General features: G+C 40.9%; 1 protein-coding gene across 1 annotated transcript; it reads left to right on the top strand.

The window, feature by feature from the left end:
- Window positions 1-22779: 22779 nt before the first annotated feature.
- On the top strand, window positions 22780-135183 carry LOC136867065 (uncharacterized). Its single transcript, XM_067144169.2, has 3 exons — window positions 22780-23270; window positions 128734-129096; window positions 133818-135183. Exons 1-3 carry the CDS (start codon window positions 22782-22784, stop codon window positions 134622-134624), a joined length of 1659 nt encoding a protein of 552 aa, XP_067000270.2. The 5' UTR covers window positions 22780-22781; the 3' UTR covers window positions 134625-135183.
- The last annotated feature ends 8996 nt before the right edge of the window (window positions 135184-144179 follow it).

The following is a 144179-nucleotide window of genomic DNA, read 5'->3' as shown; positions in this document are numbered from 1 at the left end:
TTACTTGCAGACAATAGGCAATCGTTTTCATTTGAGAACCTACGCAAAGTTTTTATTGTGCATTTCAATTCGAATTTATTGTAAACAGCCACTGAAGTTTGTTTTCTTAAATATTCTTTGTTAATTAAATGACACCTATTTGCTAGGAGAGTATTTGAAGAATATGCCAGTTCTAAAATATTTAATTTTTTTTCACCAGGGGTGCAAAGTGATATTTACTTTGTTAGTAACAAAAATAATTTAAACTTTATGCATTGTCATCCATTAAAATTCTCTCTTAAATCAGCTAATTGTTTCTTAAAGGATTAATAAATAAGTGACTTACGATTAATTTATTGGTAATTTTTTTCAAATTTTGTGTCAATTTTTAACTATTTTTAGGTCATAAATGCATTCTTATTTTGCATTTTCTTGCTATTTTTTGGTCATTAAATGCCTTGCCCTACACATTATACACTCTCAGAAGAGGAATGAGTAACACTTCAGAACATGCTTTTAGGATGTAGGGAGGTATCCCATCAGGGCCACATGATTTTTTGGACTTTAATTTCATAATAGCTGCTTTATATTCACTTGTGGTTATAAATTCTACTCCTAGGGAATCGTTTACCAGTAATCGCGGTGTATCCGTAATAGCGTAAGAAGGTGGGGAAGAAGAGTATACAGATTTAAAGAACGTTGCAAAACCATTGGAAATATGATTAAGTTTCATACTCTGTAAAGAGGCCTTTGCTGGCAAGATGTGGTGTTTACAGTGCACTATGTCTTCTGGTATGGGCTAGAATAAAATTGTTACTTTCATTGACCTGTCTCGGTCTTATACTTGGCTTTGACAATATGAAAGTGGCTGAGGTATGAGTGACGCTAGTAATGCCATTCTTTATGCAGCCAATCCCTGCAATGAATGGTGTGAAAATGTCTCTCATAGGGTCGGTTGGTGCACGCATTTCAGTGGGCTTGGCAGACTGATGTGCAATAGCAACTTCTGACTCAATGAGGAAAGCAACGGGAAACTACCTCACTCCTCATTTCCCTAGCACGCCTCTTCAGTGACACCTAGGCCATCTATGACAGCTAATGGTGAACCTGTTGAGGATCCAACCAGCCTTTGGGCTGAATACCCAACATACACTCTGTAAGGGTGGGTCTTTTTGAGTTCGCTTATTTTTAATAAAATTCCTGAATGATTTAGTATCTTTCGTGATGCTATTTTGAATCTCATTGATATAACAATTGTACGCTTTGTTGATTAAGGTTTTGACATATTTCCTGAGTTGTTAACATACATGTTTACTGTGATCAGAAAATTGTTGACGTCTTCTATGCAATTCTTTCAACTTAATATTATGGATTATTTCTAAAGTAAACCAAACCGAGTATTTAGTTCTCGAAATAAATGCTCTTTTGGGAACCGTGGCTTCAAATACAGAATTTACTTTCACGTAAAAATGTTCTACTGCTTCATCTACATCTTCAATTTTTCCCAACTCAGACCAGTCCTTTTCTCGAAACATGTTATTTATTCCAAGAAATTTGCTGTTTGAAAATCATACGCTATAGTACGAATTTGCTTTATTCGATCAAGTTCACCTCTTGGTTCTATAAGAATTGTTAGTGCAAGGTGGTGTGCATCTTCTGGGACTAACGGATATTGCTCTCTGCTCACAGTTACACCACTTACATTAGTTAAAACGAGATCAAGAGTTCTATCATTAACGTTCAAAACATTATTGAGAGATTCCAATTGATACAGAGACATAAAATTAGCTAGGGACTTGTATGCGATTCCACCATTTAACATATCATAATCTGAACTAAGTATTAATGGAAGGTTGAAAACGCCTACAAGTATGATATCCAGGCTTTCTCATTAGTTTCAAATAAATTATAAAATGTTAAGTATGTTTCTAGATCACTGGCAGGTGGAAAGTATACAGATACAAGGTAGTATGTATGATAGTGTAACACTATTTTAACACATTCTGCCTCAATATCCTTAAATTTTAAATCTAGTAGCTGTGACATAATCTCCTAATTGACAGCAATAAGTACCCCTCATCCCCTCTCGGTACCCATTCTATCTCTACGATATACATTACACCTATTATCTAAGAGTTCACTATTGCTGACGTCACTACTTAACCATGTCTCAGAAATTAACAATACATCATGTTCCGAATCGGTGCTATTTACGCAAAATTCATTTAGTGTGGTATTGAGTCCTCTCACATTATGATAATAAATAGAAATTATATTAGAATCCATTATGAGTTTGAAAGATAAGTCATTTTATTTTAACTTAATGACGTCTTCAATTGATTTTAGGTTATACACGTACTGGTCCTCTTCCCGCTTGCGAAGCTTTATGTTGCCTGAAGGATCAACCCCAAATACGCGTAGTTCTTCTCATTCCTCAGTCTGCGCGCATGCCCAAGAATCTTCTTACGATAAGGAATTAAATTCTGGTTTATGTAGATTATTCCAGTACTTGGAAAGCCAAGCTGGGATGCGTTCAGATTCCTCTTCACTTTACGTCTCCGAATAAAGTTTTCTTTATCTGTTCTTCGCACAAACTTCAGAATGATTCCCGCTGAAGACTGATGGGGTTGTTTCTTTAATCTGTGGCAGGTGTCGATCATTGCTAACATCCTGGGAGAATACATATCCTAAACACTTGAAACGATCTACGTGTTCCAGTTTTGTATTCCCAACCTGACATTCAATTCTCTTAGCTTTCTTACCTACTGACTGCATTTTAGACTTGGAAAAGCTAATTTTCATATCACCTAGTTTCAAGATCCAAGATATTAGACTGCATGTTTTCAGCACAATCAGCCATTAAGACCAAGTTGTCAGCATAGCCCAAACTGCTTACTACCTTTTCACCTAACTGAATCTATTCTCCCACTTTATACCTTTCAGTAAATGATCAGTGTAAACTATGAGCAACAAAGGTGAAGAATTACAGCCTTGCCTAACTCCTGTAAGTACCTAGAACCAACAACTCAGTCTACCGCCAATTTCCACTACTGCACAATTTGTCAACAAATTCTTTGATTGATTTTTATAATCTATCCTTAATTCCATAGTCCCCCAGTACGGCGAACATATTTTACCACGGTACTCTGCCGTATGATTTCTCTAGATCTATGAAACATAAACATGACTGTCTATTCTTCTCGTAGTATTTTTCTATTATGTGGCGCATACTGGAAATCTGATCCTGACAGCCCCTGTGTAGTCTAAAACTACACAGGTTTTCATCCAACTAACTCCCCACTACTAATCGCATCCTGCCTTCCAAAATCCCAGTGAACACCTTCCCTAGTATACAGACCAATGAAATACTTCGGTAGTTGTTGCAATAATTTCTGTTTCCTTGCTTATATAAAGGCGCAGTTACTGCTTTCGTCTAATCATAATGTACCTTACTAGCATTCCATGCTAATATTATTCTTTGAAGCCATTTCATCCATTCCTTCTCATTATATTTCACCAATTCAAGTCTAATTTAACCTATTCCTGCTGCATTATGACAATGGAGTTTATTTATCATCCTTTCTACTTTCTCAAACGTAATTTCACAAACACCATTGTCCTCCTCCCCATGAGCTCTGTTATTCGCGAAATATTTCCTTTTTACGTTGAGGAGACTTTCAAATTATTATTTCCACCTGTCCAGTGATTCCCTGAGATCTATTATCTGTGTACCTGATTTACCCAAAACACTATTCATTTCCTTTTTGCCTACCTTTCTAAGTTCATTTATTACTTTCCAGAAAGATCTCCCTGCCGTTTGACCTAGCCTTACCAGGTTATTACCGAAATCTTCCCTCGACTTCTTTTTGGGTTCAACAACTGTTTGTTTTCGCTCTGTTTATTTCATATATATACCATTCCCTATCTGCATCAGTCTTTGTTTGCAGCCATTTCTGATACGCCTTCTTGTTACGTTTACAGGCTTCTCTCACATCATTCCACCAAGATGTTGGCTCTTCCCATCTTTACACACAGTTCCCCTGTTGTTTCTACTACAGTATCCTTGTATGCCACCTGCTATCTTTCTATATCCTGAAACTGCTCACTGTCTATTGTTTGGAACTTTCCTCATCCTGAATGATTTCTACCTCTTATTCGTCTGCAGACAAATTTCACTTTCTCTATCTTAAAGGACCAAGGAATAGTAAGTTCACTACAGATCAGATACTTGTCCGTATCATCAAAAAATCCTCGGAAACTCCGCTCATTCATAGCAGATTTCCTGAATTGAAAGTCTGTTACAATATTATGTATCTGGTGCCCTTACCTTCCCATGTGTAGCAGTGAATAGCCGAATGCTTGAAGAATATGTTTATAAATGCTAATCCCATCTTCTCGTTCCTGTTACTTTCCGTATCTTCCCAATATTTACCATCACCTCATATCCTTCAGTTCTGTTTCCAACTCTCGCATTGAAATCACCCAGTAGCACTATCCTATACTTGCTGTTGATCCTGACTACGACGTCACTCAATGCTTCATAAACCTTGTCAATTTCCTCCTCGTCTACACCCTTACATGGTGAATACACTGAGACTATTCTCGTCCTAATTCTTCCAACTGCCAAATTTACCAACATCATTCGTTTATTTACATGCCTAACAGAAACTGTGTTGCGTGCAATAGTATTCCTGATGAACAGACCTACCCGACACCCTGCCCTTTCCTTTCTATCAACTGTTCAGAATATAACCTCTTCCTCATTATCTCCCCTTACCCGAATATCGTCCACCTCCGTAACGTAACTGTTAGTGTTATTATTACCTGCCGTCCTCGGGGACTCGGGTTCGATTCCCGGTATTGCCAAAAATTTAAGAATGGCAGGAGGGCTAGTATGTGATTGAAATGGTACGCGCAGCCATTGGGGTGTGCCTAAAAAAGACCATCACCACCTCGGGAGAGGACACAAGGTTACTTTTATTCGAATATCATTAACTACTAATACATCCAGATGCATCCTGTTTGCTGACTGAGCTAGTTCTACTATATTTCTTCGATAAGTCCCACTAATACTGATAGCTCCCAATCGAATTCCATTTCGTTCGCAAAGTTGTTTCCAAGGAGTCCCTTACCTGTCAAATGGAAATGGGACTCCGTTACTCCCATAGGTCCTAGACTTGCTTAAAATGTTCAGAGCTCGGTAGATTCTGTGAAGCAGGTTGTTACCCAATGTACATATACAGTAGTCCCAGTGAGGATCTCTCCTCTAACGGGTTAGAGACAATCGATGGATTGTCTAATCCTGGCCGCCTGGGCACACGGAGGGTCGAACTCAGAATATGCCCGATGGTGGTGGTGATTATTGTTTTAAGAGAAAGTACAACTAGGCAACCATCCACTATAAAACACTAATCAGAGAAAAAACTGGAATGGATTCGACACTTCGAAATATGAAGGCATCGGCCAAAGAAAGACCACGAAGGGCCACGAAGAGCATGAAAATGAAAGACTCCCGAGGCCTCGGGAACCTAATACCGTCGGGGTGAGAAAAGAACAAGAGTTGACCAAGGGAGATCGGATAGCATAGATGAAAATGGGGAGCCGGGTATAAGTGGAAGCAGTGCCAGGGCTCAGCTAAGGGCCCCGTGGTCGCCAAACCACTCTCTAAAGTTCAGAGCTCGTGGGGCCCTTCTAGTCACCTCTTACGACAGACAGGGGATACCGTGTGTTATTCTACCGCCTCCACCCACAGAGGGTGAATATATTTCGAGATGCCCGCTCTTATTCCATAGTATCTGGTATCCCGACTCTCAGGACCATTTACTAGGCCACTCAGCCGTTAGCCATGGTTCACGAACTAGGACGTGAATGCAGTAACCTGTAACCTGACAAACCCCGGTCAGATATTATTATTATTATTATTATTATTATTATTATTATTATTATTATTATTATTATTATTATTATTATTATTATTATTATTATTATTTATTCAAGTGTATATTTCATTTATGTGTGTATTTAGCCGTCGCGGCTTAGTAACTCTTTTTGGAACTCTCGTTATTATGGATACTCTCTATATTTTATTTGGGACTAGTGTGTTTCGATCACTCAGTTTATCTCCCGGTTGTGTACGTGACGAGTCTCCGAGCGGGGGTTTACGTGTTGACGGAGCTGAGGTGGAAAATTCCAGGAACTGGGCTATTTGAAGATGCTGTTGTGTTGGCTTGGGCTAGTGTGGTGCAAGCACGCGTCGAGAGTTGGAAGTTGCAGCTTGCAGTGTAGAGATGTGATACTGGTGGTAATCGGAGAGGTGTTTTGTACGAGTTGTGAGGAAGATGTCCCATGCCATGTTGGGAGTTCGAGATCTGCTGTTGAAGGAACCAGGGAGAAAGATGCTGGAGTGTAACAACATTCTATGGTTATGAATGTTAGCCATATATAATTCTACGGAGAGTCTACGTAAGGTAACGTGTTGGGCCTTTTCAAACTATACCAACGCCATCAGCAAAGTGGAGTCCATTCTTGAAAAATGAGTCATGACTGCGTGTGAATATTTTGCGTTGCGGAATAAACTGAGTACCAGTTATTGAGAGAGAGTTATTTCATAAATTAAGACACTTATTATTTATATCAATATTCTCTTTATTTTGTTATATATGTTCAAGGGTGTATCACGACGAGCTCTGCTCGGATTTCTAGGTAAATACAGGTTTAATTGACTAAGTATATTGTATGAGATTAATATATATTCTGTTTAATTTCTATGGGTGGGGGAAATTACCAGATGGACTCCTTTTCCAATATTAATTTTTTAGGTATCAAGTGATTCAGATCTCCTTGTCACAAGGCAACGACCCTGAAGATGAGTTTCAACAGCCGGCAAAGTTTAAGAATTATTTATTTGTATATTTATGGCTCCCAAATTCCATTAGTCATTATTATTTATATTTATATTTAATAGAGAGATTTCAATGTCGCTAGCAACGTGGGGCAAGACTGATCTGAGTCACGATAGGGTATGCACACAGAAATGGTATAGTTGCTCTCAAATTTCATGATATGTACAGTTGTTGTGGAGATTTCTTGTTCGCTGTGGAGTGTATAATATGTCTTGTGGAAATTTTGCGTATGTGGGAAACGCAAGGTGATGAGTTGGACGAGAGAAAATATTAATCTGTTAAAATTAAGAAATAGGAGTGTGGAAAGGAAAGTGCATATTAATTGTAGTACAGGGGGAGCAAACTATACCGTTGACATGATTAATTCAGAGAGTGAAGCCACAATGGGCGATAATAATTTAAATGTTGTGTTAGATTCGATGGTAACCGGGGACAATGCTTCATCATCTCTATCAGAGCAGAGTAGCGATAATAGTGACCAGCAGCTAGACCAATTAGTTCATATTTTGAGTGAATTTACTAATAAACTTGAAAGTAAACTTAGAGAGCAGAATGATGAGTTAACACAGAAACTTGAAAGTAAACTTGAGGATAATAATCAGAAAATGGAAATTAATGTTGCTAAAATTGAAAAACAAGTTCAGGAAATTAGTGATAGGATGGATAATCAAGTAAAGAGGTTAAGTGAGAAAGTCGATTCAGGTATTATGGAGATGAGGAAGGAATTAAACTATCAATGTGTAGAAATTAATGGTAAATTGTCTGAGCATGATAGGCAAATTGAAGAAATTAGGGGTATATCTGAATCAAATAAAAGTGAATTTAACCGAGTAATTTGTAACGTTGCTAATAATCTTGAAGCTAAACTTGTTGAAAATAATTCTAAATGTCAGGATAAAATTTTAGATAACTTTAACAGTATTCACAATGTGATAAGTAAACAAGGTGTAATTGAACATCAGGTCAGAGAGAACGCTAGTCATATTGATGTATGGAAGGCAGATGTATTACAGAGGGTTGACGAAAAGATTCAATCAGTCAGGTCCTCAGGTGATGTTCAGAGTTCTAGCATACAAAGGCATATTATTAAGGAAATTGAGCTGCCTAAGTTTAATGGTAAGCAGTTTAACCCTCTGGAATTTCTCAAGGTAGTGGAGAAACGTTTTACTAGGAGCTTGGAAGAAGGTGTGTTAGAGTGGGACTTGGTAGATGATATGTTAGCAAGTGCGTTTACGGGTGAAGCTAGGAGTTGGTATGATGTTTATAGAGGTCATATTAAGGGTTTAAGGGGATTCAGGGAGTTGTTTATGGATAAGTTTTGGGATGAGGAGATTCAGGGTAGGGAAAGAGATAGGATTATGGCTGGGAAGTATAAGGGTAATGAGGGTATTTCTCGTACGGAGTATTTTCTTGTGCACGTGGCTATTGGTCAGAACTTAGAAGAGAGTTTGCCAGAGCAGGATATTGTTAGGAGGATGGCTAGACATTTTAATGAAGATATTCAGTTGGCCATGTGCATCCAGCAGGTTAAGACCATTAAGGGAATGGAAGGGCTGTTGCAACGTTTCGATTCTTTGGGTAGGCAGGTAGGACATAGGAGTGTGGGGGAAAATAATCACAGGAGAGGAGTAGCATTTGAAAGTAATCGTAGGAATGGGAATGACTATAGCAGAAGGGATCAGGGTAATGGGAATAGGCAGGAAGAAACCAGGATTAATTTCAGGAATCAAGATAGTAGGAATTTTAATTCTAGTAATCAGTCTAGGGATTTGAATGATAGGGGGAGAAGGGGTGAGAGAGGTAATAATAGTGGTAATCAGCAGAATCAGAATTTAAACTCCAACGGGATGTCCTAAATAGGTCCGTTAGGAGATCCCCACTTGATGTGCAAATCCATGTTATCAGGGAGGCTTTTGAGATTGATGTTGGTAAGGATTTGTTGTGTGACCAGGATAGTGCTAAGGAAGGTGGTTCGTCTGAATTATTGATCAACCCAGCTATGGAGGCTACCATATGGGGTGTGAAGGAGAAATTGCTTGTAGACTCGGGGAGTCATAAGTCTTGTGTAAATTTTAAATTTTGTGAGGAAGCTCGTCGCAGAGGTGAGATTATTGAGGAGATTCCTGTGAGGAACACATTTATTATCACAGCAGCTGGTGCTAAGAGTAATCGTATTCGTAGTCAGGTTATTGTTCCTATTGAGGTTGGTGGTCAGACCATGTTGCAATGTTGTCTTGTTGTGCCTAATCTGGTATATTCCGTTATACTGGGGAATGACTGGCTATCTGCAACCAAGTGTGTGATTGACTATGATACTGCTGTTTTGAAATTTCTTGTTGGTGAAGAACGTAAACCGATTAAGCTTAATTATCAGGTGGATAGGAGTAGTTTTGTGCTTCATTGTAGTCATATTCAGGTTATTGAGGAAATTGTTGAGGATGAAGTCGATGTTAAAGTTAATAATGCAAGTATCAGAATTAATGACAGTATGGTATCGGAAAGTCAGGATTTGATCAGTGAGGTAGGAGATGAAGTATTGTTGCGAGTGCCTCACCCATCTAACGCTGAGGATAAGACCATATCTAAGTTTTTTCAATTGTTTAAGGGTCCTTTTATTGTTGCGAGAAGGATAGGGAGGTGTGCATATTCCTTAATTGATGCTAATAGGAAGTGTATTGGAACTTATAATGTGTTCAATTTGAGGAGATACCATCGGGATCCCTAATGTTGTATATTGTATATTTGATGGGTAGTTTGAGGAGCTGTCCTTGGGCCATCAGCCACCTGATTTGTGTTGTTTTGCCAACATTTGCATCTGTTGGAAAACAAAGGGGGAGTATTGTAACCTGACAAACCCCGGTCAGATATTATTATTATTATTATTATTATTATTATTATTATTATTATTATTATTATTATTATTATTTATTCAAGTGTATATTTCATTTATGTGTGTATTTAGCCGTCGCGGCTTAGTAACTCTTTTTGGAACTCTCGTTATTATGGATACTCTCTATATTTTATTTGGGACTAGTGTGTTTCGATCACTCAGTTTATCTCCCGGTTGTGTACGTGACGAGTCTCCGAGCGGGGGTTTACGTGTTGACGGAGCTGAGGTGGAAAATTCCAGGAACTGGGCTATTTGAAGATGCTGTTGTGTTGGCTTGGGCTAGTGTGGTGCAAGCACGCGTCGAGAGTTGGAAGTTGCAGCTTGCAGTGTAGAGATGTGATACTGGTGGTAATCGGAGAGATGTTTTGTACGAGTTGTGAGGAAGATGTCCCATGCCATGTTGGGAGTTCGAGATCTGCTGTTGAAGGAACCAGGGAGAAAGATGCTGGAGTGTAACAACATTCTATGGTTATGAATGTTAGCCATATATAATTCTACGGAGAGTCTACGTAAGGTAACGTGTTGGGCCTTTTCAAACTATACCAACGCCATCAGCAAAGTGGAGTCCATTCTTGAAAAATGAGTCATGACTGCGTGTAAATATTTTGCGTTGCGGAATAAACTGAGTACCAGTTATTGAGAGAGAGTTATTTCATAAATTAAGACATTTATTATTTATATCAATATTCTCTTTATTTTGTTATATATGTTCAAGGGTGTATCACGACGAGCTCTGCTCGGATTTCTAGGTAAATACAGGTTTAATTGACTAAGTATATTGTATGAGATTAATATATATTCTGTTTAATTTCTATGGGTGGGGGAAATTACCAGATGGACTCCTTTTCCAATATTAATTTTTTAGGTATCAAGTGATTCAGATCTCCTTGTCACAAGGCAACGACCCTGAAGATGAGTTTCAACAGCCGGCAAAGTTTAAGAATTATTTATTTGTATATTTATGGCTCCCAAATTCCATTAGTCATTATTATTTATATTTATATTTAATAGAGAGATTTCAACCCACACTATGAACCACTGTAGATATTTATGTATTTTATTTATTAGTGCATTTTACAATAGCGAAGTTAGGGCTCGAGGTCCTCTCTTACACTTAACCACATACTAATTAAATAAAATGCTAAGTTAATTAAAATAGTTAAAACTACATGAGTTAATAACATTAAAATAAATTTAAATAAATTGCTAATTAATATTTAAACAAATTAATACTAAAATCTCTTAAAACTAACTAATCCTCAAGTACACACACACATTCATACTTAAACCATTCAATCAGATGTCCTCAGCGGTAGTTTCGGCAGGCGAACATATATCTTGATTAAAGAGCTAGTTTCTCTGACCTGAGCTGGCAGGGAATTCCATAATCTGGCGCCGGTCACCACAAATGATCTATTAATTTTATTCGTGCGGTGCACTGAAATAAAAGAAAGGATCTCGAACGTGTACTTAAGTCGTGAAATGATGATTAAAAAGGTGAAATTGGAACGAACAGGAAAAATAATTTACAGTCGATGCTTATGAAATGGGAGACGTTATATTGACATCAGATTTTGACAGAGCACTGAGACATCGTCGTCGGCTGTAACTCGATCCGAGTATATATCACTTCTTCCTGCACACATTGGCCATTTCAACTCAGTTTATGGATGTGTTTACGATGACTAAACAGACCAATCCTCGATGAAACATACGCCCACACAAATCACACTGAATGGATGGAGGAGGGCGGGGTTGTAATTGACGGAGTTATAGGAAGAGTTGACAAATGTGGAAACTGTCATTAGGTTAGTGTTTGACGTTTACGAAATGTTAACACTACTTATTATTTACAGATGGATGGAGGTACAAGTTGAAGCCATGTTAAAAGATCAGTTTGGCTTCCTAAGAAATGTAGGAATACGCAAAGCAATACTGACTCCACATCTGATGTTTGAGGATCGAATTAATAAGGGCAAGCTCACGTTATATGGCATTTGTAGATCTGGAACATGCCTTAGATAACATTGATTGGACCAAACTTAATTGAGATTCTGAAGATGATCGAGATCAAATATTGAAAAAGATGGGTTATCTAAAAAATTAACTGCAGTCGTAAGAACAGAGCTGTATGAAAATGCATACATTCATAAATGAGTGAGGCAGCGTTGCAGTTTGTCCCCTTCTTTTCAGTGTTCATATAGAGCAGGAGGAAAAGGAAAACAAAGATAAATTTGGAAAAGGAATCACAGTCCAAGGAGACGAGATCAAAACTGAAATTTTCCGATGATATCGTTTTTACCAGTCTGCAGAAGATCTAGAAAAACTTCTAAATGGTATGTTTTATTTTGCTCTTTTTTGTTTTCTGTGTTTTTTTCTAGTGGTTTAACGTCGCACTAACACACTGAAGGTTTTTGGCAATGTAAGGATGGGAAAGACTAGGATTTTCATGGAAGTGACCGTGGCCTTAATTAACGTGCAGTCCCAGTGTTTGCCTGTTGTGAAAATAGAAAACCACTGAACACCATATTGAGGGCTGCCGATGGCGGGATTCGAACCCACCATTTCCCAATGCAAGCTCACAGTTACATGACCCTAACCTCACAACCAAATCGTTTGGTCTATCTAAATAATAATTTTTGTAGATACCGGTAATCCATCTTTTTCAATATTTGATCTCGATCACCTTCAGAATCTCTAGTAGTTTGGTCCAATCACTGTTATCTATCTTGGAGTACAAGATGAAAATAAATAAGTTCAAAACAAAGGTAACTGAATGTAGTCGAATAAAGTCAGGTGATGCAGATAATATTAGATAAGGAAAGGCTTAAAAGAAGTAGATACATGGGGTTACTTAGTTAATAGAATAACGAACAATAGCAGAAGTAAGGAGGACAAGGAAGAAGTATTTCTTCAGAAAAGAAATTCCCTTGCTGCAAATATAGATATGCATATTAGATATTAGATATACATCGTGAGACCCACAGGACTTGTTCGGTTAATTTTCCAGGAATGTGTAAAAGGTAAGAACAGTATTGTAGACCAAAGCACAAATAAGACAAACAAGTAAGATTAGATGAAGAATGACCGAGCTCGATAGCTGCAGTCGCTTAAGTGCGGCCAGTATCCAGTATTCGGGAGATAATAGGTTCGAACCCCACTGCCGGCAGCCCTGAAAATGGTTTTCCGTGGTTTCCCAGGCAAATGCAGGGGCTGTACCTTAATTAAGGCCACGGCCGCTTCCTTCCCATTCTTAGCCCTTTCCTGTCTTATCGTCGCCATAAGACCTACCTGTGCCGGTGCGACTTAAAGCAACTAGGAAAAAATGAAGAATGCAGTAGTTACGGTACGTAGAAATTGAAAGGTTAGCACAGGACAGGGTGGCATAAAGTGCTTCGTCAAACCAGTCTATGTATGAATATTGATAACCTAAACAACAACTTAATGAGAGTTTAAATCTGGTAGAAATCTAAACACATGCGGTTACACTACCTATTCTCCTCACTGCACGTCTTCTGATGTTCAGGGTACTTGATTGTTTTGTTTTATTGGTGTGTACTGATGCATATATGCAGATCTTACTAGACATGTATAACACGCATTTGGGTAAAGGAAGTTAAAACCAAGTTATCTTGTGTAGAATACTGACATCAACGTAATTATTCAGTGTTATTATTATTATTATTATTATTATTATTATTAAAGCGTCTTTATTGTGGCGAAGTTAGGGCTCCCGGCCCTTTCTTACACTTAACCACTTCATGTATATACAATGTATATTTTACATAAAATTTAAACATATGAAATCTTTACAACCTAAAGTATAACTAAAGCAACTTAAGTATCACTAACTAAACTAAGGTGAGTAAAGTATAACTAAATTATATACAGGAACACATTGCAATAAACAACCATATTCACTCTCATTCATGCATCCCATTCACACTCAAGAAAGACTGGAAGTGCTTAAAAGATGACGCTGGCAAAGGATTTTAAATTTTGTCTTAGATTTAGCTTCCCTGATGTCATTGGGGAGTTCATTCCACCAGCTCGTGGCGGTGATAGTGAACGATCTATTGTAGGTTGCGGTTCGATGCACAGGAATTTCTAGCGTACAGCCTGACCGGGTATTGAACAGGTGCAGGGAACTAAGGTAGCGAAATCTGGTGGATAGGTAAGGAGGAGTGTTTTCAGAAAGCACTTGATACACCAAAGTAGTTGCGTGGAGTCTACGTCTGTCATTCAGTCGTAACCAAGATAATTGTGTATAGAATGGGGATACATGGGCATATGGTTGTATGTCGAATGCATACCTGATGCATGCATTTTGGGCACGTTGCAGTCTCATGCTTTGCTTGTTATTGATATCAATAAAAACTGTATCACAGTATTCGAGAATTGGAAACAAGAGTGATTGAATGAGCTTTATTTTCAAGGACCGAGGAAATATATTTTTAAACCGCTTCAGAGGATGCAGGCTTTGATATACCTTTTGGCACACTTTCATCACATGTTGCGACCAGTTCAATGTTTCGCTTATAGCCACACCAAGATTCATAACTGTTTCACAAAATGGAATAATGGTATTGTTTAGTGCTACAGGAGGAATTTCGTATTGTTTTAAGACGTGTAAGTTTTTTGAAGTACCAATGATTATTGCTTGCGTTTTAAGAGGATTAATTTTGAGATTGTTACTCAATGCAAAATTACTTATGAGACTTAAATCAGCATTAACTTTTTCTACAGCACTCTGAATTTTATCAGTTCTTGAGTGGTAGTAGATCTGCAGATCATCAGCATAAAGATGATACTTGCAATGTGTAATCGATTTGGCAACATCGTGTAAGTAAATTGCAAACAGCAATGGTCCAAGTACAGACCCTTGGGGGACACCGAGGGGTTTGTTAAGCCACTCAGACCTGCTATTATTTACTTTGACACACTGACGGCGATTTTTGAGGTACGAACTGAAAAAGTTTATTGCCGTCTTGCTGAAATTTAATGAATCCAATTTTGAAAGTAGGAGTTGAGGAACAACAGTATCAAAAGCACTAGAAAAATCAAGTAGAACCAGTACAGTCACTTGTCGAGTGTCCATTGCCTGTCGGATATCATCAGTTACTTTCAGTAGGGCAGTCGTTGTGCTGTGTCCTTTCTTGAAACCAGATTGGTAAGGGTCAAGCAGTGAGAAGTTAGTCAAGTAAGTGAGGACTTGTTCGTGTACCAAGCGTTCTAGTACTTTGGAAAGGGGTGGGAGAATGGATATAGGGCGATAATCTGATGGTAAACTAGGAGAATTCTTCTTAGGAATAGGAATGACGATACCGTGCTTCCACACAGTTGGGAATACTCCCTGTACAAGGCAATGATTAAATATATGCGTCAGAATAGGTAATATGGCACCAATAATATTTTTTATGAAAGATAATGGTATGTCGTCATTACCGGGAGCATCAGACTTGAGGGAGTAAATTACACGCTTCACATCGTTCGCCCCAACTTTTTTGAAAGTGAATTTTACTTGATTTACTCGGGAATGAGCATTTATGGCGTTAATATCATCATTAGTTAGGTCATCAACTGGTTGATTATTATTATTATTATTATCATTATTAGGATAGTTAGCATCATAGTCATTATTGTCAGTAATATCATTATTAGTGTATGCTGCTTTCGTAAAATGAGAATTTAGATCATCAAGTGGTATACTGGGTGTCTGCATGGTCAGGCTGCGACCTATACCCATCTGATGCAAATGTTTCCATATTAGTGCTGAATTTCGTCTGTTTGTTATCTCTTGAATATATTTATACTTGCTGTTACGAATTAATTTCTTAACTTGATTTCGGAGAATACGGTAATTTTCGAAATCACTAGTGCTTTCAGTTCGCCTAAATCGCCTATACCAAGCATCACGATTTGCCATGACCGACTTAATTTCATTTGTTAGCCAAGGAGACGAAGGGTGAGAAACTCGAATTTGCTTCTTCGGAGCGTGTTTGTCATACAGTCCTAATATTAAAGAGTTCAGTCTGTCAACCTTATCATCAATGTCATTAGTCAGTAGAATGTCATTCCACGGCAATTGATATGCTTCATTTCGTATTATCTCAGTATTAAAATGCTTGAAGTCTCTTCGCATTATGTACCTGGTTTTGTACTTTGGTGCCTTGAGAGAGTAACATAAGTATATGAGATCGTGGGTCGAAATACCTGGTACAGCAAGCTGTCCATGTTTTATCACTTTCTGCGGATTGTTTGTTATAATAAGGTCAATCAGTGTGTGAGACGTGTGGTTTATTCTGTGAACATGGTTAGTCGCGTCTAGTGTCAGTATATTGTAATCCATGCCATGGAATAAGTTTTGTAAGTATGTTGATTCGTTACTTGTAACTAGGAGATTAGTGTTGAAGTCACCAAGAATGATTATGTTTTCGTACAGCGGAGTTAACTTCGATAATGCCACTTCTAGGTCAGATATATGTTGTATGTCCGGCGCCTTGTATACCACTCCGATCAGTAGTTTTTGATTATTAACCAAGAGTTCAACAAACATGAATTCAGGTCGAAATGGAGTCTTAGGATCTGAGGTCATAATTATTTTACTTTTTAAGTCGCTACGGCAATATATAGCGCAACCGCCCCCTACACGATTTAAACGATCTAGGCGATGTAACGTCATGTTATTCAGCTTTACGAGATCAGATTTGAGTGACTGCTGTAACCATGTCTCTGTTACACAAATACAATGCAAGTTACTGTTACTAAATAGAGCCTGTATTTCGTCAAAGTGACAAAGAAGCGATTGTGCATTGATATGACAACACTGAAAATATTGTTGGTGGGGAGCTAACATTTCCTTAAGAATGTGCGAAGTCGAAGTCGCAGTGTTCTGTGTTGAAATACAAAATAATCCAGTAAAATTATACATTTTGGTATGCAAAAGGTTGGGTAGTTTTGATTTTTTGATATATTGTTAGTGTTGGGCCTGTAATGTAAAATCCAAGTTTTCAACCTTGGCGCGCCACCGCGCCCCACTTGGCATTGGAAGAACATTAAAAAATTGACCTCTTCTTTGTTTTTCAAAATATCTTCTAAACGACTGATCTAACAAACCAATGCATGCATTGCAAATTTAAAATAGAGTAAATTTGCTACAGTTTGAGCCCAAATTGAGCTCTGTACCTTACATAGTGACTGAGGTACGGGCTTTCAAACAATCATGTTTTTTTATCAAAAAGTTGCAAAAGTTATTAAATATCTCCAAAGCTAAGGTCTTTAGGGCAAACATTATATGCATCAGTTTTAAAGGTGAATAAACCTGCTGTACATAGAGCATTAAAGGACGTTTCCACGATCAATATTTTAGGATATGCAGTTGTTTGATTAAAGGCTATAAAACAAAATTCAACACAAACACAATTTTCGTATTTGTAATTCGTTTTTCAATGAACTTTCTCTGTCATTAACTTTAAGTTTGGACATCCTGAAGCAATAAGAATACATAAAAATAGTTTTAAGTATGTGCATTAAATGTGTATACTACAAGTTAAAACTAGGGCATTAGTAGTGAGACATAAATCAGAACATGTTGTTGACAGTTTTTTACGATGTGAGAGGCTGGGTTGGATCTCTCCAAGCTCTGTCTGCTGCTCTTCGTCTAGTTAAGTATCAATATCTTCCATATCTTCTTCTTGTATCCGAATTTGGCCGCCTATGGACCGCATTGAACTTAAGGCTTTCCCTTCTTCTTCTTCTTCTTCTTCTTCTTCTCCTGCCAGAACCTCTTCATCCTTTCACTTCTGATCTTCCTTTCTTTCTCAGATATGACCAGTTTGAGTCTACATTTTGGTGGTTTCTCCTGGAATGTTTTGATGCTGTCCACTCGGCTTCTAAATTCTTTTCTGTTGTGAACCATATCCATTGTAAGTCCACTTTCTATTGCATCTCTTTTTACCTCTTCCACCCACTTCGTCGAAGCTTTCAGTCAAGTGATGTACTTGAATATTTTCTTAGTTAGCCGTTTGTCATCCATTCTTTCTAGATGCCCATAGAATTTTAGCCTTCGCTTTCGCATGGTGACAGTGATTTTTTCGGTGTATTTGTAGAGGTCATCATTTTTTCTATTCCTCCACTCCCCATCAGCATTTTTCTGTGGTCCTAAAATTTTCCTTAAAATTCTCCTCTCCTTTTTTTTTTTTCGACATCTTGAAACTCACCCTTTTTATTCATCGTCAGGCTCTCTGAAGCGTAGAGACCCTCTGGTTTTACCACTTTGCTGTAGTGTCTTAAGTTTCGCCTTGTAAGATATTGCTCTTTTGTTGTATCTGTTCTGGGTTAACCTGTAAGCCAATTCTAGTTTTCTAATTCTTGCCCTATTCGCCTCTTTATCCAATCCGTTAGGTTCTATCCATTCCCCTAGATATTTAAATTTATCAGTTCTTTTTACAGTCCCATGCTTCACTTCTAAGTGTCTCTCTCCTTGATGTCCATATTCCATGTATTCCGTCTTCTCATATGATACTTTGAGACCCGTTTTCTCAGCGATCTCATGTAGAGTATTCAGCATAATTTGGGCATTTTCTCGGTTATCAGCCAAGAGCGCAAGATCATCCGCGAAAGTCAAACACTTAATTTCTCAGTTCTGTCCTTTCCTCCCTAAATGTATTCCCTTTATTCCTTTCACTTCCAAGGCTTTTTCTCAGGTTCTAATGATTTCTTCTAGAACAATGTTAAAGAGAATTGGTGATAGGCAGTCCTCTTGTCTGACTCCCGTTTTTATTTCGAATGGTTCAGAAATTTCACCGAAGAATTTGACTTTTGAGAAAGTTCATACATTCATTTATGGACGTTGGAGGGTCGTCTTCATATTCATTGCCGTCTTCAAATAGAGAGATGTCAGGCACATTTTCGCAAGCTTCTCCCAGAGAGCAGGAACACAAGGAAGGACATATTATAAGACCTCTTTCCGGCAACCACAAGCGTTCTCGCACCATTTCTTGAAGTTACAAGTTAAGGAGGGATTCAAGAGCCACAATTCTTTCCATCTTTCGGTAGTAAAAGCCAAATCGTATAGGTACCCAGCCCCACTGAAGAGTATTTTTCTCATGTCCTAACCTCTTCTGTAACTGACGGTAACATCTCAAGGCGTGAAATCGTGCTGCATCCACAGTTGGGGGTAACCGTACTAGATAGGATGGTGCTCTTGTTGCTGACTGGGTAAACCCAATTCATTGAGATCGGATAAGGAGGTTCTGAAGTTACCCCCCATATAAATGAATCATAAAAGCTTCACCTGCTTTAGTCACTTGATCAATGGTTGCTCCAGGGTTGAAGAATATGTGGACTATTTGTTTCAGGTGTCAGTTTTTCCTATAAGAGTGCAAAATTTAGTCTTTCCCTGACCGACGAGTGCACTTGTCATGTCATGGTTAGTCCACACCAAAGTTAATAAACAATGTTTACGAAACAAAGTTAATAAACAATGTTAAGGAAAACATTTCTCAAGATGTTAATAAACTTTTGTTAACAAACCTCTTTAACATTGTGTCCACTCCAAATAAACTTTTGTTAACAAACTTCTTTAACATTGTGTCCACACCAAAATATCTGTTTGTGAGGTTACAATGGATAGGGTCAGGAAGAAGAAAATACAGCTGCAGCTTTCATTATTTTAATGAGTGCAATTAGATAAAAATGCAGCCGCAAAGTGTGGCAGAGAAAAATATTGAAAAAGCGTTTAGAATTAAGTTTGGAGAGGACACTTAGGCCTATGTCAGAACTTTCAATTCATGATGCAGCAGGCTTTCAAAACTTTCTGAGAATGTCCCCACAAGACTTTCAGTTCTTGTTGACAGTAATTGAGTCTGAAATTGCAAGACATGATACAAATTTATCGGAATGTCATCTGCATTAATGTTAGACTAAGTATAACTTGAAGATTCCTAGCGACTCGTGACTCCTACCAAGGATCATGTAAGAGTGTAAGAGAAATACTCCTACACTTCACTTATGTATTTGTATTGTGTATATAAGTTGCTTGCGATTCGACGGTCGATTTCGAAAAATAAATAAAAGTATTGTATTCCGCGCCACGAATTTGTGTGTTCTAATTGCGCATGTGCGAACCGAAATGTTAACGAAAACACGAAATGTTAATGAAAAGTTTCATTCACAAAAGTTAAAGAAATTTTATCAATATGCTCGAAAAGTTAATGAACACGCTGTTTTGTTTATTAACAGACAGAAATGTTCATGAACATTATTCATTAACAATGTTTATTAACAAAGTTAACGAAAACATCTTGGTGTGGACGCACCTTCACACTCACTAAAAGCGTGGATGAACAAATTAATTCCGCTACACCTGTATTGACTTTCTGTAGTACAACAGAAGTATAACTTACCCTTCGTCGTAGTTATTGCTGTTAGAAAAAACAAACGGTCAAGTTTTCACCAGTGACACAAAAGTTGTCAAACTAAGATCCGGAAGAAACAGCAGTTTTAACCATTAGCACGTCTGCATCTTCAACCGTATGTTTTACTGTTACATTTCCCTCTTGCACTACCTTTTCAGGAGGCCAATGAAACGTACTTAATTGCATTCGTTTGAAAATATTTCTTGAGAAATTTCTGGACAGGTGGCTTTAACGAATAGGATATCATGTGATAAATAAACGTCTTTCCGTCGAATTCGTTCTGCACTTTTCGTGTCCCTCTCCGTCACATCAGAAGGATATCCATCAAACACTACAGCAATGTTAGAACCATAGTGTACCTGTAAATATGTAAGATAACTCTTAGCAGTGCTCCCCGGAATTAAAATTCCGCTGCCAAACAACTTTAAGAAGATGACTTCCACCCAACACTACAGAATTATTTTTCATTCGACAGCGTCTGTGGCTGGTGTGAATGCTGGAAATAAAGACGTTTTAGTCCCCTTTCGAATGTCTTCTTCCCTAAACAGTGACAAAGGAAAAGGTGACAGTTCAAATATGAAAATCCTTTCAGGTCTTCATCTGACTGTTGATGCAAGCGTAATGGACTAGAATAACTTGGAAACAAATCTCTAACCCATGGGTAAATAATGGAAATATCGAGCTCGGTTATTATTATTATTATTATTATTATTATTATTATTATTATTATTATTATTATTATTATTATTATTAGCCTACTTGTGAGGTGTGGCTATGAAGTTGGTTACATCTATTAGTATTATTATGTACGGACTTTATTTGGTATAAATCGTGATCGTATTATTTGTGAGGTTATGTCATGAAACATCTGCTGTATGCATATTAATATGAGTTTATTTAATCTAAGAACACGTAATTAACAGTATATAATTTATTATTACCTGTAAATACGATGTATAAATCCAGCGTAATGTTAATGTTATTGGCCTAACGTCCCACTAAGTCAAGTATGTGAACTTTTCGGAGACGAAGCCCAGCGTAATGTTGTCCAACACACTGTAATAGTCCAGAACAACGCATATCGCCACTGAAATTGTGTATAAAACTCCTTTCCTTGCAAATAGGCTATGTGAGACCCTCGAAATTATGAGAAAACATGTTTTGTCATATTCTTTTAGAAGCCTGGCCAGGTAATGTATATAAAGAGGCAGTCTTGGGAGTTGAGTTGAGCTGTTTAACGAGACTTGTAGTGGAAGTCGTTGCCGAGTGTTTGAAGTCAAGTATGTGAACTTTGTTGGGTTGGTAGTTAGTTGACATGCAAGTGTTGTCTTCTTATTCTCCTTCGTAGCAGTGTTTTGTTCAAGACGGCAGTTTATTAGTGTGCAGGTGTGGGATGTGTATATAATTTGTAAATAAAAAATCTGTTCACAATTGACAGCATTTTCGTCTTTGTAATTACAATACTGTTAGGTTACACAAATTCTGTGCAAGAGTGTTAGTGGGTCCACCGTATTTTGTTATTCCCAGCATTAGCACTCCTGGTAACTGAAGCAAGTGTGTTCACTTCATCTTTACGTTAGAATTGAACATCTTTGAAGTTACCACCTACAATGTGGTTCTTCCAAACCAAGTTCGTAAGACTAGTGTCAATTAACATCCGCTGTTCTTACCATGCTACTACATATTAATATCAGCATATTATTTCCGGGAATGGTATATATTGAGAAAATCGCTGCATAAAATTTTCAACATCTTCATTGTCCGAGCAAGGAGAGAAGGGTGCGTGTCCACATGTTGCTCACTACTCATTGATTTTGTATTACAAAATAAATATAATTGTAAATGTAATGCAAATAATATATATATATATATGTTACTCCTGCTGTACCTACAAACTGTCGCGACTTCTCGTCAGACGCAGTTAGTACCTTCTGTGTGTCTATGTCTGAGTGTTCTCCCCCATCATTACTGTCCTGAGCGGAACACACCACCTGCTTGTTTGGCGTTTGTTTCCCGAGTCATAAAATACCTATTACACAACATCTACTTTGAACAACTACCGGTCTTCAAATATTAGTCGTAGAAACACCCTATTGTGCTCTGTGTACAGAAAACTTACCCACCTTTAAAACGGATCCATATGACGTTTGCTCTAAACACCTTAGTTTAGGAGACATTTAACAAAATTCGACGAAAAATAACAACTTTTGCAAATCTTTAATAAAAACACAACACAGTAGCTTGAAAGCCTGTATCTCAATCACTACGTGAGATACAAAGCTGAATTTGGGCTCAAACTGTAGCAAATTTACTCTACTTTAAATTTTTACTGATTTTTTTTTTCGTTAGACCAACCTTTAGGAGATATTTCGAAATACAGAGAAGAGGTTAAAAAATGTTTATGTTTTACATTACAGGCTCAACACCAATAACATACCAAAAAATAACTACCCAACCTTTTGCACAGCAAAACCCTATATTCAGGACGATTTTACTGCACTAAAAGAATGTTTTCTATATAAATCCCGACTATATTATTATTATTATTATTATTATTATTATTATTATTATTATTACAGGTGACCTGACGTCATGGGAACGCTGTTCAACCAGACGTCTGTCTCCCCGACGCCGGAGTTGGTTCTCTCCGGCAGCACTCCGGCGTCGGATGTGGTGGGGGGCGTCGGGTTGCTGCCAACTCCAACTCCGACGATCGACGAACAAGAGCAAATTCGCATCGATTTCTACCGCACGTACGACGTGATGACGGGGGTGCGGATTGCGGCCACTCTGGGAGGCTTCTTCAGTTTGATGGTGCTCCTCGTAGTGTACAAAAGCAAGTGCAAGAGCAAGTCGCTGAGTGACGAGCAGCTGAATGCCGCGGCTGCAGAGGCGGTTGCTCAGGAGGATAGCCAGATCGCAGCCGCTACCGCCGCTTTCTATTCAACCAACGTGCGAAGCACCCCACGTCGCTCCGTGGGTAACATGAGTGCACCTGCGATGGTATTGACCCGCGGAATGAGACAATCATCTCTCGGAGGCTACAGCAGCCTCGAACCTCCCACATGTTTCTACTATCAGGTGAGATTATCTTAACATTTTCTTCAAAAATTTCCGTTCAAATATAATAGCTAACATTCATCTAATAGTAGTCATCAAAGAGAAAATTTCATGAGGATTAACACTTTACTATGTTGTGAAGGTGAGTTAACTGTAAGAGATGTTCACCGCCAAGAAAATAACTTAGAACAGTACGCGCTAAAATATACAGTACTGGAAATTATGTTAGTCTTATTGTCATTACCTTACTTATCGAGAAGATAGTGTAAATGTTCAAATTGTGCTCCACTGCGCTGTATGCAGTGTTCATAACGATCACGCAGATTTTCCAACATATTCTGGAACATAGGTTGCTGCAGAGTCGCGAAGAACGAGACGATCTTCTGACGTAATTCAGGCACAATTTTGGGTGGATGTGGACAATTGAAAATTTGCTCCTTTAACATTCCCCACACGTAAGCATCAGGTGGTGTGAGATCGGGGGAATGTGGTGGGTAGGGGAACTCAGCCCCGCGGGAAATTACTCGTCATGGAAAGGTTTCTTTCAGCATAGCCATAGTCTGTCGAGCGGCGTGGCAGGTCGCCCCGTCTTGTTGGAACCACTGTCTATTCGTCTACATGTTCCTGGCACGACAAAACCTTCTTAGATCCTGAATAAATGGCCTGATCACCATGTTCCTATAGCATTCTTGGTTAACAGTAAGAGGTGCACCATCATAATTTTCTATGAAATACGGACCTAGCACACCGTTTCCCGACACTGCACACCAAATCGTCACACGCGCACTATGTAGCGGTTTCTAGACTATAGTGTCTGGCCTCTCGAAACCAAGAAAGCGAGTTGTTTAGCGATTGATGAAACCGTCCAAGTGAATGTGACTTTCGTCGGAGAACCACACGCTGAACAAGAAATCTGGATCCTCGTACACCATGGCCATGACCATGCCTATCGTGCTCCGTCAATCGTTGCCCAACCTGTATTCGGTACGGAAATCCACCTATGTCTGTAAACAGTCGTCGAAGTTACGTAGGGCTGATGTTTAATTTCAGGGCTGTTCGCCGAAGACTTCACTTTGGAGACTGCAACACCTGATTGAGGACATGTCCATGATTTTCATTTGTGGACACAGTTACTGGCCTACCAGACCTTCCCTTGCGTTGACACAATACACTACCCATACGACGAAATTTTTTAACAATAGATAGCATAACTGTGTTGCTAGGTGCTGGCTTATTGAAGTGTTCACGATATTGTTTCGCCATTAACTTTAAACTCGGCCCACCTTGATAACCGTTTCCGTACGAGCGAAAATAATACTCCACTATAAACACTTTTTCCTGCGTCGCGAGACCCACTGCCACTTCCAATCACAGAGCACAACGTTCTTTACACAACTAACAATTTATCATGGCGATGTAACAACACGCAGACGCTCAGGAGTGCGCATGCGCACTGCGCGAAAATGAGTACTGTATATTTTGACGCATACCGTACTATTGCTATCATTATTGATAACGTATCACAGATGGCAAATAGCGAATGGAAATGACGTAAATATTAAACTAATATCGGTAGCTCAAGGATGACTACTTAGATAATCATTATACAGTGCTTTTTCACATCTATTTCAGATGTTTTTTTAATAACAATCAATACTATCTTTATCTGAAATAGGTTTTGACTCATTCATCAACATTTTTGACTGACTTGCCTATGTCGATGGGTAAGTAGCGCATGATTTTTGACGGTCGCTTACACTCTTAAGCGCAAAGAGCAGCTAGGCTAACATAGTAAAGGTGGCCTGCAGCAACCAAGAGTAAGTTCTACTTCCGTAGTGAAGTACTCTTGAAGTCAGCATTCGGCGACTTCTATACGAAAGTAAATCACTTCCGAAGTACTTTAGTCCTTTCAGATACTCCTGGACTAAATTACTACAAGAGTAAAATGTTGAAGAGCACCATCTCGTAGTACCATATATTACTAAAGAAGTAAATAAAGCACAAATATAGGTTAGAGTTTCCTCTCAGGTCGTGCATGGAGTAAGCTAGGATTACACTTGTTGACGAATTAGAATACCGTGTCGTATACGAGAGGAGGACGTTTCAAACGTGTTTATGGATTACTTAGATTATATTGAGGATTTGACGATCTCGACGAAGAAATCGATGGGAATGTAATAGTGCGTACAGTGCGTGAAAGGCGAGATCCGTATGATACGTACAAGGAGAGAGAAAGAATCTTTTACTTTCCTTCTAAATCTATTGGAGATCACTTACAACAAAATTCAGACAGGAATTCAGCTGTATCTCCCAAATTACAGTTGTTGTGTGCCCTGCGAGTGTTTCGTGCTGGAACATTGCAGTTAGTTGCCGATGATCTTATTAACGTTCGCCACACGACTGCATCTTTCATCGCGAGGTTAGGGCACTAGTGAGGTTAAGAGGAAGGTCTATAAATATGCCTGCAAAATACGATGAATGTTCGGAAAATAAAATAAAATAATTCACATTGCCAGGTTTCCTCACACATCGTAGGTGCAAATGACTGCATGCATATTCCTATGTTGTGCCCTCCTTGACAACGGCCGACTTTACAGAAATCGGAAGGGGTATTTTTCTATTAACACACAAGTTATTTGCGATGCATGTATAAAGATCATGAATATTGTTTGCCGATGGACTGGTTCTACGCACGGTGCACGAATTTGGGACAATAGTGCTGTTGCAGAGAACTCTGAGCATGGTTTATATAATGGAATGTTAGTGGGAGGGAGGTAAGAGCTATACCTGTACAAAATTACTCATGACACCACTCCTAGAACCAGACACAACTGCTGAACACCGGTAAAACACACGCAATCTTGTGGGACGTACTTTAAGAGTGTGGAAAAAGGATTCCAAATCCTTGAAAAGGAAATGCGCTTCACGCCTACAGCATACGGCAACGCAATATAGCTAAATCTGGAACCGACACTCTCGACTCCAGTGTTGACTCCAGTGATGCACTAACGCCATCTAACAAGTATTGTCGGAACTGCTTTGAATTATAGTTCCACGTTCGTCTCTTGGTAACTTGTGATACGATGAATACAAGATGATTATTAGCCAGGAAACATTAAATATTGTTTCGGGATTTTATCATCGTTGGTGTTAATGTTGTAGGTCTATTTTGGTGACGATGATGATAAAAATGACGATAATAGTAGTGGTAATAATAATCTGACAGTATACGTTTACATAATCGCCAATATTATCTTCATTCAGTTCAGCTTCGCAGTGTAGGGAGCAAAGCGTCCGCCCGTCGCCCGGCAGCCTCGGGTTCGATTCTCGGCCGGGTTAGATTTTTAATTGTAAATGATCAATATCCCTAGCCTGGGGCATAAAACAGAAAAAAAAGAAGCGAGTGCTTAGAGTATGATTTTACAACAAATATTTTACTAAACACTGTGCGTCATACCAGCCACCTCCGCAGTCTAGGGAGGCCCCGGGATCGATTCCGGCCAGGTCAGGGATTTTTACCTGTATCTCAGGTTTTGAGTTGACGGTGAGGTAGAGACCGAGTCTAGAAAGCCAAGAATAACGGTCGAGAGGATTCGTCTTGCTGAACACGCGCCACCTCGTAATCTACTTGCCTTCGAGCTGGGCAGGGGTCACTTGGTAGGCCAAGGCCTACCAGGGCTGTCGCGAAAAAGGGCTTTTGTGTATAGTAATAATAATAATAATAATAATAATAATAATAATAATAATAATAATAATGCAACAAGACTTCACGTGGTCCTTGAATTATAACGAAAACCTACAACCCGTTTTCCAGTCACTGACCGGGTCAGGAATGGAATGAATGAAGCCCCATCCTGTGGCGAGGATAGGGATTGTACCGGCTGCCGAGGCCTGCTGCACTCCTCTGGGGCAATGATGAATGACTGACGGATGAAATGAAATATTGGAGAGTATTGCTAGAATGAAAGATGACAGGGAAAACCGGAGTACCCGGAGAAAAACGAATTTCACGTGGAGTGACCGGGATTTGAACCACGGAATCCAGCGCTGAGAGGCCAACGCGCTGCCACCTGAGCCACGGAGGCTTTAGATAGCTTAATCTATGTTCGAATTATGTTAGTGGATTTACCCATGTTAGATTTGTTTTAATCGTTCATGTGGAATTCATAATGATTTACCATGGATATCTGTTTATCAGTTTCCTGATCACGACAAATAAAGACGTAAAATTAAATGTCCGTAGTCTGCTATGACGGTACTTTCTGACTTGACACGTTTAGTTTTATTTCAACTACACCATTACGCTCGTCGTCTTCGTGAACGATACGCTACTTCACTCTACAATACTCTTAAAAAAACCCAATGGGCAAATGAGCAGCAACATGTATGATACTTTCCGCGCCTCGACACGCAAGCGGCCCCGAAATGAGAGTCAAGTTCGCTTGGAGTCGTGAGGCTTCATGCGAAGCGACCGTGCGGCCCCGCAATGCGCATCAGGGGTAACTTGGAGTCGAGAGGCTTCATGGGAACCGAGACCGGTGTTCGGAGTCGATGGAGTCGACGCTCTCGATTCCAGGCTTCAGTCGCGCCCATCCTTAGCTACGGCAGTCCTTCACAATTTCGCTGTGGATGTAGGCGATCAGTATGAAGAAACCACCTTGTTTTATTTTTTTTCCCGCGTGTCCATGGCTTTCTGCTTTTAGCGTACGCTTTTAAGTTCTTCCAGATAATTTTAAGTTGCTCTTCACTGCATTTTCCATTATACGAAACATTGAATTCTTCTGACACGGCTTTCCATGCAATTTTTTTTTTCTTATCCAGCATATCTATGTCGTGTTTCGTACACTCTATATCCTTCGCATAAATCTTCATTATCCCTACTAACAAGCATTTATATTTTCCGCTTACGTCTTTCCCCCGTTTCCTATCACACATAGCATTATCAATTTAGATTTCTTTAAAGAAAACACGCAAACACAACAACACTCCGCACGTAACGAACGCTACTTCTATAGTAGTAACTAAAAGAGTAAATTGTACTTCAGCTCTCCGAAGTTACTTCCAGAGTAAATGACTTCCATAGTAATTTACTTCTGTAGTAAGGACTTCTTTAGTAGAGTAATTTACTCCAAAATGATGCACGCCACCCTAACAGTATAAGGAATATCATTATGAGATTGAAAGCACTGATGTTTTAAATCTCGGTTTTACTGGCAAGTTAAATTGTGATAAACAAACATAGTGCCTACGGCTGAAACCACCAACAATAGTAGATCATCCACACACCCCCACCTAAATTGAAAGATAATTTCAGGCGTTAGCAGCCAGAAGACATTATTTTAGGCTTTATCACTAGAGGAGCTATATTAAGCCTTGAAAAGCCTTATACCAAATGATTTAAGTCATCAACAAAACTGTGATAATATATAACATTTATAAGTTAGAAATCAATTGCGAAACATGTGATTTGTTTCAAGCATTCAGTAGTGTTTCTTGTTAGACATGTATGATTGATAGCTCTCCGGCATTTTAAAATTCCTCTAATAGATCGATTACTCAGTTGTTTTGAAACGTGTGTGTTATCTCCGACGTTCAGCAATATTGCTTTCAGAATTGGTAGTCCGGTAGTTAACGGATGGCACGATGTTGACTGAAAAAGTACAATGTAGGCGGGGGGAAAAGGAAGCAATGAATGTTATTGGTTTTACATTCCACTAACTACTTTTATGGTTGTCGAAGGCGCTGAAGTGCCGGAATTTTCTCCCGCCAAAGTTATTTTACGTAAATATACCGATACGAGGATGGCGTATTTGGGTACCTTCAAAAACCATCGGACTGAGTCGGGATGAATTATTTTAATTTCACATGGCTATTGCTAGCCCTTGTAAAGCAGACTCTCAGACATGGGTGGGCGGCATCTGCCGTGTGTGGAAAACTGCGGGTTATTGTGGTGGAGGATAGTGTAATTTATGAGTTGCAAGATGTTGGAGACAGCAAAAATTCCAGTCCCCGAGTCAAGGGAATTAACCATTTAAGTTTAAAATCCCCGAACCCGGGGCCCTCTGAACCGAAGGCTACTACACTAACCATTCAGCCAAGGAGCTGGACAGCCGAGATCAAACCCGCCAACTAGAGCGCAGAAAGCCAGTCCTCTATCGTTTGAGGCAAGCCATTCCATGAGGGCAGCCACCGTTGGTACCCCGCGGTAGTCCCGGTTTCTCAGGGCTGAGATGAGCCGTGCCGAAGCCAGCGAGCCTCGAAGGACAGAGACAGCGAGTGAGTGGTAAAGAGACGGAATAGCGATCGTTGAATGGGATTCACGGGTGGTAGAGATGACAGTGAGGTGAATGGACAGCACATTTTACGAGACATAGAAAGAATTCAAGAATAACAAAACACAGCATTTAAAAATAATACAAGATAAAATATTCCTTATTTTTCTGCATTTAAGACGACACCTAACATTTCATTGATGTCACCAACTTAGTTACGTCAGGGAAAACTGTTTGAGCAGAATGAATGCGTAACACTGGTTTCAACGCAACTTCGGAGGAGCATGACCTAATTTTACTCTTATTCAGGTTCATCAGGTGAGGAAAGCAACGGGAAACTACCTCACTCCTCATATCCCTAGTACGCCTTTTCAGTGAAGCCTAGGCTATTTATGACAGCTGTTGGCGGAGCTGCAGAGGATCAAACCAGCCTTCGGGCAGAATACCCAACATACACAGGTTCATGACTTATAATATGAATTCGCAAAGGAATGTAGAGCCAAACATAGCAACTAATTAGCATGCCAATGCGTGGAAACGTAGCTGTTTTGAGTTCCAAGTTCTTACAAAACGAAAGGAGGCCGCCTAGAATATTGTAATACCAATCTTTCGAAACTGTGTACATTGGAGCCTTACTAATTCTCTTTAAAACTTGAATGGATCCTGGTCAAAATTTACTCTGGACACATCACTCTGACTCACTCTAATACGAGCGGCACTTGCCTTTGCTAGTCCTAATAGCGCTAACACCACCACTGGCCTGGATATATGTGGCGATTCGACCATTACGATTTCACACGGTGTATAGTATGTCACGGTACTTCAAATATGTTTACACATTATAGTCTACTGTAGGTCAATGTCTGAGACAGTGACGCTAAACCCAGATCAGGTTTGATATTTGTCTGATAGGAGGTATTTGGCTTGCCGGTCAGTTTAGCACCACCACTTCTAAAGTCGTTGAAATATAGACACCACGTGTAGGATTGAAGTAAACATAGCAATGCTTCTGCCTGCATTCGAATTGTGACGTTGCTGCAAAAAGGATGGCGGCAAGTGGATGTCGCCGCAGGAGAACTCAGTGTTACTTGCAATCATTGTTCTCAAGAATATGTGACTAAGCGAGGTCCTCATGGTTGCTATGTTTCTGATCTTTCTTTTGAAGATATGGATGAATTTAGAAAACTTCTTTACTTCAATAAAGCAAAATGTGAGCGAGACGCCTTTTTACTTAAGTATATGGAGGTTTGACAGCCAAGAAGACAAACTGTAGACCCTGCTGCCGCTATAAATCCCAAAGGAGTGTCGGTGAGGTATTATATAAGGAAAGGCAACGAAACGATTCGTGTGTGTGCGAAGGCTTTTCAAGAAATAACGGGTGTATCTCGCAGTAGACTTCGTCTTATTACAGGACATTTTCTAACTACCACCGGGCGAGTTGGCCGTGCGCGTAGAGGCGCGCGGCTGTGAGCTTGCATCCGGGAGATCGTGGGTTCGAGCCCCACTGTCGGCAGCCCTGAAGATGGTTTTCCGTGGTTTCCCATTTTCACACCAGGCAAATGCTGGGGCTGTACCTTAATTAAGGCCACGGCCGCTTCCTTCCCACTCCTAGCCCTTCCCTGTCCCATCGTCGCCATAAGACCTATCTGTGTCGGTGCGACGTAAAGCAGCTAGGAAAAAAAAAAATGTTCTAACTACCGGTGCTCCCCTAAAAGAAAATCGTGGGGGATCTCGCCTAACGAAGGAACAGGAGCAACTCACGGAAGATATAATAACACAATACAAGTGCAGGGAAGTCCACTACAGCCGAAATAAATGTAAGACATCTTATTTACCACCTGAACTGAACATCAACACCATCCACAGTAATTTCATCAGACAGCAAGAAAAAGAGGGAAGAAAGAAATGCTCATTATCAAAATTCAAAATTGTATTTTATAAATACTTCAGCCTAGGCTTTAGCAATCCCCATTCCGATACTTGTTCGACCTGTAAATCGTTATTACTAAAATAAAAATCATGCAGCGACTTAGAAAGCAAGAAAAAGGCTCAAATTGAGTATCGTTTACATAAATTAAGAGCAAATAGATTTTTCCAGATTATGAAGCAAACCAATGACCCTCATGCAGACGTGGTATTTGACATGCTACAGAACCAACCCCTCCCCAAGCTAACTGTTGGAGAAGTTTTCTACTCTAGACAGGCTTGCCTGTACAACCTTTGCATTATAAGAAATAAAACACTCACAGATAAGTTAGTATGAAGTGAATTTCTACACTTGGTTAGAAACACAGTCTGGTCGGGGTGCTAATGAGGTGGCTTCAGCTCTACTAGATTACCTTGAAGAACTTGAGAGAAAATTATTAAAGGAAGGTGAGAAAAATTTGGTTCTTAGATTATCTTCGGATTCCTGTATGGCAAAAGCAAAGCAAAGTCACCTCCGTACAGGTCATGAAGGCCCTTGGAGGAGTAGAAGGTAAAGGCTTCCACCATTGTTAACCTCGGCACGTGATGGGGTAGAGTGGTTATCTCCACGCCCGGCCGCCTTTGCCCCCAGGAATTAACCTGGTACCCATTTTTGGTGTAGGCTGAGTGAACCTCAGGGCCATATGCACCTCCGGAAGCGGAAATCTCGATTCTTAAATTTAACGACTTCCTGACGGGGATTCGAACCCACGTCCATTCGGGCGAACCGAGTACGCCTTTACCGCCTCGGCCAGGCAGTCCCTTTCCTGTATAGCACAGAACAAAAATAGTAAGTTATACTTCTGGTAACTGTATCAAGATATTTGGAGAAATCCAAGGTATTCCTCGAGATTCAGCACTACTTTCCTATTCGAGGACACAGTTTTATGCCTTCGGATAGGATATTTGGTAACTCAGAAAAGAAATAAAGAATTAAAGAAGAAATCTTATCTCCATATCAGTACTATGAGATAATGAGAAACTACGGTGTTGTGAAACTATTGGGAGATAACTGGAAAGTCTATGATCTGAAAGAAAAATCAGGCAAGCTTTTGAAAATTGTTACCATTCTAAATTTCAATGGTTCGAGCCCTAAAATATAACAAAATGTATGGAAGAGGACCAGTGTCAGTTTCGGTGAAAAATACATTCTCAGGACTAGAAACGGAGGTAGATATAAAGAAGACAGGAAAGAAAAACTTTCCTGGACGGTACCACTACTCAGAAGAAACCAAATAAAGTGAGTAAAAAGAAGAAGGAATATTTTGTAAAACTGGTGCGATTTTTTGAGGTACCGGGCGATGCCAAATCCTTCTGTGAGGATGTGATGAAGAGCACTGAAGTAAGTGACAAAAACAATGTTTACGTTATTTTGAAGACTCTGATGTAGAAGAATTTTGAGTTAAGGGTGAATAGAGTGTTCGTGTAAATAAACTTCACAGAACAAGTGTAACTCTTTTCATTTTCTGTATTATTTCATATTTATAAAGAGTGTAGATGCCAGAATTCGCAGGAATGGTGTACTATAATATTACATTGTAAATAAATGTGTTTAATTGATGGAAAAACCAAGAGGACTCCTGTTTTTTCTTCGCTAGTGGCTTTACGTAGCACCAACACAAATAGGTCTTATGGCGACGATGGGATAGGAAAGGCCTAGGAGTTGGAAGGAAGCGGCCGTGGCCTTAATTAAGGTACAGCCCCAGTATTTGCCTGGTGTGAAAATGGGAAACCACGGAAAACCGTCTTCAGGGCTGCCAACAGTGGGATTCGAACCCACTATCTCCCGAATGCAAGCTCACAGCCGTGCGCCCCTAACCACACAGCCAACTCGCCCAGTGAACTCCTGTTTTACAAACAATTTGTTCACTAATATTTTTATGAAGAAAGCAAGTTTTGATAAAGCTATTGAATTGTGGACCCTCATGGAGTGTACAATTCTCAAATTGGACCAATTTGATGATCATCTTTTAGTAAGCCCTAACCGTAAAATTAATCATATAAAAATAAGTCTGTAATTTTAAACGTCTTCTTGGAAAATAGTTTTTTGTCCCTCCTGAAAAATTTCATTTTTCCACACAGCAAGTTTTGCAAAAACGGTCCTCGGTTGATCAATTTATCCTATATTTCTAAGATGAAAACAACTCCTCGCAGGATCGTCTCCACTAGCGTCAATGGGACAGGCTTAGTTGGAGCAGCGAACAAAGTGAAGGATCTTCATCGTCCGTGCAGTCTTAGTAACGCAAGGCTGCAATTCAACACTCCGTGTCGTAGTAGGACAACATACATACTCCCAAATGGAGGTCAACATGGATCATAGCGGTGGTGCATCCTGGGCCCGAGAGTCGCGTACGTTTGGTGTCCGTACGCTCATCCACTGGAACATAATGTATGAAGAATGTTGCAGTACTGAATAAACGTCCATTGCTTTCGAACGGTGGTTGCTGTTACGAATTAAGTGCTACAAATTATCTTGTGAGCAATTTGCCGTACTGCTATACTGCTTGCTATAAAATATTCTCTTGAAAGGGTAATCTTAAAACACATATGTGATTTCAATCTAGAGAGAGGAAAACCCATTGTAATGAGTGCAATAAGACGTTAAATTATAAGTCAAGACTCGAGGGCTACCTGTTAACTCACTCGGGTGAAGGGCCTTACTTATGCAATCAATGCATTAGAACTTTGAACGAACACGCCGAAAGATGCATCGCTGCTCGCGGTCGAGGTTTACATCTCGGCAGCTTCCGCGGTGTTGCCTCCTTATAACAAAAACATACAGGTTTAAATGGAACCGTGCATGTCGAAGATGCCCGCTACCATTCACCCTCGCGGTTCACATGGAGGTCTAGCGCGATGACAAGGAAGTTCGTGATTCCATCTTTGTAGAAAGGAAGGCATCGATGTATCCTGTTCCTGGTTGCCTCGTCTAAGCTGAGGTCACGTGGCATATCCCGTCGTATAACCAAGATTCTGCGTGTGGTTTTGGAGCTGTTATAATATCGTGTTGCTACTAATAACAGTTGTCACAGCTTAATTTTGGTTCAGACAAGTAATAGACGCGGTATTTAATTCTCTAACTATATGACATGTAGGTTTTTTCAACTCTTCTTCATCACATGAAGAACTTGTCACCCAGAGACAAATTTTTATTACGAAAGAAATTGCAACAGGCTCTATTTGAATTTGCTTTCCCTCAGCAACAGTCAAGTCAACATGGAACAGCATTCACTACATCAACCTGAACCATCTCACTCATCATTACGAACCTCCGTATAAATTGGAGCTCCTACACCGGTTCTGAAGAGACTTGATTTTAAAAAGCATGAGTTGTACATAGTGTGATTTACAATTAACATTTCCTAAAACTCTTTTTCCTACAATTACTGTTTAAAATATTAATGTATTTCTTCAAAAATTAACAACACATTGTTGCCGTATTAATTCAATATATTGCTGAGACCAAACTACAGAGATTTCATTCCGAAGATCATATTGAAGTGTAAGTTGAAAACATAAAAAAGAAAAATGAGTTCACTAACCTTACACAATTATTTGTTGTTAACATTACATTTAAATATAAATACTGTATTTATATTATATATTTTGCACACTTCTTTCCTAATCGTGACGACCAATCTTTCCTCCGCTAGAATTGGATTTGTGGGGTAGTTGTATTTGAAAGTCTCAATTTTCGATTCGACATTGATGTATATATACCGGAACGTCTCAAGGGACATTCTCATGTATGATTGGAATCTGTCCGGGTGGTGTTAAAGTTCTTGAAATAAGTCGTGGTATTCTCCCAACTCCTGCCTTCTTTGATTTAGAGGATGAACACTTCACTGACGACTTGAATGGTTTGAAAGTAGCCACTATCTTGTGCTTAAACATAATGAATCACTGTCTCCACTATCACTTGAATACATGATTCAACAACTGTGATAGCACAACGCTAGAGAAGTAAAATACACTGACTTAGCAAATGTCATGGGATAGTCACCTAATAGCGTGTGTGGCCTCCTCTGGCCCTGCGAACTGCAGTGAGACGCCGTGGAAGTGAGTCGACAAGTCCCTGGTAGTCCTCTGGACGCAGCTGACACCAAATCGTTTGCAGAACGGCCGCCAATGCTGGTCTGTTCGTGGGTGCAGGATCCATGGCACGGAGCCTGCGTTCCAGGACATCCCAGATATGCTCGATAGGGTTCATATCGTGGCTCCTGCGTGGCCATGGCAGTCGTTGACCCCAGCTGCGTGTTCCTGGAACCATTCCCGGGTGACGTGGGAGCGATGTGGTGGCGTGTTATCATCTTGAAACACCGCAGAACCATCAGGGCGCTGTGCGCTGGAAGGCCAAAAATGGGTGGAGATGGTCTCCGAGCAGCTCAACATACCACGTACCATTCAAAGTCTCTTCCAGAACAACTAGGAGGCCCATTCCATACCAGGAAAATGCACCCCAGACCATAACAGAGACACCAGCGCCATGGACCACCCTTTTTAGGCAGGCGGGATCCATCGCTTCATGTGGTCTGCGCCATACACGGTGCCTCCCATCGGCATGGTGCAGTTGAAATCGCGATTTGTCCGACCATATCACGTTACGCCATTGTTCCAGTGTCCATCCCTGGTGACTGGCGACAAATGCGCGTCGTTGTGCCCGATGACGTTGGGTTAACAGTGGCACCCGTGTGCGGCGCCGGCTCCCATACCCCACAGAACCCATGTTCCTACGAATTGTCCACTGGGAGACGTGTCTAGCACGGCCTGTATTGAATTGAGCCGTGATTTGTTGCACGGTTGCCCGGCTGTCACTATTGACAATCCGTCTCAGATGTCGCCAGTCAGGGTCATCGAGGGTGGCTGGACGGCCGGTCGTTCGTCTGTTGTGGGCGGTGACACCCGCATTCAACCATTCACGATTCACCCTGGACACGGTTGATCGTGTGAAGCCGAATTCCCGCACCACTTCCTAAATCGCACTTCCCATCCGGCGGGCACCGACCACCATATCCCGTTCGAACCGTGTCAGCTCACGACGACGTTCTATGTTACACCTGTCACATGCACAGCCACTGCTCACAAGGTCTCCTATACAACTGCCGCTGGCGTGTGGTGCGCAGACAACACACCTGCGCATCAGTGCTCCGCTATCCCATGACATTTGCTCAGTCAGTGTACATTTCCTTAAATGTGAAGACCTAAAACATACGTCAGTTCACAGACAGACATCTCAGAACACTGAAAGGATAAACCTCTCTGGAATGTTCATCCGTCATCGACCTCGACCGCTGCGTAAACCTCGACCGAGATGTAAACCTCTACCGCAAGCAGCGATGCGTCTTCGGCATGTTTGTACCCTTTTTAGTCCGCAAGGATTGCTACCATTGTGTTTAACTTTATGATGACCAAAATCTTGATATCCAGGTTAGGTTATGATTCGGTTTATGTAATATAACTTACGGTGCAGGTACGTAAATAATTACGAAGCCAGGTGATAAAACTTATGTAACAACCTCAGACACCAGCAAAATTCCTATAGTTTATCCTGCAAATCGTGATCCAAAATACACCAGAATAAAACCGAAAGAGAGGAAGTGTATACCTAGTGACAATGAAGACGAAGGTGAACATTGGAAAGAGTCCTTAGCACTTACTGATATCACGTTAGGATATAAAGATATCTCCAACAACCACTGTATGGGTATCAGTGTTGGTGTGTCTCATTTTCGATAATTCTTTTGTAGTGTATATTAACTTATGGTGATCGTATAAACTCAAGTCGTATACATTTAATATAATCATATTACGCGATTGTTGTTCAGACATAACCTATCCTTAGCAGGCTAGACCGTATAAACATACATATATATTTACTTATGAACATACTTGGACTCCGTTTCATTGTGACTCGTAATTATATAAATTGAAACCAATTACAACATTCAGAGTGTTTTCATCAAATTATAAATATTGCCGCATTGCTACTGATAGAGAAGCCTACATTTTAACGAACAAAGCAGAAGTTATGACCAGTTGTAACTAAACATTATTATCAGGTTAGTGAAGATATATAATTTCATCTTCTGCTATATATGCGTAGACTATATATCAATTTATAATGTTTATGTTGTACCAAGCCTAGTAGGAGCATTGACATTATACTAATGCATATCTAAATATTTGGGCGAAAACAACTAAGTTTCTCCTGAGTATACATGATTATTAAGAAGGAACAATGTACTGAATTAATGTGTTACCGGGTCGTTACATGAAACTCGATTAGAAAATGCAATCAACTAGCCTACCTGATAACTTGATAGGATACCCGGGGACAGTTACCAACTCTGAAACATCCATGAACAAAGAACCTACAAAAATTAAATGTCAATTCTGTGAACAGTTCTTTCGCGGGAAAAGGGGGTATTGCTGTTCATGCAAGGCGAGTACATCCGGATAAAAAATTATTCCAGATTCAAATTCACAGAATATCCCTGACACAGTTACTTCCAATTCAATATCAAGAATAGACAAAAAACGATCAGCAGACATTTCGTAGGGTTGCTTCACCCGAGCATCAAACCACCTTAACCAACTCCGTACAAGCGAAATGCCAGTTTTGTAGCCTGTTTATCCGCAGTGAGAGGGGCGTTAGCATCCACACTAGTCACTCTCATCCCGAAAAGCATCGCGAGATTACTTCACACTCACATAACAAATGTCACTGAGACAAGTACGAGTACTTCCGATAAGGTTGACAGTGATGGGCCTGCTACTAACGAATACATAAACAAATCTAACAGACCATCATCAGAATATAAACCAGAAGTACATGGTTGGAAACTCAAGTTCGAAGAAATCGATGACAACCAAGACTATAATAGGCTGGTCGAAGACTTTGCTAAATTCTTGTCCACATCTATTAACCTTCTACCGAGCCTTAAACATCCAGCTACAAAATATTATGAAGCTCGAAAAAACATCGTTTAGCTCCTAACGTCAAACAGGCTGCACGTCAAATCCATAATGAGCAAACGGGCCCGTGAAAATAGGAAAAATAAATACAACTATGAACTAACACAGTATCAGTTTTATTTAATGACGTAAGGTCGCAAGGCGTGTATTGAAAGCCAAGTCCGAGACGTGTAGAATCGAATTCGCATATTTGCACAGCTTCTTTCCAACTGCAATTTCAATTGATAACGAATATGAAAGGGAATTTTATCCACCAAAAATCGCTGATACAGATCGTGTACAAATCGACAATACTTTCGTCACCACAATATCAAAAGATGAAACAGCCATAACCGCCAAACATATCGCAGTAGATACCCCACCGAGCCCAAATCGTGTCCTGATGAGAGCTCTGAGGTGCATGCAATTATTGCAACAATCACCACTAGGATTCTAGAAACTAGTGATGTTCCGAAGTACCTTCAGAACGCTCGAAGGGCACTGCTTTACAAGACCGGTGAGCCCAACCTCATATAGAATTGGCGACCAATAACAATTTGCTCAGTCATAAGAAGAGTTATCGAGAAAGGAATCGACAACCGCCTCCGCTATTACGCAAACTTCAATGAACACCAACGGGGCTTCTGTTCAACACCAAGGCCCATCATAAATATCTCACTCCTCGGTGGATTATTACCATCGGTAAAACAGAAGAAAGAAGATGCCACAGTAATATTCTTGGATATATGCAAAGCTTTTATCAATATTGGTCATAGTCATCTTTTTAAAACCCTTCAATCTGAAGGAATACCTAAAAACTGACACACATAATTTTCAAACCGAAAAGAGGTCACCCTTCTCAGATCGAAACACAGAATGGTAAAACAAAACCCATACCCATAAAAGAAGGTGTGATGCAAGGCTCTCCTTTATCACTAACCCTCTATAATTAAGCAGTCGACCATATCTTTGACGAATTAAATGAAGAAAGTCTCTGACGTCAATATGAGAAATCTCTAACTCCAGAACTACCACAATTAACCGCGAAAGGCTTCGCAGATGATATGAAATCATCAGGCGTAACAGTGAAGCAGCAATCTAACTCACGAGGCAAGCCTGCAGAAGGTTTACAGAAATCGGTCTTAATATTAATCCTCAAAAATGCACGGGGATCTGTGTGGTTAGAGGTGTGCTAACACGGACGTCTCTTGATACAGTAGAAGACTGTAAAATAGACACTCTTGGGAATGGCGATCAGAATCGATACCTCGGTACTATCTTCCGAGGCACTCTAGTCTTTACAAAAGTGAAGTGATGAAGAAAACTCCACAATAAATTACAGCTTCTAGTTTCATCGCCAGTACTGAAGGAAGACAGGAAGTTCATAGTCTTGAATTATTCCATCTGCCCAAGGCTTATATCTCATTTTTAACATGTGATTCCGCGAAAATTCCAAAGAGTTTTCTCTGATGCCGACAAAATGATCAACAGCGCAACAAAGGAAATCTTGCAACTTCCTACTAACACGCCAGACAACATGATATTTTCAGAAAAGAAGTGTAAAGGTCTTGGTCTTTTCAAAACATCATGGGAGGCTTACCTTCAGTGCATTAGCGAGTGTAACGACAATCCATTGGCTCACGCCTCGAGAGATTCCCTAACTGAAAATGTGGAATATGTTAAACTTCTCAGAATTTCGTAAATCGATGCCCAAAAAGTCGTAAATGCCTGGAAAGGCCTGCACGATACTAAAAAATCCTGCAAAAATTAAGAGATCGTGAATTCTCCTCTTGGTATTCACTCAAAGAGTGCTTGTAGTAGAACTATACAAAGAGTATAGACCAACAAATTCTTGAGTCAGAAATCACATCGGCCTGACCTATAACGAGTGGCGAGAGGCGATAAAAATGACGACAAACGTTTCTGCAGTGCGCTCTGTGCGCGGCAGATCCCTGGACAACAACCTCGGTCGGCGCTACTGCGGAGAAAAAGAAACTCTTGCCCATGACCTAGGATCCTGCAAACACGAAGAGCTTCTGCGAAAACACTCGACACCATCAAATTAGATCGTTCATAGCCAAAGAACTGTGAAAGAAGGCCTTTAATGTCTACGAAGAAGTTAACGGATCGGCCATGAACGGCAGTTCTCGACGTATCGACATGATAGCCTTCAGAGAACACAATCCAAAAGTCTTCATCATAGACCCAACTGTACGGTTCGAACACCACAAAGGTCAACCAGAAGTGGTAAATCTAGAGATACAAGAGATCTACGAACCCACAATCCCCTATTAAAAGTCAAAATACAATATTCAAGAGACGCAGCGCGAAGCACCGTACCTCGACACTTCGCTAACACATGGAAGTGTTTCCAGCTACCCATTCACGAAATAGTTACGATAGCCCTCCGAGGTTCCATTATGCTCCTGAGGCACCACATATTCAGCGCAAAATGCCGTTACTGATAAAAACTTTGAAAATTACGTAATGTCTATGTTTATTCCTTTGTAAAGTCTCCATCACATGTGATCCGTATTACCTTGTCATTCATGGCAGCCTGTTAATACAGGAAGTTGGTTTTTGTTTTTAAAATAATAAACCTGTGTATATAAATGCTAGGTCCGAATGTGGTATCATCCATTGACTAGCTTTAAAAGCACCTCCAGGTTCAATGCTGGCGTTTCTTAATTGAATAACTGATTTTGTGAATTAGGTTCAAGGAGAAACTATGAACCTATGACCCAAGGATTATGATTGTCATGGATATAGATATTTCCCACACAAATATTCGATGATGAACCCAAGGACATGTGAAATTCTTTGTTTAATTAGACGATGAGGAATGAATCTAGTCGGTCGACATTTCTGATTGACATAAACTGAATCTTCTGGCGTGAGGAAGGAAAACATTGATGACGCTCATGAGCAGTCTAGAAAATTATAAAATAGATAATGTTGCAATGCTTGAGGAACGCGTTCTAATTGCTACTCGAAAAGGACGAATACTTCTGTAATATACTAAAACTAAAACACTGTCTATTTAACAGCACTGAAAAATGGATTTAGAATTTGCTGATAGAAATAATAGAGTGGACATTATTATTTCATAATAGCTGTTGAGAAATTACTTTACGACAGGAAATTTAATTTCTGAAAATAGAGGCAGATTCGGGAGCAAGAGATAAAAAGATCAGTCACAGAATGTATGGCTTTTTTTTTTTGAACGATTCATAGCAGTAAAAGACGGAAAGGGTTATTCGACCTCTGGTACCATTTGTGTCAAATACCTTTGTGAAGTTTCCGAATTTTGTTTCATATTAAGATGAAGCAGAGAAGTACACTGGATATTGAAAATGTTCTGAGTTGTGCTCTATCAATCACTCTTCTGCATACCCAAGAATTAGAGAAAAAAATCAACTATAAGTTCCTGATAAACTGATATTCGTCAAACTGTGTTCCTTTATTTCTTAATATATATGCCAATCGTATTAACTTGCTTGCATCATCTTCGGATTCTAGCGAGTTCGTTTCGTTCATTTTTTATCTTGGATTGCTTTATTTGAGAGGAATATTCTTATTAACACAACAATGAACTTACTTCAGTTCAAAATATTTTTTTTACAAGTTGCTTTACGTCACACTATCACAGATAGGTCTTATGGCGACGATGTGACAGGAAAAGGCATTATCATAAGCTCACCGGACTAAAGATTAGTCACCCTAGTGCACACGCACAGATGGATCGTTAAGCCTGTACAGATGGTGCAGCGAACGAGTCCCGTGCTCAACCGTACGCGCACTGTCTCTACGTGAGCATAAGAAAGTAGCGATTAGTGAGACATTAATGTTTCAAGCGAACAGTGTACGTCATCATGGGCAGATGTAAGGATGTGACAGAGTGGCAAAAATGAGCAATCGTGTTTGGCCGTGCCCTTGGCCATACGGTGCGTGGAGTTGCTGGATTTGTTGGCATTTCGCAGCGGACTGTTCAGCGGGTCTACAATCAGTGATGTACTACACGTAGCTACGACACACGACGTCAGAATTGTGGTCGGAAGAAGATCCTGACTAAGAGGGATTGGAGACGCGCTTTACGGCTTATGAATCAAAATTGCTTCAAAACCCTACAGGAATTGCTGCAGTCAGTGAATGAAGGTCCATGCCAATCTGTTAGCGAGAGAACATTGCGACGGGAGCTGCATGCATGAACATATAGAGTCGGTCACCTCCAGGGGCATATCCAAAGAGGTGCTACTGGGGGTTACAACACCGCACCCCCCACCCCCCAAATGGAATTTTTACAAAAGAAAATAAACAGTAATTGACAATAAACAAGTGAAAGTCGACTCAATCGGTTGGCTTTTTTGACCATTCACAGAGACATAATTGCAAAAACAACTACAGATCTCTTGAATCCAAATTCTAAGAAGCCTCGAATGTTGGATTTTAGATTGTAATCGGAACATGCTATTCGCTGTAAAACTGTTGACCTTGTTTCATATGGTTCATGTTCTGTATTTAAGATATTGTAGGGTATCGGTACTGCAGTCTGAATATCAATATAATTCACTTGTATCAGCGTCCTTATAATGGAACCCACGCTGCCGGGCTGATTGGATCAGACAGTTTAAGCGCTGGCCTTCTGACTTCAACTTGGCAGGTTCGATCTTGGCTCAGTCCGGTGGTATTTGAAGGTGCTCGAATACGTCGGCCTCGTGTCGGTAGATTTACTGGCACATAAAAGAACTCCTGCTGGGCGAAATTCCGGCAACCCATGCTGCGCGCACCACATACGCACAAACACCAACATTATGTTCTATCGTCATTTTGTAACTATAACCCTTCCCCATCGATCGCTCCTGACTGTGCTACTGGTCACCTCGCAAGAGGCTATTGCTCATAGAGGCACATAAAGCTTCGAATCTTCAATGGGCTAGAAATCATCGAACGTGGACAGTAGCTGACTGGCGGAACGTAATGTGCACTGGCGTAGCCAAGGGGGGGGGGGCCAGTGGGGCCGGGCCCCCCCAAAAAATATTTCCTGAAACTAGAGCGAGGATCAGCTGTTGTTTTACGTACGGTACGAACAACTTAAATCGTACGCCGAAATGTTAAGTTAACGGAGCGACAAGAATCTACTAGCAGGCCTCAATAGGGCCATACATAAATCTCCATATTTGTACTGCTTGAATGAAAGGAAGACACTTAGGATTGTGATGCGCGGGGATATTTCCCTGTAGAGGCCTCAGTATTGAGAATGTAACCGTGTGTTGACAAATGTCAAGACATGAAGAAAGAGGCAATTAGCAAGGGATTACTCAGTAGGGGGCAGAAACGTGACCACCGAGATAACGGGGGGGGGGGGGGGGGGGGGCACGTCCAGAAACAATTGCAAGCTTACAACATCGTGTCAGCTTTTGCATATCGGTTCCAGGAAACAACAGCGTCCTAGGGATCCTCGGGTTGTACCGTGGTTGAGAGATGTGCTGTGTTGCAGCGTTGGGCAGTCTGTGACAGGATTGTGAGCTGCACGTTAGTTCCTCATTTTGTGCCATATAAGTAACTTTTTTTTTTAAGAGGGACCGTTTTGTCACTGAGAAGCCAACACTATGTGCATCCTCGGTAAGTTATGAAAAAATTTTTATTTATTTTTACAGTAGCAAGACAATCGCGGAGTCGAGCCTAAGTTCGATAGGTAGGCCTATATATTTTGTCAAGTGCTCGGGGGCTGATTGGAACCTCAAATGGCACCATCAAAAGTGCGGGTAACTATTTTGTAATTGGCGGACGTGATAACTCAGTTCTAATGGTTCTATCTTCTCATCAGGACGGCCCAGGCTTGAATCGCAGTCGCTGCATGAAACATTTTTAAAATGGGAAGTCACGTTCTATTGATACGGATTCTACTTAAAACACTAGATCCCTTTCATTACGTTTCCTTACACTTTTGAGCCAGAACAGCATCATTTATGGTGGCGTATTTTGAGTATCCAACCATTCTTCGGACTTACCTTGTACCTTAAATGGTGACTGGATGCAGTGGCATACCCACGAAATAATTTCAGGCCAGTAGTGTGGATACAACTTTTCCTTGGAAGGGGTTGTGAAAAGATTTTTTATTTTTTATTTAGAATTTGCTTTACGTCGCACCGTAGGCCTTATGGCGACGATGGGAAAGGAAAGGGCTGAGAGTGGGAAGAAGCGGCCGTGGCCTTAATTAAGGTACAGCCCCCAGCATTTTCCTGTGTGAAAATGGGAAACCACAGAAAACCATCTTTAGGGCTGCCGATAGTGGTGTTTGAACCCACTATCTCCCGGATGCAAGCACACAGCTGTGCGCCCCTAACCGTACGGCCAACTCGCCCGGTGGATATAAAAAGAAAGCCGGTCCTACCGAGTGCGGTGACGGATCTTCAGTAGATATTGTTGGTTTTGATTGTTAACATGTACAATTATAGCTTCTGTACTCTTAACATACACCGGCTGCATTATTGAAACTGTTCGTAAAATTGATAATATCGTTCTTCGTTTGTGAGGAAGTGGAATCTTTATCTTTGTCTTCTTAAAAAAGGAACCACTTTGGTACTTTGGTACTACACTCCGTGAAGGTGACTACCTTCCATGCCGTAGATATTTCGATTACGGGAGACTCAAGGAAAACTCTACTGCGCCCAAAAACAAGGTTGTATCCTCCTCATCCCATGCCTTTCTTAACTCTGTCAGTGTCAGGAATTGAATGCAGGATGCCGTAAGTCAAATTCGAATATAAGGAGACCTAAAAATAACCATCCGGCCCTACAGTGTAGGGGTAGCGTGCCTGCCTCTTACCGGAGGCCCCAGGTTCGATTCCCGGCCAGGTCAAGGACTTTTACCTGGATCTGAGGGCTGGTACGAGGTACACTCAGCTCACGCGTTTATAATTGAGGAGCTATCTGACGGTGAGATAGTGGCCCCGGTCTAGAAAGCCAAGAATAACGGTGGAGAGGATTCGTCGAGCTGACCACAAGACACCTCGTAATCTGCAGGCCTCGGGGCTAAACAGCCGTCGCTTGGTAGGCGATGGCGCTTCGAGGCTGTTACGTCATGGAGTTTGGTTTAGAAAAGTGAACAGAGAAGGAAGCGACACCCCTGCATGGCTTCTTAGCTTCCAGCTAGTTCTTCTGTCCGGCCTCGTGCATTTAGGACAGTAAGGAAACGTACGCCTTAATAAATGCTCCTCAGAAAAACCTTTGTAAAAATACTAACTGCATCTATTCATAACAATAATCACAAACGCCTTCTTTTCATGTGGCTCAGTAGGTTGTGTCTCTGTCCTTCTGAGTCCGAGTTCGCAGGTTCAAATCCCGGCTTGGATTGGTAACCCTTAAAACGGTGTTGAAATGGCAACAGCTCAGTGTCGTTGGTTTCTGACACGTTAATAAAAACTATACATACGAATATTAGCGTCACAAAACTCTAACTTTATACTACTATATTCTGTATCCCAGGCTTGTGAGGAAAGTAATTAACAATTTACTTTACGTCGCACCGACACAGATAGGTCTTATGGCGACGGTGGGATAGGAAAGGCTTAGAAATGGGAAGGAAGCGGCCGTGGCCTTAATTAAGGTACAGCTCCAGCATTTGCTTGGTGTGAAAATTGGAAACCACGGGAAAACATTTTCAGGTCTGCCGACAGTGGGGTTCGAATCCACCTCCCGGATACAAGCTCACAGCTGCGTGGCCCTAACCGCGTTGGAAACTAATAGGACAAGGTAAACCCTACATAGCATGTGTTGTAACGCGTATTTTTCTTTACCAACTAACAAAAGAACTATACCCATACGCTTTACATTATATATTTATTTATTTGTTTATTTATTTATTAGTGCCTTCAGTACAGTGGCGAAATTAGGGCTCCAGGCCCTCTCGTACACTTAACCACATACTAATCAGAATCTTAAATAAAATACTGAGATACTTAAAATAGTTAAAACTGCATAAATTAATAGAATTGAAAATAAATTTTAAATAAATTACTTACTAAATTAATATTAAAAACTCTTAAAAATGACTAATCCTCAGGAACGCACACATTCATACTTCAACCATTCAGTCAGCTGTCCTCAGCAGGTAGTCTCGGCAGGTGACCTTAAATCGTGGTTTAAAAAAGCTAGTTTCTCTGACCTGAACTGGCAGGGAATTACATAATCTGGTGACAGTCACCACAAATTATGTATTAATTTTATTTGTGCGGTGCAGTGAAATAGAAAGAATGAATCTAGAACGTGTATTTAAGTTGTGAAATGATGATAAAAAGATGAATTTAGAAGAAATATACATTGGCTGACTTTCAGCTACCACTCTGATCACCATCGTTAAAGTGTGTAGCTGCCGACGTTTATCAGACATCAGCCATGAGACAGCCTGTTAGTATGGGGTGATATGAACATCGTACCCGATATTGTAAATAAATCGCAGGCAGGAATTCAGCGCTCGTTGAAGTTTAAGTGTTTCTTCCCTCGTCATGTAAACTAAAACAACGTCACATTAATCAAGAATAGGGAGAATGAGTGTCTGTATTCGTTTGGCCTGTAGCTCAAATGGAAATACATCCCTCTGCCGTTTAAGAGGGTGAAGAACTCCAAAAATCTGTTTACGTATTTGTTTCGTGTGATAACACCAATCAACTGCTTCATTCATCATTACGCCAGGATTTTAAACCATTTTACTGTAGGAAATAATTTAGTAGGATATGCGGGATTGCGACATTGTTTGAGCAGCTCAGTAATTTTCGTGATCCAATTATAATTGTCTGAGATTTTTTTGCAGTTTAGTATAAGAGAGCTTCGTTGTGCATATACAGTACACTGAGTCGTCGGAGGTCCCTGTTAATATCTTGTCTTGCAGTGTTGATATATCTGAAGATCGCCAGCACAGAGGTCATGCGTGTTATTTCCTGTCACAGATGGTATGTCACTGATAAAAATACAGAAAATTAGGGGCCGTAGAGTACTTAAGATGCGGTTAGATTCTAAGTCTTTGTCATCTAGGGTTTGTTTATAATGTCGAAATAACGAGTCACGGTGGGCCATCATTCTCTTGCCTTCATCATCTAGCCATGGACAAGAAGGACGAGAAACCTGTATTCGACGCGTGTGTGTGTATATCTTTGTCGCATTATTTGTATAAAATGTCACTTCTTTATTGCTTATCACATGACCATTATTATAATAAAATTACCGTATTTATTCTAAACCAGAATATTGCATCCTTATTCAAACTGTTTATTCTTGCATTCAATTCACTTGTACTCGGAATATATGAAATGCTGCAGTTATGTTGGGATGGGAGTAACAGAAGTAGCCGGGGTCCGGCGGGGGGGGGGGGGGGTGTCGTACAAGCAAGTCCAGACACCCCAGGAATTTTAACGAATGTACTTTTATTGAGCATTTTATATATAATGTGCATTAATATTAGCTTACGGAGTCCGACTCAATGATCAGTGTTGAGGCCTTCGGTTAAGACGGTTCCGGGTTCGATTCCCGGCTGGGTCGGGGATCTTAATTGCGTCTGATTAATTCTTCTGGCTGGGGACTAGGTGTTTGTCCCAACATATTCATATTCAGACAACATACTACACTACCAACCACCAAAGAAACACACAACACTGACTACATCCCTCTATATAGGGTTGGCGTCGGGAAAGACATCCGGCCGTAAAACAGGGCCAAATCCACACGTGCGACACAGTTCGCACCCGCGACCCCACAGATGTGGGAAAAGAAGAAGAAGAAGAAGAAGAAGAAGAAGAAGAAAATTACTATTAGCTTCCGGAATCCGCACGAATTCACCACTCTTACTTGGATCCAAGGACACCCATTTCCTTTTTCGGTATTCTACACCACCTAAACTATGGATGTTTGGACACCTATCAAAATAAAATTCTGGATAAATGCCCCCCCCCCCCCCAAACTGAAATCCTGGCTACGCTACTGGTAATGTGGTCTGACGAACCGCGTTTTTGCCTGCATTTCAATGACGCACGTCGTCGAGTACACCGAAGGCCAAATAAAGCATTTCATCCTGGATGTGTGCAAGGTCAGGTTCAAGTCAGAGGTGGATCTGTGATGTTCTCGGTGTGTTTTCCGTATCGTGGATTGGGCTCGCTCACTGAGGTGACCATTAGCATGAGCCAGCATGTTTATTTAAACAATCTGGATGATCAGGTGTTGCCTTTCAGTCAATATCTGTATGACGAGTATGCTATTGATACCCCGATTTTTCAAAATGACAACAGCAAAGTTAATCGGGCTGGACGCATATGTCACTGGTTTTATGAACACTTCCCCACCCTATTACATCTCGACTGACCTGACTTGAACCCGATTGAAAATATGTGGAACATGTTGGAACATCGGGTAAAATGCCGACATCAGCATCCCCGCAATTTGGTGGAATTGCGCGATCAAATCCTCAGCGAGTGGCTTAATCTGGATGCGACGTACCTGCACAAACTTGTGGAGTCACTTCCTAACCGAATCCAGGCAGTTACACGGTATTAAATGATTTCTACAGGGGTAACTAATTTTTTCCGGTGAGCTTAGGTTGTTCTGCCTTTCCGCTGTGACCTCGATATCTATCTGTCTTATGCCCTTTTCTTTACCTCTGCATATCCTTCCTTTCCTTTTTTAATATTGCCTAATAGCTGGTTTCTCCTCCTTCCCCTCCACCTTTTCCCTTGTACCGCCCTTACATCGCTACTCCTAATATGGAATCATGTAGTAGAATATGACCTATTCAGTTTTGCTTTCCTTTTCGAATCACAGCTAGCATGCTTCCCTCTTCTCACACTCTCTTGGGCACTTCCCAGTTCGTTATTCTATAATCCCAGCTCACTTCCATTCTTCTCCAAATCCACATCTAGAATACCTCTATTCTTCTGTATTATTTCTTCCTCGGCGTCCATGTTCCTGCACCGTATAGAACTATACTATACAGTAGTACTCTCTTCCTCAGATCTTCTTCTTGCTGACAACGAAATAGGTTTTTCTTCTCGTTGAAGCTTACCTTAGGTATGGCAACTCGGGCTTGTACATCTACTATACAGGGGAGGTCTTCGGTTAGAATACTTCCAAGGTATTTAAACTTATTCACCTGCTCAATAGTTTCTCTGTTTATCATGATTGTAGATTTTTCGTCTTTGCCTCCAAGCATCATGATTTTTTGCTTTTTCTCTTTATGCTCATTCCTTACTCGTCGCACTTCTTGTTTAGTTCTCTAAGCATTTTATGGAAGACCTTAGTGTTCTCAGCTATTTCTGCCATGTCATCAGCGAGCCGAATACATTCAATTATCTAGCCTCCAATGTTGACCGCCCTCTTTCCTTCCAAACTTTCTCAAATTATTTCCTCCAAGTGAAGGTTAAACAGAATTGGTGATAAGTGATAAGCAGCAGCCTTGTCTAACTCCTCTCCCTAGTCCGACTTCTCCTCCTATTCTCACGCTTGCTGTTTAGTTGTACTACAATTATTTGATCAGTCTTCTCTTTCTGTTGAAGTCGGGGTTTTTAAAATATTTTCATGAGTTTGCTCCACCTCACCCTGTCAAACGCCGTTTGTAAGTCTAAAAAGAATACAAATATTTTTCATTTCTACTCTACAGTATGCACCTTTCTCCTATAACTCTCAGCTAAATTTATGGCATCTCTTGTGCCAACTCCAAGCCGAAATCTAAAGTGATTTTCTCCAATGTAATTCTCCATTCGTCTATAAATTCTTCTATTAGGGCCTAATTACTCTTAATAGTGTAGTGTTGGTGTTGGCAGTACAGAAACAGACAATAGAAAAACGAGGACGAAAAACAAGAATATGGTGATATAGACTGTTTGGATGATATGTTTGGTGCCTGTGTTTTGTTCATGTTAATTTGTTATGTTTATATTATTCTATCCAAAATTATGTAATTTCCTAAAAAACTTTGGGGCCTCGTCCGGGATGAATGGAGGATAATGAGAAATACGGAAGACGGAGAAACTTACGACGCTGATTACTAAAGATACGACGCAATTTTAAAGACGCCAACGAAGAGAAGACGAATTACGCCGCAGTTTCAAGACGTACGGTAAGACGTGGATAGTGAAGAAATCTCAAATCGTGAATACAGTATATTTCTCTATGATAAAACGTGAATATTCATGTCGGATGCACGCTGCTAATTTGTGACCGGGCGAATCATAATCGATTACGAAGTCAACCATAGGCGAGATAGAAAGGATTAGAAGAAATATTTCGATGCAGACAGTAACCACAATTAGGACCCTGCATAAGTTTGTGTATGGAAACGAAGGAGATAGGCAGAACAGACAACGCTTGAGTTCTCACATGATGCAGAATAAGACCAGAAAGTTAGGTTCGTACAGGATAATTTTGGTGAACGCGATTTGAATGCTGTGAGTAATGTTCTGTGCTTACGCTATAAAGGAGACAAGAATCAATTAATATCACGAATCACAACCCACCTAAGTGACTTAACAAAGCTTGTGAAGGAGAAGAAGAAGAAGAAGGAGGAGGATGACGACGTCTATGATGGCGATAAATCAGCGCGGTTTTCAAGAACAGACTTGAAACCAAGGTGAGACACAAACGGACAGAAAAATCAGAAGTTACATACGTATATATTCATCTACAGGGAGCGAAGATGACTGTAATGGAATTGATGAACCTCGGAGTTTTAGGCCTACCCGATATCACTTGAAACAGCCAGAGAGTTCTCCCTGACATTTAAAGATGTTGAAAGTTGTATACAGCCATTTAAAGGCAGTGGAGGATATCCTATTGAGAAGTGGATTGCACAATTTGAAGACACAGCCTCACTCTTCAATTGGAAGGAGAGCGAGAAGTTTGTATTCGCAAAGAAATCCCTATCAGGTCTCGCAAAGCTGTTTCTTCAAGGAAAACGAAAGATATTGTCGTGGAAGAAGTTAACTTCTGCACTCAAAGAAGAATTCTCGACTGAAGTTAGCACCAATGACATCCACGAGATGCTCACTAAGAGGAGAATGAAGAAGGAAGAGTCATGCCAAGAGTACTTACTACTGATGAAAGAAATCGCCGATAGAGGTTCTGTTGAAGAACAGTCGCTGATCCAATATGTGATTGATTGCATACAGGATGAAGTGAACAACAAAGTTATCTTATGAGGCTCGAGGACCATGAAGGAATTTAAGGAAAAGCTGAGGATCTAGCAGGACATAAAAGAAGCAAGAAGCATCGTTACGGAATCCCAAGTAAGGAATGCACCAACATCACCGAGGAAGCCCGAATCAACGCCAAAGAAACACAAAACAGACATATCCGGTGCTACAACTGTGGAAAGAAAGGGCATAAATCATCTGAATATCGCTTCAATCCTTCAAATGTAATAAGTTCGGACATCTCGCTAAAGACTGTGCAAATGAAAAGACAGATGTACCACATACATATAGATGTTTACAGACATGTGCAGTGAAAACAAGATGTATAAAGATATCCACTTATGTGAAGCAAGAATCAGTGTTTTATTCGACACAGGAAGCCGAGTTAGCCTATTGAGAGCAGAGGTAATCAAGAAGATCCCTCTCGCTAACCTGAAAGAAACAAATGTAACACTCTCTGGAATTGGAAAGATTGTGGTTACACCTTTGGATTGCTTTGATACTACATTGGAAGCTGACAAGGAAGAATTTACTCTCACCTTCTACGTAGTTCCACGGGAAACCATGTTTATGGAAGACTTTTTAAATCAAGCGGAGCTACACATTGGTCAAGAAGGAATGCGTTTAACAAAACTACAGACTGTTGCACCGATCGTGAGTATCGATGTCACCAGTTCTTGTGAATAAATAGATGTGGAGCTTAATGTCGGAGGATACATGAAGAGAAAACTTGAAGATCTCATTGAACAGTACCGACCAGAAAAGACCAAAACAACTAATCTAGGGGTGAAGATAATTCTGCACAATGAACAACCAATTAATCAGAGACCCCGACGTCTACCTTTCGAAGAAAGGAAAATCGTTGATTTGAATTTGAGTTTATTGATCATGATTTACATGCCACTGAGACTGAAAAGCCCCTTTATGCAGCGTCTTCTTATAATACAATGCAGATTTATGAAAACAGTAACTACATTTTTATAATATAAAGTATTAAACTAAACAAGAAACTTTAAAAAAATGAAAATACAGATACCAAATCCAGTAAGGTTAAGACATACATTATATAATAAGTAAGAAAGTAAATCATTAGGCCCTTCTGTTATTCTGGACTACATGGGTTTAAAGAATATAAAGCTAAAGCAGAGAAACAATTTTCTTCGAAATATACATATTCCTGATTGTTCGACACAAGAATGCCTGATCTCAGCCTCTTGCATACTCCTCCAGAAAGATAGATGTTAAGAACTGCTTTAGTTGGGTACAGTTAGTGTTACTTGCGAAACGGTGAAGATTAAAGACGTTAAAGATACGTGATGCAGTGCAAACAAAGGATTTGTTAAATTTAGTGGTACGATGAAGGGGAATTTGAAGGGTGGTTTTTGTAAACCTATTATCTCTGTTATGTACCGACTCCATAGGTTTAAATGCATTATAAAGGTGGGATGGTGTCTTCAGTTTGAGAATTTTCTGCGTAGCAACAGCTACTGAGATTTCCCGACGTTCATGGAGTTTCAACCATTGTAGCTGTATGTAATAGGGTGTTATGTGTTCATCACGCCTGGCATTTGTAACGTAACGAACACATGCGTTTTGTACCCTCTGTAGTTTTATGTTCAAAGTTTCAGATAAGTCGTTGTATACGACTGAACCATAGTCAATTATTGGAAATATAAGACTTTGAACAAGTAGTTTTCGCATGAAAGGTGGTGTACATGACACGTTACGTTTCAAAATATGCATGGATGACACAACTTTTCGGATTACATTTGACGTATGATCAGACCAGGATAAGGTTCTGTCGAAAATTAGACCTAGATTGTTAACGGTGTCACTATAATGAATATCTGTCTCTAGAATTTTTATTGCTGGGAGGGATTTGAGGTCTACAGTTTTCAGGAGTTTTGTGTAACCTATGCAAATAAGCTGGGTCTTAGCCACATTTAATTGGAGGTTATGATTTGCGCTCCATTCAATCAATCGAGAGATGTCATGGTTAAAATGCGTTATAGAAGAAGATGCGTTAGTGGGACAAAAGTGGAAGTAAGCTTGTAAGTCATCCGCATACAGGTGAAAGCTACTGCTTTTAAAGACTTCAGATATGTCATTAATATAAATAGAAAAACATAAAGGACCGAGGACTGATCCTTGTGGTACGCCACAGTTTACTGATTCCCAGCTAGAGAATCGACCGTCAACGAACGTGACTCTTTGTGATCTATTTGACAGATATGATTCAAACCACGACAGAGCACTCTGGGAGAAGCCAATTGACTTCAGCTTAGCAAGAAACAACTCATGATTAACAGAGTCAAATGCCTTAGAGAAATCAAAGAGACATAAGATAGTAAGCTGCCTCTTATCGGTGGCCGCGCGTATATCATCTGTAACCTTCAGAAGAGCAGTAGTAGTACTATGGCCCTTCTTGAAGCAAGATTGGTAGGGATTTAGAATGTTGTATTTAGACAAATATTCACATATCTGCTCATGAACAATTTTTTCTAGTGCCTTACTAAGTGCACAGAGGATGTTGATAGGCCTAAAATCACTACAGACTGTTGGTATTTTCTTTTTGGGCACAGGACGTATATTGGCACGCTTCCACTCTGAGGGATAAACTCCATTCTGTAGAGAGAAGTTAAATAAGTGCACAAGGGCAGGAAGAAATATGTCCATGCAGGTAGAAATCATGGATATTGGAATATTATCTGGACCTTTAGCTTTAGTTCGTATTGATCTGACTGCTTTTTCTACCTGTGAAGGGTGTACGTACATGAAATAGAATTTATCTCTGTTACTTGGAGTGAGATGTCTATAATGTTTGGCAGTCTCTGATACTTTCGGAGAGTTGGAGTTAGAGACTGATGTCATATAATATTCACTTAATTCAGATGTAGTAACAGGCATCTGGCTATCTAGAGAGTGACTGACTCCAATACCAAGAGATTTTGCAGCACGCCAAGAAGCTGAGGTGCTCTTACAATTACGGAAGATGTTGTACGTATACTTCACTTTAGTGTTCCTAATTACTTGTTTTGTCTCGTTACGTAAGATCCTGAATTGCTCGTAATCATCTGGAAGTTTAGTTTTAATAAATTTCTTCCTAGCTCTGTCCCGTTTGCTTATCAATTCCTTAATACGCTTATTGAACCATGGTGATGACCGGTGTTTTACGAGAATTCTTTTTTGTGGCGCATGCTTGTCATAGAGTAAAAGTACAAAGCTGTTGAAGAAAGATACTTTTTGATCTACGTCATTAGACTGAAAAAACATATACCAGGGTAGTAATTCAGCGTCAGCACGAAAATTGTTCACGTCAAATTTACTGAAGTCTCGAACAAGAATAGTTTTAGGAATTTGTTTTGGCGTGGATAAAGTGAATACAGCATACAGCAAGTCATGACCAGAAAAACCGGCAGCTGGTTCCTGTCCGTATTCTACTACCAACTCATTGCAGTTCGATGAGATTATGTCGAGAGTGCTATCGGAAGTGGCAGTATGAAAGGTTGGATTGAATGGAAGGCAGTCGAGGTTACAAGCGTTGAGCACATCACGTATTTTTTCGCTTTCAAACGCCCCAGTTCCGAACCGAGCATTAACATCTCCCACAACGAATATATATTTACAATTCATAACATGAGAATACATATCATTCAGGAATGTATCCATGAACCCTACTTTTGGTGGACGATATATACAAGCGAAAAGAATTTTAGTATCTGAAAGGGCTATATCAAGGATTATGTACTCAGGTTTCTTACTGTACTCTCCAGGAGATTTACTAAGTACACTACATTTTATGCTATTCTTCAAATAAACTGCAACACCACCAGCGGCTCTGTTTAATCTGTCGTTACGGAAAATATTATACCCATCGAGACAGATGGCAGAATCTGGTACTGAAGGTTTAAGAAATGTTTCACTGACTGCGATAATATCAAACGAACTCTTGCCAAAAATGTGCCGGAACTCAGATATATGGGAGGAGTCGACAAGAGACTGAGAATTGATATGAATGACCTTAAGATTTCTTGTGTTTCTCACACTAACATCGTATAGTAAATCAGATAAGACACACTCATTACTTGTCATGTGTACAATATGGTACAAAGGGTTCAATAGTTCAATAGCAAATCGTACAAAAAAGTACGATGATTTTAGTAGCCTATACAAATATAAAATAACTTAAGGATTTAGAAATTATGTGATGAAGTGAGAAAAATAAATGAGTAGAAAATTGGTATAAAATGAATCGCGTTAGTAGATATTTCTAAGTATTAAAAAATTATAACTAATATACTACGCTAAATAGAATGGTTGCGAAAGAGAGACTTTTGTATTGTTAGCCTCGCCAGAATTATCTCTACTTCTCGTCCTAAGTATTTCCAGTAATAGAGTGATACACAGGAATACGAATTATCTCACCGCATCATTTCAGTGGAGCTGGGTAGCGTTTCTTCAGTTCCTCAAGGTCACGTTCAGTCTTCACTCGATGTTTCACATCACCAGCGCGCACCATTATAACACCATCCATAGTCCACACTGAATTTAGTCCGAAATGGCTCACAGCACGTTTGAGAATATCAGTACGGGTCTTAGTTAGGTCCTCCCGTATAGTTATACCGCTGTTCTTTAACAGCCTCTTTGATTTGAAGACTGCATTTCGGTAGGCGTATGAAACAAATTTCACAATGATGGGCCTGGTTTTGTTGTGACTTCTGGTACCAACTCTGTGTGAACGGTCGATCATCGCTGGATCAAGTGGAACATTGATCCGAGTGGCAATCTCCTGAATGCGCTTGTCCGTGTCTTCCCCTGCAATTTCAGGTACTCCAAATATGCGTAAACTATTCCGACGTTGATAACTTTCCAACTCATCTGTCCTATCGTCTAACTGCCGTTGAAGTTCAGTTATTGCCTCGTCTCGTCTGCTGAGTTCACATTTTAATTCTCTTATTACATCAGTATTAAAATCAATACTTTCCTTAAGATTTTGTATGACCTTATCGGCTACTCTGTCTACAAGTTCGTCGAGGAGTGAACTGTTCTTAATGAGGTTATCCAACGTTAGCGACACCGTAGTATCTATAACCTCCTTGCTTACACTGGTTCGTAAAGTGTCCGATGGAGTGCACTGATCATCACAGGCCAAGATGTTGGCAGCGCTGTTCTGTGAATTTACACAACGGTTGGTGTTCTTCACTTGTTCCCGCGTAGTTTCAGCAGTTGCCACATGAGAGCGTGGGCTGTCACTGTTTATTTCCTTGCCGTTAGAGAGTGGGGTGGCACTCCTGCTCGCGGGCTGAGCGATGCGGGCTTTAGCCTTCACTTGTTTCCGTGAGTTACCCATTGTAATTCGATAAACTTTTGCAAATTACTTACGAATCACGATACCTTCTTCCAATTAAACTACCACTGCACATGCACAAGTTAAAACACCACTGAATGCACACTTGAAATACACTTAACACCGTCTTATGATACCTTCGCAATGATAAATACTGGAGAGGCTCTCACTCGCGTCTATACCACCATGCCACGAGAGAGAGAGAGAGATAATCAAGTGGAAGAGTGGATACGGAATGATATTGTGGAACCGTGTGCTTCAGACTTCGCCAGCCACGTAGTCGTCGTAAAGAAAAAGGACGGCACACTTAAGGTCTGCTTCGATTACAGGAAGATCAATAACCAGACCACTGAGGACAGGTATTCCCTCCCACGGGTAGAAGATATTCTCGACCGGCTCCAAGGAATAAGTGTATTTAGCACCGCTTATTTAAAAAATATGGGTTCTTCCACGTAAGGGTTCATCCAGAAAGTAGAAAGTATACAGCATTTGTGACGCACAGTGGTCAGTTCCATTTCAAGAAAGTCCCATTGGAATTATGCAACACCCCAGCACTATTTCAGCGCTTTAACAATTGCCGATGGCATTGCTCTACCCTATATAGACGATGTAATCACCCCAGGGAGAAATTAAGAAGAAGGAACTGAGCGGCTGGAGCTTGTGTTGCAGAGACAGCTAAGGAACGCGGTTTAGAAATAAAATTCAAAAAATGCCAATGTCTGAAAAGAAGTGTTGAGTTCCTGGGTCATATCGTTGAAAACGGAAGAATCTACCCTTCGCAGGAAAAGACAAAAGCACTTCTTAATTTCCCTGAACCAGCAAACATAAAACAAGTTCAGAGCTTCCTTGGACTAATAGGATACTCCAGAAAATTTATCTCTTTCTATTCACGTATAACAAGACCCTTGAGTGATCTACTGAAAGATGAAAGAAACTTCAAGTTTGAAGCAGAAGAGAATGCATTCATGACGCTAAAACAGGTCTTGTCGGAGGAACCGGTTCTGAGCATATACAAACAAGGATGTGAAACCGAACTGCATACAGATGCCAGCCAGGGGGGATGCGGCGCCATACTACTACAAAGGTCAAGCGACGATAATCATCTTCACCCTATCTGCTATGCCAACTGCAAAACTACAGATGCCGAGAAGAAATATACAAGTCACGAATAGGAAGTACTGGCGATTATCAAAATTCTAAACAAGTTCGTTGTGTATGCCAGAGGCAAGAAACTAAAAATGTCACAGACGGCCAGGCTTTCCAGAAGGCAGTGCAGGAAAACAACCTTAATACTAGAGTCGTCCGCCTCTGTGGTGTAGTGGTTAGTGTGATTAGCTGTCACCCACGGAGGCCCGGGTTCGATTCCCGGCTCTGCCACGAAATCTGAAAAGTGGTACGAGGGCCGGAACGGGTCCACTCAGCCTCGGGAGGTCAACTGAGTAGAGGTGGGTTCAATTCCCACCTCAGCCTGCCGGAAGTGGTTTTCCGTGGTTTCCCACTTCTCCTCCAGGCAAATGCCGGGATGGTACCTAACTTAAGGCCACGGCCGCTTCCGTCCTTCTTCCTTGTCTATCCCTTCCAATCTTCCCATCCCCCTTCAAGGCCCCTGTTCAGCATATCAGGTGAGGCCGCCTGGGCGAGGTACTGATCATCCTCCCCAGTTGTATCCCCCGACCCAGAGTCTGAAGCTCCAGGACACTGCCCTTGAGGCGGTAGAGGTTGGATCCCTCGCTGAGTCCGAGGGAAGAACCGACCCTGGAGGGTAAACAGATTAAGAAGAAGAAGAATACTAGAGTCGCAACTATGACTACACAATCGAACATTGCAGGAACTCAAGAATGCGTCATGTGGACGCGCTAAGCCGGTATCCTGTCTTGCCTGTCACCACCGGTGGTTTGAACCACCAGATAAAGAATGCTCAGCATAGAGACGGAAAGCTAGCAGCAAACATGGAAGTACTGAAAAAGAAACCCTATTAAAATTATTTGTTAAATAATGATCTGTTTTATAAGTTAGACGAAAACAGTCAAGAATTGTTGACCATTCCAAGAGCAATGCACGGGGGAACAATAACACATGCTCATTAAACGGGACACTTTGCTCGAAAGAAAACAGAAGAAACACTCAGGATGGACTACTTCACTGAAGATATGGGAAATAAGATTGAAAGATGCATACAAACCTGTGTGCCCTGCATCCTAGTCAACAGAAAAAGAGGAAAGAAAGCTACTTCCATCCTCTACAGAAAAAAGATACTCCATTACACACATACTACCATTAACCATGTGGGTCCTTTAGTGAGTGCGTCCAAAAACCATAAACACATTCTCGTTATTGTAGATGCTTTTACGAAGTTCACTTGGCTCTATCCAACAAAATCAACCACTTCGAGAGAAGTTATTGAGAAACTCGGAAGGTAACAGGATGTATGTGGAAACCCAACTGTCATTGTGAGCGGTAAGGGAACGGTATTTACCTCCCAGGAGTTCGAAGAGTTCTGCCAAGAAGAGAACATCGAGCACTTTAAAATAACAACTGGACTACCTAGAGCAAATGGTCAAGTGGAGAGGATAAATTTAGTCACCCTTCCAGTCCTACAAAATTTATCAGTCACCAATCCAGCCCAGTGGTACAAACATGTTGGAAAATTACAGCAGATCCTAAATTCCACCAACAAAAGAAGCATCAACACTACCTCTTTTGAGCTTCTGATTGGGGTGAAAATGAAAACAAAACAGGAAGCAGAAATCCGAGAATTATTAGAGGAAGAAATGAGATCTGAGTTCTACGTTTCACATGATGATTTATGTCGTCAGGCGAAACAGAACATTCTTGAAGTACAACAAGAGAATAAGAAGAGTTTCAATTCCAATAGACGTGAACCATTGAAATACAGGGTCGGCGAACTTGTAGCAGTAAAGAGGACGCACATGGGACCAGAGCTTAAGCTTAAGTCTAAGTATCTTGGACCATAAAAATCGTCAAAGCAAAGGGGAATGACACCTATGATGTTACCAAAGAGGGGAACCACGAGGGAACAGCGCGATCCTCCAGCTGTGCAGAGATGATGAAACCGTGGACCAGCTTCAGTAACGATGATTCATCCGGGGCGGATGAACAACAGGATGGCCGAGTTGTAGTGTTGGTAGTACGAAAAAAGACAACAGAAAAACGAAGAAGAAAAACAGTAAGATGATGGTGATATAGACTCTTTGGATGATGTGTTTCGTGCCTGTATTTTGTTAATGTTAATTTTGTATTATTTTCCTATCCAAATTTATTTAATTCCCACAATAGTATTTTGGCCACATGAGATATTAAGCTTAATGTCCCGTGTGTGTTCTTCACATTTCTTATAGTTTTTCTTCTTTTATGTGGGTATTATAGTTTCAGGGAAGTCTTTCGGCCATTTTCCTTTTCAAGTATATTTCTTGACAAAGATTTACAAATGTCTCCTTTCTCTTCTCCTGCAAGACCTCGAGTAGTTCAACTGGGATTTCACTTACACAAACTGCCTTTCCATTCTTTATTTCCTTAACGTTTGCCTCTATTACCGCTTCTACCTAGAAGTATATTGAAACCAATCTAATCTCCGTTCATTTTCCTTCTCCAGCCTTATATTATTCTCATCTGGTCTGCTATTCCAATCCTACAATCATTCCGTCGTTCCCTAACTTCTTCAGGGTCAACTTTCTATCTGTCCACCCGACCTTTCAATCTCAGCCATTCCCCTTCCTTCCCTTCTTTCCTGTCAGCTTGCGTGCGGGGGATAGTGGGTTCGAATCCACTGTCAGCGGTCCTGATGGTTTTCCATTTTCAGACCAGGCAAATACTGGGGCTGTACCTTAATCAAGACACGGTCGTTTCCTTCCCACCCCTAGTCCTTTCCTGTCACATCGTCGCCATACGACCTGTGTCCGTGCGACGTAAAACAAATATTATTTCCTTGAGGGTCAGCTCCATAGATTTTCTGTACATCAGGTCAAATTTATCTTCTATTTCCAGCCGTTCTTGCAACAGGTTTCTCAGATCCGCTTTTCTTTGGCAATTCAGCCTCTCATCTTATTTTACTATTTAATTTTCTTCCTCAATGTTAACGTTTTTCCATTTTCTCCTTTCTTCCATTTTGTCCTTAATTTCTTCAGTTACCCAATACGTTTTTATTTTATTTCTGCGTTTCGTTCCCAGAACTTCTTTCGCTGTCCATGTTAAGTTTCCAAATCCCTCCCATTTTTCATTAATACAGTCTACCATATTCTCAGTTTGTATCCTTTCAACGAACCTCTTCTCCAAATATTTGACCTTGTCTTGCAAATTTTCTAGGCATATCGCTTCTCTCCTCTTACATACCCTTACTGGTTTAATTGAATACGCGGCTCTGCAGTAACTGGATAGTGATCAGAACAGATGTCCGCTTCCTGGATAACTTCACTTTTTAAACCATTCATGTATCTTTGTTGAATCAGGATATAGTCTATATAGTACCGTTCATTTTTAGTTCTACATGTTCAATTATACGTTCAACCATTACAGTTTTCAAACAATGTATTGCGTATTGCGACGCAGTTCCGTTTACAGAAGTCAACTAACAACTGACCTCTGTCATTTCTAACTCCGAGCCCGTATTTCCCAACTATTTTGTCATCCTGTCCTTCTCCGACAACAGCATTCCAGTCACCCATTCTCTGTGAATACAACATACCAAAAATAGTTTCAGTATTATAAGCCAATCATTTTTGATCAGTATGGAGGTATTGCCATTATGGTGAATAGTGAAAGGATGTACGAAAAGAAGATGGCGAGAAATACTAGTATACTACGACATAGGGTATAAAAAATTAGATCATTTCATGACTTCAAATGCGTGGAAGAGTAGTTATGGCTGAATCAGATCCTGCTTCTCTTCTGATGCAGTGATCGTTTTAAGGCTTTGTTCTGCGCTTGTGGGAACTTCGTCAACGTGTACAGATATCCTCACGTTCTCATCGGTTCCAGCACATCGGCAGTGTCATATCCGCATGCTTCACATGTTGGTAATAGCAAGAAAGATCCTTCACACAGTGCCGCGTTACGACTTCTTAAGAACTTTTTTAAACTTACTAATATTTGCGTCAATACTATGCCCTCTAGGATGTAAAAAAAAACAACAACAGTGAATTCATGTCCTCATCCCGAGGTAGTGCAGCACTTTTCAGGCACACCCCCAATGGAGGTGAGCTGCATGTACCAGTTTAACCACGTATTAGCCCTCCTGCCAATCTTAAATATTTGACAGTACCGAGAATCGAACCCGCGCCTTCGAAGACTACAGCTAATAGCCCTGACCGTCACGCAGCAAAGATGGACCTCTAGGCAGCGATTTCACTCAATATTCTTCCCCCACATTGTGCATTCCTAATCTGTTAAACAGCGGCCGATGCCCCCTACAACAATATCAACAAACAGTGGCCGCACACTAAAATTAAAATGTAAGGTAATATAATTAATTGAAAATTAATTTAATAATATACTGTATGAGATTAAAGTGTCTTTAAAATTACTCCTATAACTACATATAAAATTAAAATAACACGCCAGTGCAAGTGTCACTAGAGCTGCTCCCTCTTCATTTGATTAGGAAGCCTAAATTAATTAGAAAGGTATGCGTTCGATTACGTTCCATGGGAATCATAAGTAGAAAGTTTTCTTCTAACTTTCTGTAATACAATTTTGTGTGCAATACAACTGACTACAGCAACTACAATATACAGCAAATTTGAAAGTTAAAGTCTGCATGAAAACCAATTTTTCCTTCCATATAAAAGCCATGTTCATTCAGGACTTTATACTCACTGTGTGTTCCTCCCGGTAACACTTTGGATGTCGTTGTACAGTACTAAAATTAGTAACAGCTGGGCGGATAGCTTTGGCTATAATACACGTGGTATAAGTTGGGTTGTGAATCGGCATAATAATCTGTATTTCTCAAATGGTCACTTTTATAGTATTTAATCATTCCTAGCATTGTTACATGCTTTTTAAATGATTGTTGACAAAGGAAAACAACAAATATACTGCAATAAAATCCATGTAAGGGGAAAAGTAAATATTCATGATAATAATTTATTTGAAGTCCGTCACCTCTGGTCCCGTCTGTGATGAATAAGAATGATCACCTGAAATAACAAAACAAAGGAAATGATATAGTGCTTCGCACACAAAACATTAGTTAAAATATTTCGAATAAGTTTATCTTCGAATAAGTCTGTTAAATTAAAAAATGGTGGGAACCAATGAAAAATAATTTTAAAATAATTGAAGGAACGGTCTTATGTATGGGCATTGTAAAATATCCTGTAATTAGAGCAAGCATAGCTTTCCTCTTCAGACCCATCAGTCAGATCAACGAATAGTTCATGGAGGAGGGAAATGTTTTTTCAAGGTGAGGCTGTTGATACTTTAAAATTAAAATAATGGGTACACTCAACCGCACAAAATTTGGTCGCTAGCTACAATCGATGAATCCGCTAAATTATAAACCCACCGATCAGGGTAAACATGTACAGTACTGGCCATGAGTCCGACTCGTTGGCTGAAGGGTCAGTGTACTGGCCTTCGGTTCAGAGGGTCCCGGGTTCGATTCCCGGGCGGGTCGTGAATTTTAACCTTAATTGGTTAATTCCAATAGTACGGGGGCTGGGTGTATGTGTTGTCTTCATCATCATTTCATCCTCATCACGACGCGCTGGTCGCCTACGGGAGTCAAATTGAAAGACCTGCGCCTGGCGAGCCGAACCCGTCCTGGGATCTCCCGGCACTAAAAGCCATACGATATTTCATTTCACTGGCCATGAAACGGAAGAATACATAATATCTGGCTCGTAGGCATCACTGAGATCCTATTTTTAGATCGACGCACAATACATAAACAACGAATAGCGCAGGAAATTGTTTCTAGAAGGTAAAGGGTAGCAAGATAGCATCTTTCCGATAAACCCGTTAATAGCATACCTCATCGGTAAGTGCAGCTTATACGACCTGCTTCGACAGTGGGGAAATAGTAGCTTAGTTGATAGGGGCGCTGTATATGGACGATAGTGTATAAATCGCAGTGGTTGGAATCCACCCGGTGCTTCCTACCCTTTTTTGTTTAATCGCTAACTAGAACAACTTGTAAGCACAGTCGCTGTTTGGAAAACGTTAAGAATAATTATTAACGGTGAACGATTATCGTAGTTCTCTTATTTCATTTCATTTATCTGTATAACAGTACGTACGATAGTATTTGGTCCATCGATAGCTCAGGTAGTCCGCCTCTGAGGTGTAGTGGTTAGAGTGATTAGCTGCCACCCCCGGAGGCCCGGGTTCGATTCCCGGCTCTGCCACGAAATTTTAAAAGTGGTACGTGGGCTGGAACGGGGTGCACTCAGCCTCAGGAGGTCAACTGAGTAGAGGTGGGTTCGATTCCCACCTCAGCCATCCTGGAAGTGGTTTTCCGTGGTTTCCCACTTCTCCAGGCAAATGCCGGGATAGTACCTAACTTCAGGCCACGGCCTTCCAATCTTCCCATTCCCCCCCCCCCCCCGCAAAGCCCCTGTTCAGCATAGCAGGTGAGGCCGCCTGGACGAGGTACTGGTCATCCTCCACAATTGTATCCCGACCCAGAGTCTGAAGCTCCAGGACACTGCCCTTGAGGCAGTAGAGCTGGGATCCCTCGCTGAGTCCGAAGGAAAAACCTACCCTGGAGGGTAAACAGATAAAAAGAAGAAGATAGCTTAGGTAAGGAATAAGGAGAAAGAAAGTGCATAGTTTCCTTTTAGTTTTGTTATTACTTGCGTTTAATGAGACACATTATTTTATGGTTTAATGCACAAGAAATGTTAACTCCTTGTTACATCAAGGATAACATAAATGGCCTCGTCTTTGATTCTTGTAACTAAAGACACTAGACAGATAACGGGGACTGTTGTATTATTGGTCTATTTATCGACAGGCTGACCAGTAGAATAATAGCCCAGCCTGTAAAACAGTTGGATAGTGTCAGATACTGTAGTTGTAAGCTGAGGTTCGACTTCCAGTCTGTACCTTTTTTGTGTGTTCATTATTTGTCATTATTAGCTGTCACACGATGCCGTGGTTAACAAATCTCAAGAATATCTCACCGCAGAATGTTAACGACAGCCTGACGATGATATTTTTACAGCAGCCGGAACATACATTTTGACCTGGAATCCGAGCCCCACCGCGAGCTCGTCAAGTAACTCGTATAAATGCTTTCTGTTTCGATTACCGCTTGAACTCTGCGAGGAACGGAAACCATGGGACGACTATTACATTGTTCGCTCTCGGCAACCTCCTCCCAAACATCAAGAGCTAGATCTCAAAGGTCATCTTGGGGTCTTGGGGCGAGGTCAGGCCAGTTCTTTCTCAAGATTATAAATTACATTCAGGAAGAAAATAGCATTAGAATACTTCTCACGCCGAGTCTTCTCTCCCAACTTGAGGGATTGCAGCAATTACCAGTGACTATACCGCTTTTCACGAGAGTTTAATCCTGATGTAAACAAATAAGCGGAGCACCTTGCCTATGCACGTGGACGTAGTTGATTGGAGAAGGAACCATCGCATTCACTCGACTGTATGTGAGCTCGAAGAAAAGTAGTACGTCGCATTAATTTTATTTCATTTTAGTTTATTACATTTAGAGAGTTTGAAAGAATACGTAATCAAATTAAAATATGGTTGTCATACGAGTATATACCGGTATATATATGGCTTTGTTTTAATGAAATAGTGACTAAATAACGACAAATGAAGGCACAAGGCGTGGTGAATACAGGAAGTCTACTCGTAGTGAGCGAAAGTCCCAAGCTGTACAGTGTCGAGACAAGGTGTTGCATCTTGCAACAGCAGTCAGTGTCAGTATTCATAGTGAGAGAAATGGAGCAAGAGGTAGGACCATGGCGTGTAGTGAAGCAAAAAGAAGAAAACCGCTCAGAAGTGACCACAGGCAGTGCATTGTGAATGTGTTCAATAAACTAAGTGAACAGAATCCAGGTTTAGTCGTTTATTCAGATCTTCGCACTGTTGTTGTATGTGATGCGCAGCCCTGTACGTCCGAACACGAGACGTTGACGGAGTGGAGGTCGGTACTACACGCTCAGCGAATCACAACTCTTTCTTTAGCGGAGGCGTGGACATACTATGTTTACATCAGGATTAAACTCTCGTGAAAAGACACATAGTTGGAGAAGTGACTCAAGAGCTGAGGAAAATATCGAAAACCTTTTGACTTCGGCAGTGTTAACAGTAGTTAAAAAATGGATTTCTCTTCTTTCTTTCTTTCTTTCTTTCTTTCTTTCTTTCTTTCTTAATCCGCTTACCCTGAGGGTTGACTTTTCCCTCGGACTCAGCGAGGGATCCCACCTCTACCGCCTCAAGGGCAGTGCCCTGGAGCTTCAGACTCTGGGTCGGGGATACAACTGGGGAGGATGACCAGTACCTCGCCCGGGCGGCCTCACCTGCTATTGTGAACAGGGGCCTTGTAAGGTGATGGGGTGACAGGAAGGGTAGACAAGAAAGACGGAAGGAAGCGGCCGTGCCCTTAAGTTAGGTACCATCCCGGCATTTACCTGGAGGAGAAGTGGGAAACCACGAAAAACCACTTCGAGGATGGTAGAGGTGGGAATCGAACCCACCTCTACTCAGTTGACCTCCCGAGGCTGAGTGGACCCCGTTCCAGCCCTCGTACCACTTTTCAAATTTCGTGACAGAGCCGGGAATCGAACCCGGGCCTCCGGGGGTGGCAGCTAATCACACTAACCACTACACCACAAAGGCGGACTGGATTTATTTTAGTTTGAGAATTAGTCTGGATATATATATTTACCAGCGTTTTAGCGTTTCACCCATTCAGTGAGGTCTTTTGACAGTGATAGGATAAGAGAGAGTTTGTGAGGTCTTTTGACAGTGATGGGATAAGAGAGAGTTAGAACTCGGAAGAAAGCGTACGTGGTTTTAAATAAGGTACAGGCTCAGCATTTGCATGGTATATTTTTCTATGCGGCATTTTCCTACTTACCTGGGATCAGCACTTTGTATGAATTTGCCCCTACTTTACGGCTGGCTGCCTTTCCTAACACCAGTCTTATTTTAAGTGATGTATTCATTATTGCGTGTTTCTATGGTGAATGGCAGTGTGATGAGTTGTGAGTAAATGAAGATATGTATTAAGAAGAACCCAAAGGAGAGCGTGATTAGCTCAGTGGCTTAGTTGCTAGCTTCGCACTCGGAAGGTTGAGGTTCAAATCCCGATTGATCCTAGGCTGAAATTCTAATCTCAAAAAAAGTCAACCTGGGTGGCTCCTGTAACCCCAGAAATACCTGAGGAAAGTTTCTCATTAATACGAACACAAACACCCCGCCCCCGCCCCGAGCTAGAGGAATTACGTAGACAAAGTTAAAATTCCCGAACATGCCGGGCATCGAACACGGAGCCCTTTGAATCGAAGACCATTGCGCTGAGTATTCAAATAATGAACCAGACCAGCATTTGCCTTGTATGAAAACGATAAAACACGGAGAACATCTTCAGAGCTGTCGGCGGTGGTATTCGAACCCACCATCTCCCGAATGCAAACTCACAGCTATGTGACCTGACTAGCGAAGCCAACTCGCTAGGTCGTTTCCTTTATGAGGTTGGGATACTCCTTCGGCAACATGGCTCTCGGTAAATGCAATGTTGAGCGTGAAATATCCTCCGATATTGATGCATTCGTCTCGTTCACTAGCAGTGAAATTCATATCCGCCGGCGCTGGCCGCCAGATCAAACAGCGAAAACTGAATATTTGTAGTTCAATGAGATGAAAAGCACAAATATATCGTATTTTGTACAACTGTGTTTTGATTCTGGCCATGTGCACCATGCATACAGTATATGCCAACTACTATGGATTTTCCGTACTTTCTACGATTTTCTCACTTATACTACGGCAATATGGAAGCGGTGCTGATTATTACGGATTTCACGAAATCGGTATGCTCTTTTAAAAATTCTTCATTTTGCCTGCGAACGTAAAAAAGCATTCCGTAAACAGAAGGCTCGCTGTTAGAAAACGGTTCATGAAAAAAATGCTAGATAGCGATATTTGTCTACAAACTTTAACACAGAGTATAACTTTCAATAACATTCTTTGATGAATATAGATCCACAAGGTATGTGCTCATTTTCTGTTCTATTATCTTTGATTTAGTAATGAGTTTTCTGCACTGATTAACCGTTCCGTTGCCTGCTTTTGTTGCAACATTTGTGTTGTATTGCGCAAACATTTATTCCAGCCAAAGGAGGAGCAACATTAAATAAAATAGCAAGATGTGTAAAAGTAAAAACAATGAAGAGCCGAGTAACTGTGGACAAAAACAATCAGCAACGAATCGATATTCCCGAAAGTACTACACGGACAGATTTTCATGCCCAGGGCCATTGAAATTTTACCGAGGCACGTATTTTGTGAAACACATGTGTGATTTTTTCTGTTAAACACGGAGGACGCGATGACTATCCACGCCATGTGAAATCTATACAAACATGGTGGATGGATGCTACGAATACGCTAAAAAAAGGCGACAATAATAGTGTTACACGGTCTGAATATTATTTCTCATTGTTTTTGGTTGAACATAACCTTCCGTTATCTGCAGCAGATACTGCCACTACGGACAACCACTTTGAAGAAGGTTGCCATCTCTGACCATATATAATCACACGCAATACTGACAAAAAGAGGTCTTTGTGTCACATGCATTTCGGCTACATTCAAAGGCACAACATGAGTATCAGTACCCGCTGGCTAGTGGGAAATGTTTTCCGTTCTTGGTTTTGAGTTGGGACACGTGCGTCAACGTGGCCTTACTAATGGAAAATATATTTGTCCCTTTTTTCTCTTTCGAAACAAACCTGATATAAGAAGAAATCTGCTACACGAGACACGTATAAATGCGAAATTACTAAATGGGTGGTGAATGAATGGACCCGGGCCGGTAATTTAAATAAATATTTATGTGCTGCTAAAAAATTATGTGTGGACAAAATAGAAGAAGGAATTGGTCAAATATCTTGAAGAAAAAATGTTAAAAAAAGATTTGGTGAGTGTGATTTAAATTCTGCTCTTAAATAATGAGTCAGGGTTTAGGAGATTTCGAGTTGAAAGTAGTTAGTGTATAACTCAGCAGGCTAAAGAAACGTTATGTGTGTGCAGCGAAATAGAACAACAGAGGATGACTAAGAGCTAGGGATGGGCGCGACTGAAGCCTGGAATCGAGAGCGTCGACTCCATCGACTCCGAACACCGGTCTCGGTTCGCATGAAGACTCTCGACTCCAAGTTAACTTGATGCGCATTGCGGGGCCGCACGGTCGCTTCGCATGAAGCCTCGCGACTCTAAGCGAACTTGACTCTCACTGCGGGGCCGCTAGCGTGTCGAGATGCGGAAAATAACATGAAATATCATACATGTTGCTGCTCATTTGCCCATTGAGTTTTTTAAGAGTATTGTAGAGTGAAGTACGATATCGTTAACGAAGACGACGAGCGTAATGGTGTAGCTGAAATAAAATTAAACGTGTCACGTCAGAAAGTATCGGCATAGCAGACCACGGGCATTTAATTTCACGTCTTTATTTGTCGTGATCAGGAAATTGACAAACAGATATCGATGGTAAATCATTATGAAATGCACATGAACGATGAAAACAAATCTAATATGGGTAAATCCTCTAACATAATTCGAACATAGATTACACCAAAGCCTCCGTGGCTTAGGAGGCAGCGCGTTGGTCTCACACCGCTAGATTCCGTGGTTCAAATCCCGGTCACTCCACGTGAGATTTGTTTTTCTCCGGGTACTCCGGGTTTCCCTGTCATCTTCCATTCTAGCAACACTCTCCAAAATCATTTCATTTTACCCGTCAGTCATTCATCATTGCCTCAGAGGAGTGCGACAGGCCTCGGCGACCGGTACAATTCCTATCCTCGCCGCAGGATGGGGGCTTCATTCATTCCATTCCTGACCCGGTCACTGACTGGAAAACAGGTTGTAGGTTATCATTAAAATTCAAGGACCACGTTAGGTATTATTATTATTATTAGTAGTAGTAGTAGTAGTAGTAGTAGTAGTAGTAGTATACACAAAAGCCCCTTTTCGCGACAGTCCTGTTAGACCTTGGCCTACCAAGTGACCTCTGCCCAGCTCGAAGGCCGGTAGATTACGAGGTGACGTGTGTTCAGCACGACGAATCCTCTCGACCGTCATTCTTGGCTTTCTAGACCCGGTCTCTACCTCAACGTGATCACGAAACCTGAGATACAGGTAAAAATCCCTGACCTGGCCGGAATCGATCCCGGGTCCTCCCTAGACTGCGGAGGCGGCTATTATGACGCACAATGTTTGGTAAAATATTTGTTGTATAATCATACTCTAAGCACTTGCTTCTTTTTTTCTGTTTTATGCCCCAGGCCAGGGTATTAATCATTTACAATTTAAAAAACCTAACCCGGCCGAGAATCAAACTCGGGACCGCCGGGTGATAAGCGTACGCGTTGCCCTCTTCACCGCGGAGCTGAACGTGTTCACGTTAATATTGGCGGGTATGTAAACGTATACTGTCAGATTATTATTACCACTACTATTATCGTCATCATTATCATCATCGTCGCCAAAATAGACCTACAACATTAACACTAACGCTGATAAAATCCCGAAACAATATTTAATGTTTGCTGGCTAATAATCATCTTGTATTCATCGTATCACGAGTTACCAAGGGAGGAACGTGGAACTATAATTCGAAGCAGTTCCGACAACAGTTGATAGATCGCGTTACTGCATCAGTGGAGTCGACACTGGAGTCGAGAGTGTCGGTTCCAGAGGTAGCAGTCTCGACTCTTCGCGACTCCTTTCGCAGCCCATCCCTACTAAGAGCAAGCAGACAGGTCCAACCATATTGAACAGGGTTCAAGGTCGGTGCCTGCTTGCTAAGATGTCTGCGTGTGAGGAGGAAGTGAGGATATCGGAATTTCAGAATGAATTTAGGAAAGGTAGGAACACGGTTGATAATGTGTGGATTTTGGACACTTTGATTACGAAATATGTGAGGATACCATGACTCAAATTATATGTAGCAGCGATTGATTTAGAAAAAGCTTTTGATACAGTGAGCAGGAAGGCGTTATTCATGAAATTAAGGGAGGTAGGGTTGTCGAAGAAAATGAGGGGGGCAATTGAAATAATATATGAGAAGGTATTTGTGATGATTAAATTACAGGGTGGAGGGATGAGTGAGTGTACTGAGTCGAAGAGTGGGGTGAAATATGGATGTAAGCTATCCCCGATATTATTTATAATAATATTTTAGAGAGACATGGAGGAGAGAGATGGCAATGTCCATGATAGGGAAGAGTGAGATATCGGGGCTGCTATTTGCAGACGAATTATTGATTTTCGCATTGACGGCAAGAGGGTTCCAAAGAGGTTTAGACGAGGTAGTTGATTATATTAGGAGATGGTCTCTCAGGGTAAATGTAAGGAAGACACAGATTATGGTATGTAGAAAAAGGAGAGTAAGGGAGGAAAAGAAAGTCTGGAAGGTAGATCAGGAGGGAATTATACCAGTGGAAAAAAACAATATTTAGGAGTGATAAGGGCACATGGAAAGAACAGTGTAGGAGGGCTAAATTAAAGGGAAGAGGAGTGCTTGCAGCAGTAGGGGTGTTAGAAAATAAATTCCCAGATATAAAAAATAGACAATTCCGAAACTGATGTTTCAATAACTAGTTAAGAGCAAAATGTTATATTTGGGGTGGAAGTATGGCGATTGGAAGAGCATAGGGTAGAATTAAACCAGGTAGTGGCGAAATTTAGCAAACTGCACTGCAAATGCGAGGGCTACATTAATGTGTAAAGAGTCTATGGAGGTGGAAATAGCGAAGCGGGTGAAAGTATTGGATAAGATCGGAGGAAGGGACGGGAGGGTAATTATTACAGGAAGCGTATAGATTTCAGAAAAGTATGGAGAATGAAGGTTTTTGGGTAAATAAGTGTGAAAAAGGTTACAGAAAATAGGTCTGGGGGAGTATGGGTTTGTTATGTGGGAGAAGAGGAAGGAATGGATATGGAAAAGGATATAGCGGAGAATATTAGCTATAGAAAAGCAGAATGTAATAAGGGAATGTAGGGATAGAGATTCTCTATCAGTATTAAGTAAACTGGCGGAAGAAACTAACTTGCAAACGGAGTTTGAGGGTAGAAGACCTACGAGAGGATTGTATTGGTGGGTGTTAGGAGTTCCGAGAAATAGGGGGTGGATAGGAAGAGAAAATAAGGATAGATTTATTTCGTGTGGGGAGGATGGAGCCTGAACTTGTTAAACGGTATTTGGATTGACAAAATTAGAGCTGGTACGATGTTTAAAACCAGTTAGGTACAGATCCTACCAAAACTTTTAGGACACCTGCATATTTCTTGAATATGGTTTCTGTCCTTAAACTTTAGGTCTCAGGCAAATGATTTTTACAGGGAACTAGGACATATCAAGAGGAACATTTGATGACATTTTTATTAAAATATCACTCCTTGTTTTGAAGTTATTAAAGTTTTTGTTTCTAATAATTGGAAAGAAAGTAGCTTTTTTAATACTTGAGGAGATCTGGAGAGTTCAAAATGGGGATTACATTAACAATCTTCGTTATGGAGAAACACAATACTATAGAATATGTATAATTTTAATAGAGCACCAGAATATGTTTCTATTTAAAAAATATTCCGTTTTATAGCACTCAACAGAACCACAGAAAGTGCTGATAAGAATTCCTTGGCCTTGGCCGGACAGGAGACCCTTCAAGCTACCGAGATCAGTTGTGCGTTAGCGTTCTAGTGGGATATTTACACAAAAACGTAACACACAAGTGATCTTTGTGGCTTCAGGGGTTCATCCAACGTCTACGAATGTTTGCTATTTTAGCACTTTAGAACTTATGTGATTGTGAATAAACAAAGAAATTGCCAATTAATATTTGGAAAGAACAAAAAAATATCGGGTAGTCTTATTCATAATAATAGTCAGATTCGTCTTCAGGCGATGACTGGAATGTTTCGATGACCTGTGTGTCACTCATGAACTTGAGGTTCCACTGTATATAAACCAGATTTTCAGTTGTACCTGGAGACAGTATATTTCGTAGTGGAGTGTGAATTCGTCCGTAAGCTGATCAATTACGTTCACTTGCTGCTGAGGAAGGTGAGTCTAAAAGCAAGTGAACATACATAAGCCTTTCCACCATACAGAAGGAGGTAAATGTTTCTGCAGTCCATAAATCATTCAGGTTGAAAAATCCTTCGGCTGCCCGAAATGAGCCAAATTTCCTAAAATAATGCTACTGCAATATCCCAGTACTTTACTCATTGTTGCAATGAAGTATAGAGCCTGTGATTCCTCCCGTTGTCTGGGAGCCTCCCCCTTAAAACGGGGATCCAACATATTTGCCACGGCATGAATAGCTTTACATGCAAACTTGTGTCTCGGGTTCACAGCATCTTTAATTATTGTCTACTATAGAAAGGTATTAAATTCTACAAGTACAGCGCCTACTTCCCCAAAAATGTTATGACAGAATCCATCTAAATCCGGAAGTACAGTATTATCGGCTTCAACCTTGCGTACGATTTCTGACATTGGTCTCAAGAGGCTCCATGCCTCATCAAATTGCTGCCATTTTTCATCTGCTAACACAGAAACTTTAAGTGTTCTGTCGCAATGCACAGTTCGGCATACAATAGTTCCTAACACAGCCTCTTTACTCTTAAGTAAACTGTCTAAACAAATCACAGTACCTGCTCAACAGGTTGGTGATGCAACCACTGCAGAGCTTTGAATGAGATAAAAAGGAAAATGGCAAATAAGAAGGAGTTGGAAAAATTAGATAAAGGTTATAAGATTACATCATGGCTGTGTAGAGAGTGGGAGAGTGGAGCAAATATATCAAAAATTTTAAAAGTGGTTAGAGCAAGATTTTTAAAGAAATTGAGGGAATTATAGGAAGAGTGAAGGGAGTTAAAAGTGGATAGAGATAGACAAAAGTGGTGGAATACAACGAAAGATTGTAATAAGTAGGATTAAAATAAAGGCAGTAGTCAAGGAAGGTTTTGGTAAATGAGGGAGAGCATCTTGCCCAGAGGAATAGTTATCCGCCGTGAGCAAGATGCTTTATGTAGATTGAGTAGATAGTAGTATAAGAGTGTTGTATTATACATTAATGTATATGTATTAAGAGATTTGTATATAATTAAATGTATTAAGAGATGAGCATGTAATACTAGAACTGATGTGATTGTGAATAGATGGAGCAGGGAAGTAGCTATAAGAGGGTTGTAAATATAAATTTTATGTATTAAGAAGAGAGTATGGGAAATTATAGATGATTGAATACGTCATAAGAAAGAATAAGGAAGAATGAACAGAGTAGTGGCGTGTCGTGATGGCACCGATGCCGGGAATCGAACCAAGATATATTAAGTCCCATAGCATATATTAAGTTAAGGAGATTAGAATTGAACTAGTGGATCCCCAGTACAGGAGACCACTAGGAATGTATAAACGAAAGGATAAAGAGTTTTCTTACAAGAAGAATTATGGTTATTAATTGTGTAAAATGTGCTACTTTATATTTGAAACATTTAGAATTGGATATGTGAAATTACTTGTTCTTCAAGTCCTGCTACGGAAGGCTTATGAGTAACTTGTTATTGAGTTGTAATCTTATCTATGTAAACTGACCAAGGGTTGAGTAAATGAACAGTGGCTAGCTACAAGCACAAATCCAGCATTCAGAATAATTAGCATTGGGAGAGACAAGGAAAGAATACATGACTCATGGAAGGATGGAGCATCGGAAAATCTCCACTTCATGGCAAAACATTCCACTCAGTGAGAGATATGAGTTAGGCTGAGTGAGACGGAGAATAAGTGGTTCTGAGATTGACCACTATAGCACCACCTACTGGAGAGGGATCCCAGTTGGGGATAGACTAGTACTAGGGTGGGAGTTCCCCCTCTCACTAGTTAGCAAGGGCCAGACCAGGATATATATACAAGCTGCAGAGGCTTAAGGGAGATCTTTAGTCTTGGACAGGAGAACGCTCTACGTAGGTCAAGAACGTCGGTAATAAGACTGGAGGTGCTTACATTCAGAATGAGAGAGAGGAGTGGGACATAGCCGCGTTAGAAGTGATATTGGAAAGACTTAGTCTCTCAGACAGTAGTGGGAGATGCGGACTTAGGCTTAGAGACAAGCTAGAGGGCAACTCTCAGGTTTTCAACATAGACTCTACCCAGGTCGGAAGTCAGTATTCTAAAAGCTTCCGGAGCAGGCACATCACTGAAGTATGCTGTAAATAGACATTGTAAATATGTACGGTAGTTGGGGAGTCAGAGTTGAATTCAAATATATATCATATTAAATGGGACTCAGTACTTCATTTAATGGTTCAGGGCACCCAACCCACAGATTCTCCAAGCCGCTCGGGAGAACAAATCGTCCAGAACATCTCGGGACAAGGTGAGTCACAACAGACTTACGTTTTGGTGTCAGGTATGTGGGGTGCCCTTAGTTCGAACTCCGACGAACAGTAGAACCATATCAGTCCGATGTTCGCGCACTTCGAGAAGAAGATTGTCCGAAAACCGCGCATCGCAGAAGATTGAACCGCGCACCGAAGAAGATTGTCCGAAAACCGCGCATCGCAGAAGATCGAACCGCGCATCTAGGAGCCACAATCCAGCCCAGCTGCAGGGAGCCAGCAGCCCAGCAGCCTATTAAGCAGCCTACACGGATCGTAGCCAACAAGCCCAGCAGTACAGAAGACATCGTAGGGTGAGTCCACTTTAATTCAGTATGGCAAGTCAGGAGGAGGATGTAGATTTAAATGCAGGAAGGCCAGAATTTCAGATAGCAGAGGCTGATGATGATGATGATGCACGTAGCTTAGAAGGACCGTATGTAACTGTAGTAGAGGGACACAGACTGATTGGTCGAGAATTTGACGGTAGTCAGCCAGACAGACTACGAGAATTTCTTGCCAACGTAGATGCGGCTGTACGCATGATCAGGGAGAATGATCAGGCACTTTTCTTTAAATATATATTGACAAAAATTACAGGCAAGGCCCGAGAGAAGCTCTTGGTAAGAGCTGATATTACTAACTGGGAGAACGCTAAAGTAGCGCTAAATGAATATTATGGTAGGCAGGGCACGTTAGATCTATATATCTGCCAAATGTTCCAAAGCAGTCAGGAACCGCGAGAGAGTGTAGCATCCTGGGCGCATCGCGTAGACACGATGGCGTCAGCTTTCAGGGATGCTTTGTTGGAGGGCGAATGCCTACAGGATAGGCAGGCACGGTTGAAGTGCGTGAGAAAGATAGGAGTGGCTAGTTTCACACAAGGGTTAAACAACCCAAGAATCCAATGTAGAGTGCAGGATCAGCAACCTTTAAAATTTGAGAGAGCCGTGGCAATAGCTAGGCAGGAAGAAGCAGTCATTATATCCAAACAGGCTAAGGATGGATTGCAAAGTAGGCGGAACACACTAGGGTTCACACGGAGAATTGAAACTAACAAGCCTAATGTAGCAAAACCAGAAGGAAGGTGGCATCCTAAGCCTAGAACAGCAATGGTTAGGGTGATTTGCTACAATTGCAATAAAGAGGGCCACCTAGCTAGGCAATGTACAAGCCCGAGAAAGGAAACACAGGGTCAACCTATCGGAGAGTCAGAATTAAAAAGATCACCGACAACGCTAACGTGTCGGTATTGTAAGAAACAAGGGCACATAGAGAAAGACTGCCGAAAGAAGCAAAGGGACCAAGTAGGTGTAGAAACGCGAACGGTCCGCACAGTCAAGGCGGGCATGAGGGAGAGTACCAGGGGTACACGAACTTGCTACAATTGCAATAGGAAAGGGCATGAGCAAGATAATTGCAGGCTACCGGTTAACAGACAACATACCGAAATAACGAGATGCTATTCGTGTGGTAGAGATGGTCACTTGGAAAGGGACTGTTGGAGAAATGTACTTGGTAAACAGTCCACTAAACAGTGCTATGCTTGTGGGAAAGCGGGGCACTTACAGAGGTACTGTCGCACGAAAACAATGGGTCAACAGATAGGCAGAACGGACATGAAAGTCTTCCGAAGGTCTGGAGACGAGGGTGACAGGGGGTCGCAACAAACCGAGGAGGGCCCGTTTGGATCAGTGCGTAGCCAAGGACAGGCTATGAAAACCAGGTTAGCAACAAACTAAGCAGGGACCGAAGGCCGGAGACAACCTCGGAATCCCGTAGAAAGATAAGTCTCGAAAGTTCAGATGACGAAGGCACAATGTTACTTAGCATCGTCCAGAGAGGAAAACCACTTCGATTCTTGTTAGACACAGGGTCAGAAATTAGCCTGGTCAAAGAAGGAAGCGTACCAAAAGTATGCGCAATTATGAGGGGACATGTCATAGAACTCACCGGGGTCAGTGAAGGCAAGCTATATACCAAGGGTACGGTACGGTTTGGGATAAGTGGTTCCAGTCACACCTTCCATGTAGTGGGTAAAGACATTAACTTGACCCAAGATGGCATTATTGGGAAGGACCTCTTGTCAGATGGCGTAATAAATTACAAGGAAGGCTACGTAATAATAAAAGGGACCAGGTACTCAATGGGGGCTCGAGAGACAAAGCTGATCCGTCTCGAACCTAGGACCGAGAAGGTAGTGGCCATTGAGGTAAATAAGAATCTACCTGTTGGCGTAATAGAGCGAGCAGAAGTAGCACCAGGGGTGTATTTAGCCGAATGTTTAACCAGGTCCCAGAGAAATGAGACTATTGTAAGCATTATTAACACCACCGAGAAAGAAGTAGAGATACACAGCCCTGTGGTATGCATTCATGAGGTTGATTACACATGTCTGTCACAAGGGAAAAGGGTAAGGCTAACCAAGGAGACCGAAGACAATGGTTTAGGTTTCGGAAAGTTGCGCTCACAGAGAGTGACCGAACAGCTGCGGATAGACCATTTGAACATGGTAGATGCAGAGAAAATATTGGCCATCTGTACAGAGTATGATGATGTATTTCACTTAGAGGGGGACAAGTTGACCCATACGAAGGTAATACAGCATGAGATTCCAATATCTAGGGAACAACCTCCTATTAACGTACGGCCCTATAGGCTCCCAGAAGCACAGAAGGGAGAGATACGAAAACAAATAGATAAGCTGTTGGAGGATGACATAATCAGTCCCAGTGTGTCACCCTGGAATGCGCCGTTACTTTTAATCCCAAAGAAACTAGATGCCTCAGGCATACAGAAATGGAGGGTCGTTATAGACTATAGGAAATTAAATGAGGTTACAATAGGAGTTAGTTATCCCCTACCATTAATTTCCGAATTGTTAGATGCCCTTGGAAAGGCTAAATATTTCTCGACTCTAGATTTAGCGAGTGGGTACTACCAAGTGCTACTGAAGCCTGAAGATAGGCCCAAGACCGCCTTCTCAGCATTAGGGCAGAAGTATGAATATAAGAGAATGCCGATGGGTATCAGAGATGCCCCAGCCACATTCACAAGGCTGATGAACACTGTGCTAACAGGGTTAACTGGCATTAAATGTTTATGTTATCTGGATGACATAATTGTGTATGGTAGCTCAGTAGACGAGCACAATGCCAAGTTACGAGTAATACTCCAGAGGCTGCGAGAGAATAATTTAAAACTCCAGCCTGATAAGTGCGAATTTTTAAGGGCCGAGGTGGCATTTTTAGGGCACGTAATCACGGAAGATGGAGTCCACCCAGATGCTAAAAAGGTCCAGGCAGTCAGGGATTTTCCCAGGCCGACCACTAGCCGCCAGATCAAGCAATTCTGCGGGCTGAGTGGGTACTATAGGAAGTTCATCCCTAACTATAGTAAAATTGCAAAGCCACTTTATGAATTAGTAAAGAAAGACGTTCCCTTTGTGTGGGGAGACAAACAGGAGCAAGCGTTTGAAACACTGAAGCGAAGGCTAATAGAGGAGCCTGTACTGCAATATCCAGATTTTGAAAAACCCTTCGTTGTTACCACTGATGCAAGCAACGAGGCGGTTGGAGCAGTACTGTCACAAGGACCCATTGGGAAGGATCTTCCAGTTGCCTATGCAAGCCGGACGCTTAACAAGGCAGAAGTAAATTACAGTGTAACTGAAAAGGAATTATTGGCAATAGTGTGGGCAGTGAAGTATTTCAGGCCGTACTTATTTGGGCGGCATTTCACTGTAGTGACGGACCACAAGCCATTGAAGTGGGTTTTCAATGTGCAGGACCCGTCTTCACGCCTGCTGAAGTTTAGGTTAAAGCTGGCAGAGTACGATTTTGTCATAGAATACAAGCAGGGTAAGCGGAACTGTAACGCCGATGCCCTGAGTCGTAATCCAATTGTAGAGAAGAGCCAAACTAGAGTGGTCAGTTCAGCTCGGAAAGGACCCCAGACGGAGGTCAGAAGAGACACTCAGTATCCTGGTGACGTTAAGGTTAGAGTAGCGAGTTCAAAACCCGAGGACGCCAAGGCAGAGGGAATCGAAGTCGGCTACACCACGAACGAGGGCTCCGAGGACGCTAAGGCAGAGGAATCCAAGCCCGAAGGTAGTTCACCGGAAGGAGAAATAGAAGGGCTAAGAGAGGAGGAGAAATTAGCCATAATGAAGGAGTGTCATAACTCATTAATAGGAGGCCATCAAGGGATTGCGAGGACATTCGCAAGACTGAGCGAGCGAATACAGTGGAAGGGTATGAAAAAGGACGTAGAAGAGTACATTCGCTCTTGTCCATCATGTCAGCGAAATAAGGGGACTCGGCCAGACATCAGAGCCCCCATGGTAATTACAGATACTCCAAGCACAGTCTTCGAGAAGATGTCGCTTGACGTAGTAGGCCCTATGCCTTTGACGGAAGCTGGTAACAGGTACATTCTCACCTGCCAGGACCAGCTGTCCAAGTATCTAGTGGCAAGTCCAATGCCAAATCAAGAAACAGATACGGTGACACGTACATTAATAAATAATGTCATCAGTATATACGGGATACCCAACCAGATATTGACTGATCAGGGTAGTAACTTCATGAGCGAGGTGTTCAAAACACTCTGTAAGGTGTTGAGGATACAGAAAACTCACACCACAGCGTTCAGGCCACAGTCAAATGGGAGCATTGAAAGATCCCATAAAGTATTAGTGGAGTACCTTAGGCACTATGTTTGTGCCAATGAACAGAACGATTGGGACCGGTATCTCCCAACGGCAGCTTTTGTCTACAACACGACCAAGAGCACAAGTACGGGGTTCACGCCTTACGAATTGATATTCGGTAAGAAGGCAAACATCCCAGGAGTATTGCAAAAACCACCTGAGTCAGGTTATAACGAGTATCAGACAGTGGTTGAGGAGCTAACCCAGCAGTTAAGGAGAAACCACGAGGCAGCAAGACGAACCTTAATAGAGAGAAAAGAAAGAGAGAAGCAGGACTATGACAAGAAGCAAAACGAAGTAACCTTCCAAGTAGGAGATAAAGTTTTGTTACGTAATGACGCACTGCGACGAGGGAAATCCAGGAAATTGAGCCCACCTTTTGAAGGTCCATACATTATAGTAGGCATATCAGGTGTAAATTGCACCTTACAAATGAACAAAAAGGGAAAGAGAACAAAGGTTCACAAAAATAGACTAAGGATGTTCCTGTGACAGCAAAAGAGGTAGACAAATAAAGGAAATTAGCTAGTTTAATAATGCGGGAATGTAAACAGGCAGTTAAGTAATAGAAATTAAGTTTTGGGAAATTTATAATTGTTAGGTAACGAATTTCCTGTCGTACCTTACAGTTGACAGAAGACGATGGCGGAGATAACGAGTTGGTTCCACATCGTAGTAACCCTGTGGATGATGATGTCGTCTCATCTCGAGGCAGGTGGAGAGGTGACAGACGTCAGAGTGACGCCATATGAGAATACACCTGGTGTATATTTCGATGACCAGGGCGAAGTGCAGTTATATACTACAGAATGGACCCTAGTAACGTATGTAAATTTGAATCAGCTGACAGAAACATTTGCTCTAGCTCAGAGATATGTGAGACGAACGAGGTTGCTATGTTTGCAATTAGAAGTTACTTCAAATTTTACTTGCCAGCAGGACGTAAATATGCTGCAGACACATTTGGAAAGAATAAAGGGATCAAAAGATGTTATTAATAGGATCACAAAAGGCGTGGCAAGGGAAGAAGGGAATAGACGAAGGAGAGGATTAATTAATGCCGTAGGATCAATAGCGAAGACGTTATTTGGAACACTTAGCGAAGACGATGCAGAACGATACGAGGGAAAGATTTCTGAGCTAGAGAAGGAGCAGCTCTCTATTATGAAAATTGCTAAAGAGCAGATGATTGTTGTTAAGTCCACCCTACAAACCATGAACAGCACCATCTACGAGGTAAATGCAAATGAACTTAGAATCAGTAAGAATTTAGATGAAATTAGATTGTATTTACAGAATGAAACACTCCAAGTAGCCGGAGCGATTAGGCAAGCAGAATTGGAGATAGCTATTAATAGACACTTAACTGAAATTGAAGGTCTTCTAATGCAGTTGCATGATCATTATAGTATAGTATTGGAAGGTATTATGAATGCTCAGTCTGGGATAATACATCCTCAGATAATTACACCAGATGAGATCATTAAGGCCTATAGAAAAGCGCAGGGAGATTTTCCAAGAGGTATTTCCTTGCCATTTGAATTAAAGTCGACTTATGGCTACCTTATATACAGGGTAGCTTCAGCAGAAGTGTTTTTAAGTAAAAATTTCTTAGTGTATGTAATGAAAACACCCTTAACAGATAAGACAACCTATTTATTGTATAAAGTGATACCTTTTCCTACTCAAGTGATAAATAACCCTAATCATTACGTGTATGTGAACGAGGAAAAGAATTATATAATCATGGATAAGGAAAAACAAACATTCGCGCAATTGAGTGAAGAACAATTAAACGAATGCAAACAGGTAACTTCCATGTGGAAATTATGCAAGGTAAGGTTTCCAATTAATACGGTGCACACGCAAAATAATTGTGTTGTTAAATTAATTAGTGGAGTCAATCAAATGCCTGAAAATTGTGCCAAACGCGTGTTGCCCGTTAGAGACTTGATGTGGATTCTCATAGAGAATAATAAATATATATATGTGTCCCCTGAAGAGAAAAAGGTGACTTGCATGTGCAAAGATACTACTAGTGATATCATGCTTAAGGGTACAGGTACGATAGAAATAAGTCCTATGTGTACACTGTATGGCCCAAATAGTAAAATTCAGGGAGTAGGGAAAATAAATAGTACGCAAGACAAGGATTTAGTGCCAATGATAGCACTACAATATGATTGCTGTGAGCAGATAGACAGTGAATTAAGGTTAGATCAGGTCCCTGAGTTAAATAAAGTAGCAACAACTAACTTGTTAAATCACATCGATGACTTACGTTGGGCTACCCATAAGACAGAGGAAGTAGAAAACATGGTCAGACAAAAAGAGGAAGAAATAAGGCAAAAAGCCATGTATCAACATGTAAATATATATAGATACATAGTCTGGACCATGGTGAGTATAGTGGGTTTATTCATATGGTGTTATTGTTGTAATTGTTGTTGTTGTAATTCCTGTAGAAAGGTAGGATACTCTTTCAGTAAATGTATGGACGATGCGAAGGAGCATTGTCCAAGTATCTGTATCAAACAAACTGTAATCAATAAGGAAGGTAAGGCGAAAACCTCGGAAGAGAATGTTAATGTGATATTTCAGCACCCCAGGCTTGTTGGGAGACGTCCTGACTCACCTGCGGGGCTTTTGAGACTGGAAAGTCCCAGGCTCACTGAGAGACGTCTCAGTTCACCTGTGGAATCCCGAGAAGTAGTAGTTATCGAGGCAAGTTCACACGAGATAAGAGAACGAGGCACGCCACCACCAATAGCCAGGAGACCATTAAGGTCATCAGAAGCGAGGCTGTGAGTTTCTCATAGTCGAAATGGACGCAAATGTGTTGCGCCCATTTCTTCCCGGGTAAGGGAGGTGTCGTGATGGCACCGATGCCGGGAATCGAACCAAGATATATTAAGTCCCATAGCATATATTAAGTTAAGGAGATTAGAATTGAACTAGTGGATCCCCAGTACAGGAGACCACTAGGAATGTATAAACGAAAGGATAAAGAGTTTTCTTACAAGAAGAATTATGGTTATTAATTGTGTAAAATGTGCTACTTTATATTTGAAACATTTAGAATTGGATATGTGAAATTACTTGTTCTTCAAGTCCTGCTACGGAAGGCTTATGAGTAACTTGTTATTGAGTTGTAATCTTATCTATGTAAACTGACCAAGGGTTGAGTAAATGAACAGTGGCTAGCTACAAGCACAAATCCAGCATTCAGAATAATTAGCATTGGGAGAGACAAGGAAAGAATACATGACTCATGGAAGGATGGAGCATCGGAAAATCTCCACTTCATGGCAAAACATTCCACTCAGTGAGAGATATGAGTTAGGCTGAGTGAGACGGAGAATAAGTGGTTCTGAGATTGACCACTATAGCACCACCTACTGGAGAGGGATCCCAGTTGGGGATAGACTAGTACTAGGGTGGGAGTTCCCCCTCTCACTAGTTAGCAAGGGCCAGACCAGGATATATATACAAGCTGCAGAGGCTTAAGGGAGATCTTTAGTCTTGGACAGGAGAACGCTCTACGTAGGTCAAGAACGTCGGTAATAAGACTGGAGGTGCTTACATTCAGAATGAGAGAGAGGAGTGGGACATAGCCGCGTTAGAAGTGATATTGGAAAGACTTAGTCTCTCAGACAGTAGTGGGAGATGCGGACTTAGGCTTAGAGACAAGCTAGAGGGCAACTCTCAGGTTTTCAACATAGACTCTACCCAGGTCGGAAGTCAGTATTCTAAAAGCTTCCGGAGCAGGCACATCACTGAAGTATGCTGTAAATAGACATTGTAAATATGTACGGTAGTTGGGGAGTCAGAGTTGAATTCAAATATATATCATATTAAATGGGACTCAGTACTTCATTTAATGGTTCAGGGCACCCAACCCACAGATTCTCCAAGCCGCTCGGGAGAACAAATCGTCCAGAACATCTCGGGACAAGGTGAGTCACGACAGGCGTGAATAAGGAACTGTTTGTATGACTGCTGTGTACGTTTATGTAGAAGATAGTGAATAAAAAGTAAGAGAATAAGGTATAGTGTAATGGAGAGGTAGGCAGTGTGGAAAGAACTGTGAGAAGAAGTGAACAAAGTAGAGTTTTGAAGGACTGTTGTATGTCTATAGGGGTAGGCGATGTAGAATGATGGATTGTTTAGAGGACTGAATGAGGAACTGTTGGTAGGAATACAGTGTAAGTGTATGTAGAATATAGTGAATAAGCAGTAAGAGGATTAAAGTACACTGATAAAGGAGAGTTTGGAACGATGAACTGTTGTGTGCCTGGAGTGGCAGACTATGTAGAAGAATGGATTGTTTATATCAAATACGGTAGAGACAATACGCGACACTTCCGGATTTATCCTTGTTAAAATGGAAGACAAGTCGCAAGTGGCGCTCCTAAGGCTTGACCTGAAAATTCGCGCTAAATTCAACTATCAATGGAAATGTATATACGGAAATGGATCAATTACGACTAGAAAGAAAGTGTTACTAAGAAATTAACTTCAAAGTTGCTAAACAATTCTGGATAAATGAATGAAAAATTATTTAACAGGTTAATATTTAAAGACTGAAATTAGACATATAATCAAGATGTGAAATGGACTCCTGTAAGGGCTTGATCTTTCATTTATGCATTACATTTTTAGCTTTAGAATTCCTGCCTGAACGTTCACGGATAGATTTTTCTTTTTTTCTCATTTAAAAGCATTGTATCATCATATTAAAACATTTGTCAACAAAAATATAGGCACATTCCTTACACACATGATTCAATGAATTTGCATGTAAGAGCTGGACAATTTTCCTTTTAACCTGAAGCCTACTTACAGAAAATATCTATAAATTTAGCCTCAAAAACACTCAAACTTCCCCTATAAGCAATACTTGCCATCATGCCATTACATTAGGGTAAAGCAAATTTGCATCATCATATTGTTTCAACAAAATATGTACATTTCTTAAATCATGCAAATTTTCTTCAGTGCCTGACAACGCATTACGGCATTCCAAATGGGGTAACTTGGAACACAACAAGCCACACTCATATGCATATGTATTTTCCTGAATTAAATCAAATCCACAGATCACACCTACAACAACACATCGGTATTGAAGGTTAACTGCTGCTCTATACAATAAAATATGCGTATATATGGGTCGAGCAGGTCAGAAGATTATGAAAAACTATAAAAACCTCTTTGTCACTGGAAGAATATACATGCAAACACAATATTACTTACATTTTCTTGTCACGAGGGAAACCGAAGAAAGACCGCGCATTCTTCTCTTCTTCATAGTTACTGCAGGCAAACACAGCACATACCTTTCCCCTCATGTTGAGAGGAGATAGCAAGGAATGACACACGCTACTATTAAATTATGTCAACTCACTGAAAACGCATAAATAACACCAAAAACTTCACACACAAATACACGTGCTCTTATGACAGAATCAGTAGTTCTCAGGTCAATCCGCAAGAGAGAGCTCTAATAGCTGTCCCTCGATATCTCGCAGAGTGTCGCGTATTGTCTCTACTGTATTTGTTTACATGTGTGTAGTGTGAGTAGGATCATGTTGGAATAAGCGAAATGGCGGAGTGCATGACGTAAGATGTGAGAGAGAGGGGTGGGTCTGGCCCATCCCAAGGAAGTGTTGATTAAGTACGTCTGCACGTGGAGAGGGAGAAGTGGAAGGAAGTTCGCTGTCAATGTGACAGGGAAGACGAGCCGTGTAAGGAGATGTAGCTAGACAGGAGATAAAAATGTGACAGGCCGCGTGTTGGACCGGCTTCCGCCACATGCGGCCTGTTACGTAAGAAATGGCGAGGAACATATTGTCAGCAATACTATCCCGAAAACGGAGTTTGAGGGTAGAAGAGCTAAGAGAGGATTGTATTGGTGGGTGTTAGGAGCTCCGATAAATAGGGGTGGGTAGGAACAGAAAATAAGGATAGATGTATTTTGTGTGAGTTTCGGTATCCGGCCTCACGAGACAGGGCTGGTGGGCGGTATCCGCGGGTTGGATGGCATGTTTCCTTGCCAGGGGGGATGCCGCGACTAGTCAGTTTTTAAAACTCTTAGAATAAGGTAGTTAAGTAGTTAGTGTAGATAGTTGTTGAGGTAGCATCTTGCATGTGGTGCTGGGTATCCGCGCATGTGTTGGATGCTACAGAGTAGATGTAGTAGATCGTTAGCCATAAATATAGGGGGTTAGTAGTTGCTTAATTCCCAGTATGGTACAAATCAAGTCATGCCAGGAAGGTAGATGTTGCTCTAAACGATACCTGTCGCATCATTACCGGCTGTCTAAAACCAACTCCGTTGAACAAATTGTATAGTCTTGCTGGTATTGCCCCTCCTGATATCCGTCGAGAGGTTGCAGCAAAAAACGAGAGGAAGAAGGCGGAAACTTCTGAAGCTCACCCTCTGTATGGATACAGGCCAGTTACTTCAAGACTCAAATCAAGGAAAAGTTTCCTCAGAACAACAGAGGCTCTTAAAGGGACACCTCAGCAATCCCGAATTGATATGTGGCGCGCAAGCTGCACTCGCTCCGAAGAATGGTTGACACCAAGTGAAGAATTACCACCTGGTCACATGGAGAAATGGAGTACCTGGAGATCACTGAACAGATTACGGACAGGCGTGACTAGATGTAAAAGCAACCTTCAGAAGTGGGGTTTCAACATCGAGTCATCATTGTGTGAGTGTGGTGCAATCCAGACGACGTCTCATTTGTTGCAGTGTAGTAGGTGCCCTAAAACATGCACAGTACAAGATCTACTTCAGGCAACAGAAAATGCACTGGATGTCGCCAATTTCTGGGCAAAAGTAGTATAGACCTTTGTTTTTTGATAAGTGTGACTTTGTATATAATGTATTTAATTCAGCAAGAGTATATATGTATTTATAGTATTAATGCTTCTGATACGAATAAATAAATAAATCTCTTTATTACCAGATACCGACGGTGTTGTACTATGGTTGGAAATAAAGATATGTAATATTAATAATACTCCATTACCACAACGGCCTTTGTTCAAATTTTGTAAAGAAAATGAAACTGATGAAAGGAGAAAACTAGCATCAATCAAATCACAAGCAATCGGAGTGGATATCATCCTGATATCTTTCTTCGTTACCTTGATAGATGTAGTATTGCCAATTCTAACCCACATATGTAACTCGTGTCTTTCAGAAGGCTACTTCCCAACTATATAGAAGGCTGCTTTAATTGTTCCAGTGCTAAAAATCTCTAGCAAATTCTCCATTTGAGTATCGGCCCGTCTGTATCCTTTCTTCAGTTTCGAAAGTCTTAGAAAAACTCATGCATAAACAACTGCTCCAGTATTTGACGCAGCACACGTTCCTTGATCACTTGCAATCTGGATTTCAAAAAGGACATAGTACATCTACTGCTCTTCTAAAAATTACGGATGACGTAGGGAAAGCAATGGATGAACGTAATGTGACAGTGCTCATTCTCCTAGACTTCAGCAGTGCTTTTGACACTATCAGTATGGACATATTAATAGCGAAATTGCATTCTTTCCATGCTGCTCTCAATTTGTTCGCTTCCTGCCTCCATAACCGACGACAATGTGTTGTCGTGAATGAAAAGAGAACGGAGTGGAAGTACAAAGTTAATGGTGTGTCATAAGGGTCGATACTCGCCCCCCCCCCCACACCTGTTATTTATTTTATATTTGAATGGCATCTCTTCTAAGCTGGAAAACTGCACCTACCATCTCTATGCCGACGACCTTCAAATTTTGAGCCGAAACTTAAAGCAGATCAGCTGTTATGCAGATGAGAATTCTCTCTCCATCTACCTAACTAAAACACAAGCTATCATACTAGGGCAGAGAAAACTACTTCCCCATTTACACAGTCTAAAACTTCCAGTCATTCAACTCAATGGCGTTGCTATCCCATTCTGTAAATGAATCTTTAAGCCGGGATGAGCATGTCACTAATGTATGCAGGAAGGTTCATTCATCACTTCATCACCTTAAGATTCACCAGACCGTATTACCTCTCAACTTAAAAATAAGACTGGTTCAAACATTGATACATCCAATTTTTAACTATTGTGATGTTGTGTTGCTAGATGCTACAAGTGAACAAAATAAGAAACTGCAGAGAGCTTCAAACTCCTGCATTAGATTTATTTTTCATTGAACTTTGCCTCACTTGTATCCCTTTTTATGCACAACTTTCTTGGTTAATAGTAGAGCAGCAGATAAATCAACATATATCAACCCTAATCTATCGACTCTTGATTGAAAATATACCTGGCTATCTCTCCATTAATTTCCGTTTTCTATCTTCCTTTCATTACCATGACACGCGATCTGGGTCAATAATTGCAATACCTCTACATCATACATCTACCTTCAGTAATTATTTCTTTGTATCAGGCACTTGAATATGGAATGCTTTACCCACGGAAATTAGAAATCGTTCCTCATGAATTACCTTCAAAAGACAGTCTAAAGATTTCCTTTTGAATAAGTAGGCTATATTATGTAGTTATGTGTGAGTGAATGTCTTGAGTAAATAGTTCCCAAATGTTTTCATAAATTACTGTTATATTACATGAATTTCACGTATATTCGTTAATATTGAATTTATTTTGCTCATTTTAAGGAGGTAGATCTTTTAGATTTAGTCTATGAAAATCCACAGCCTGTTTCCAGTCATTCGACCGGGTCAGGAATGAATAAAGCCCCCATCTAGTGGCGAGGATTGGAATTGCACTGGCTGCCGAAGCCTGTCGCACTCCTCTGGGGCAATAATTAATGAATGATATGTGAAATATCATGAAATGAAACGACATTGGAGAGTGTTGCTGGAATGAAATATGACTCACAAAACCGGAGTACCCGGAGACAAACCTGTCCCGCCTCCGCTTTGTCCAGCACAAATCTCACATGGTGTGAGCGGGATTTGAACCACGGAACCCAGCGGTGAGAGGCATCCGCGCTGCAACCTAAGCCACGGAGGCTCTAGTTTTAGTCTATATTAAGTTATATTATATCCAGTATACTAACTTTGAACATTCGTAATGTATTCAATATCAAGCCGCATAATGTGGTTAAGTGTAAGAGAGGGCCTAGAGCCCTAACTTCACCATAAATAAATAAATAAATAAATAAATAAATAAATAAATAAATAAATAAATAAATAAATAAATAAATAAATAAATAAATAAATAAATAAATATTACTATTTCTTATGATAACGAGAACATTTCTCTTTTCTAGCGATACTGAATGAAAGTGTTTACAGAGGGAATTACAGTACATGTCTGTAGCACGCAAGTTGTTTCGTCTCGGCTTATTACATACCGAAGCGAGGTCGTTACATTGAAACAGTGAGTATGATCAATTTGATCCCAGTACACTATTCTCGAATCGATGAAATAGTTCCCAAATGTTTTCATAAATTACTGTTATATTACATGAATATCACGTATATTCGTTAATATTGAATTTATTTTGCTCATTTTAAGGAGGTAGATCTTTTAGATTTAGTCTATGAAAATCCACAGTCTGTTTCCAGTCATTCGATGTTTCGATATGGGTCGTTAAAAGTTCAAATTTGGTACATATATTTCCTCAGTATACTAAATCAGCTCCATAGCTTTTGGTAACCTCTGGTCCACGGATAGTAGGTCTTTTGAATACATCTTACGTTTGGCCTGTTTTCTTACCTCGACCAGCAGTCATAGAAGTAACGGACCCGTTTCCAAATTCGACACAAATATTCCTTGAATGTGAGAAATTTAGATTAGATTTTGATAATTGGTCGTTCTACGTGAAGTAAGTTTCACCTTTTCTTCTCCGCGATTTGCGGTCGTGGAGATGATCGGATCGTCTTCAACTTGATAAATATTTTTTGTACGAGTGAAATGAATTGTTTAGCTTTTGGTGATGGTTGATTCATAGAATGGACTTTTTAAAATTAAATGTAAACCTTCGCTATTTGTATTTCCACGATTTGTGATTGTAGAAATTAGGTCGTTTCCAACCTTGATACATATGTTCTTTATACGCGTGAAAAAATTGTTTTTTGGTGACTAATGGTCTACGGGAATGATGTTTAAAACTAACAACTAAAGATTGTCATTTGTATTTTGGTTTTACAGTCGTAAAGACGATTAGACGGTAACTTCCTGCTGGAGGGGTACATCAAAAGGAAATTACAGTTCAATAAAGAGACGTGAAATGACTCGTGGTCATGTTGACTCAATCACTAACATGCACTAGGCCTACTAACCCATACGCTTTCATCAGCCTTATAAACTGGTCATAGCAGACCAGTTATTGGACAGCTGACACGTACTGTTCGATGAAACTCACGTACTAACTTCCACCCACCCCTTACAACACGGAAATCAATCAATCATCACTGATCTGCATTTAGGACAGTCGCCTAGGTGGCAGATACCCTCTCTGTTATTTACATAGTATTTTCTTAAGTAATTGAAAAGGATTTGGAAATTTACTGAACATCTCTCTTGATAAATCATTCCCAAAGTTTCAAAATAGGCCGTAAATATGTACAAAATAGCACAGTAAAAACCTCACAGCAGGTTGACTGGCAACACGTTCCCGGCGCAATCGATCCAGTAGCTTAAATATTAGCATCTTGTTTCACCCATGCTCCATAACGGAATAAGACAAACTGGACAAGGAAATTAATTCCCCCACGATGTGAAGTGATGCGAACATTACCATGTACTACTGGTAAGATTTCCAACATCATAGTGTTTTGGAAGCATGCCGGAGAAATCACATCTACTTTGTTGTGGGGAAGCAAAGTGTTATATTTGCCTAACCTGGCTCAGGTCACCACCCAGATGTTAACAACACTGCCACCCTTGTCTCGCTGGTTTGTTAACGGCAGTGAAATACATCAAATGTTCGGCCGAGTGGGGTAGTAATAATAATAATAATAATAATAATAATAATAATAATAATAATAATAATAATAATAGTAATAATCCTATGACCTCAGCTACCGTGTGCATACATTTTTACTTTGACGCCATCTGGCTGCCTGTTCGTCAATTTCGACGTTCCGTTTTACTCGAGGCCTAGTAGATTGCAGAGTAAACCGAATCCCTCATGGGCATCTATGGCTGAGTTTTAATGAATTTTGTCGGGCAAACATAACTGACCTGTCTCAGTCTTATCCTTGGTCTTGACAATGTGAATGTGACTGAGATATGAGCGATGCTAGTAATGCCACTCCTTATGCAGCCAGTCCCTGCTATGAATGGTGTGAAAATGTTGCTCATAGGGACGGTTGATGCATGCAATTCAGTGGGCTTGGCATATTGATATGTAATAGCAATTTCTGGCTCGGTGAGGAAAGCAACGGGAAACTCCTCATTTCCCTAGTATGCCTCTTCAGTGATGGCTACGCCATCTATGACAGCTGATGGCAGACCTGTTGAGGATCCAACCAGCCTTAGGTCCGAGGACTGAACATACACACATACAGACACAAATGTGTCACCAGGAGATCTTCTATATGTCCACATCGTACGAGAGTGTCGAATGACTTTACTCCGTCGTGCTGTCTTGGGAAGCCGATATCCCACCACTCTAGCACGGATCTACACAAGCAGTGGGGAGTGGTGAGAGCCGAATAGCATCGGCAATGGCTTATTAACAAGCGGTCGAGGTTCGAATCCCGAAAAATATGAGGGATTTTTGAAATAGAAAATCAAGTCCATATAAACCGTCAGGCCTCGTGGTTGTGATCACTCAAGATTGATTGATTGATTGATTGATTGACCAACAAATGGCAAATAAGTTAATATGGGAAAGACAGCTGATTCAGAAAGTGATGGAACCATCTAGAGGGAAGAATATACTGGACGTGGTGCTGGTAAAAACAGATGAGCTCTACAGAGAAGCCGAAGTAATAGATAGTATTTTTTAAAATGCTGTTTATTCGGGGCGTCAACCTAAGAAGATCTTTTGCCCCTACTTTGCACCATATGTTATGAACCTGTGTGTATTTGGAAATTGCGGGAAGTGTAAGGTGCTGAATGCGAGGAAAGGAACACGAAAGACGTCACAAACCCCCAGTCCCCCAGGCCAGGGATATTAATCATGTACAATTAAAAAACCCTGACCCGGCCGGGAATCGAATCCGGGGCCGCCGGGTGAGAGGCGGACGCGCTGCCCCCTACACCGCTGGACCGGACAATAGATGGTATTAGTGATCCCGAAGCTGTTTCTGTCGTTAAAAATAAATTTGATAGAAAGAAAGGTCTATATAGCTGATAAACCAGGCATGAGGGAGTTTTCATAACTATGATCGGTGCAAAACGATACATAAAAATGTAAACAGACTCTGGGATGGGTTTAAAGCAACTGTTGAGGAATGGGAAAAAGGTTTGTACTTTCGCAGATGGTAAGGAATGGCAAAGATCCACTTTATCGTAACAGAGAAATAAAGAGACTATGAAGGAGGTGAAAACTGGAAAGAAATAAAGTATAAAATGGCTGTGGAAGTAAGGATAAATTGAAGGAACTTACTAGGAAATTGAATCTAGCAAAGAAATCAGCTAAGGATAACACGATGGCAAGCATAATTAGCAGTCATACAAATTTTAGTGAAAAATGGAAGGGTATGTATAGGTACTTTCAGACAGAAACAGGTTCCAAGAAGGACATTCCAGGAATCATTAATGAACAAGGGGAATGCGTACGTGAGAACCTTCAAAAGGCAGAAGTATTCAGTCTGCAGTATGTAAAGATTGTTGGTACAAGGATAATGTCCAGATAGAGGAGGTGACTAACGCTAAGGAAGTATAAAAAATTTACCTCTACCGAGCTCGACAGCTGCAGTCGCTTAAGTGCGGTCAGTATCCAGTAATCGGGAGAAAGTGGGTTCGAGCCCCACTGTCGGCAGCCCTGAAGATGGTTTTCCGTGGTTTCCCATTTTCACACCAGGCAAATGCCGGGGCTGTACCTTAATTAAGGCCACGGCTGCTTCCTTACAATTCCTAGGTCTTTCCTACCCCATCGTCGCCATAAGACCTATCTGTTTCGGTGCGACGTAAAGCAACTAGGAAAAAAATTACCTATGATAACAATGACATTTCCAATAAGATACAAAAGTTTAAAACTAGAAAAGCGACTGGAATTGATAACATTTATGGAGATATACTAAAGACAATGGGTTGAGATATAGTACCATATCTGAAGTACTTATTTGATTATTGTTTGCGTGAAGAAGCTACACCAAATGAATGGAGAATTGCCACAGTATCCCCTGTGTATAAAGAAAGGATGATAGGCATAAAGGTGAAAATTACAGGCCAGTCAGTTTGACATGCACTGCATGTAAGCTTTGGGAAAGCATTTTTTTTTTCTGACTATATTACACATGTCTGCAAAATTAATAACTGGTTCGATAGAAGGCAGTTCGGGTTTAGGAAAGGTTATTCCACTGAAGCTCAACTTGTAGGATTCCAGCAAGATATAGCAAATATCTTGGATTCAGGAGGTGAAATGGACTGTATCGCGATTGACCTGTTTAAGGTATTTGATAGGGTAGATTATGGGAAACTACTGGCAAAAATGAGTGCAATTGGACTAGACAAAAGAGTGACTGAATGGGTTGTTATATTTATAGAAAACAGATGCCAGAGAATTAGATTAGTGAAAGCTTTATCTGACCCTGTAACAATTAAGAGGGGAATTCCTCAAGGCAGTATTACTGGACCCTCATATTTTCTTATATATATAAATGATATGTGTTAAGAAGTGGAATCAGAGATAATGCTTTTTGCGGATGATGTTATTCTGTATAGAGTAATAAATAAGTTACAAGATTTTGTGAGCAACTGCAAAATGACCTCGATAATGTGAGGTGGACAGCAGGAAATATTATGGTGATAAACGGGGTTAAAAGTCAGGTTGTGAGTTTCACAAATAGGGAAAAGTCCTCTCAGTTTTAATTAAGCGTTGATAGGGTGAAAATTCCTTATGGGGATCACTGTAAGTACCTAGGTGTTAATATAAGGAAAATTCTTCATTGGGGTAATCACATAAATGAGATTGTAAATAAAGGGTACAGATCTCTACACTTCAATGAACTCGCAATTAATACATTATACTTTTGATTTAAAAAATTGTATATGGACCTCAAGTAAAGCGTGGTTGCTCTTTCCTTACAAAGTCGTCATTGTATGTGTTTAGCAAAGTCATCTTACTTTAAATTTTCTGGCTCAGCAGATTCATGCAAAGCTATTCCACCTCGCGATAAAGTTGCTCGTAAATTCAGTTACATTTACAGTTCAAAAGAGGAAAAAATAGTTACCCTGTACCCCAGCTTTTAGCGAGCAATCAAGTAGTTAGCATGCTAGTCTTCAATCCAAGAGAGTACCGTGTTCAATTCTAAGTTGGGCCGGGGATTTTAACTTTTAATTCCTTTGGTTCGGCGTTGAATGTTTGAATTGCACCCAAGCTCTCAGCACATAACTAAGTAGTTGGCATGCTAGTCTTCAGTCCTAGGAAGCCCCGACTTCGATTATCATTCGGGTGAGGGATTTTAACTTTTAATTACTTTGGCTCGGAGGGAGAGGTGGACGAGGCTGAGGAGGATAGAGTCCCTTCCAGTAGCAGAATTAACTTAAGACTACGAGAATCGAACCCTTGAACTCAAGCTCAGAAAGCGCTAACCACTAAACTACTTCAGCCGGTGTCGAACACGAGCTGGTCAGGTTAATATTAGTAAAGGAGTCGAACTCTAGTCTGATAGGGTAGCTAAGGTGGGGTCTGTAAGGATAGGAGAAGCCAAGGTGTCGAACTCGAAGTTACAAGTTGTGAGCCCCTGAGGTAGCTCTTTAGAGTTAGGCGCATAAGAACAATGTATACGCATGAGCCCTTACGCCATCTGCCTAGTCCCATAAGAGAAATGTATAGCCACCAGCTTGCACCATCTTGTTCAGAAGTAGTAATTCAGCTCCGAGTCCCTGAGGTAGCCCCCAGAGTTAAACCCATAAGAGCAAGATATACGCATTATCCCTTGTCCCAAAAGAGCAATGTATACGTATCTTATTCAGAAAAAGGAAGCTCAGCCCCGAGGCAGCCCTATACCATACTCCACAAGAATAATGTATAGCCGCCATCTTGCCTAGTATAGCAGTTAGTTTAAGCCTGGAGTCGAACCCAAGCCTGTAAGGTTAAGCGTGTACGGATAGCTCAAGTGTAGAACTTGAATATGTAAAGTTATCGCCCCTGTAAGGGTACGCCTGGGATCGAATCGAAAAGAGTAATGTATAGCCGCCACCTTGTTCAGAAGTTCTAGCTCATCTCGGAGTCCCTTAGGTAGCCCTGTACGATGTACCATAAGGATAATGTATAGTCGCTATCTTGCCTAATATGGCTGCCAGGTTAAGCCTGGGATGGAATCCAAGCATGTAAAGTTAAGTCTGCACGGTTAGCCTGGGCATCGAACTTGTTTCTTTGAGGTCAACGCCCCTGTGAGGTTAAGCCTAGAGCCAAATCTGAGACTGTATGGTTAAGCTTGCACTCTTATGCGGTTAGCCCGGGTGTCAAAATTTGAGTGTAAGGTTTAACGATGACGTCGGCTGTTAGGTTACGCTTGCACTCCTGGGCATCGACTTTGGTCTGTGAGATTAATGACCCTGTAAGGTTAAGCCTGGAGTCGAATCCAAGCCTGTTAGACTAAGCTTCCACTCATATGCGGTTAGCCCGGATGTCGAACTTTGGGTCTGATGTTAAGCCTGGTCTCGAATCCAAACCTGTGAGGTAAAGCCTGTACACGTAACCAGCCGCCCACATTTCAAATAGCCCGTCAAGTGACGTCATGCGAGGTAAAGCAGGCACTCTTTCAGCACATACGTGAGCAGACCTCCACCTCAGGCGTGAAGAGTCCGTCGAAACACCCAAAATACACTACTATTGATTGATTGATTGATTGATTGATTGATTGATTGATTGAATGATTGATTGATTGATTGATTGATTGATTGATTGATTGATTGATTGATTGATTGATTGATTGATTGATTGATTGATTGATTGATTGATTGATTGATTGATTGATTGATTGATTGATTGATTGATTGATTGATTGATTGATTGATTGATTGATTGATTGATTGATCGCTACATTCAGACTTTCCTGTATGTGATGAGATAGAGGCTGATAATGATGTGGTCCCAACGAATGCCTCCTCGTTAATCCAAAGAGATGAGTTACTTCGCCCCGAAGACATGTTTGAAGATGCCGACGAAGAGACTAAGGTGCAAGAGGACTGGATTATTATCGCTAGAATATTACTAACTGAGCGTGATATCCAGTTATGAATGGAATTCTATTTATTCCTTTTAATCTGTCCCAGACCTACTTTTGTTCTTTGTCGCGTCAGGTAAAACCCAGGAGGTTCAGGCAGAGAAGGAAGAGACGTCTTACTCTGAGTTTACCTCATAACCTGAACAATGAGCTGTTGAAGATGCCCTGCTATCTAAAATAAAATCGATTAATAATGTTGTTCAGAGAATAATTGGTAGTAGAAAAGGTAACTTGTACAGGCTACGATATGCCAAGTCCTTGGAAGTCATAACTACCTCATCCTGAAACCAACTTCAGCTGCAGCACTGAGTGTTAATGGTACAACTTCCATTCCGCCTTCCATATCGGAAATACAAAAATTCGCAAACTAGAGCTTGAAATCAATTTCAGTCGGCACATCAAGATTGTAGACGTTCATAATACTGTCTTTGACGAAATGAGCTCAGTGAGGTACTCATTATTATGGAAAGTAGATATTAGATGCTATTAAGCGAAACCTGACTATAACCACACTCCATTAGGAGGAATGTTGGTATACCGTTTGGGGAATAATAAACAGCTTCCTCTACGACTTGATCGGTCTGTTTTTAGAAGTGCCGTTAGAAGTCAAGCTTATGACCAAGGGCAACTCCTTTTCAGAAATGTCGGTTTGTGCTTCATTCTTTGGAGCTGCCATATACAAAGTGACTAGATTTAGGGAAGTCTTGGACCACCTCAGAAAGTTTAAGAGCACTCTTGATGACTGGCGATCCCAAATAGAAAGGAAAATTACTACACTATTTTAGAAAATTAAGGACCGGGCGAGTTGGCCGTGCGGTTAGGGGCGCGCAGCTGTGAGCTTGCATCCAGGAGATAATGGGTTCGAGCCCCACATTCGGCAGCCCTGAAAATGGTTTTCCGTGGTTTCCCATTTTCACAACAGAAGAATGCTAAGGCTGTACCTCAATGAAGGCCACGGCCGCTTCCTTCCCACTACTAGGCCTTTCCTATCCCATCGTCGCCATAAGACCTATCTGTGTCGTTGCGACGTTAAGTCAATTGTTAAAAATTAGAATATTAAGGTCAGTTTAAAAATTAACGCAGAGGTGTTATGTACAATAGTGTCAATGAACCAGCTCGATGCTCCTGAGACACCTGAACCAGCCAAGAACAAACCCTCAGGCGGCCATGCTAATGCAGAGACCTTTGATGGTCTTGAGCCAATCCTGTACGTCAGTCGTAATTCAACCAGCAAGGTGAACGGACGAAGAGTACTGAGTGTGCTCCAAGAGTCCGAGCGTGTAATAAGAGTGGGAGTCATCTGAGCAATGCCGGTGCGCTATAAGGAGGTGGCATGGTAGGATGAAATAATAATAATAATAATAATAATAATAATAATATACAAGAAGTATGGGCACAAAGGAAGGCAAATGCACGCCTCTAAGTAATTTGCGTAGTCCAAATGGGCTTATTCGCACCTATAATAATAATAATAATAATAATAATAATAATAATAATAATAATAATAGTGGAAAGATACAAATACCAAGGCAGCAAGACACTTCCTACTTCCTCGTTCTCTTTTCTTTTAAATCCTCTTCCTGCCGTCTACTTTATCCTTCCCATGTACCTTTCTCAACTTGGGTGGAAACTCATAGTACAAGAGTTATATTTCACTATTTTGTTTAGTAATTCTCTAGACATTTGGAATAAAAATCTGAAAGAGTTTGTAATGGTAGTTAGTAAAAAGAAAACTGCAGTCATGCACTGTAGAAAAGAGAAAAGGAGAACCCAAGTGAACATAGACGGGGAACGGTTAGAGAATGTTGAACAGTTTATATATCTGGGTAGTATTATTATTGATGGTAGAAATGAAATCAACCCTGAAATTAATAACAGACTAAGTAAAGGTACAACATTTTATCATCAAGTTAGAGAGCTTTTATGGGATGACAAAGTACCCAAGAGAACGAACTTAACATTATATAAACAGTATTTCATACCAATTGTAACATACGGACTAGAAACACTGGTAACTAATAAGAGACAAGATAGTAACATCCAAGCAGTAGAAATTAAATTTTTAAGAACATCGGTGAAACAGACAAGAAGAGATAGAATTCAAAATATTAAAATCAGAGAAGAGCCAAATATAGAACTGTTAGTACAGAACATACATAAAGCAAGACTGAGATGATTCGGACATGTAAAAAGAATGGGAAAGGAACGGGTAGCAAGAAGGGAATTTGGAAGAGAAGTTAAGGGAAAGAGACCAGTGTGAAGACCGAGAAGAAGGTGGATGGATCAGATATGGAAGGACAATAGAGAAGCTGGATTGGATGTGGGGGAAGTAATGGAGCAGAAAAAGTGGAAGGACAGAAATGAGCGGAGAAGGCTTGTTAACCACATCCGGACAACTGGAGTGGGACATTGATGATGATGAATTCTCTTTATGCTTTTACAGCTTTATTGTTTATGTATATCTTAAAACCTGCACTCCTTTTCTGTATTATGTGCTCTTTCCCCTTAACTTTTGTAAATGTAATCTACAAGTAGTTACTGTTAGCTATAGTTCAATGGTTCTACATAGTTTAAGTTTATGATAGGTTACTTTTTAATATGTAATTACCTATGTAGTTAGTTATCAAACTAATTTTGATACTGGTTAAGTGTAAGACAGGGACAGCCGGCCCTAACTTTGCCGGGTTAAATAAATTATTTATCCATCTATCTATCTAATAATAATGTTATTGGTTTTACGTCTCATTAACTACTTTTTCGGTTTTCGATGACACCGAAGTGCCGGTATTCTGTCCCTCGGGAGTTCTTTTACATGCCAGTAAACCTCGCAATACAGGACTGAGCAGAATCGAACCTTTCCAAGCTGGGATCTGAAGGCCAACGCTGTACCATCTGAGCTACTCAGCGCGGCTATGATGAAAGAGTGGTGGTGGTGGTGGTGATTATTGTTTTAAGAGGAAGTACAACTAGGAAACCACCCTTTATTAAGACTATTCAGAGGGAAAAAATGGAAGGGATCCGACACTTCAATAATTGAAGATATCGGCCAAAGAAAGACAAGGGACATAAAGGGCATGAAAATGAAAGACTCCCTAGGCCTCGGAAACCTAATACCGTCGGATAGGAGAAATGAAAGTGAGGAGCCTGGCACAAATAAGTGGAAGTGATGAAAGGACTCAGCTTAGGGCCCTGTGGTCGACAATCAACGCTCTCAATTTGAGAGCCCCTGGGATTCCTTTTAGTCGCCTCTTACGATAGGCAGGGGATACCATGGGTGTTTTTCTACCGCCCTCACCCACAGGGGTATATGATGAAAGAGAAGTACATCCAAAATGCGAACAGTCCCAGTAACACAAAGTAGGTGTACGTACTATCATCAGTCGTAGTGGTGGTTCTATTAGTGATCGGTGGCTCTGAATTAAACCATAACCCTGGATTATCTTGAGAAGAAATCCCAAGGAGGTCATGAAAGACGTACACCAAGTGCACAAGACAAAGAAAATATTAATGGACCAGAATAAGAAAATCAAGGATATGAAGACCTGCTTAGAAGAACAACTGAATTACATCAAGGTGAGCTTGTTTCGAAATGAGTCGGAATTAGATGAAATTAAGAATCAAGTTCGGTACTTAGAAAAAAGTGTAAAGAAGCTGGAATTAAAGGAACAGGCACGAGGCAGGAAAGAGAGGAGGAGAAATGCAAGCATATCAATCTCAGAATAAGGAAGAACACTACTAAAAGTCTGTATGGTGTTGAAACTCAAGACCCGGAAAATCTTGGAAAATACCAGGCACCTGAAGGTAACTAAAATGGATCAAGAAAGAACTAAATCAAGAAGAAATCAAAAACATGAGTTTTCACTTAGATAAAGCATAGAACTCAGGACTGAAGTCATTTATCCGTGGGAACAGACTTATAGTGGTCGTCGATTCGTGGAGTAGAACTTAGTCAGCCAAACAGCTGCAAGAAATGGGAGAAGGTCCGGACGTGTCAGCAACAATAGAAAGAGAATTCCATACAATTTAAAAATTACAAATAAAGAGTAAATCGCACCGGAAAGAACAGCATTTTATTATTGTATTTACAATAATATATAGCAAAAGAACATGAGAAGTAAAATAAGCACTGTCTTAACCAATGAATAGTAGTACGCCTGTTTGTCATAGAATATATATAAGGACAAAAAGTGACCATGTGTAAAATGGGTATAAACACGCATTAGGTTTAATTATACGGTTTTATGTACTAATGAACAAACTACTGTAGCTGCGATACGAAAAATCGAAATGCATGCGTAAAAACAATGGATTTCAATAAGAGAATACTCTCTCCTCAGTTTCGTGTGATCCGAAACTAGGGTATGGGCGTATTCTAACCTATTCCTGTACCGAGGGTACGAGTCATCCTAAGCAAAATCCTGTGGGTCGGTAAAGGTCTTGTGAACGGTGTCACAGGTACATTGGCCGATCTCGAGTCTTCAAGAATCACGGCGCCCTACTCTCTACAAAACGATCAATGGTTGATAAGAGTCAAATTTGATTGGTACACTGGTTCGACTGTAAATTACTTTGTGTCCGTCGCTCCAATGACTAAAGCATGGGAAGATGGTACTAGCTTCTTTGCAGACACTTACCTTGTCCCGAGCAGCGATGATGACGATCGTATCCGATTCTCCTCAAATGTTGAATTCGCTCCAGTATTATCAATCAATCACTACTGATCTGCATTTAGGGCAGTCGCCCAGACGGCAGATTCCCTATCTGTTGTTTTCCTAGCCTTTTCTTAAATGATTGCAAAGAAATTGGGAATTTATTGAACATCTCCCTTGGTGCAGAGAGATGCAGTATGATGTCAGCATAGGGCAATTTGGGCATTGGTTTAAGTGTTTCAGATTTTGAAAAGCGCCGCAGTCAGAGGAATCTTTCTGTGTATAACCACATTGTTGTTTGTTATTATTAGGCTATCATTCGTTAACGAATATGATGGTCTTCCAAAAGTAAGTTCAAGTCACATTAATTCTTTGATGGCTGTATAATCCAATTCTGGGACCACAGACTCTTCCACAATGTTGGCACATGGTGTCTTGGGTAACCACTGGTCCTTGAGGGTTGATACTTCTGCTATTCAAACGCTCTTTCCTAGCATTGCGTTTGTCGGCCAAACGTTTCCTCCGTTGTAGTTCAAAGGATAGAAGTCCTTGGTGGACGACGCGACGCCATTCTGAACGAGTGGATGCCATAACCTCCCAAATTCCAGGGTCAATTGACATTTCTTTAGATTCGCCTTCAGATCGTCTTTATAGCGTTTTTGTTGCCCACCCTGTTTTCTCTGTTCATCCTTCAACAGACAGTACATGATTAGTTTTGGGAAACGTGACTCAGGCATGCGAATTACATGACCTGCCCATCGAAGCTGGTGTTTTATTATGTGAGCCTCAATGCTGGTTGTATTAGCTTGCTCCAAAACGCTTATGTTAGTGCGTCTGTTTTGCCATTTTATTCCTACGACTAAGATTCTGCCAATGCAGCGTTGATGGTATTTTTCCAGGCATAGTAAGTGCCTTCTGTATGTTACCCAATTTTCACAACCATAGAGTATAGCTGGAACAGCAGCAGCTTGGTATACATACAGCTTAGTTTGAGTAATGATGTTACGGTTTTCGAACACCCTAATTCGCATAGGACCATAGGCTGTGCTGGCACTTGGGACGATATTGAATTTCAGCGTCAATGTTTGCATTTGTTGAAAGGTGACTGCCCAGATAGGGAAAGTGTTCAATATTTTTTAAGCTAGTTCCACTAACCATGATAGCAGGAGCAGCAGCGTTATAAGTTGGTGCAGGTTGATATAAAATTTGCGTTTTATTGGTGTTTACGTCTAGACCAATGCTCCTATATGCCATGCATCCAGGGTATGCTGGCGATCATCTTCAGAGTTTGCCATTATAATATTATCGTCAGCATACGGAAGTTCAAGAATAGAAGTAGTAGATACCTTAGTGTTTGCTCGCAGTCTACTAAGATTGAATAGTCCTCCATATGTCCTGTATACAATTTCTACCCCTTTGGTATTTTGTCTTTGACCAAATGAAATAGGACACCAATATATATGGAAAACAGTGTGGGCGGCAATCACGCAGCCCTGTCTTACACCCGTTGCGATCTTAAATGGTTCTCCAGGTTTACTGCTGTTAAGGACTGCACCATTCACATCATCATGCAGTAATTGAAGAATATGTATGAATTTTGGAAGACAACCGATTATGGATAGGATCCTCCAAAGAGTTTCTCGACTGATTGAATCGAAGGCCTTAACAATATCAATGCACGTCATATATACAGACTGACCTTGTTCTTTTGATTTTTTCTGCAATTGCCTGGCACAGAAGATCATATCAGTTGTGCCTCGATTTGGTCTAAAGCCATATTGAGTTTCAGGCAACACTGTTTGGGCCAGTGGTTTCAGGCGGTTGGTCAGTATTCTGGTCACCCTTTTTAAATATGGCTACAATCAGGGCATCCCTCAGATCATCAGGTATTGTTCCAGTTTGCCATATCTTGTCAATGAGCTTGTGTATGTGGTGAACTAGTGATGTGTTCCCTTCCTTGAAGAGTTCAGCAGGAATTCCATCCATGCCTGGTGCCCTATTATTCTTGAGTTGACTGATGGCAATTTTCACTTTAATAGACTGGGAGCTTCGTCAAGGTGGTATGGTATAGGGCTCTGAGGAATTTGGGTAAAGATGTTGTCATCAGTTTGTGTGTCCCTGTTCAGTAGTTCTTCAAAATGTTCTTTCCAGCGGGAGTTGATGGAGTTTCTGTCTCTAAGAGGTTCAGTATCATTTTTCCATTTTATGGAATTTATTCCGTGGTGAGATGGACCAAATACAGTTTTAGTTGCATTGAAGAAAGCGTGGGTGTTGTTTGTGTCAGCTAGATGCTGCATCTCACGGTATTTAGATATCCACCATTGGCTTTTCATGACCCGAGTTTCCTCTGGACTTCAGCTTTTGCATTTTGATACATTTGCCTTTTGAAGGTAGATTTAGGATTATTTTGCCAGACATTGAATGCTTTCAGTTTCGTTTCTAAGGGAGACTGAATTTCTAGGTCATTCTCATCAAACCAATCTGCATGTTTCTTTTTGGCCAAACCAGCCGATTCTTCACAGGCTGAGAGCACTGCTGACGTGAACGTTTGCCAATGGTTTTCGACATTCTCTGGATAATTCTCCGGCAGTTTTTCATCAAGGAGTTGGTGTAATTTCGATTTAACGCTATCATCTTTGAGACGTTCGGTGTTCACCCTACATCTGATATGCTTTCCCTGCTCCCTATGTTTCAGAGAGTTGCAGTGCCATAACAGACCGTATCAGTCGGTGATCAGTCCAGCAGTCATCAGCACTTATCAAAGCCTTTGTGATGAATACGTCACGTTTGTCTCGGGCACGCACAATCACGTAATCGATCAGCTGCCAGGGTTTTGATCTGGGGTGTTGCCATAAAGTCTTTAAATTTGTTCTTTTGCCGGAAGTGTGTGTTCGTGAATACAAGGTTGTGATCAGAACATTTGGTTGGGAGAATAGTTCCATTAGAGTTGCTTTTACCGACACCTTCTTTACCAATTACACCAGACCATAATGCTGAATCCCTGCCAACTCGGGCATTGAAGTCTCCTAGAAGGATAATTTTACCAGACTGGGGTATATTTTAGAAGCACATCGAGTTTGGAATAGAATTCTTCCTTTTGGTCGTCATCGGAGGTGAGAGCCGGAGCGTATGCACTAATTATTGGAACTCGCAGGTTATTAGTGAACTTAAGACGAAGGGTCATAAGCCTTTCATTTTTACCACATGGGAGCTCATCAAGATGAGCAGCAGTTTTATTCTTGATAGCGAAACCAACTCCATGGATACGGGGCTCATTCGAATTCTTCCCTTTCCAAAGGAAGTAATAACCTCCACCAGTCGTCCTTCATTTGCAAGCCTTGTTTCAGCAATGTCAATGTTGAACCTTTCCAGTTGACGAGCAACAATTGCCGTTCGTCTTTGTGGTCAACTATGTGTGTCACTGGCCGTCAGAGTACGTATGTTCCAAGTAGCAAAATTCATTCATATTTTGGTTCGACCGCAAGTGATGTACCCTTTGGACGCGGCTATCCAGTCAGGTGGAAATAGGCTATGATCATGGTACCTATTTTAGCCCCTCTCCATTCAGGGTAAGCAAAGTGGATCCTAAATAGGCCTGCTTAGTCATGAATGCAGCATACGAATTGCTCTACAGCTCATCCTCGAGCAAAGCGAAGGTCATACATTCGCCGCCTACGTGCCAGCTTGTTGCTAGGAGCTCCCAGATAACACATCCAGGTCCCGTCACAACTCCCCGATCGCCTCAGGGCATGATCGCATGAAGGGTACAGTTCTTCGCTAGACGCCTGTGCGTGGCATCTATTATTGTGGAAATGTTATGGCACACCAACAGTCACACGATCCTTGATAGTTACAGAGCCTTTGCCCAGTGGCATAGCAACTACGACGACTGGAGGTCCCGAACTGCTGCAGCCTTCATCCGCCTTCCCAGCAGTTGGAGCTACATTTGTTGCTCATGCTCCTGGTCCGCCGTTGAAGTATTCTTCTATGCCAGTGACCATTTTTGGTTCATCCGCCTTAAGGGGATACGGAATGGGTATTTTGCCAAACATTTTTCATTTTTATATTATTGTTATTTCTTAATATGTCAAATGCCCTCTTTAAAACGGTGTATGAATTATGATGATATGATAACTACAAGTGTGCTTTTTAAAATAATGTATATGATGATGCACGCTAGATTTCTGCTGTGGGTAGACATGACGGTCTCCTGCAAGTTACTTGACCAACGTTCTATTCAGTGGTACAATGCTAAGTATTTGTATTACTTACGGGATGGTGACTCTAAGGCTTTCAAAGTTGTTCAGGATTCTAAGCCCTATGGAAATGTTGTAAATATAACCAAACTGGAATGTGTTGGTCACGTTCGGAAACGTATGGTGACAAGATTGAGAAGACTAAAATCAAGCATAAAGGGAGAGAAACTTAGTGATGGTAGAATATTAGAGGGTAAGAACAGATTGACTGATTCAGTCATTGATACTCTCCATAATTATTGTGGTCTGACCATCAGGAAATATAGTGATAATGTGGAAGCAATGAAGAAAGCTGTCTGGGCATCATATTTCAACATTTATTCCAGTAATGAAAATCCTGTACATGGCTTGTGTCTTTCAGGGACAGACAGCTGGTGCAAATATAACAGGAACAAAGTAACAGGGGAGAAATATAACCATCCTCATAGTTTGCCACCAGCCATTATGGATGAAATCAAACCAATTTTCAGGGATCTTTTTGACAAAAATCTCCTGAAAAAATGCCTGCACGACAGGACACAAAAGCCAAAGGAATGTGTCAATAGTGTCATCTGGAACCGCGTATCCAAAACAGTGTTTGTGGGTATCAGCACTCTTCATTTTGGTGTATATGATGCTGTTTCAGGTTTTAACCAGGGAAACATCACAAGTTGCAAAGTTCTGAAGGTGTTAGGGTTGAATGTTGGGTGTCGTACTGTTGATGCAATGTTGCATAAAGACCTGGTAAGGCTAAGGTCTGATGAAAATGCCCTTTAAAAGAGAAGCTTTTCAAGGCAAAAAGGACAGAAGAGGTGCCAAGAAGAGACTACAAGAGGAATTTGAAGAAGATATAATCCAACCTATGGACCTGGCATGCATTGATGTGTTAACTTTGAAGCCCGTTTCCCGTAAGTTTACTTTTTTAATACTTAAGGTGCATTTTCTCAGCCAGTTTTGAATATATGAACTTGAAATTTGTAGGACATACTTACAAATACCTCTTTCAATTGCTGAAACAACAGTTTTTAATTTGTCTGAATATTACAAATTTTATTAGCAAAAATATATTCGAAAAATACCAAAAATATCTAGTTTCAAAATAAAAAATAATATCTTCCTTAAGTAGCTCGTTATAAAGTTATGCTTATTTCAGTAGAGGACGAAGATATTCAACTATAAGCTGCAAAAATTTGAAGTGTCTACCTCCAGTAGTTTCAGAGAAAAGGTACAATAAAAACAGCCGATTTTATCATTGGGAGCATAGGGCATTCCGTACCCCCTTAAGAGGTAGTTTTCCACCCCAAGAGCAATACAGTGCACTAAACCTCCATCTGCTCCTCCGTCTTTCAAAGTAGCCATGGCATGATACACGCGGGGGGGGGGGGCTCCTTATTCCGGGAATCACTCGGTCACCAGAGCCTCGTCAGTTTAAAGCAGAGTGCACCGCGAGCAGGTGAGGTTGACATTTGAGTAGAAGACTTCCACTCCTGACACTCCACTCCATTTTTAGTGTGTCCCTAGTTTTTTTTTTTTTTTTTTTTTTTTTTTTTTTTTTTTTTTTTTTTTTTTTTTTTTTTTTTTTGCGTCGCACCGACACAGATAAGTCTTATGGCGACGATCCCTAGTTTTTGTCATACCAGATCTTATCCTATTAAGCGTTCTCCACACTAGCATGTGAGGCACGTGTTGGAGTCTCCTCTGCTGGCTTATTCCTGTCTGGTGGTATCGACAGTTGCTGCTAGTACTGGCTCCTGAGAATGCTTGGTGTAGCTGTTGTAGGCTTGATGCAGTTCAACTCTTCCGTGATCTGAGACGTCTTGAACGCCAAAGTTTATGGTACCAGATAAGCGATGAAATGTGATCCATGCCGGCTGCTATACGGTATATTGATTTCAGAGATAATCTATCACAGTTCTAGACATGATGCTGTATATGCTTATCGGCTTATGCCGTGTCAAGAAAATAAGGTGAAATTCTTAACGTTTCGCAGAATACTGTGCTCTGCGTCCTCAGAAGAAATCTCGACTGACCACGAGAAAGGCTTCTTAAACAATGACACTTTGAAATTTGGACGTTATAATAGAAGTGGAAATGTGACGTTCATTCGCCAACTGATGGCCCCCAGGACGTGGCACAACGCTAGCGTTCGAAGCGGAAGCTGACCGAACCATCACAATCAGACTAAGCGGTTCGCATAACGTGTTTTGCGTAACATATGACATAGACAGGTGTAAGATATAGACACAAGCCTGGAATGATACATCTGGCGGCGAGGAAAGTACGAATTTGGAAAACACCGAGACGAAATAACAATAGTGAAGAGGGCAGGGAAGGGAACTACCTACGTAAATTTTTAATGGCTGGCAACCAGGTATTACTTAAATGATAGCCGGTGTCCCTGTTGAAATTGTTAGGATTTCTACGTATTTCCACGGCTTCCCGTATAATCCTGGACCTGTAGTGTCTAGTGTGGGTAAGAGCTCGAGCATCTTGGAACATCACATCATGTTCTTTGATACGGGTACCAATGGACCGGCATGTTTGGCTGATGTATACCTTATCGCACGCACAGGGAATTTCGTACACCCCAGGATGTAAAAGGGGGGACAATTTGTCCTTGGTTTTAATCAGACTGTAAGCAATTTTAGTGGCGGTGCCAAACACGGTTTTTACATTGTGTTTGCGGAGGACCTTGGCAATTCGATCTGTGGTGTTGTGAATGTAAGGCAAGTAGGCAGTTCCCTTCACTTTTTCCTTCTGTGAGCTTTGCTTGGTCGTTTCCCTTGGATGTAGGGCTCTATGAATCTGCAAATCGCTGTAACCATTACCCTTGAACGCGACTTTGAGCGTGTCCATCTCCACCCGGATATGTGATGGCTCACAAATTCGTCTCGCCCTCTTGGGGGGAGTCGTGAGAAAGCCTTGTTTTTGTGCTGGATGGTGGTGAGAATCTGCATGAAGATAGCGATTTGTGTGGGTAGGCTTACGATAGACGGTATGCCCTAAGGAGCCGTCTGGTTTCTTTCTTACCAGAACATCTAAGAAAGGAAGGCATCCGTCCGACTCCATCTCTATAGTGAATTTTATAGACGGATGTTGCTGATTTAGGTGGTTTAGAAATGGATGAAGTTTCTCAGGACCTTCTGTCCAGACCACAAATGCATCATAAACGTACCTCCACCATATCATAGGCTTGACGGGCGCCGAAGCAATACCCTCTTCCTCAAAATGCTCCATAAAGAAATTAGCCACTACGGGCGAAAGTGGACTTCCCATGGCCACTCCGTCCGTCTGTTCGTAAAAATTCCCACCCCACAAGAAATAGCTGGATGTCATACAGTGGTAAAATAGCTTAGTAATGTCCTCAGGGAACAGGTGTTCAATGAGAGACATGACCGAGTCAATCGGCACTTTAGTGAACAAGGACTCCACATCGAAACTCACCAGAAGTGCATTAGGTTGAAGTGTTATGGTTGACAGCTTGTTGACGAAATACCGAGAGTCCCCGACGTATGATTCAGTTGTCCTATGTGTGGCTGAAGCAATTTGCTTAGGTATTTAGACAGAGCATACGTAGGAGAACCTATCACACTAACAATGGGTCTGAGGGGAACATCTTTTTTATGAATCTTAGGCAGTCCATATAATCTAGGTGGCACTGCATCCCTTGGGGATAGATGTTTAGCCTCCTCTTTTGGAATTGAAGATTGCCTTAAGAGCTTCACGGTGGCGTTGGACACACGAGTGGGGTCACGTGAGCTCAGTTTGTAAACAGGCTCTGACAATATAGCCGAGATCTTATTCTTATACTCGTCAGTGTCCATAACCACTGTCGCATTACCCTTATCAGTTGAGAGAATGGTCAGTTCAGAATCATCTCTAAGTTCCTCCAGAGCTCTCCTTTCGCCTCTTGTTAAATTGGGCGCGGGTACAACAGCGGACTTTACGAGTCTCACATATTTCTGCCTTAACTCCTCAGGCTCATCCGTAGGTAGTTTGTGGATGGCTGCCTCAACGGAAATAATTAACTCCTCAGTGGGAATTTTAGAGGGAGCGACAGCGAAATTAAGACCTCTAGCTAGAACTGCCGTTTGGTTCTCGTCCAAGGATTCTTGGAAGATTGACGACAGTTTTACTAGCATCCGGGTTCGTGCGAGAGACCGCCTGTTTCTGAGCTAGCCCAAAAGCCTATACAGCATCATGTCTTTAAGTACGGGCCGTGAAAGCATTAATGGCAATACCACAGTTCTATTTTTCTTATCCCCATGAGCTCGTTGAGATTATTAAATAATCTTACAACCTCCTCACAGAAAGGGTTTATGCGGCAAGAAGCTTGAAGATCTTTAAGCACTGATTTTTTCTCCTTAGTTAGGCCAGGAATGTAAATCATTCATGTACCACTAGGTGTCGTCTTATTTGAGACTACCACCCTTCATATCTTGAGCAGTGACTGTCCATAAATCACACGGAGTAACTACTCCCAGGGTTGTACTGAATGTGGGGTCCAATGTAGTTGGCTTCGATAACTAACCATGATCGGAGCAAAACACTAAATAAAAATGTAAGCAGACTCTGCGATGGGTTTAAACCAATTGTTTAGGAGTGTGAAAACAGGTTTGTACCTTTAAAGGTGGTAAGGAATGGCATATATCCGCTATATTATAACAGAGAAGTAAAGAGACTAAGAAGGAGGTGCAGATTGGAAAGAAAGGGCTAAGTAAGAAGAAATTCAAGAAACTTACTACGAAATTGAATCTAGCAAAGAAGTCAGCTACCAGGCGAGTTGGCCGTGCGGTTAGGGGCGCACAGCTGTGAACTTGCATCCGGAAGACAGTGGGTTTGAATCCCACTGTCGGCAGCCCTGAAGATGGTTTTCCGTACTTTGTCATTTTCACACAAGGCAAATAATGTGGTTGTACCTTAATTAAGGCCATGGCCGCTTCCTACCAAATCCTAGCACTTTCCTATCCCATTGTCGCCATAAGACCTATCTGTGTCGGTGCGACGTAAATCCACTAGCAATAAAAAGAGGAAGTCAGCTAAGGATAACACGATGGCAAGCATAACTGGCAGTCATACGAACTTTAATGAAAAATGGAAGGGTATGTACAGGTACTTTAAGGCAGAAATAGGTTCCAAGAAGGTCATTCCAGGAATCATTAATGAACGAGGGAAGTGGGTATGTGAGGATCTTTAGAAGGCAGACGTATTCAGTCAGCAGTTAGTTACAAGGGTAATGTCCAGATAGAAGAGGTGACTAATACTAAAGAAGTATAAAAATTTACATATAACAACGATATTTACAATAAGATACAAAAGTTGAAAACTAGAGAAGCAGCTGGAAATGATAAGATTTCTGGGGATAATGTACTATATCTGAAGAACGTATCTGATTATTGTTTGCATTAAGGAGCTATACCAAATGAATGGAGAGTTGCTGTAATAAACCCTGTGCATAAAGAAAAGGGTAATAGACATACAGCTGAAAATTACAGGCCAGTAAGTTTGACATGCATTGCATGCAAGCTTTGGGAAAGCATTCTTTCGGATTATATTGGACATGTTTGCGAAATTAATAATTGCTTCGACAGAAGGTAGTTCGGGTTTAGGAAATGTTATTTCACAGAAGCTCAGCTTGTAGGATTCCAGCAATATATAGCAGATATCTTGGATTCAGGAGGTCAAATGAACTGTATCGCCATTGACCTATCTAAGGCGTTTGATAAGTTAGATCATGGGAGACTACTAGCAAAAATGAGTGCAATTGGACTAGACAAAAGGGTGACTGAATGGGTGGCTATATTTCTAGAAAATAGAACTCAGAGAATTAAGAGTAGACGAAGCTTTATCTGACCCTGTAATAATTAAGAGGGGAATTCCTCAAGGCAGTATTATCGGATCTCCATGTTTTCTTATATATATAAATGATATGAGTAAAGAAGTGGAATCAGAGATAAGGCCTTTTGCGGATGATGTTATTCTGTACAGAGTAATAAATAAGTTACATGGTTGTGAGCAACTGCATAATGACCTATATAATGTGAGATGGACAGTGGGCAAGGGTATTGTGATGAACAGGGTTAAAAGTCAGGTTGTGATTTCCCCTCAGTTTCAATTACTGCGTTGATGGGGTGAACGTTTCTTAAGAGGAACATTGTAAGTACCTAGGTATTAATATAAGGAAAGATCTTCATTGGGGAAATCACATAATTGGGATTGTAAGTAAAGGGTACATACCTACGGTTATGAGGGTATATAAGAGTTGTAGTAAGGATGTAAAGGAGAGGGCATATAAGTCTCAGGTAAGACCCCAACTAGAGTATGGTTCCGGTGTGTGGGACCCTCACCAGAATTACTTGATTCAAGAACTGGAAAACTTCCAAAGAAAAGCAGTTCGATTTTTTCTGGGTGATTTCCAACTAAAGAGTAGCATCACAAAAATGTTGCAAAGTTTGGGCTGGGAAGACCTGGAAGAAAGGAGATGAGATGCTCGACTAAGTGGTATGTTTCGAGCTCTCAGTGGAGAGATGCGGTGGAATGATATTAGTAGACGAATAAATTTGAGTGGTGTCTATAAAAGTAGGAAAGATCGCAATATGAAGATAAAGTTGGAATTCAAGAGGACAAATTGGGGCAAATATGATATAGTGGGCTCGAAACTCACTGTCGGCAGCCCTTAACATGGTTTTCCATGATTTCCCATTTTCCATCAGGTAAATGCTGGGGGCTGTAACCTAACTAAGGCCACGGTCCCTTCCTTCCTAGTCGTAGCCCTGTTACTTTCGCATCGTCGCCCCTCGATCTGTCTGAATGGGTGTGATGTGAAAAAAAAAAAAACAAATACCGTAGCCAAGGATGTCTTACTTAGTAAGTAGTAAAATATTTTGTCTGCCTGATTTTTTCCGTCTCAGAGAAAGAACTAATCTCCAGTTAGACAATATAAGTGTTTCTCTAGGTTCTTAAAGATGAATACACGTAAAACAATATTTTTTGTTTAGTTTTGATTAGTTTCTCCTCCCACGTGATCACAAATGTCACATATTGCAAGATCTAATGTCTATGTGTCGCAGGATAATTGTAACTTCAGCCTTTTTGTAGAAAAAAAATGTTGATTACTCAGTTAGACTGGAAATTCCCGTCCTTTTTGTAATAAGCTTGATGCAGAACTGTAGAACGTACAAAAAAACGTGAGCACGATCTCCAGCCATTTTATAATTATCCTGATATGCCTAGACAAATTGTAAAATATTATTTCACTTCCTATCCGCACATGGCGCTTCACTAGTAAATGAGTTGTTTGGCAGACGACAATAAAACATTGTCGGGCATCGGAGCAGGTATGTGTGACACTTCCGTTAATATTCAGTCTGAATATATTTAGAGTCAAACGATTATTATTTATTTAAAGGAGACGACTATGATGGATTTAAAGAATAGTTATAAGTGAAATTGGAAAACGTTTATGAAAACCGATAGGATTCTTTGAAAAAATGCATGGACAAAGCAACGTGTTTTGGAGATCATCCAGGTGGTTAATGCAAAAGCAACCATCACTGAGGGAAGAAAAAACTTCTTCTCAGTATCATGTTAGTAATAAATATGATGTAATAGAAGTGAGGGAGTAGCCTCCGTGGCTCAGACGGCAGCGCGTCGGCCTCTCACCACTTGTAACCGTGGTTCAAATCCCGGTCCCTCCATGTGAGATTTGTGCTGGACAAAGCGGAGACGGGACAGGTTTTTCTCCGGGTACTCCGTTTTTCCCTGTCATCTTTCATTCCAGCAACACTCTCCATTCACATTTCATAGCATCTATCTTTCATTAATAAATCACTTCGGGAGTGGCGACCCCATCGTACTAAAAGCCTATATCTGCTTCATTCATTACATCCCTGACCCGTCAATGACTGGAAAACTGATTGTAGGTTTTCATTTGTTTTCAGAAGTGAGGGAAGAGGATACTCTGATTTTTAAGGTAACAAACTACAGTGAAGATGTCATGCATGTTATACCAACTGAAAAATATTATGATCGATTATTAGATGTTCATATGCCATGTGGTCATGGAAGGAGAGATTAAATGATTTGTACTCTTAAGAGTAAGTTTTTGATTCCAAAACCTGTTATCGAAATATTTTTGACCCTTTGCAAAGTTTGCCAGAGGAACTGTCTCAGACTAGAAAGAACATTGTAACACGACCTATAGTAATAAAATACTTTAATATACGAGGACAAGTAGACCTGATTGATTCAGAGTCTGTTGCGGATGGTCGGTTCAAGTGGCTCCTTAACTATCAAGACACTGCCATGAAATCCTTGTATTTGAAACCAATATTCTGTGGCTTGGTTCTAAAAGGGTCAATGTAATTTTTTATCGAAATTGAGATATTAACTGATACAAACGCGTTTTATCCTGGTTCGCAACAAGTTAAAAGGGCCAATGCCTCTGTTAAGTGCTAAACGAACAGTTAACGTTTAATTAAATAAGCCCTTGCCAATAATGTTAGATTACCAATAAAGATTAGAGACCTGGCAATTTTTAAATAATACAATAGAAAAAATTAGCGTTTAATAAGGTGACTTCCACAAAGAAAGTATAAAGTTATTTAAAGTTAGTTGTTGAAAGAAGTAACTGAAAATCTATAAGCAAAACTTCAAATGCTTATAGTTCAAAAACAGGTTTTTTGACATTGGCCCTTTTAGAACCAAGCCACAGTATTAACGAAACGAGCTGCTGAAGTTGCTACAGAACTTTTGAAGATATTTTTATAGTTTGGGGCTCCCCACATCCTACAGAGCGACAATGGTCGAGAGACCACTGCCGAAGTTGTTAAGGAGTTAATGGCTATGTGCCAGATTGCAGAATTTTTCATGGTAGACCACGTCATCCCGAAGCACAAGGAAGCATTGAAAGGAGCAACCAGGACGTAGAAAATATCCTTCGTTATTCTATGGAGGACAATAATACGACAAAATGGTAAATCATTCAATCAATCAATCAATCAATCAATCAATAAATCATTAATGATCTGCATTTACGGCCGACGAACAGGTGGCAGATCCCCTATCAATTGTTTACCTAGCTTCTCCTTAAACATTTCAAAGAACTTGAAATTTATCGAACATTTCTCTTGATAGTTCATTCCAATCCCTTACTCCTGGTCCTATAAATGAATATTTGCCCCTATTTGTCCTCTTGAATTCGAACTTTGTCTGAAACATTTTCTTTGTTTTTTTTTTTTCAGTTCTCGTAGCAAGTAGTCCTGGTGAGGAACCATACACTGGAGCCAAGCTCTAACTGCGGTCTTCCCAGATACTTATGCGCCCTCCTCCTTTACATCCTTACTACAACCCCTACTATCATAACTATCAAAACCATATTTACAACCTTGTTAGTATGATTTCCCCAATGAAGACCGTTCCTTATATTACCACCTAGGTACTAACAGTGTTCCCCATGAGGTACTATCACCCCATCAACACAATAATTAAAACTGAGAGGACTTTTCCTCTTGGTGAAACTTACAACTTGACTCGTCATCCAGTTTACATTCATACGACGTACCATTGTCTGCTGTCCATCTCACAACAGTTTTTAAGTACTCCTTGCAGTCGCTCACAATCCTGCAACTCATTAACTGTTCTATACAGTATAACATCATCCACAAATATCCTTATCTGTGGTTCCAGTTCTTTATTCATATCATTCATATAGCTAATAACACATAAAGTTCCAATAATACTGCCCTCCGGGACCCCTCCCCCTATTTATCACAAGGCATCAGATAACGCTTCACCGACTCTAATTCTAGTTCTATTTTCTAGAATGTAGCCCTCATTTTCGTCAGGTATCTCCCATGATCTACCCAAAAAAAAAAGCCTTGGATAGATCAACAGCGATACAGTCCATTTGACCTCCTGAATCTAAAGATTGAACTTCACTGGAATAACCTTCCTTAAACCCGAACTGCCTCCTACCAAATCAGTGAGTGATTTCGCAAACTTGTCTTATATAGTGAGAAAGAATGCTTTCCCACAGCGTACAACCATCACATACCAAGCTGACCGGCCTGAAATTACCCCATGTACAGTAAGTTTATCACCCTTTCCCTTGTACACTGGGGCTACTATTGCAACTCTCCATTAATATTGGTATCGCTCCTTCACGCAAACAGTAATCAAATATTTCAGATATGGTATTATATCCCAACCCACAGCCTTTAATATATCCCCAGAAATCTTATCAATCCCAACTCCCTTTCTAGCTTTCAACTGTTGTATCTTTTTTATACAGTAAATGTCTTCATTATCATAGGTAAATTTCAGATTTCGCCAGTATTAGTCGCCTCCCTACCAGGGCATTACTTTTATATCCAACTACCTTTATATAATGCTGACTGAACACTTCTGCCTTCTGGAAGTCCTCGCATATACACTCCCCTTCTTCATTAACAATCCTTGGAATGTCCTTCCTGGAACTTATTTCTGCCTTAAAATATACATACATATCCTTCCATTATTCCTTAAAATTCATATGACTGCCAATTATGTTTGCCATCGTGTTATCCTTAACTGACTTTTTTCGCTGAATTCAATTTGCTAGTGAGCTCCTTCAATCTCTCTTTACTCCCGTAAGCATTCCCAACTTTATTTCTTCCTAATCTGCACTTCCTTCTTAGTCTCTTTACTTCCCTGTTATAAATAATTGGTCCATACTATTTCTTACCACTTTTAAAAGTACATATCTGTTTTCACACTCCACAACAATTGCTTTAAACACGTTCCATAGACTGTTTACATTTTTATTTACGATTTTCCATTCATCACAATTGAATTTTTATATTTCCCCATTCCCCTATCAGCCTTATGGCATTGCCTAATAGCCCTACTTTTATGACATTCCTTTCTAACACATTTATTTTTAACTCTGAAAAAGACAGCTCCGTGATCACTTATACCATCTATCACCTCAGTTTTCCTATAGAGCTCATCTGGTTTTATCAGCACCACGTCTAGTGTACTTTTTCCTTTAGTTGGTTTCACCACTTTCTGAGTAAGCTGTCCTTCCCATACGGTAATAACTTATTCACCATTTGTTGGTCATGCTTTCTGTCGTTCGCATTCCCTTCGCAGTTGACATTTGGCAGGTTCAGATCACCCGCTAAAATAAGGCTGATTATCTTATCAAATAATTCTGCATCAGCGTTAGCGCCAGCCTTGCTAGGCCTGTACACCCCAGAAAACAAGTTTCTGTTGTCTTCAGAAATGAGTCTTAAACCTAGAATTGCATGCTCATCATCCTTCACATCTTCGTAGCTTACAAATTCTTCTTCCATCAGTATAAATGCGAAGCATGTTTTTAAAGTAAGTACTGCTTTTAAATATGGCCGCTGCAGCACTTCGATCGTCGTTCAGAGCATGCGCGCTCAGTACGTACATCTGTAGGCTAGCCACAAACGCCATTACGGAAACATTCGCCCATATTTACGTTCCTTTGTACGCACTGAAAATGCCTTTGTCAATTAACGGTCTCGCCGACGAGTATGAAGTACGCGCTGTGATTTAATTTTTAAGTGGAAAAGGCGTGAAAGCTGTTGAAAGTCATCGGCAGATTAGTTAAGTGTGTGGAGAACACACTATGAGCAAAGGAATGGTAAGAAAATGGGTTAGAGCATTTAAAGAAGGCCGTACTAATGCCCACGACGAGAAGCGTAGTGGGCGACCGTCCGTCAGTACTGAAGACTTCGTGCAAAATGTTGATGCAAAGGTTCGAGAAAACAGATGCTTTAAGATCCCGTCATTAAATTATGAGTTGCGTGAAATTTCACGGAGTGTTCTTTATGAAATTGTGTCAGGATGCTTAGATTATCGGAAGTTGTGCTCACGCAATCCAAAACAAACGGTTTGTCGTGCTCACAAGGGGGATTCTTTTGCTTCATGACAATGTGGGATCTCACGCGGATATAATCGAACCCGAGACCTAATCGCTTCGTTTGGTTGGGGACAATTTGATCATCCTCCGTATAGTCGTTATCTCGTGTCTAGTGACTACCAATTGTTTCTGCGCCTGAAAAAAGCGTTTAGGAAGTCAGTACCACGACGACGATGATGATGACCTAAAAAGGACCGCGCGGCAGTAGCTGGCCCATCAGGCGGCATATTACTATGCGGATGGAATTCAGAAGCTGGCTTCACGATATAAAAAGTGCCTTAACATGCCTGGAACTTACGTTGAGAAGTAGTTTAAGGTACACGCTTACATGTAAGAAAAGAATTGTTTAAATAATTGTATTACTTTTTCCTATATCGAAACATTTTATTTTGCCTTTTAATTCGTATCTTTAGTAATCATGTCTCATATAAAAAGAATTATTTCTTGTACAATATCTTTAAATTCCCCTCTCAGCAGCAGTCTTTCTTTCCGCATCCATCAGTCCCGCCTTAGACACCCCTTCTTTCCTTCTCCCCTCCCTCCCCCTTCCTTCTTTATCCCCCTTCCCCTCCCTATCTACTCCTTTGTTTACATTGCCCGCTTCCTACAAGACGTCAGTGCTTGTTCCCTATCCACTCCTTTGTTTACGTGGCCTGCCTGCTTCCTCCAGCATGCCAGTGTTTGTTCTACATCAGACATTACATTTACAGTAGATAAATTGTACTGTACATTTCACTATAGAGGTGAGGCTCATAAATAATTTCTCCTCCTTTTTCATTTATTTTCTGTATGTTTATTCATTCCTAATTCTGGCTATCATTTCCAGATTTACTTCCTTGGCTGAGGTCCTAACTCAACTTAAAGACATCATATTATTACAAGAAGATCGCAACCATAATTTTTGTTATTATATGTATTTGAATGTTATAATTATTCCTGCAACATTGTCTTTATCTTGTATAGGCTACATATGTTTTAGTTATCACATGATCTGTTTAATTTTTATTTGACTGAAGATGGCCACTAAGTGACTGAAACTAGTTCCAAGACTGATGTAATAATTATTTACTTGATATATTGTATTGTATTGTTATCATATAAAATACTCGATCAAATGAAAACTCGCACATTTTCTCATTTTTAACGAACAGTACTACGGTGCCGATCTAACAGTCCAAAGTCCCAGTGCTGCAATGACCAGGCCGCAGACAGCCGTGAATACTCCTCTGCCATTATTCCGTTAAATGTGCACACTGCTCATTCCAAACAGTGACTCAGAGTAGGGATCCAATAGTTGAAATACTATGATAAACCAGTGTGTTACGTACCAGTAGTATCAGAAAAATTCTGAACCAGACGAATGGCATGCTAAAGAAGATATTACCTCCCCAACTACATCCCGCCAATATTCAGGCAGGCTGTTATACTCGGTACGCAGCAGTAATCCCATCTATCGGAGATGAGTGGCAACAGAAGACACAAAGCACATCACAACAAACAATGGACACTGCAATGTTATTGTTGATCAATTTTATGAGCTTTCTACACCGTTCAAAAACTTAGGGGAACATGTTTCGTAACTAACGTCTTATATGTGAACGTTAATTTGGTAGATGGGGTTCCCATGGTCGTACAGCATACCTTGAGACCTTAGCTACTCAGGGTATGTCAAATCGAAGTTTATACTCCATCTGTAGGCGTAGCCATGCATTAAACTGTCAGGTGACCCCTCAAAACAAAGTGAATAGCGGTGCGTCCGTGTGTCGTTGTGAGGTACACAGACTACTGCGGTCATTTGAGCACGTTGTACGTAAACCAGCCCATCCCATGAGACATCTTAACGAGGTTCAAGTCGCAAGGACCGTCACTTTGATTCAGGAAGAATGGACTTTTCGTCATGTTGCTGTGGATCTCAATGTCTCTCCGTCAGTTATTCAACGGTTGTGGAATCGCTACAATGAGACAGGCCAGTTCACAAGGAGGGTTGGACAAGGTCCTGGACGCATGACAACCCCACAGGATGACCGATATCTGACCATCTGTGCGTTGCGGTGTCGTTCAGCAACTGCCAGAGAACTGCAACAAGACACGGTGTCTGATCAGACAGTAAGGAACAGGTTAAGAGAAGTGTCCTTACGACCCAGACGTCCTGTTCGAGTGCCCCGTTTAACGCAGCAACATCGCGCAGCTCGCCTTCTGTCTGCCCGCACCCACGTCAACTGGCAACTTCGCCAATGGAGACCTGTGCTGTTCACAGATGAGTACCGATTTCCCCTGACACAGCGTGATGGACGTCAACGTGTATGGAGACGCCGTGATGAGCAGTACATGCCAAATGTTGTCCAGGAAGGCGACCGATACGGACAAGGTTCTGTGATGCTGTGGAGTGGCATCAGTATTTATGGCCGTACGAATCGTGTCATCGTCCGTGGTAATCTTACCGCTGCGGGGTACATCGAGCAGATACTGCTACAGCATGTGTTTGGCTGCTCCATACGGTGTTGGCCCTGAATTCGTACTCATGCACGACAATGGCAGGACTCGTGTAGCGCGCATCACCAGAGCTGTCTTGCGAGAACTGGACATTCAAGAGATGGAATGGCCAGCAGTGAGTCCCGACCTTAATCACATCGAGCATGTGTGGAATAGGCTTGACAGAAGTGTTCGTGAGCGTCTTGTTCCACTACAGACTCTCTAAGATCTCGAACAAGCTCTAATTGAAGAATGGGACCTGATACCGCAACGTGACCTTCGACGACTTATACGGAGCATACCATGTAGGTGCCAAGCTGCCATAATGCTCGTGGAAGCATACACCCATACTGAAGCTCTCCAACTAAGATAAAAATCCACCCTAGAGGACTGTTATCACTTTGTTTTCGCCCCTATTTGGACATTTCCGTTTGTGTTCTGGAAATGGACGCGAATCCATCGATGTTCTTTTGTATATTTCAACGATAAAGAATAAAGGTTTAGTTGGTAATATACCTAGGTGTGAGGTATTGTTTTGTGGATCACGGCATACGTTCAAAAACATGTTCCCCTACTTTTTTGAACTGTGCATATTGTAGGCCTTCACATGTAGTTTTCTTTCGACTGTATGATTTCAGGGCGTCTTAATTTTTTTTTTTTATATTTGCTAGTTGCTGTACGTCGCACCGACACAGATAGGTCTTATGGCGACGATGGGACAGAGAAGGGCTAGGAGTGGGAAGGAAGCGACCGTGGCCTTAATTAAGGTACAGCCCCAGCATTTGCCTGGTGTGAAAATGGGAAACCACGGAAAACCATTTTCAGGGCTGCCGACAGTGGGGTTCGAACCTACTATCTTCCGAATACTGGATACTGGCCGCACTTAAGCGACTGCAGCTATCGAGCTCGGCAAAAAAAATTTATAGCGTAGACTGTAGTTCCTTATTCCCCGACTTTGCATACCGATTTTCATTAAATTCTCTTCAGCTGTTTTCTCGTGATGAGCGTACAGAGAGACAAACAGACAGACAGAAATTACGGGAAAAGGGCATTTCCTTGTTACTGTAGACACAACCGATACAGACATATCATTATTTTTGAATTCTGAATATGAAAATAAAGTTGGAATTCACGAGGACAAATTGGGGAAAATATTCGTTTATAGGAAGGGAAGTTAGGGATTGGAATAACTTACCAGGGGGGATGTTCAATAGATTTCCAATTTCTGTGCAATCATTTAAGAAAAGGCTAGGAAAACAACAGATAGGGAATCTGCCACCTGGGCGACTGCCCTAAATGCAGATCAGTAGTGACTGATTGATGATTGCTGAGCAATATACAGACAAAACTCTTATTTTATATAAAGGATATTCGTGTAATTAGATGGAACCAGGTCTCATCTCTGAACCACGCTATGTTGAGTATCCCGGGTAGCCGTACTGTAAAACCCAAGAATCCTGTGAAGTAGCGTATTCGTTTTTCCTCATCCGGCTCCTGCAACTCGTAAATGGCAGTCATTGTGTATAGCGGAAGTTCCCTTATCCTGGTCGCTCTTTGACATATGGAATACGAATACCCCGCCTCCTGAGACCAATGACGTGACGATTTCCTAGGAGACCGAAGCAAACGAGTCCGAACATCATCTGTCACGTCTGCCAAACCTGATGTGCGATGCTTTCCAGACTCGCACAAGAAAGACCCAGTTGTTTCCAACTTTCCCACTATAGGCAATATCGTGTCTTTCTTAGGAGGACCACGCACACCACACACTCTCCTAACCGCCCTTTGCTTAACTACAATGGACTTCGTAATTCAACAATATTGTTCACTGAAAACACGTGGTGAAGCAATGTGTAGCATGCGAACGAATTTACGATAAAACAACAAGCAAGGCAGCAAAAAAAAAAAGCAAAATTGAGGAAACAATTGACGCCTAATAAAGAATAACTTGCATATTGTTGGCAAAGGTTGATAAGTGAATCTCCCAGAGTTGCTTCACATTTAGAACCGCATCTTCCCATCTGCTATCAGACGGAAATGGGGTCGTTTTAAAAACCACCCGGTTTATATAAATCACTCTGTATTAGGACGCGTTTAAATAACATTCGCTACAACTTGCCCTTAAACGCTGCTTGTCACTTTCTTAACATAATAGAACTAAGTAAGGTCATTTACAAAGAGAGCATTGAACAATAAGTATTTTACTGTAAAGGAGCATGGAATGGGACGTGTTATACAACGTTTTATGCTGATTCATCCGTTGCTTTTTGTGTCACGAAGTGTACACGCACACACATTAATGGTGTCCCGACATAAACAATCAACACTGCCTCACTCCAGTACTGAAAAGGAGGGGAGAGAGTAAAGGGATAGTGTTGAAGGCCACTCCAGTACTGAAAAGGAGGGGAAGGGAGTGAACAGAGTGTGCTGAATACACAGTGTGTGTATTCCGGCATTATACTGTAAAATTGTAATAAGATTGCTCCTATCCTATCGCAGGTGAATCGAGGCCGTATTACCGGCATGTGGGAGGCTCACATGGTCCCCCAAGCAATAGCAGAAGCAATACCATGCAGTCTTAAGACAGTTTGGAAATGGATAGAAATATGGCAAGAACGAGGTGAAGAAGGATTGGTAAACCCAATATAACGCAGCTACAAAATATTCCTAACTACTGTAGTATAAAATACTTTTCGGTTATAAACCTCCTTTACCTCTTAATACTGTAATTATCAGAGTAGGTTACTTTTTTAATTGTTTATGTTAAAATGCTATTTGTTCGGGGCGTCGACCTATAGAGTTCATTTGCCCCTACTTGCACAATATATCAACCTGCATGTAATTGGAATTGCGAAAGTGTTGAGTGTTGATTTTGAGGAACGTTAAGGACGACACAAACACGCAGTCCCCAGGCCAGGGATATTAATCATTTACAATTAAAAACCCCTGACCCGGCCAGGAATCGAACTCGGGGTGGACGGACGCGTTGCCCCGTACACCGCGGGGCCGGACGAGTAGGTAACCTAATGCTGTACTTGTCACTGTGCCCATTTCGATCACAACAAAGTCTTGTAGCGGGCTGTCTGCATGCAGTCCATGCAGCAATGCGTTAAGCGAGAAGGTGAGTCATTGTGCCGTCGAAACTACCCCTTCACTCTCTTCCCCCATGTTTTGTACTGGATTGGCCTTCAACACTACCCCTTCACTCTCTCCCCTTCTTTTCAGTACTGAAGTGGGGCAGTGTTGATTGTTTATGTCGGGACACCATTAATGTGTACGTCTGTACAAGGCAGCTAAGTAGGCACTTTTAATAGGAGTGTTTATCACACCTGTGTGGCCGTCTATTAATACCAGTATCGCTATCAAGAAGCAAATTACCTATAAAGGGCTTAATACCGTATCATATTTTAGAGACAACTGGAAAATAATATACACTGAAGCAAATGGAAATTGCAACACCCAGAAGGAGTGGTGCTACATTGCTGCAATTGAACATGCAGGACGAGTGTTCGGTTGTGATTCGATTATTACAATTTCAGGTCTCTCTGACCGCAAGTTTGAACAACAATCAATACATGATGTGCCCACCACGAACTGCAATACATTGATGAATTCGTCGAGGCATGGAGTCAATAAGGCCCTGGATCGCTTCCTGAGGAATTGTGGCCCATGCTTGTTGCACTGCACGGGTCAGTTGTTCCAGAGTTGTGGATGAGGACGATTGGCCAGTTGTCGACCCATCATGTCCCACATATGCTCAATAGGACTGAGGTCCGGGGATCTGGCGGGCCATTCTAAGGTTGTGATGTCGTGGAGAGCTTCTCTGGAGATGCATGCAATGTGAACCCGGGCATTGTCCTGCTTAAGCATCCCATTAGCAATGTTCGCCATCATAGGGACAACCACTGGATTGAGTACCCTATCAACGTACTGTCGAGCAGTCATAGTGCCCTCAACAAGCACTAATTGTGATTTCACATTAAAGCCAATAGCTCCCTAGACCACAATGCTTGGTGTTGGCCCTGTGTGCCTCTCGACAATAAGATCTGGGCGGCCCCTCTCCCCTGTACGTCGGCGCACACGATTCCGGCTATCACTGCGGGCAAGACAGAAGCGCGATTCATCACTAAAGACCACCCTATGCCATTCGTCAACCCACGTCGATCTTTCTCGACACCAGGCCAGCCTTACACGTCGCTGTTGTGGGGTCAATGGAACACTTTCTGCAGGGACACGAGCTCGTAGGCCAGCTGCACGCAGGCGATTACCAACTGTTTGTTGTGTAACGTGGGGTGCCACATCTGCTCGAATTTGCGCTGCTGTTGCATGGGGTTCCATCCGGCCCATCCGAATGATGCGGCGATCCTCTTTCACAGTTGTCTGTCGCGGTGGGCCTGTGCCAGGTCTACGAGCGTGGGTACCTTCATTTGACCACTGCTGCCATACACGTTGTACCGTAGATGCCTGTCGGCCAACACGTGCAGCGACAGTCCTTAGCGATAATCCAGCCTCACACAGCCCAATTATTCGAGCCCTTTCAAACGGCGAGAGTTGTTGATAGCGTGCTCTTCTCTGTCGTCGAGGCATGTTTGACGGCGAACACTTCACTGCACAGACAGTTTTCTGAATTTTGTTATACAAGCAGGGGTACCAGGTAAAAATCAACCAGTTATTACTAAAAGTCATTTAAAAATGTGCATTAAAATTTTAGGGGTGTTGAATGTTTGCTGAATTTTATGAAAAAGAGATAAAATGTAGGAAGAAGAAAAATAATTTTGAATTTCCCTCCATATGATGGCCATGTAGCCAAAGACGTTCTAGCACACTGCAGTGACCGAAGGAGAGATGTTAGGAAGATGGCTACATGGCCATCATATGGAGGGAAATTCAAAATTATTTTTCTTCTTCCTACATTTTATCTCTTATTTATAAAATTCAGCAAACATTCAACACCCCTAAAATTTTAATACACATATTTATAAATGACTTTTAGTAATAACTGGTTGATTTCTAGTTTTTTTGTTTTTTGTTTGTTTTTTTGCTAGTTGCTTTTACGTCGCACCGACACAGATAGGTCTTATGGCGACGATGGGACAGGGAAGGGCTAGGAGTGGGAAGGAAGCGGCCATTTTCAGGGCTGCCGACAGTGGGGTTCGAACCTACTGTCTCCCGAATACTGGACACTGGCCGCACTTAAGCGACTGCAGCTATCGAGCTCGGTGGTTGGTTGATTTCTACCTGGTACACCTGCTTGTATAACAAAATTCAGAAAACTGGCTCAAACCTTAACTTACAAAAACTACCTTAAATTGGGAATGGGTGGAGCTAGAGACCTCTGGTTTTCATTAATGGGTGGCATTTCTGCTGTACTTTCAGCTCCAGTGCCAAAAAATGTGTGTTAGCACAATGTTTAAGGCCTGTAGGTGATTATCTGCTTTTGACAGGTGTCCTCAAACTTTTCGCCAGCACTATATATTTGTTAGAGATAAAATATATTTTATTCAAAGTAATATTTTTAATTTCCACTTGTTTTGTTTTTGTTTAAAGGGGGCGTAACAGCTAGGTCATCAGCCCAATTTAATTTTCACTTTATCTATACGTGAAAAGATACAAACACTCCTAGTGCTCAACAGGATAATTTTCAATGAAAATTTAAATTAATTTTCGGGACGAGATCTTGGGAAATGAGAAAGAAGCTAGGCTCTCATTCTGCTTGTACAAACGACCATCGCTGTCTGCTGTGTTTATAACACCTGAACACTTCTGAAACCGCGTACACTCAGTAGTGCTACAATCCTCCGCTATGCAGCTCAGAACGGGTCCGGCTCCATAGCTAAATGGTTAGCGTGCTGGCCTTTGGTCACAGGGGTCCCGGGTTCGATTCCCGGCAGGGTCGGGAATTTTAACCATGATTGGTTAATTTCACTGGCACTGGGGCTGGGTGTATGTGTCGTCTTCATCGTCATTTCATCATCACGACGCGCAGGTCACCTACGGGTGTCAAATCAAAAGACCTGCACCTGGCGAGCCGAACATGTCCTCGGACACTCCCGGCACTAAAAGCCATACGCCATTATTATAGCTCAGAACGCTATAAGGATGCCCTTCGCAGTCTTCGCATCTACTGCGGGCAGCTTAAACTCTTAATATCTTCCGACTTCAAGGTTTTCCGATCAGGCACTTAACATGTTTAAACTGTTCCGTTGTTTCGCAAGTAGTTTTCAAAAGAAAGATTGGAATTGCTATTTTACAAGTCAGTTCGCTTAACTGTACTGCTGTCAGAAGATGAGGTGCACATTACTAAAGGAGATTTCTTTCAGTACAAGCAGAAAATATTCAGTCACTTCTCCACACACTCTGGTAGACAGATGGCGCAGCTTCACACATGAATGAGGAAATGATGCTCATTACCCACACTAATTCTTCAGCTGGATAATGCAACTTACCTGAAGCGTCTCTGATGTAAATAAAATCTGTCAGTGGGGAACGAATTTTACTCTTCCCGATCAGCCTATAGCTCAATTTACACCGAGTTTCCTTTTGCACTTAACGTAATATACAACCTCCAATGCACGCCAACGGTGCCTGCTCCAGAGTACAGTAATGAAACCAAGAACTGAAATGTAGATAAACGGTGAGTGCATGTAAATTATAAAAACCATAATAGAATATGATGAAAGGAGTGCGCGAATATTCAACGTTCATTAAAGTTGCTTAAGATATTCGTCACTGATCTTGGGATATAACTCCGTATAACCACTTTCCTTTGCACATTCTTTCCTGGCGTGATCTGTATTTCTATTTGTCCTCTATTTCTGTATGTGTGGAATGATAATGAAAATAAGTATCTTTTCAGTACCCTGTTCATATAGAACATTACCGCCCCACAAGTCAGTGTACCAATTAATTATTCCTGAAATATGTCTTAATTTACTGAAAATTTTCTCTATTGAACAGCACTTAAATGTTCTAGTTAGTACCAAATGTAATCAAGAAGACAGTAGGTACTTAATAGATTTAAACGGCTGAAGAAGCAGTCAGTAGGATAGCTTCCTACATTTCTTTACTCAGAGACCCAATAACTTCTTCACTGCATTCCTTAATTTTCGCCAGATGCATAAGAAATTATTTTTCCGAACATAATAGTATCTCATCGCTTATGTCAAAAAGTGCATTTTCTATTTATGGTGGCGTGCATTAGTCCTGAATATTGAACCATTTTCTTATGAATTTCAATGAAGAAATGGTTGCACCGTAATTCTGGAAAGCTAGTGATTTCCAACGGGAAAAGGTTTCTTTCAAATAGTCGACAGCAGTGGACCTCTGTAGAGAATACCTCTTTAGCTCTTTTCACATTCATCTTCTCTAACTTCGTAGGTACAACGTGTTTCCTTGCAAGGAAAGAAACAGGTTTATTTCTTTTGATTGCAGTTTATACAAGTTTTCCAGATGTCTTCTTGTTATTTCTTCATGTTATCTAAAAAAAATAGTTTCTAACATTATTTGATATGTAGCAATGGTCAAAAGCTAGAAATAAAGGTCTGCTTTGGCCTTCTGAATGGCATATACTCTATTGCTTTTCCTTCCAATAGTCGTCTCATCACGTTTGCATTAGTTTTGTGACTGCCAATACCTAATTTCACTATTATAAAATCACAAGCCTTGTTTAATTACCGACAGTGTCAGAGCGTGAAGTTATAGACCAAAAAATTGATAATTGTTCGATATGATAAGCCATTTAATAGGCAGGACAATAAATTATTGGTAAGTACTGTCCTATTTTCTCTTTCATCTTGAAGAGTAGGTAAGTCATCAAATCTATTTCCACGTATAAGAGTTTCTGTATGTGCTGAAGTGTCCTTAGAACCATATCTAACCTCTTATCGTACCGCCCCAGTGGCTCTTAACTTTGGAGCATAGGTTGGCAACCACGGGGCCCTTAACTGAGTCCTGGCATTGCTTCCATTCACTTGTGCCAGGCTTTTCACTTTCATCTATCCTATGCGACCTCCCTTGGTCAACTCTTGTCCTTTTCCGACCCTGATGGCATTAAAGCATTCGAGGCCTAGGAAGTCTTTAATTTTCACGCCCTTCGTGACCCTTGCCTTTCTCTGTCCAATTCCTTCATTTAAGTGTCGGGCCCTTGCATTTTTTTTTTTTTGCTACCTATTTTGTTTTGTTTTACGTCGCACCGACACAGATAAGTCTTATGGCGACGATGGGATGGGAAAGACCTAGGAATGGGAAGGAAGCGGCCGTAGCCTTAATTGAAGTACAGCCCCAGCATTTGCCCAGTGTGAAAATGGAAAACCACGGAAAACTATCTCCATGGCTGCCGACAGTGGGGTTCGTACCCACTATCTCCCGGATGCAAGCTCACAGCTGCGCGCCCCTAACCGTACGGCCAACTCGCCCGGTTTGCATTTTTTTTCTCTGGTTGCCTAGTTGTACTTCCTCTTAAAAACAATAATCACCACCGCCACCTCGTATGGACTGTTTGAGTAACAGTTGACTACGGGATGGGTAAGACACGATACGTCCTCGTTGTTACATACCACGCCCGCCTATTATTCTATATTCACTGGACAGAGCACAACGCCATTTCCTCACTACGGCCGCTACCTTTAATATTCTAATTGCTCATGAGTGTATATCCATGTCTCCATAGTTCATTGAACTGACTGAGGTTGTTTCTCAAAAGTGTATACACATCCTTTCGAATAGTTATCAGTGAAATGAAAGGAGAAATAAATGTATGTAAACTGCTTCTTAAAAACAAATAACCTATCTGTAGATGTTTTACCATATGTTCACATTGACAGCGCGGGAAGAGTTTGCCGGGCTCGGCGTTGCGCTTCCACCCATCGGGTGACGAATTTACGTCGCATCATCCTGATGATAGTTGCAGAGAAGATGAGGATGAGGATAAAGGGGAAGAAGACGAAGAGGAAGACTCAGTGCTGGCAGACCCATGCAGTTATCACCAGTATCTAACCGTGCCTGGACATTCACGCCGCCTCTCATCCATCACTTGCTCCAGTTCTGATACATCTTACCTGGAGAGGCGCGGCTCGGCAGTCGAACTGGGACTACCAGCACCGCCCCCCTACCATGCACGGGGATCCAAGCTCGGTCAGATAATGCCCGAGGAACCCTGGGACTTCTACTATCCTATCGACATTCAGGTATAGTATCCATATCTATATGTAGAAACATACGTCTAGTGTAACAATGTTGCAACGTGTAGTATAGTAAATTGAAATTATATGCTTGTCAAGAAGAATTTGAGTTCAGAATGCACTGAAGATGAACAGTAGCAATATTGTCGAGAATTTCTCCTTTAATTTTCAAATATTAGTACAGTAGTATTTAATGAACCGGAACGTAAAACTATCAAACTCGATACGTTACGTTTCCTAATGATTTCTAGAACGTCAACCCTAGGCGGGAACACAAGGAAAAAACTATATGTACACTTGACACTTCATCGAACAGAAATTCCAGTTTATTAAGATCTATCAAATTTAGCAAATTATTGACAAAAAATCTTCAGTAAATGCCCTTGCCTTTCGATTCGATTATTCAGAAGATCGTGATTACTTACTTACTGAAACTAGAAAAGTTTAGAGTATCTTTAAAAGGTAACAAAACAAGTGAACAAGTCGCTGTGGTTGTTGTATTATTTTTGTGTCTACTGTACACATAATACACATTCATTATATACACATATCTACCATTTCTGAACCCAAATATCTTCCTTCGAGTGTATATTTTACTTCCCTTGACAAATCAATTGTAGATAAGCCTTGAATCTATCTAAATCTTTAATAATCAGTTTGCATGACTTATTCGAACAAAGTCCTTGCATCAGTGATGGCTAGAATTTGCAGAAGTGAGTTAACGCAGAATTTTACCTTGGATAGGACCTCAGGAACAGAATGCTCCTATTAATAATTTCTGATTGTATAATGTCTGCATCTGGAAATGTGTTGCACTCGTTTACTTAACGTTATTATTCAACATCGCCAATATATTAGAGCTACACTGTCCATATTTTTGTGTGTCCTTTGCCTGTCGTGAAATAAGAACTTAAATAAAAAACAATCCAGGGTACGCTGAAATAATACTTGTCATTGCTTTCCAGGATAAACCCAACAGTTTTTTTTTTTTTTTTTTTTTTTTTTTTTTGCAAGTTGCTTTACGTCGCACCGACACAGATAGGTTTTATGGCGACGATGGGATGGGGGAGGGCTAGGAATGGAAAGAAAACGGCAGCCCCAGCATTTGCCTAGTGTGAAAATGGGAAACCACGGAAAACCCTTTTCAGGGCTGCCGACAGTGGGGTTCGAACTCACTATCTCCCGAATACCGGATACTGGCCACACTTAAGCGACTGCAGCTATCGAGCTCGGTGACAGTAATTTTATAGTGTGTTGAAACATTATAGGAAAGAGCAATTTAACAAATTATCTTCACATTACCAATCGCAGAAATAATAGTAGTTATATTGAAACTAAATGGTATAGCAAGACTTTCTTGTTTCAGAGCAAAGGTTCTCCAACTTTTTTTAAACTATACCCCTCACTCTTGACTGAAAGTTAACTGTACTTGCACGAAAAAAGCCTAAATGACAGATTTAGAAATATGAGTACCTGGCAAATTATCAAGGCAGTTTAATTTATTAAAAACTCTTCTAAACACACATTGTAAATAATTTGACACCGTAGCTCAATCGGGAGGTCATCGGCCGCTAAATCCGAAGGCTGTGAGTTCAGTTATTAGGTACCATCAATCTAACCACTATTGATATCTCCTAGACCAGGGCAAATTGCAAAAACGAAAACAAAAACAAAAGTACATTTCTATAACTCTCACCGAAACGGCATGCTCCATTAACAAGTAAAATCAAGTTTTCTGATACTTCTTCAGTAAATATTATTTTGTGTCATAGCCTATATTTTGTAATTATTAACTGAAGTTAGTACAGGATCCACGCGCTACTACTGCTTTCAAAACCAACGAGTAGTTCACTGCCATTATCACGACCCTCACCAATTTCCCTCAGTGGTTTATATACTGGATTTCCTCCCGGAAGGCTGAGGTTCGAATACCAGTCGATCCTGGGTTGAAATTTTCATCTCAAGAAACACGTGGCGTCAAGAAGGCACCCGGCCTTAAACCCCTGGCCAAAACCAAAATAATCCAGGCCGGCTCGCGACTCCAGAAGAAGTCGGGATAACCTGAATAAAGTACTAAGTTTAGTACCACGACCTACATCAAGCAAAATGTCTTGAATCACTTCTGGGCACATTCTCTATACTTGACTATTGTGCTATTTCTCTTCCATTCTTGATAGTCATTTCGCGCTCTAGAATGATTAAGTCCAGATCTGTGTATAGAAAAATTAAGACATGTATTCATTTTGATCTTATAGTTGGGTTAATAACTTCGATAACTTGATAACTTCGGGAATAACATCGTGACCTCAGTTACAGTTCCACTAATTATATGTATTAATCAACTTCAGATGTATCATTTCTACTTATAATGTTCTGAAATGCTTTATTGTGGCATCCTTGTTTCAGGGCGTTACATAGCAGAGATACTACTACTACTACTACTACTACTACTACTACTACTACTACAGTATTCCCCTATCGTCTCCAAAGTATACTTAATATCCATGACGTGATTCTTTCTTTCGGCGATGTATTCTTTTCTGTAGATATTTTAAATATAGTTTTAGTCATTCGTGTTAAACTACTTAGTAATAAGACTTGTTTTAATTTTGTTGCCATAATCCTTATTTAAAATTAATTTTAATCAGAATATAGTTCCATGTTTCATTTATAAAATTAAAATTCTAAGTAGCCTGACAAAGAAGTGTTCTTATGCTGTATAAGTGTTCTTATGTTATATATTCTCATTTAATGTGATTGTATGAAACTGTTCTATTTTTATTACGAGCTACCAGTGTTTCAGTAGGCCTATGTAATATTTCGTTTCCACAATTGTTTTATTAATATCCATTATATTGTATTGCGTACATGAGCTGCTGCAGGTAATGATAATGATATGTATGTGTATTATTATTATTTATCTTTCAAAATAGGCTGGAGCAGATTTTGAGTTACACCACTTTTTTAGAGCGTAACAATCTGTAAGGGTAGACCTGGCCGCGCGCCCTAAGGGTACGTCCAAGATGCACGCTGGTTTTCTGAGTCAGACAGTCGGTGCTGAATGTCTGACTCCGAGTGGCAGGTGGGATGTGGCCATTATGAAAGCTGGTTGTCAGAGCAGACATGGCTGCCACAAAAGAAAATATATGAGGTACAACTGATCAGAGTAGCATTGAACTAACAAGAGAACAGGCTGCAGCTCTGTTGCTGCTAAGTGACAATGTTACAACCAAGTTAAAACGAATGAGAAGTGATATGCATCCAATTAATGAATCAAGATATATTTGAGGGGAGTACAAATACCTTCTTCCACAGTTACTTGCCGACGCAAACAGATTTTTCGAATATTTCAGAATGAGTTCGGATACGTTTTATTTATTTTGTTAAAAATTGAACACATGCTTACGAAGAACTGGGCGAATTACCACACTCAACACGAAAATCAACAGCCTGCGCGGCAGGTTGTCTGAAACCAGAATGAACTAATCATTCCGGTAAACATCTGAATCAGACTACCAGTGCGCAGGCTTCCTGCGCGCAGGTGCATTATGGCCAGTCCCGCTTAGCAACAAAGGATATACTTATGCCGACTCGGCGCCGACTGTCTGACTCAGAAAACCAGCGTGCATCTTGGACGTACCCTATGAGTTTCTGCTATTTTAAGCTTTCTTTGCGCTCCTTATAGTATTCCGTCTACTGCATAATTTTGGAATTTATTCCCTTTAAGATTAATGCATTTAGAGTAGGCTACTTTTTTGATTGGCTCACCATGTTACATCATACTGTAGTATGTGGAATCCAAGTCGAGCAGAAATATATTACCGTGCTATTTGATGGCACTCGAGATAGGGGGTGAGCATAAAGCGATAAAAGAATGGAGACTTAGCCTCTGTGCTCTTGAACGGAGTAGAAGGAAGTTAGCTCGACACTACTACACTGTTTTGTCTCTAATAACATTCAATACTATGCACCGCACTACTATACACACTTGGAACCGATCATTATTTCTGGTTTTCCCACCAGTATTATCGGAACATCTCAAATTAATGTATGTATACAGACAATACGCCTGTCCCGCGGTGTAGTGGTAGAGTGCCTGCCTCTTACCCGGAGGCCCTGGGTTCGATTCCCGGTCAGGACAGGGAGTTTTACTTGAAACGTAGGGCTAGTTCGAGGTCAACTCAGCCTGCGTGATTAAAACTGAGGAGCTACTGACGGTGAGATGGCGGTCCCGGTCTAGAAAGCCAAGAATAACGGCCGAGAGGAATCGTCATGCTGATCACACGACACCTCATAATCTGCAGGCCTTCGGGCAATGGTCATGGCCCTTCGGGGCTGTTGCGCCATGGTTTCTTTAATACACGCAATACATCCACTAAAAGCCAATCCGTGCAAGTATATAGCTAGAAGGAATGTAAATAATATTCCACTCCTACTCTCTCAAGTTTTAGCTCTAGCTCCTAGACGAGCATAGATTTATACGCTAATATTTCCGAGCTCTATGGTGGCAGCATCGCCTTTATAGTTGATCAATACGCTTTAGTTACAATGAACATTCAAGCCTGCTCTAGAGAATACCATGCCATGAAGTTAATGCCATGTTATCCATATATTTTTTCAACAGAAATAATAATAATACAATAATAATTAACTAGGGGAACTATATAGACACTGTGAAGAGGGTCTTCTTATGAACTTACTTTCTGAGGCTTAATTTCTTGCTGCAGGTAATCCAGCCTACTCCTGAGGTGTCTCCGTGTGGCAGTGAACGGACCCTCTACCATCATCCTGTCGAACGTACAGGGTCGATAGCGGAGTCGATGTCTAGTCTAGAGGTACCTCGCCTGGCCCCTCTTGCAACCATCAGCAGTTGCGCTGGATCGCTAGGAGACTATCCAGACATCGACATGCACTCCGTAGGATCAGACTCTGTCTTCTTGGACGATGAGGATGACCTAGACACCGAGGATGAGGTGGAAGGCTTCTCTACAGACTCCGAAGACGAAGGCTACCTCAGACGCTCCAGACGCAGAAGGTCCTCCACATTAAGTCCGACGGGCTCACCTCCACCTTGCGTTCCTTATTCTCAGCATCTCCTCCAAGTGCCAATGCCAGCTTACCCTAGGACCTTCGCCCCTCTAGGACGCTGGATGGGAGAATATAGACCCAAACGACGACTGTCAGCACCAGGATGTGCGCGTAATACAATTAAATCTCCGACGCCAGTGGCAGAAAAGAATATCATCAATTCCAAAAAGGAGGAAGCAGAAGGGTGCTTACCCACCAGCAGTCGATCTTGCGATTGTCTCGACGACGCGCTCCCTATCCCACTGAACAAGCTAGCGCGCCGTCCTCCACTTCCCCTGCCTACACTCAGCGACGACAGCACGACCTCCTCGGAAAGCGCCACGCTGCATGGGTCACCTGCGCGGACGCGAGCAAAATTAACAAACATCCCTCTGCAAGAGCGCGCCAGTAACAGCCGCCTTCACTGTGAAGAGAACTGTTCGTGGTCGCAAGAGACGCTTTTCTAACAGTGCAAAATGCGGCGGTAATAACAATACAACTCGTACAACGACGGACTTCCTACTTACGTTCATGAACTTCGTGCTACAGAAATGTTAAAACGTGGATCGTTTCCCGGGAAAAATCTGCCGTAACTCAAGATGCATAAAAGTGGTAAGTTTATAAGAAAACTGAAAAAGTTCCCACGAAATACTAACATTGTTATACAAATTGGGATCTTTTTACAGAAAGGTATTGGTCAGAAAGTTACTTATTGAAACATTTTCACGTACCAAAATATGTTCGTCTTTGATTTCTGTCAGTCTGGTTTCTAAGTGTGTAGGATTCTAGAATTTCGACCTCCAAACACTACTCACGGAATAAAGTAATTGGCTGAAGTTCTTGATAAGGACATTTGTTGAGTAATAGGATTACCAAAAACACGTTCAAAAATACCGAGTAAGCATTGTATACCCTATTTCAAAACAAAAACTAAGAATGTTACCGGATGAACTTCATTTTCTTGGATGGAAAATACTGGCAGTTACGTCATATTATTCCAGGGATGCGACTGAGATAGATATAGATTTTGTCACCCAAACTCTATTTTATTACTTATCGGTGATAAAATATAACTGTTACATGAATGGAATCGATCAATATGTTTATATCAAAATAAACGCAAAGAAATTTTAAAAACAAGGTACAGGTCAATCATCATTTTTAGTTGTAACCCAGATTCTTTCTAAACAGGGTGATTACAGATTTGTTCGTCATATCCCCTAGACTAAAACTCTTCCAGAAACAGTTGTTGTGACATGTGGTAAACATTCCATGCGATATCTCCCCTAGATTTTGTTCTTGTGCTCCATTCAGACTTCAGTCCCCTCGAGCTTGAGAGTGCGCTCTTGGTATGAACTCACCGGTGTCCATATGGTCGCGCTTCCCTCCTCCATTTTGATGGCTATACAGGCCATATGTACGAAAAGCACTCGAATTTTCATGCATAGTGATCTTCAAGTGATATGTCACCTTAAACGTGAATTGCCGCTCCTGTTTCTGCTGCGTCAAACTGCAATCAATTACACCGGCATATAGATCAGCGTTTCTGAAGTGTGGATCATAGTAGAACTAAGAGAAGTAAAGAGGAATGGGCGGAAGTTATTCAAGTCTGGATTTTAAACCAGCTCTGATGTGACTGGTTCCATACTTCCGAATATAGATTATTAGCACGTTTCTATTATCCATATTGCCTATCAATTCTGGAAACTGAAAAGTATATTTCGTTATTATTTTCCTAGTGAATGCCATCTTGTGGATTTATGAAATCCCTGTTACGATATTATCATCAAAATTAGTGATAATTATAACGCTGATCGAAATGTTTGGTTAATTATTGCCTTTTGTTAAAACAGAAACTTGCAAGAAGATGCAAGATTCACCGAAAATTTCAAACTAGTTTTACAAATATATTTAAAGTATATTTCAACAAAATAATAACCTGGCTTACCAGAATCTGTCGAACGTAGTTATTTCCATCATGTCTGTGGCATGAACGAGTGTAGACCATAGGACACGGGTTTAGAAGGACGTTGAAAAGTGTGGTGGTGGTCACTCATTGAGGAATCATAATTACTAGGAAAATAACCTTCAATGTAGCTATTACAAAATCGTCCTGATGTTCTAAGGAAATTCAACAAATGTCTCTCGACAAACACAACATTACTGAGGACCGTTGGCAACTTCCGCCTCCATGTCTCTTACCTTTTTGCAAGGCATAATAGTTTAAGGTAATTATTTCAAACTAAGGAGTAGTAAATATTGAATGTTTCCCTCAACTCTGACCATCTAGACGCGTTCTCTTCTTATATTCAGCTTCTTTCAAAGACATATATAATACAGGGGTTCTCAAACTGTAGTACGCGTACTAGGACTGGTACGCGAGCTTTCGGATGCTGGTAAGCACGATTGGTAGAAAAATATTGTATAACTAGAAAATCTATCCCTGCTTCGCTACGGTATTCTACATTGTATACGGATATCGAAGTAAACTACTGTACACGCAGTGAATACGAATTTTTTTAAATTGCATGTATCCTAGCCTTATCCGAGAAACGACATGCGGAGGTCCCCATACGTCGTTTCAAACGTAAAATGCGAGTTGCGGGGTTGTCATTCACAATCGAGTTCGGAAGTTCTTATTACAATGGCAGCCACTTTCTACTGCGCGGTCGCAATTGATTTGGGGAGTATTCGTTAAAATTGCAGGCCCCCTTTCCTACTTCCGGACACATTACAGTTGAGGAGTTTTTATTGTAATGGCAGGCATCTTGCACGCTGCCAGTCAAAATTGAGTTGTGCTGTTATCATTATAATGGCAGGCCCTTTCCCTGAAGCCAGTGAGCTTACTGCCAGTTATACTCGAAATGGTGAGTTTCGATTAGAATAGCAGGCCACTTTGCCTAATGACAGTCACATTTTAGATGCGTACTTTTTATGGCGGGCACACTTGCCTGCTGCCAGACACAACAAAACTGCATGCTCCCTTGCCTTCTGCCAATCAAATCGAAAAGGGAATTATTCATTAAAATGGTGGGCCCTCCTTACAAATGCCAGTTACATAGGAGTTGGAGAAGGGCCCCATTCCTGCTGCCAGTCAAAATCAATGTGGGGAGTATTGATTACAACAGCAGACACCATCCGACTGACAGTCACTATCGATTTGTAAAGTATTAATTGTAATGGTAGACATTCCGTTTCTTGATCACTACAAATCGACTTCAGTGAATATATATAGACTGACATACGGAAGTATATGCAGTTTACAATTTGCAGATTTCATTTACAGATTAACTGCTGATAAACAGTACGTCAGTTCGACAAACGGACTGCACCATAAGACGCCACTTTTCGCGGTCTAAATGGTTGATCCTATTACATTTTCTCGTACCTCCTCTATGGGTTAGATTGAGTTGGTAACTTTGAATAGGGAAAATTCTGGGTACAGTTTTCGAACATGGCATTACTTTTCCGATACATGTATAAATAAAACATTTATTGCAGCAAAATAGCCATACATTAGTGAAAGGTGTTATAACAGTTTAACACTTGCACCATTGGACGCATAGTCTCTGATTGATCTAGTCCTCTTGTTGCAGAGTTCTAAGTGATATCGTTCACATAACTGTCCACATAATGTACACTTGCATGAGTTTGACGGTTCGTGGTATGTTGTGTTTTCGCAGATGACATGGTGGAATCCATGTACTGCAAGTCTTGTAAACACGTGCCTCGTCTCAAAATTTGCTGCTGTCCATGTACGATCGATCATGGCCCCAGTTCCATAGAATTCCGTGGGTACTTCTTCTCTTTTCCTTATTAGTGTCCCTAGTAGGTTCTCCGATGCCGTTGTGTTAGGTAGGGGTACATTGTCCTTAAATCCTCAATGAGGAAAGTTTCCCGCGCGAGAAGGTAGACTAATCTGGATCTTGTTGTTTTTGCCACTCCGATTGTTCTTTTGATGTATGTTGCTTTAACTCTTTCCAGTGTTGCTAAGTTGTTTTCATTCAGATGTGTCCATATTTCAATCCCACACGTAAGTATTGGAACGATTTTCGATTTGAAGAGCGCCATTGCTGTGTCAAGACTTAGTGTTCTGATGAAGCTTATTTCGTTTATCGCTCTAATTGCTTGTGTCGCTTTCTCTATTGTGTGTTGTAGTGAAGCATTTTGGAGACGGCTGGAGTGTTATCCCTAGATATTTGTATTCTTTGGTGATCGATATTATTTTCCCTTCTAAGGTGATTCTTGTCGATTTTGGTATTTGCCCTCCTGATCTGAACACCATCATTTCCGTCTTCTCAGTGTTAATTACGAACGTGTGTTCAATGCACCATTTTCCCACTTCGTCTATAGTGTTCTGCAGTTTCTTTAAGCTTTTTGATCCAATCACAATACCATCCGCTTACCCCCTTACCCCAAAGGGGGCTGAACTTGGACTTTAAAAATCCCGAGTGACATTAATCATCTCAACGACTCCGAAAACTATGCATTCGACACCATTTTTGATTATTTTTACATATCATTCCCCCTCGCCCCCACCCCAAACGGGGTAGAACTTGGACTTAAAAATATCCGGAGTATCACTATTCACCTGAACGACCCCGAAAAATATGGATTCGATACTAATTTCGATTATTTTTATATATCAATCGCCCCCTCGCCCCTTACCCCGAAAGGGGCTGAACTTGGACTTTAAAAAATCCGGGGTCACTATTCATCTCAGCGACCCTGAAACGTATGGATTTGACACTTTATTTTCTATTATTTTTATATGTCAACCCCTTTGCCCCCGCCCCTAAAGGGGCTTGGGGTGTCTTACCCCCACGTGGTTTGTCTCCTAATACTAATTCATAAGTGTACCAAGTTTGGTTGAAATCGCTCCAGTGGTTAAGGAGGAGACGTAATACATACCCACACATATACAGTGATATATATATATGCTGTATTTACAAAAACTATATTTCTGTTTTTTCTTTGTTACTTCAGCATTCACAGCCACTTTTTAACATTATTATTATTATTATTATTATTATTATTATTATTATTATTATTATTATTATTATTATTAATGTCCCCTTTCCTGAAGACAGGAAATACATCTGCGCGCTTCCAGTCTTAACGAAGTGTCTCACAACGAAGGGATCGCGTCGCTGTTTCCACTCTTGCACAGTTTCATGAGTAAAAATTTCATGAGGTCAATTGGACTGTATCGCGATTGACCTATCTAAGGCATTTAATACGGTAGATCATGGGAAACTACTGGCAAAAATGAGTGCACTTGGACTTGACAAAAGTGAGACTGAATGGGTGGCGATGTTTCTAGAAAATAGAACTCAGAGAATTAGAGTAGGCGAAGCTTTATCTGTCCCTGTAATAATTAAAAGGGTGATTCCTCAAGGCAGTTTTATTGGACCTTTAGTTTTCTTATATACAGTATATCAATATGTGTAAAGAAGTGGAATCAGAGATAAGGCTGTTTGCAGATGATGTTATTCTGTACACGTGTACAGAGTAATAAATAAGTTACAAGATTGTGAGCAACTGCAAAATGACCTCGATAATGTTGTGAGATGGACAGTGGGCAATGGTATGATGATAAACGGGGTTAAACGTCCTCTCAGTTTTAATTACTGCGTTAATAATAATAATAATAATAATAATAATAATAATAATAATAATAATAATCGTATGGCCTCAGCTACCGTGTGCAGACATTTCACTTTGACGCCATCTGGCTGTCTGCTCGTCAATTTCGACGTTCCGTTTTACTCTAGGCCCCCACTAGGTGGCAGACCGAGTAAACCGAAACTCTCTTGGGCGTCTATGGCTGAGATTTAATGAATTTTGTCGGGTAAACACCAAATATGTCACCAGAGATCTTTTACATGCCGACATCGTACGACATGGAGTGTCGAATGGACTTTTTTCCGCCCTTCAAAAATCCGACTACCTCTGCCGGGTTTGAACCCGCTATCTTGGGATTCGGAGGCCGACACTCTTTTGGGGATCATTGTGAACATGATTGTAAATAAAGGATACAGATCTCCGCACATGGTTATGAGGGTATTTAGGGGTTGTAGTAAGGATATAAAGGAGAGGGCATGTAAGTCTCTGGTACGACCCCAACTAGAGTATGGTTCCAGTGTACGGGACCCTTACCAGGATTACTTGATTCAAGAACTGGAAAAAAAATACAAAGAAAAGCAGCTCGATTTGTTCTGGGTGATTTCCTACAAGTGAGTAGCGTTACAAAAATGTCGCAAAGTTTGGGCCGGGAAAACTTGGGAGAAAGGAGACGAGCTGCTCGACTAAGTGGTATGTTCAGAGCTGTCAGTGGAGAGATAGCGTGGGAGGACATCAGTAGACGAATAAGTTTGAGTGGTGTATTTAAAAGTACGAAAGATCGCAATATGAAGATAAAGTTGGAATTCAAGAGGACAAATTGGGGCAAATATTCGTTTATAGAGATTGGAATAACTTACCAACGGAGATGTTCAATAAATTTCCAATTTCTTTGCAATCATTTAAGAAAAGGCTAGAAAAACAACATACAGGCTATCTGCCACCTGGGCGACTGCCCTAAATGCAGATCAGGATTGATTGATTGATTGATTGATTGATTGATTGATTGATTGATTGATTGATTGATTGATTGATTGATTGATTGATTGATTGATTGATTGATTGATTGATTGATTGATTGATTGATTGATTGATTGAACAATACAAGAGTATCCTGAACTTTTGAATGATACCATTAAACATTGTGAGAGCCTAATATCATATTTCAAGGATTATTTTTCAGGAAATATAAAATCAGAATTCTAGATCAGAGATCCCTTTGACACAACATATGTGAGAGCGTTTTCTTCAATTGTAGCCTATACACAAAAAATAAATTATATAGTATTCTGCCTAGTGGCAGGTCCGTGTCTTCGTACGGAGAATTTTTGACGCTAATGTTTCCTGTTTTCAGCTTCTTTCTTCAGTCTGCTGTATCTCCTCCCATCTTTCATGTCATCCAGATGTTGAATTCTTCTTCTTCCTCGTCCTGCAGTTCCTTTGATATTTCCTTCGATGACGCGTATGAGCTCCTCGTGTCTGGGTCCAATTCAGTTGGCCTTCTTCTGAAGAACTGTATTCAGAATAGATTTTTGCTCTTCTACTCTTCTCAGTACATCGTCGCCCTATCTCCTTAAGGATGTTAATCAAGTGTGTCCAGTTCACTCTGTCGAAGGCCTTTTGCCAGTATATAAAACAAGCGCAAACTTCTTCGTTAACAGTCAAAACTCTCTCCGACAATATCACCACCATATCTATGACGACCCTGGTTCCTTTCCGTTTCCTAAATCCAAACTGGTCCTCTCCCATTACTTCTTCAATTTTGTGTTCCAGTCGTCTCTTCAGTATTTTTGCAAAGATCTTCGCCACGTGTAAGATCAGACTAATTATTCTGTACACTACATTTCTTCTCTGTGACATCCAAAAAATTTACTCTTTCTTTTCTTGAACCAAGTGTTTATCACCACTAAGTTGTAACGCTGACTTCCTCCTTTCCTCCAGTTTCGTAATTGTGTTGATGAGTTGCGTCAGCGCTTTCAAACCTCCGTTTCCGATTTCTTTCAGCAAATCCACCGGTATGTGATCGTCCCCTGCAGCTTTCCTCCGCTTCATGTCCGTAATCGCCTTTTCTACTTCCTTTGTCATTATGCGGGGCCCTTTTTCTTCTTCGTCAATCTTCTTCTCTGTCTCTGTTTTGATATCTTGCGGACGATGTTCCTTATCATAGAGTTCCTTCACGTATTCTCCCGACATCTTCAACACCTCCGCTTGTTCCGTAACCATTTGTCCTCTAGTCTTCTGTTCCGAAGGTCCTTGCTCCTTTATTTTCACTCCCTCTTTTCGTTTTCTGGTACATGGGGTCATACCTTCCTCTTCTCTGTAGCTCCTCTATTTCGTCGCACATTTCTTCAATGTATTTTTTCTTTGCTTTGTCTGTTTCTCTTCTGAGTGAGTTGTTAAGTCTTTTGTATTCTTCATTCACATTTTCAAACTTCCTCCTTTCCTTCATCTTCTCCAGCATCTCATTGGTGATCCAGGATTTACTCACTCTCTTTGCCTCCTTTCCAACTTTACTCTTTAAATTATTCAACAAAACCAGTTTAACATTTCGCCATTGCACACTTCCGCGCTTGCACTTACATTTTCATCTCTCACTTCACTAAAGTGTTGCTCTAAGGATTCCCTTACTACCTCATTATTTTCTCTTGCTTTTTCCAGGTCACATCTCCGCTTTCTCCTCCCACGCTGCTCGATCCTCCTCAACCTTGTACCGACTTCTGCAACCAAGAGCTTGTGATCTAAGTCAACATCAGCAGCCGGCATAGTCTTGTCTTTCACACTGCTCCTAAACCTCTGTTTGACGAGTATGTAGTCTATCTGATATCTATTAATGTCTCCTGGGCTCTTCCATGTGTATAATTTACTCTTCCTTTTCTTGAACCAAGTGTTCATCACCACTAAGCTGTTACGCTGACAGAATTCCACTAGCATCTCTCCTCTGCCGTTTCTTCTTCCTAATCCATACTGTCCCACCGTGTTTGCTTCACTACACTATTCCAGTCTCCCATGATTATGGTATTTACTCTTCCTCTGCCTTCAGAGTGAATGATGTCTTCTATTTAATCGTACATTTTCTCAACTTCTTCGTCGCCATGGTCTGATGTTGGCATGTTCACTTGAACTATCAGAACGTCCACTGGTTCTGCGCTTATTTTCACAACGATCACTCTGGCATACCACTTTAGTCACATTTTGCACTAATTGATTTCCCATCAGTATTGTGTCTCCACGTTCAAAACTTTGTGTAATTACCTGACGCTATTCCATTGCTATCTGCCACCTCACTTCACTTCACATTTGTCCAGTTCAGATTTTCCAGTTTTCCTGCTCTTCGGAGTGTTCTTACGTTCCATGTCCCGATCCGCAAATTAAGTTCACCTATTTTGATGACTCCCCTCGAAGTACTCCCCACCCGAAGATCCGAACAGGGGATTAGTTGATCTCCGGAATTGTTTATTCCAGGAAATGCCATTATTCTCCGTCTTCCAACGTTCAGTAAATATAATAATGCGGTATTCTTTCCATTGCCTTTCCATGTCATGGCCGAAGAACCAGACTATGATTGATTTTGCCCATAAATCTTCGATCTTGATCCAACTAAAGCATCATTTGCTCTGTGCATTAAGTCGATACTGGTGCTTACGTTCCATGTCCCCATCCGGAAATTAATATTATCGTATTTACTCTTCCTTCAGAGTGAATGATGTCTTCTACTTCATCGTACATCACTGCTGCCCGGTACCAGCCTACAAGCTGCAGCCTGTTTCGAAGATAATCAACAGTATGGGCAAACTCTGTGACCTAGACAATGCTGTGAATGGAAAGTAGAATGCACATCTTCTGCATGGTCTCCAATGCACCGACGACAAGTGAAACATAATTGGTGCCAGTTTGGGCAAAGATCAAATATAAACGATTTACCCTCTAAATATTAACATGTGTGGATCGATTGTAGCAATAAACAAGATGGCTGACACTTAGGGCACAAAATTAAAGATATATGGCCCTAAAAATCTATTAAACGATCACAGACACACTAGATAACATTGTCACACACTTAGCACACAAAATAAAGGGAGAAATACTCGCAAGAAACCACAAAAAAACGTAGTTCCTCTTTATAGACAGATGTATCATGCACTAGCATTACGGATGATCTTTCTCACAGAATCTTCATAAATACAGGAATAAGTTAAATTAAGTTCTGATTCAGACTTAGAGCTAAAAGTAACAAATATTGAACCGGACATATCGAAGCTGTTCTTCGTTAGGCAGACCCACCCCTCACTGTTCAGTTAGTGTGTTTAACTTTAATGAAATCTCGCAATAAAATATACATTACCATAATGTATATATACTGCTTCATTTAGGAGTAATTAATCACCTTAAGTTATGGTATT

This window comes from Anabrus simplex, chromosome 3 (genome assembly GCF_040414725.1).
Source record: "Anabrus simplex isolate iqAnaSimp1 chromosome 3, ASM4041472v1, whole genome shotgun sequence".
In the NCBI taxonomy this organism is placed as follows: domain Eukaryota; kingdom Metazoa; phylum Arthropoda; class Insecta; order Orthoptera; family Tettigoniidae; genus Anabrus; species Anabrus simplex.
The sequence above is the reverse complement of the archived record's forward strand: the minus strand, read 5'-3'. Positions and strand labels throughout refer to the sequence as shown.

What these genes read in the sequence shown, in the direction of transcription:
- LOC136867065 (XM_067144169.2), top strand. Translation starts at nt 22,782, where the DNA reads ATGGGAACGCTGTTCAACCAGACGTCTGTCTCCCCGACGCCGGAGTTG. An exon ending in CCACATGTTTCTACTATCAG is followed by an intron (nt 23,271 to 128,733) that starts GTGAGATTATCT and finishes TCACATTGACAG; the next exon opens with CGCGGGAAGAGTTTGCCGGG. An exon ending in ACTATCCTATCGACATTCAG is followed by an intron (nt 129,097 to 133,817) that starts GTATAGTATCCA and finishes TTCTTGCTGCAG; the next exon opens with GTAATCCAGCCTACTCCTGA.